This window comes from Psammomys obesus, unplaced genomic scaffold (assembly GCF_907164565.1).
Source record: "Psammomys obesus unplaced genomic scaffold, mPsaObe1.curated_primary_1811, whole genome shotgun sequence".
NCBI lineage: Eukaryota > Metazoa > Chordata > Mammalia > Rodentia > Muridae > Psammomys > Psammomys obesus.
This window is the reverse complement of record NW_026596034.1, coordinates 36,896,897-37,031,775: the sequence shown is the minus strand read 5'-3', so window position 1 is coordinate 37,031,775 and position 134,879 is coordinate 36,896,897. Positions and strand designations below refer to the sequence as shown.

The following is a 134,879-nucleotide window of genomic DNA, read 5'->3' as shown; positions in this document are numbered from 1 at the left end:
CACACACACACACACACACACACACACACACTTGCTCCAGATCAGTGAGGGCTTTGAGGGCAAAGAGGGCAGTAAGAGACCCTACTGTGGGGTCTCCAAGTTGGTCCTGAGGGAGGTGCAGCCCTAGGCAGAGTGACACTTCAGCTTGGCCAATGCAGAGCTCAAGCCACAGAAGAGTGCATCCGGCCTGCAGGTCCTGAGCAGACTGACTTGCTCCTCCTACCCCTGGGGAAGGGGCCGAGCTTCTGTGCTAGCGTGAGACCAGCACTAGAAGCTGATAGCTATCTGTTCTGAACAGAGGAATTATGGACTTGGAGGCACAAGCAGATAAAACAGTAACCATGCATGGGGGGCTGAATTGTGTTGGAGAGCAGTTCCTGGCTCAGTCAGTCTTGGAATTCTTATAATTAGGGTGTCACTTTCCAAGAAGGAAGTGAAAACTTACGTGTGCACAGAAAAGCCCCATAGACACAAAGCTGAGGGGAAACAAACTAGGGCCGGGGCCTCCAGCTCCCACACCCATCTGAGGGAGTGCTTGTCCCTGTCCTTATGGAGGAGCACCAGGTGTGGGAGGAGTACCCTGGCAGGCGGACAGTGGGGATGACACAGGGATGCTCAATGTCTTCTAGTCCAGAACCTGACATGCTGCTCATGGAGGCCGAGGGCACTCAGCGCGGTATTCTCGATGCAACCAGGCTGGGGTGGGAACTGCTTGTTTGGGCCTGTGTTGTTGTTTTGTTTGTTTGTTTGTTTGTTTGTTTTGTTTTTTAAAAACCACCCATGCCCTCTTGTTGATACTGGGGATACCAGAGGACATGCGGAATCATGGGCACACAGGGACCACTCACACACGCATTCACCCCAGGTTTCTGTACAAAGTGTAACCACGCATTAAGGGAATACCGAGAGCGGCCTTCACTGAGCTTTCCTCCCTCTACGAATTCTCAGTAACAAGCCAGGGTCCTGCCCCTCAGTGCCACTATCACCCCGCTGAGAAATATTGAGGCAGCCCCATGCGGGGGCCCTGGTTCCAGCTGTGCCCGTGGAGGAGCCTTCCGAGAGAGTTCCAGGAAGTTTATGCTTAGAAACTGCGATTGTCACTTTCGTTCACGGCCCAGCTTCTTAATGGAAAGCAGACCCATCAAATAACTACCAGAAGGAGACTGCTTTGAGTCCCGTCCAAGGAAAAGGGTCGTGAAGAGACCAGTACTTAGACATATCGTAAAAATGGTGGTTAACAGAAGCATATACCTAAAGTTGATCATCTGTGGCTGTAAGCCGTGTGGTCCGGTTGGCAGGTTAGTGAGCTGGGGATACCCAGCCCTCCTACCCCACCCCCACTTTTTCAAAAAACCAAACAACAGGTACATGGATCTAATGCCTGGCTAACCCAGCCTGTTTGTGGCATCAGTGCCCAGCCCTGACAGATAATCCTGACACCTGGGAAGCATCACGGACGAGAAAACCCAAATAGTCATGAGGGAGGCCCTCACAGCGCCAGACCCAAGGTGTGCCTAGAATGCTTCCTACCCGGCAAATCTGCCTTCCCAGTCCCCAGACTTTGATCCAGCGACTGGAATCTTCAGCAGGAAAACAAAACACTTTGTTTTGCCTTGAAGATGTTTCCAGATTTTGAGCTCACATGACTGGCTAGCAAGTCTGAATGTATTAATAATAAGAAACACAGATCGCCCTGCCCGCACCAGATCCGAACCCCTAACGAACAGCAGCCGGTACCCCTGCCGCCCCTCAGGCTGGCGCCTGTTGTTCCACTCACCAGAGTCGGAGCCGTGGCATGGCTGCTGTGGGGCTGCGGTGGCAGCTCTGCTCAAGGCCTGCATTCACGACCTCGGTGCCCGCTGCAGCACGTCTGGGTCCGCATCTCGCTCCCTTGAGCTGGCTCTCAGCTGGGAAGTCTCAAGTTCCAGGCGGCCTGGGATTCCCTCTCCACTCACAGACACTTAACCCTGCTGTGCCTGGGGGAAGGGGTTTGGACTGAGCTGTCTTCTCCGCTAGGACTCAAAAGTCTGCTGCCCTCATAGGCTAAGCATCCGTCTGGCTTTCCTTGCTCGCTCCTCAGGAACTCGAACACGTGGCTAAGATGCTGGGAGGCGCGGCTCGAGAGTGGGTGGCTTCACAAAGGCTGGCTCTCATTTCCAGGGAAGCAGAGGGGTACGCACCTGCTGGCAGGAAGATGAAAGGCCCTCACTAGGAGGTAGGGGAGGTGTGCTTGTGTCTGGGGGCTATCCCCAGCTACCCCTAGAGTACCTGTAGAGGATACTCCTGGGAGACCGAATGTTTAGATCCATCTCAGGATCATTAAAGCAGTGGAGGACCCCTGCCTATATTTCTCACTTCTTCATGGGGACCTCAGCCTGTCCTTAGCCCTTACACTTCCAGAGACAGGCTGCAATATAGAAGCCACACCCATCTGTGCAAACTGCAGTGAAACTCTACTGGCCACTGACTACCCATGGTTGTGGGGCAGAGGCCATACTGACTTCCCTCTGAGCTGAGTGGCCCAAGCTGTCCACTTAGAGCCTCTCTGGTGCCCATGAACTATTAGGGAAACTGAGTCAGCATCCATAACTTATCTGGGCCATACATATCTACCAAGCCTTTGCCACAGGTTAGAGGCAGGGTAAGAAGGGAGCACACAGCCCTCAGGCCACTGACCCTCAGCCACAAGGGCAGGACAACAGTCTTTACCTTCTACTGCGTTTGAAGTCCTCTTCAGTGAGCAGATGGGCGTTAGAATCTGGGAAGGGAAATGCCAGCCCTGGCTTTCCCCCTTGCTTCTTCTGGCTTCTTCTAGTGGTTATCCCTCTGAAATTCCTTTCGTTGTTTCCACTTTTCTGTCTCAAGCCTTATCTTCCTCCTGGGGCTTTATTCCAAGCGCCCTCCATCTGCCTGCAGCTCCCCACAGTGGACCTGGGTATGCAGCACCCGTGGTTTCTGGGAGGGGCGCACTCTGCACAGGTACAGCCACAGGCCTGGGAGGGCTTGCCATGGGTCGGAGCTGAAGGACCACATCTCGTCAATGCAAAAGTGTTCTGCATTCCAGAAGCTGGTAAGAAAGTGACTGTGCTTACGGACAAAAATCCGCCAGCCAGCCAAAAGGAAGGACATGGGACGGAGGGGAGTGTCCAGGAGCAGCAGGGGATATCTGGCATGCGCGCTGTGGAGTGTGGCCCTCTCACCTGAATCTCACGCTATGGGCACCAACTGTTTGACGTCAGCCCCCAACAAGGGTAGGAACAGCCACAGCCAAAGCAAATGCACATGCTCAAAACACGCACGTGACATGCATTCGCTTCCCGTGTTTTAGGTGAAATTAGCATCAACTTGGCTTTTTAAAAGCATAATCACTGGCATGTAGCCTGCTACCTTTTAACAGTCCCAAAGTATTTTTGTCTCCTCAAATATTCCATATCCTCTAAGCTCCTCCATCTAACCCTGGCAGCCAATAATCTGTTCTCCATCTATGTGGCATGGCTCATGCGGTTAACTGGGCACACACGCAGTAGCTAGCTTCTGTCCCTCTGCACCAGGTTTTCAGGGGCTGCCTGTATGTCATGGGTCAGCATTCCATCGCCTTTTCATGGTGGAGTCATGTTCCTCTGTGTAGCCATACTTTTGGTGTAGCTGACAACGCCAGAATGCTTCCAATTTTCAGTGCTTTGCAGAGCTTTGGCCTCCCAAGTCCCCCTCAGCCATGTGCTGCAACCCCCGAAAGTTCCAGCTCAAGCTGGCCTGCTCCTTGGTACATTTTTATTGTTCTATTCATCCATCACTTCCACACTGATGGTTCCTATGAGAATTCTCTGGCCCACATTGTTCCCGGTCCTAGGGCTTGAGTGACAGATGAACCTATATCCTTTGTACATATTGCTTAATTGGGGTCGGGGGGACTGGGTAAGAAGAATCCAACCATTGCCTTCCAGGGCCTGAGTTGTCCTGGCACCCAAAACATAGGCCAGCACACTGAGAAATGGCACATTATGGGTTCAGAGCCCCTCCCCCAAAGGTTTACGTCCTTGAGTCAAGACGTCCTCAGGCTGCCATCTACAATCATGAGGCCAGGGCATTGGAGGATGTTGTAGAAACCTCCCTCTCATCATGTGAACACCCAAAGTTTGTGCAGAAAAGCCTACAGGATGCGGAAGCAGCCAGAAAAGGGATGAAGGGAGACTGGAGTGCTCATCCACCAGGGCCAATGAACTCACGTGGCACAACCTACATTTCCACTCACGATCCCAAAAGAGTGCCTTAATTGCTCTTCTGTTGCTGTGACGAGACACCATAGTCAAGGCAACTTATAAAGGAGAGGGGAATGGGGTCTTGCTTACAATTTCAGTTGATGAGCCCACGCCATCATGAAGGAGAACATGGCAAGAGGCAGGCAGGCACAGTGCTGGAGGAGTAGCTGAGCTCCCGTCTGATCCACAAGCAGGAGGCAGAAAGGGAGAAAGAGGCTGGCCCAAGCCTGGGCTTTTAAAGCCTCAAAGCCCCAGTGACATGCCTCCCCCAAAACAGCCACCTCTTAATCCTTCTTCAGCAGTCCACCAACTAGAGACCACACATTCAAATATATGAGCTATGGGGCCATTCTCATAAGATCACCGAAGCAGCAGAACAAACATTGGTGGGCTCAATGCTGCCCTCCTCGGGTGCACCTGCTCTGCACAGACACTCTTGTGGATTCCTATCTGGAGGGGATGGTGGGCCCAGCTGGCACAGGCTGCATCTTGGAGGTAGGACCTGCTCTACTTCTCAGTACACCGATGGCTATGTTTCCTGCAGGGCCCACAGTGATATCAACCTTCAGTGGCCACAATACCATCTCCCCCAATTTCACATGGCTCCCCTTAGCAACCACCTAGCTACTCTTCAGCATCATATGGCTGTCTCCCAGTGATGGCAGGACCTGCACCCTCTCCCCTCCATCCCTGGGGCAGGAATGGGGACACAGAGGCAGGAGTCCGGCCCTCCTGAGTCACCACAGATTTTTGAAGAGAGCAAAATTGGCAGCTGAAAGAAACAACAGTCTAGGCATATGAGCCCTACACTGTGGCAACAGCCCTAAGAGAGCTAAGAGAGGAGCTGAGAGTTTCTCTCCCGGAACCCTGGCACACAGAGGGAGGACCACATGCCTGCTCTCTGCTGTGGCCATTCCTTGAGATCCTAGGGCCGAAGCAAGAGAAGCAGGCACCTTCTCCTCCAGTTCTGTGGGCTGGAATTCCCAAGTCCAGGTGTCAGAGCTGCTCTCTCCACAGCTTATACAAAACTGCCTTCCAGTTTCTTGGGGACCAGTGTCCCTTGGCTTACAACTGGATCATTGCAGCCTCTGTATCTGTCTTGTGTGGCTTCTCTCCACTGTTGTCTCCAGCTCTCCCTCCTCCCCTTAGGCCCACCCCAATCCTAGAATTCAGAGCTGCCCAATCCAGAGGACCTCCTCCTGTTTTAGTCACAGACTATTTCCAGATGAAGCCGCACTCACAGGTGAATCCACGGGGTCAGGACTGACCCTCAACTTTTTATCTCCGCGACAAATGCCTCGCTAAACATTTCAGGGTCTGTATGAGTTTACTTTTCTCATTGCTGTGATCAAACATTTATTGTGGCTCACAGTTCAAGGTATAAGATATTAAAGCTGGAAAATCACAGCGGCAGGTGCTTGAGGCCGCTGGTCTCGTCATGTCCACAGTTAAGAAGCAGAAGACAATGAATGCTGGTGCTCAGCCCTTTTCTCTTTTCCATTCAGTCAGCGAACAGCACTGTTCACAACGGATGAGTCCTCCAGCCTCAGCTGATCCAATCTAGATAATCCCAGGTGTGACCTCAGCTTCTGTCATATTAACTCTCACAGGAAGGGGGGACTTTTGCATCACGGCTGCAGTCCACTATGGTGAGGCAGTGCTGCTCACATCATGGTGTCGGGGAGGCGGAGGGCACAAGGCTGTGGCTCTTAGACTGCCCTCCCCCAATTTCCTTTTGTTAGGCTTCTGCAGCTCAGGCTAACTTCTGATCTACTGCCATTTTCCAAATGCTAGGATTACAGGCATGGCCACCATATCCTCTCACCCCCATGTCCCCTCTTATTCCAGTCTGGTCTTCAGGGAAGGTCCTTTCCATTTAGCTTATCCTCTCTGGCCCTGTCCTCACAAACACAGCCCCGAGGTGTACCTATATCCTAGGCAGACTTTGTGGGACAGAGGCCTGAGTGGGTTGAGCTTTGCTGTGACTGGCCATGTAGGTGAGGACAGCAGGGTGCCCCTGTGGCTGCAGGGGGAGGGCCAGGCTGCCAAATGGCTCGTTTAACCATTTAGATTTGAGCCTGTCTCTCTCTCTGGAGGAACCCATCTTACCCCTCCCTCAACTCACAGCAGACCTCAGCAATAGGGAGCATTGTTGACCTCTTAGAAAGGCAGAAGAGGGCAGAGATGGGGACGGCTGTGACCCTGGAAACCAGGGTAGGCTGTCTACACTTAGACAGAGGCCCAGGCTCTTGGAGGCTTTACAAAACAGCCTCCGCCCACCCCTCCACTTCAGCCCGAGATTTCCAGCCACTGCGTCCCACCACTGTCTGAATGCTGGTAAGGAGAACCCCTGTCACTGTGGGCCACCGTGATAACTGAATTAGATCTCTAATCTTGTGGCCTTCTGATTTTTTGTTCTAAACAGCCTGACAAAGACCAGAAGGCAACCCAGCAGGAGAAATGGAAGGAGCTCATCTGGGTCTGGTCCTGCCTGGGGCTTCAGCAGGCCATGCCCTTCCCCATACAACATAGGCTAAAAGTGGCTGTCTCCAGAGCTGGGACTCTGGCACCTGGTGAGGGTCCTGTAAATCCAAGAGCTGAAATGCAACAGCTGGGGAGGGAGAAGCCAGAGCACGTGGATGCTCCTTGGTGGGTAACCATGGACATAGCCCCACGTGAGTACTCACGCATGTGTGAGTCACACCCACTTCCCGTTCCCTCTGCTGCATCCCCGCTCTGACCTGCAGCCTGGATGGTCACCAGTCCTGTGGGGTACGAAGATGGGCAGGCTTGGTGGAGTCTGGAAGGAGGTCTGCAAAAATGCTATGATGGTGTGGCTTTCACACACACAGGCACAGCAGAAGCTTGGAAGGGTGTAGGGAATGTCCGCAGCCTTCATGGGTTCCACCAGATGCTGAGCATTAAAGAGAAAAGAGAGACTGCGGTGGGTGAGGGGCTGGCAGGCACTGGAGCAATTCAGCCTGGTGATGGGCTAAAGTTTCATCTGCCCTCAGATGCGGGGAGAGAGCTTTACTCCCCAGTTCCTTCAGAGAGAGGATGCCAGCCTCAGTATCACTTGCCCAGATAGACAAGAGGTGAGGGACAGGAAGGATGAGTGCAGTGAATGACAATGGGCCCTCAGCTCTCTAGGGCTCTCTCTGGGCTCAGCTGAACTGTGTTAGTTCAGCATTAACTGCTGAGGCAGCTGAGGCAGTTAATGCTCATTATCAACTTGTCTGGGTTCAGAGTCAGCCTGAAAACCACACCTCTGGGTGTGTCTAGGAGAAGGTTACTTAGAAGATTTAACTGCAGAGGGAACACATACCCCTAATATGAGTGGCCCTGTCCCTAGGAGGCAGGCCTCTGACCGACCATGCTGGTGAGAGGCTGTGTTAACAGGTATGGGAACACTCTTCATTGTGACTGAGAGCATTCCCTGAGCAGGGGACCCTGGACTGTGCTGTGTGAGGTGGACAAAACAGCTCAACACTAGCATGTGTTTGCCTATTCTCCACTTAGCGACGTGACCAGATACCTTCAGCTTCCTGCGGCCTCTCCCACCATGATAGGCTGTGGCCCTGAACTGGGAGTGAAAACAAACCTTTCCTTCCTCCCTTTAGTTGCTTTAGAAAGCGATTTTATCACAGCAATGAGAAAAGTAACACTGGACAGACCGTGCCAAGTCTGAGCGGGACACTTACGGCATCCATGGCTCTGTGGATGAGAGGGCACCTCATCCACAGAGGCTTACCTATGAGAGCACAGGCTACCTATGCTCAGCTCAGCCTAGCTGGAAGCTGCTGGCCACTGGTCCTGCCTCTGCTGAGCTGCCACTTCAGAAAAGTCAGCATTGCCTCTAGGTGTGTCTTGGCCTAGCCTAGGCAACTCTGGAAATCTGGAGAGGCTGCTCTGCCTAAGGTTGTCCTGATCTATTATCAAGCTGTACCTAGCAACCAGTACCAAACCCAGCTACTGAGGAAGGGCCTCTGAGGGCCATGGTTTCCAAAGGATGGGAAGCCTCTGCACTCTGGGCCTTCACGTTAGGTCCCTGAACTGATCTGCTCCTGTGGACTCAGTGCAGGACAAAAGCTTCTTGGGCCAAGGTATTCAGAAGGACCCAGCTGAGCAGCCCCTTGGATCCTCCAGCCCTGTCACCTCAAATCTCCACTAAGGAGGAAATGGATGTCATGTGAATCGAAAGACCCAGCCTCGTTGAGAGAACTGGGAGTCAAGTTCTTTCTTTTCCTCCTTTCTCCTTGCTTCTCTCTTTCTCCAAAACTCCTACACTCAAGACTCCCAGGTCCCTCCCACACTAGATGCTAGCAGCAGCAACACCTCTCCAGCTATGATAAATGGAACCATCTTTAGACACAGGTCAGAACCATCAGATCATGTTGTGATCCTCACAAGGGTAAGGGCTGGTCCTTGGCCTTGGTCTCTCTCATTGGTTACATTAGCTTTGGTACCCATGGCTGGTTAACAAGATGATACCCAAAACTCTATGGCTTGGCCTGGGGATAGGAGGGAAGAGTGGCCTCTGTCTGGGAGAAGCATGAGAAAAAGGGCCCTTGCAGGGCTTGCCATAAACTCCAGTGAAGAGCAGGGCTCTGTCCTGCACCCACACCCACTGGGCTGAGATCATTCTTTAAAATCCCCCTCTAAACAGGGAGAAAGCAGAGGCGGGAGTCAGGTGCCCCCGGGGACTTCTGGAACTTCTGGCCTCCCAAGCTGCTGCTCCCCCAAGGTGCCGCTCCCCAAAGCTGCACCCCACCCCCACACAGAACTTAGCAGGCATGAGCAGCCTCACTGGGACAACAGAGACGCCATGCCCACTCAGTCTGAGTGGGAGCTAGTGGGCCTGTTTGTTCACACCCGAAGGTCTTCACAGGGTGGCCAGAGGACCAGGCCCCAAGACCTCCTCAGCCCACAGCCTGACTGCCTCAGGTGGAGAATACAGGAGAGAGAGCGTAACCTCATGGGGTCTGAGCAGAGCGGCTCTGTGGAGTAGGCATGTTTCCTGTGGAAGCTCTGAGGCCCATCTTCTGAGACAGATTGGTCCAGGATAAACTGGATCTTGGGTACGGCTGTGGCTCAGGTCATAAGGCCCACTCAGCTCTGAGGCAAGTTCCATGCTGCTAATCTGTGGCTCAGTAGCCAGAAGGGCCCCACAGTCATCAAATAGGGCATGTGCTGTCATCATCACGTTCAGGATCCATGATCCAACATCTGCCTGTCCCAACCCCTTTGTGAAAGCCCAGCAGGGCTGAACTCCCAGAAACTCCTGACCTGAGAATTCTGGAGCTGGACCAGACCTAAACCCTGCATTCTATGGACTTCAGGGATTTGGAACTTTTCTCTAGCATGGAAGTCCAAACCTTGAAGAGCACCCTCAGCCAGGGTGAGAATGAAGCTACATTCTGCCACTGTCGGTGTTCTGCTAGACAGCAGTCCAGTGTTCTGTCAGTCACAGACAGCTGGAACCTGCTGAAAGCTGTTCCCATACTTGAGCAAGCAGCCTTCCTGCTAGAAGACATTGAAACCCTGAGACACAGCCACCAACCCAACCACACATGTCCCCAGCTCGCTGCCCTGGCAAATTCCAGACATACCGAAGCCACAGTTATGTCAGGAATGGGAAGGCAAGGGTGAAGGGGACAGAGGAGGAAGTTTGCCTGAACAGGTGGCCCACAGGGAGACCTCCAGGGAGTGTCAAGTGATTCCTGATGGTGTGGCAGGGAATGCTGGCTGGAGGAAGCAGACACAAGGATTTGCCACAGAAAGGGGCTCTGAGAGACGAGGCTCCCCAACCCCTGTGGTTGGAACCTTTCCGGACCTGCTTCCCTTCCTGCTGCTTTGGAAAACATCAGCCAGTTACCTGACTTTGCAAGGTAACAGCTCCTTCCTGCTTTCTAACTACTGGTCCAGTATGTGCCAGCCCTCCTCAGAGGTTGTAAATCCCTTTGAACTCTCTCCAAGGTTTGTACATGCACCCACGGTTTTGGGGTGGAGGGGGCATGAAAAAGAGCCATAACCAAACTATTGTGCAGACGCTAGACACTCCCATGCCAGGCTTGTGGCCTCTGTGGCAGGCAGCCCACTCCTCATCAGGGACAAGGAGTACATCTTGCCACCTCCACATGTCCAGAAGGAAGGCCCTGTTTAGTTCCCCAAGTGGTATTTTTCTGAGCTGCAGGCTCTAGGAGGAATGACTCCTTCCCAAAGATGAGGCTCAAAGAGGCCGGGAGGCAGGAGGCTCACACAGACGAGGCGGCTCGCCTCTGAGCACCCGCCGGGACCTAGAGGCAGCCTCAGAATTTCCTGGCATCTGTTCACTGGTGTTGCAATGGTGGAGGTTGAGAGTCAGAAAGAAATAGAAGATTATTGAGTGGTTTTTCTCCTGAGCCACAGGGCCAATTGGGCACACTGAGACCATCTGCAAAACCGCTTCAGCTGACTAGCAGGAACAGTGTCCGCCTGAGAATTAACCCCTGTGAGGCCTGGTAGTACCTCCGGGGGAGCTTCCTGTGGATGGCAGCTGTGGGAATCTCTTCAGGAAGGGTCGAAGGGCATAGCGTTGGAGGTGGCGGTACCGGGATTTGCACACATCCCCTGGCCTCTCTGGGCCTCCCTTCCTCCGCCCAGATGTTAAGATAGGGTTTCAGTGAACACAGGATTAGAGAGGCATGTCTCTGAAGACAGCACAGTTTCTAGCTCTGAGCCAGGTGTGACAGGGTAGTGACAGCAACTGGCCTCCTGGAGCCAGGCAGGACTTAGACTTTGCCTTATAGCAAGGCAGTCAGACTTAGGGTCACCTGACCCATGAGAAGGGTTCTAGGGAGCCAGGTGTTCCAGCGAGTGGCAACTGCCCTTCATCAAAGCCGCTTCCTCTGCAAAGGATGTAGTAAAGTGTATGAACACAGGCACATACACTCCCCCAGCCACCTGACAGAGGCTTCCTAGGTATGAGTGCTGGAGCCATGGTGAGAGGCCGAATGTTGTGCTGCATCTGAGGTGACTTTGTTTCCTTCACAGCTGAAATGACTGATACACATGTGAGACTGTCCCACTGTGAGAGAATGAGAAAGTGGCTCTCTTCTTATGTCATGTCAAGCGTCAAAGTCAACTAATGTTGGCATCTTTGAAAATGCCTAGCTGTAAGGGCAGGAAAAGCCACGCGGTGCAGGCAAGGCAGGGCCAGGGGAGGACGGCATCGGCAGGGATGAGCCTGTGTAACGGCTTACCTCTGTGAAGTCCAGAGGTCCAGCCGGGTCTAGAGCCCCCCTGCCCAAGAGCGGTCCAGCAGTGTCAAGCTTTACCCATGATGGCCTAAAGGGAGAGCTGAGAGATGCTTCATCCTTCTACCTCTCCATCTCTCTAGCTCTGCCTCTGTCTTTATGTCTGATTATAACCCCCACCCCCGTTTTTTGTTGTTTGTTTCGTTTTAGGAGACAGTTTCTCTCTGAAGCCTTGGCTGTCCTACTGTTCTAGAGCGCTCTCTCTGTAGTCCAGGCTGGCCTTGAACTCAGAGGTCCACTTACCTCTGTCTACTGAGTGCTGGGACTAAAGCTGTTCACTGCCACCACTCCTCCCCGCCTGCTACTTGAGACAGGGTGCCTGAGCACCTCTGCATGTCTTTCCTTCTTTATGTATCCATCTTTGCATCTCTGTCTGTCTGTCCGTCTCACCTCTGTGTCTTTATTCTAACTCTTCTCTGACCCTCCATTTCCTAGGGACTTTCAGGGGTGGGTGCTACTGGCCTGTCACTGTGCCGTCCTTCAAGGGAGTTCCAGATTCCTTGTCCAGTGTCCTAGGGTCTCCAGGCCAAGTAGCTTCTTTCTAGGCAGGCAAAGCTAGAAGGTAGAAGGGGTGTCCTGCGTGATTAGAGGTGGCACATATCCCAGGCCCAAAGGGCTCTGGGATCTAAGGTACAGATCTGACCGAAAGGTCAGAGGAAGGCTCAGAGAAACCACGTACCCTGGGGCTGCAGAACAGTCTGCCTCTGCCTGTGTCAGCTCCGACCTGTAAGCTCACCAGTCTTGGTTCTGTCTACCTGCCTACAGCTGCTGTTTTGTGTGCTCAACACTGGGCATCTTCCTAAGTCACCCTATACCTTACTCTTTTGAGACAGGGCTTCTTACTAAACTTGGAACTCACCGATTCAGCTGGCTGGCGGCCAGCAGGCTTCAGGGATCCTTCTGCCTCTACTTCCCCAGCTCAAGGGGACATGTGTTGTCATGCCTGGATTTTCACATGGTTGCTGAGAACTAAGCCTGGGTCCTTGTATGGAATACATTTTCTTGACTGAGTCATTCCTCCAGACCCTACAGGTATACTTTGTGAGATTATTCTTACCCTGTTTTATCATTTGCAACCCAAGATTTACTTATTTTAAATGCTGACTAAGGAAATAGAGCAACCATAAATCCAGAGAGCAGTCTTCATGATTAACCATGATACCACCATGCACAAAAAAAAGTGCCATTGAACCTACACATCTCTGCAGACATGTGGATGGGCAGCAACCTGAAGGACCTAGAGTCAGCAAAGAACAACAGTCCTGGGCCAGCACGTGCTGCAGAGAGGCTCACGGGGATCCCAGTCCCTGAAGCCCATAGCGAGGACAGGACAAGCTGTGACTCCCCTGGTAGGATGCACTAGTCACCTTGGGACACCTGGGCCCAGGATCTGAGCTCCAGATCTTTCGGAGCTACTTATGGACAACGAGGCCCCACTGCACATAGGGTTTGTGACCTCTTCAAAGTCTGGAGTTGGGCAGTTTTCCTCCTGCTCTGCAGCAGTGCTCCTCCTGGGTAATTGTGACCTTGGCTCACTTGCTTCCTCGGCTGCTATTGTGACCCATCCATCATCTCCTGTCTGCTGGGCATGATGATCTCAGATAAAATTCGATGGGGATACACTGCCAGCCAGCCATCATCCATCCTATCCTCCTGGGTGCCAGACAGATGGTGACAGTCTTGCCTGACTCTAGAGGACAAGAGATCAAGATGGGTGCTGCTGTACCCTTCAAGCTTCTGCTTGGCAGCACCCTTCCTTCTCCCCTGCCCAGTGTTGGGCCCTCAGGTTTATGCCCTCCCTGTTTCCCTTGTCCAATTGACCTATGTGCAGGCTCTGGGCCATGCCTGCTGTCTGCTAAGCAAAGGTTTGCTTTCTCTGACTTTAAGGTATGAGGAAGTAGGGTGTATAACCCGGGGCTGACCATCATGGTTACCTGTGGCTGGAGGCCACTGGGGCCTGTGGCCTATGCTGCAGGGACAGGCCAACCTGTGCTTAGGTCTAAGGATGTGCCATCAGTTTCCTATAGCACCTGATGTGCCTTCAGCTGCCTTCATTTCTTGACAGTATGATTTAAAGCTACTTCATGCTTTTTAGACAGGGTCTTTCAATACAGCTCAGATAAGCCTCAAATGTACAATCCCTTTGCCTCAGCCTCCTGAGTGCTAGGATAGCAGGCAGGCACCACCATACCCAGCTAGGGCTACTTTAATGGCAGCTTTTTGTTTTATTTTTAAATGCCCGCTGACAGAAGGTGGAAGCACAGTAGCATTTTTAATGTTGATTTCTGAGCCAATAACTTATCTCTGGGAGTTACTGATACTCTAGATTTCATCTTTGCCAACAACCTGGAATTTTCTAAAATTGGCAACAAATGAGTTTTGCTTTTTCCTGGGGTGTTTGTTTACCTCTCCTGTGCACATCTGCACACAGGTGTCACCTGGCCCGTGTGCTCTGGGTTCCAGGTTTTCCTAAAAACACTCTGAAGTGAAGGAAGTTCTTTGTGCTTCTAGAATGTCTGGGTTTCTCTAATGTTTTAAGTAAATGCTAAGTTTTATTAAAAGTTTTTGCTGAGGTGTTTTCATGACCCGTTCATGTTTTAACACTGAACATCATCCCAAATTAGACCAAGGCATGCTTGTACACTGGACACCACGTGGCTGTGCTGGGCACCTAAAGGGCTTGAGTTACCGTGTTCATCCGTCTGTGACTTATTAGTTCGGAAGCTCCATCAGGACACCAGAAACACGATGTACAGATTCCCCATGAGCAGTCTCCACTTGGTGGGATTTCACTTGCTCACCTTTGGCTGTGTCTCTCAACTGTGTCTGAGAGAGACTACTCTAAGTTTCTTTCTCTGCTGACCTTGGGTCTGCAAGTCAGCTATGCCTGCCTCCTAAGTGTGTCCTACCTTCTGAAAACACAGAGAAAGGAGGGCATCCCCACCCCATCCCCAGAGTTTGGGAGAACACATCTTATCCTCAGTCTTTTCCACTCTTTCCCATTCACAATTGCCCTCATCTGACACTCACCTGCTATCACAGCAGTTACCTGTGCTTCTGTTCAGCTGTTGTCTAGATGCAGAGTCACCATTTGGTTCATTGCTCAAATTCTCCACAGGCCCTTGAGCTCTGTGATGGCAGCAGGGCTACTTTTAAGGCTGCCTGGAGTGGCTGCAGCATCTGCCTCTCTGGGCCGCTTCTGTTGTCTACTGCTGCCCGGGGTTTTCACTGAGCTGCCTTACTTCCGTCTGCTAGAGTGCCTGTGGATATAACCCGATATCCTCCTCCCCCCCAGAGGACTGGCACTTGTTCCCACTAGGCTGCCGGGACACCAGCAGTCTCTGAAACAATACAAGTTAGCTAAGGGGCTGCCCTGAAAGCCAGGGTGTACCCTGCCAGAACACACCCAAAGTTAAGGGGTCCACTGGGGCCTGTATGCTTTGCTGTCTGGTCTCAATGCCTGCCCAACTGGCTGTCAGTGGTGAGGTCCAGCACATTCACTTAGCTGCCATCTGATAGGCCACCCAGTCCAAGAGAAAAGTGACCCCAAACATCCCTAACTCCCAGGTACCCCTTCCTCACCTAAGCTCCCTTCTCTTCAGCACTCCCAATGTCCCTCCAAAGGCTCCACTATGGCTGGAACACTGCCTGTGCCCTGTCCCTTCTTTGGACTGGCTATTTTGCTGGTTGTAATTTTCTCCACCCTATTAGTTTGAAAGTAACTCTCATGTCACTGTGACAGCTCCAAGGACTAAGGAATGTCCCATCATGTTTCCTATTCAAACCTCTTCATATTGTCTAAATTATGTGCTGTTTGACAGCTCCAAGGACTAAGGAATGTCCCATCATGTTTCCTGTTCAAACCTCTTCATATTGCCTGAATTATGTCTTATGCCTGAATTATTGTCTTATGTGCTGTTTGCACAAGAGTATCTTCTCTGCCACCACCTTGTTAGCCTGCCCACAAGGATGCCACTATGCCCTTCCTTCTGTCTTAATTCAAGTCACAGGAACTCCTGCAGTGCAGAGCTGCCAGCAAACAGTTTCTGGCTTGTGTGCCCACAGAACACACCAGAAGAGGCTGAGGCGCTGCCAGGCATACAGTCTTGTCTGTGGAGTTCCTCCCACCGGCAATGACTTGCAGGTAATAAGGCAGATGAGGCATACTGCCTCAGTCCACACTCCACATATCAATCCAACATGTCAGCGCGACCTGCTCCTTCTCTGCCCTAGGAATGGGGTGGTGCTGTCTGACGGCTGGGGAGGGGTCACTGATGTGCCAGCAGAGCTCTGGGATCTGGCCCTAAGCCTGTGTTCCCTTAAAAAAAAAAAAAAAAAAAAAAAAAAAAACAAAACAAAACCTAAAAATGTGAAAAAAGAAACACCCTTACATATTTCCAAAGTAGTCATAATCTGTCACACAAAAATCATACTTTAAGGGTTCCTATTTTCCTATATCTTTATTACAAGTTTATTTTTAAATTATAGTTTTATTATCTTTTCATAATAACAAAAATTTTGATAATGAATTTTTATTATCAGCATAAGAAGTGAGACCTGCACATTTTTGTTTGTTTATTGTTATAAAAATGTGATTAAGCAAGGAGATAACCTAAGACTCCTGCACAGATGTAGCCCATGGCAGTTCAGTATCCAGGTGGGTTCCATTGTAATAGGAACAGGGACTGTCTCTGACATGAACTGATTGGCCTGCTCTTTGATTACCTCCTCCTGAGGGGGAAGCAGCATTACCAGGCCACAGAAGACAAAGCAGCCACTCCTGATGAGACCTAATTGACTAGGATCAGAAGGAAGGAAAAGAAGACCTCCCCTATCAGTGGACTTGGGGAGGAGCATGCATGCAGAGGGTGGAAGAAGGGAGGGATTGGGACGGGAGGAGGGAGGGAACCGCAGGGGGGATACAAAGTGAATAAAATGTAATTAATAAAGAAAAAAATGTGATTAAAATTCTATGGATCTTTAAAAAAAAACAAAACAAAACAAAAAAACCACTAGAACATCCTCCACGGAGACTAAATAAGCCTCCGCCTCAGGCCGTGGGGTGCAGCTGTTCACGCTCTTCTCTCCACAGGCTTGCCTAGTAAGCCATCATGGTTTAAAGGTGTCTCAGTGCCGTGGGCTGACCCTCTTCGTGTTTATTAGGCATATGGAGATCTGGTGGACATGTGTCAGTCTTCTGCCTTTTTGTTACTTTGACAGAACAGAATCCCACTGTTTCTCGGTGACTGGAAGGCCGCAGTGAGGACAGGCCTCCTCTGCCCCTCAGGTCCTCTTGAACTGTAGAATCATCTTTACCACTAACACACTCTCGGCAGACCTGCCAGGTCTTGTGTATACTAAGGAAAGGAGGCAATCTCTCCTAGGTGTTGGGATTTCCTTTAACATTTTTGTCATTATTTTTTTAAAAGACAGGGTCTCACGTAGGTGAGGATGATGTTAATTCCTGGTCCTGCTGCCTTCTTGTCCAGGGTGTTGGTACTGCAAGCTGTGCCATGGCATGCACCTAAGCAGTGGCTTCTAGTGTGAGCTTTGCCAACTTTTCCTTTACTTTTATATCCAGCTCAAGTAACCTTTCCCCATGCCATGGCCAGAGTTCACCACCTAGCTTACTGCACCCCTCACACTTGGCTCCTTGTGAAATTAGATGCCACAAGACTCAACGTGGAACTTGTGTCCCTTGTCCCAGCACCACCATATCCTCCTGGTGGGTCTCTATCAGAAGTCTCATGGTGTTCCGCACCATCTGCCACTGGGCCACATGCAGGTCCATCAAGACAGATGACTGTCATTCTTAAATATATTTTCTATTCATGTGTGTATGTGCCTGCTGTGGGAGTGGGTAGAGTGTGGGGCATCAGGTTACCGACAGCGAGCTCTCCCCATCAGGACGCAGTAAGCACCCTGAACCACTCAGCCATCTCTCCCACCCTGTCTTTGTCACTCATCACTCATCATGGAAGGCTCTGCTGAGCTTTGGCTTGAAACTGTCTACCCAATTTAGAGGACCCACACCTTTATGAATGAGGCTTGGCAAGCAGTGACCCATGTTTCCTTAGCTTTTCTCAGTTTAGTAGCATCTGCCTCGGCATCACGTTAGATTTATTTGTGTGGGCTGAAGCTTCTAGAAGTCTGTACTAAGTAGTATTTAAGAGCATCTGTGTTGATTCTGACTGAGATGGGAGTTCATTTCTAAGTGGCCTGTAGCTAGCACCCAGGAAAAGCACACTCACGGGTTTCTTGGTCAGCTCCTATAATGTCCATCGAGTGTCCACACCCAAGTTACCTATAGACAGAGGCCATCTCACTTCTGGCTTTCCAATCTCAACTGGCTACTCAGTGCTAACTAGTCCTTGTCACGATGTAGAGTAGCCAAGGTGTCAGCCACCCTCATTTGTCACATGTCAGAGAGGCTTTCCAAAATTGAAGTTCAGGAAATACTTGTCACAGGTTTCTTATAGATGCCTCTGATCAGATCTATTGTGACTTTGCTGAAAGTCCCCTTAACCATGAGCAGGTAAATTTTATGTAACATTTTTCTTCTTAAGATAATTATGTGGTTACATGAACACAGTGAGTCACAAGTTCAAAACACTATACAAGCACACATGTCTAAATGCAATTCAATCTGAGGTGTGGCAACACATCATTTGATGCCACTAAGCACAGCCTGCTCATGCTTTGGGGCCGCTCAGACGCTCACAAGCAACAACACTCTTCCCTTTCTTCTGCCTTCACTCCTTCCCTGCTACCCCACCCGAATTTGGTGTAGAGGCAGCCTATCATCCCACCTGCCTTTTCCCAATCTACCGATACAGTTCTGGAACAGCCTCATCTACTGCCTGAGGAGCCTGTGGAGACCCCCACAATGACAACTTATATCCATCATCCTTAACTTGTACTGGGAGATTATCAACAGTTTCAACATTTGTGTAAATAAAACCCTCTGTAATCATTCCACAGCACCAGGGCTCGCTTTGTCATTTGAATCCAGACTTAATTCTCTATCCCAAGCTTGTCTTCAGCTTTTTCTCAGCATGCCTGATGTATTCCACATTTTGACATCTCAATCTGTCACCCAATGAAGAATATCTTCACGAGTCCATTTTTATTTATTTGACCTATGGGATGTTTTATCCTCATTAAAATTTACCTTAGTTTCATTTGGTCAGAACACACACCCTGGCTCAGAGCCTGCGACAGGCTGAGTTCCTCCGCAATGCTCCAGAGGACACCTAAGAAGACACCTTTGTGAAGCTGTTGGGTGACGTCCTACACGGACAAAGCCAGGGCTATTAGCCACTTGAGCAAGCATTCTAGTTTTCACAGATGCTTAAAGCATGCCAACACTAGCCCTTCTTCAATACAATTAAGAGTACTTTAAAATAATTCACTTCTCTCCATGCCTGTCCTGAGTTAGTCATGTTTTCTACTATTTGATTTCTTTAATCTCAGAGGGTCAATTTTATATAGATCACTTAAGATCATTTTTATTCTAAGTGGTCCAAGGGTCTCTTGCTCAGAGAACCTCCATCTAGGTCCATGTTCCTAGTCTTGAAAATCCCCTAAATCTCCTTTGGGCATCTTTGACACATGGCCTCAATGTTTATGTTTTTGCCAAATGTGATCCACTTATCAAAAATAACCTTGAGATATAATGAACATCAAACAGTTCACCTTTTTTGAGTGACTAATCCAGGGACCTGGTGTACAGGACAAAAATGTTTGTTATCCAATCCAGACCAGTTTCGCCACCCCACAGAGATGCACTATTCCCTGTGTGATACTACCACAGTCTGCCTCTTCAGATCCTGACAACTTGTGTCTGTAAATCTGTCCAGTCACATCATCTTCCTCTGGTTTCTTTTACTCACTAATGTTTCAAGTTCCTCAAGCCATGGTGTGGGCCAGAGTGCCAATCCTTTGGCAGTCAAATGACTCTCTGTATTGAGAGGTGTGCCTTTGCTCCCTTGCTCATACATTGGGCCTTTGGGCTATTTCCACTTCGGCTTGTGATAAATGGGGCTTATGGATGTGCACACTCAGGAGGGTGTCCCTGGGATTTCAACTGCAAGCTCACAGGGTGCATTGTTACTAGCTCTCTGAAGGCATTTTCTGAGTCCTGACTGCTGAGAGGAGTTACCTCCCAGTGCTCCGGCTTCCAAGTATGGGTCTAGTGCCATCTTCCATCCTGTATGTCTGGATGTGCTCTCCTTTCAGGATCCTTCTGGAGCTGTTCTCCGTTCTTGCCTGGGATCCTGCCCAGATGTGTTAAATAGGCTTGGAACCCCCACCACCTCCATGCCTTTCCCCATTTTCCCCAAACAGGGCTATCTTCAACAGTCACCTATGAAGGATGGTCACAACCATGTCAACTCGTCTATTCCAGAATGCTGCTCTCCTCTGCTACCTAAATGTGCCCCAGTGAATAACCAGCCCAGGAATTCAGAATGTCGTGGTGAGACACAACTTTTAAATCTTCCCAGGAAAAGCCTCAAGCATGGCACTGTCATCCAGTAGGGACAATTTTACTAGCATCGATCGCACAAGCACTGAGGTGACTGCTTGAGACGGCTTTCTCTGCAGTTACAGCCTCTTCCAAGGAGCTCTGGGGTTGCACTTCATGGAGCGTTCACAAGAGAATGGGTGGGAAAGACCTTGCCTTTGAAAGATCTACCATAATAAAGTGGAGCCAGCTGCCCTGAAGGGTTCCTGCTCCCTAGCAGAGAGGGCCAGAGCAGGAATTCCCTGGTAGAATAAACCTGAAAATGAGTATTCTTCCCAGTACCCATTCTGGGAATAGGCACCCTGGGGAAGTCCTCTCGTGGTGCAATAACACGGAAGCTCTGTGGCCATAAATACACTTTATTTCATTAGAAATGCATAATTACACTGTGGAGCACTCCCCTAGCAGCGTCTGCAGTGCTCCAGCACTGTCAGTTGTGTCCAACACCGAGGTCAGAACCTGAAGGGAGCACACGGCCAAGGCGTCTGCCACTCCACAATTGTGTTTTTGTTGTGTTTTGCGTTTTTTTTTCCATTTTCTTTTTTGTTATAAACACCATAGCAAATTAAAAAAAGCTGTTTAAACAAAATATCGTAGTTCTTGTTTTTCTGAATGCACTCAACACACTCCGCAGTATGCTTCTCCTCTGAAGACCAGCAGTGAGACTCAAATCCTGAGGTGCCTTCCAGCAGGGGGTGGCCAGGACCTTCCCCAGGGGGAGGAGCTCTCAGATGCCCTGCAGAACCCACAGTTGCTTGCTGAAGCAAGAGAACAGGGCACAGGGCAGGTCAGCGAGCAGCTGTGGCATGGCTCCTACAATGCCTGGTCTCACTGGATCTGGATGGCTCCATGTTCAAGCTGCATTTCGGGCTGCAGAGTGGGCTGCAATGCCTCAGCCGTCTGCAAGGTGGGGAAGAAAGGAGAGCTGTTCTAGAAAAACACAGCAGCACATGTGTGTCAGCAAGCCACCTGTGTGTTATACAGAGCCACAACTTTTACACACAAATAGAAACGGTATGGCAACCTCAGAAGCCTGCATACCAGGCTCCCTCTGACCCGATGAAAAACAAGCAAACCTCACTTATCCAGGAGAACTTGGGCAACTGCGCCATACTGCTGCTAACTCCCCATCCTTACCTCAAGGGGCCCTGAGAAACAACTGGAATTAGACATGCTGTGTTCTTAACTTGACATCTTTCCCTAGACTCTCAGGGTCAAACTGACTTCCTACAGAAACTGCCCCAGTGTTCTAAAGTGGCATCTTGGGACGGCTTAAAGACATGGCACCTTACAGTGAGGTGTATTAGAAAGACTATACAGGTACTACTTCAAGGTGAGTACTTGCAACCTTAGGATGAGTCATGGAGCTTCTGTCTCAGCTCTTCTGCAGGAACACAGAAGGATAAAGTGCCTGAGCTTTGGTGCTGAGTCAGGCGTAAGGCCTGAGCCATCTGAGGTAAAAGGCTAATGGGGCTGGCACCTGACAACTCTCACTGCACATCTAAGTCTCTGATTTAAAAAAAAAAAAAAAAAAAAAAAGTGTCTTCTTTCCCTCTCCATGCTGGAGACAGCATGGCTGATGCTGTGTTTGATGCATTTCTTAAAAAAAAAAAAGAATAAGGGAGAAGCAGGTGAGGACGTCAGTTCAGGTGCGGGGATGTGGACTACAGGTGCTTTCTATGAAACTCTGTGCTTAGCCAGGCAGGAAAGAGAAAGCCTGCAGCTTCATCAGGTTTGCAAAAGGGGGATCAAGTGAGCAGCTGTGTGGCAGGCTAAAGGGTGCAGCCTCTTGAGGCTTGATGGAAGTCGCAGCTGATACCTGCAGATGGGGAGGCCTCACCTCAGCCCAGGTATAAAACCATGACCAGCCTAGGGCCAAGGCCTGGTTCTTAGGCTCAGGTGACCAGAAACTTCTGTGAGAGCCTGCACTGCTCACTATACAGGACATAAGGCACTGAGGAAGGAATCCAGAAGAGCTGCCAGCGCCAGCCAGGTTTGCAGAGGAAAGTAGCAGACTTGACAACACGGTACAGACGCCGACTGTCTTGAGCCTTCTGCCTCCTTCCCACTGTCACTTGCCCTGGCTGGGTTGAGATCACTGGAGCCCACAGCTTCTGGCCTGCAGGACGGTCTGCCAGGCAGAGGGCTGTGATCTCCAACAGAAGGGATAATGAGTTCTCAGGAAACAGAGGCCCTGACTCTGAGCTCCCCCAAGAGTGGCTCAGAGGAAAAGAGGGAAGGGCAGAGCTTTGGTCTGGTGTTAGATCTAGAGAAACATCTCCAGACAGGATCTCAAGTAGAGCTTGATTGCAAACTATGCCAGAACTGCCCATCACGATTTCAGGAGTTAAGAGTCAAGAAGCCCCATGCCCGAGCCGGACCTGTACACCTCTCTACAAGGACTCCTGCCTCTAGAGGAGTGTCATGCACAGCCCCAAATCCAGTGTCTACTAGAGAGGCTGGTGGGACTGGAAGGGACAGGACTCACCTGCGCCGCAGCCGTGTGGTCACTCACGGGCGCCAGCTGGACATACTGAACCTGAATGTCACTGCCCTGGAGAGACGACCCATCGACCCCTGTAGCAGCAGGGTCTGAAGAGGCCACGGCTATGAGCTGAGCACCCTGCAACACCTGGGGTTGGGGACAAAGCAAGGCTGGTCAGTGTTGCTTGGGTCAGTAGACCCCATCCTCTTCTGGTCCAGAAGCAGCAGGAAGCCCCAGGCCCACAGCATGGGTGTAAGTGCAATAGAGCCCACTGCCCACTGCAGAGAGACACTTGATTAGGTGAGTGTTGAGTTTTTGAACGTCATGGAATCTGCCACATCCACACAGAGCCTTCCCGAAACACTCCAGCTACACACAGACATTAGTCTTCTAAAGCCCACACAAAGATAAATGAGCTAGAATTTGAAAAGAAGTGACCAAAGAAAACTGCACAGGCACACTGAAGACACTGTAGGAGGACCTAACTAAACCTTGGGCAGAGCCCACGTGGCGTCAATAGCTTTAGACAGAAAAACAAAAACAGAAACGAGGGCTGCAGAGATGGCTCAGTGGAGACACTGCTTGTGTACAAGCATGAAGACTTGAGTTTAAATTGTCAGCATCCACACACAAATCAGGAAGAAGACTGCTAGAGCTAACTCCCAGCCAGCCTCGCCAAAACAGGGAGCTCCAGGCTCAGTGGGAAACTTGCCTCAGAAAAACTAAGGCAAAGACAGATGAGGACACCTCTGCACATGCAAACACAGGCACTCACGCACACATGTGCATGCACGCACACACCTATGCATACACCCACAAAAGCACACACATGCACACACAAAGAGAAAAAGAGAAGAGCTACTATGGCAGGGAGACTGGAGAAGTGAACAAGTTCCAAGGGGAGGATGTGACCAGACACCAGGGGCAAGTAACTATACAACAGACCCTTCAATCCTTTTCAGCTGCATCCTCCATCGTTCTGACCCTGCCTGACCCAGAATCCTGCCTCAGAATGGACCTGGAGGAGGGGACTAGCCTTGAGTGCCCCACCCCTGGTTGTCCTTCCCACTGACTCACTTCCACAAACTGCACCCCGTGCTCACACAACTGGGCCAGTGGCTCAAGGCAGGCAACTCAGAGACTCTGGTCACTCCTAGTTGCTAGGAACCATGGGGCCCTTCATCAGGGCTGTGTACACCCTAGGAGTCCCACGAGTGGAACTCCACAAACGGACAGAATTGCCCATATCAGAGCACCTTTGGCAAGATGGCACGCCCACCCTGTGGTACAGAGAAGACTGCATGTGACATGGTTCTCCACACCCAGAGACAGCAGTACAAACTCACCCAGTGAGCTTCTAAGAAGAGCTGTACTCGTAAACAGTGTTGGCTTGACTGTCAGATGGCATGTGCCTTTTTAAAGGCCACACTCCGGGGGCTGGAGAGATGGCTCAGCAGTTAAGAGCACTGGCTGCTCTTCTAGAAGTCCTGAGTTCAATTCCCAGCAACCACATGGTAGCTCACAACCATCTACACTGGGATCTGGTGCCCTCTTCTGTCAAGCAGGCATACATGTAAACAGAGTACTCATACAAATAAATAAATAAATAAATAAATACATAAATAAATAAATAAATAAATAAATTTAAAAAAAATTTTGAAATAAAGGACACACTCCAAGTAAGAACAGTGTTTTTATGCTAATGAGGGTCTGCCAAACGAAAACAGACTCAGATTTATGGGCAGTGGAAAAATATTTTTTTTTAATGACTGAAAAGCCCTTTAAAATTTTTTGAATAACGGAGAAAAAGCAAGAAAACTATTTGGGGATATAACTGCCAACAGATTGGATAAAGCTGTCCCCTCAGAAACCCATGCTGGACTCAGTGGCAGCATTAGGAAGTGGGTCTTTCTTAAGGAACTGTCACCAAGTATTTCTTTGGGAAGTGGCCTACCTCCTTCCTGGAGAAGTTCCAGTTTGATTATGATCACCTATGGAGGCCCTGACAGACTGCTCAGGGAGGAGCCAAGAAGAGACAATACCAACAGTGACAGCCTGTCTCTGCACATATCTGGCCCTCACAACATACCTCTCTGGAACAGTTTATTGCTACTCTTCTGTATGTCAACATGTGGAGATACGAGGACAGTTTCCTTGGCCTCACAGGAGCCACACATCCTGGTCAGCCACTGCATGGGGCATGGTGACAGGCAGTGGGCTGGGCAAAAATGGAAAATCTGGCCCTCACCCCTCTCTAGGTGCTTCAGTTCAGGTTAATTAAAAGGAAAGGGGGTGTGCAAACACACATCTGGGTAACTGGTTTCCAGGCAAGTTCAAAACTCAACATAAACACTTGCCTGGTACTCCTACCCAAAATACTTTAGCACTGCCCAACCCCACACCCTGCTCTGGCACAGCTACTCGCAATGCCACTGGGCCACTCCCTCTCTCCTCTGAGCAAAGCAGGGCAACAGATGCTAAGTTACCCAACAGATGGCCGACAGCAAACACAGTTTTAGATAAAGCTTGGCCTCTTTTGGTGGGGAAACCCTAAATAGAGTGAAATGCTCTGGTTTTTCAAGAGTCATTGACAGAAACCTCTGGATTCCTTCTTCTACTGTGACGTGCAGGCAGGTTCATTATTTTTGCTCAGAACTACATCTCTGCAGGCGTGGAGCTTTGTTTCATCTGACCAAGCAGTTCAACTCACGACAAAACCTACAATTTTATATTTCAGGGGAAAAGCAAACAGAGTTCTTGTTCTAGGGACAGCCTTTGGTGGCAGACTGGGTGGGAGTCTTGACTCTTCCACACTGTGAGCTGGCTTTGACCTTTCCTGGGCAGCCTGGGTAGCTTGGGTCCTCTCTTCCCCTGTGTTCACTCAGCCAGAGTCCCTCCTGGCCTCCTACTCAGCAGCTCTTGTGGACCTCAGGGGGTCCCACATGCTCCTGTGCTAACCCTGACCCTACCAAAGCCATGCTCAGCAGAGAGACAAACTACTCCCACCCAGCATCTGAGGCACAGGAGCTTCCTGGTTTCACTGCAAGAACATGGGGTCAAACAGACAGGACAGTTTTCATGGCCTACTTGTGCCTGCTATCTCCCCTTCCCTGCCCTGGGATCATCCACCAGGGTAGTCCAGCTAGAGGCAAAGCGTGGCTCCCCATGTGCTCCTTGAACAGCAGAAGCAGTGGGCTTCAGAAGGAAGGAAAGGATACAAACACCAGAACTGCTGCAACAGCCGAGTGATCCTGCCTCCATGCATGAAAGGCTCTGTAGGGTGAGGGCTCTGAGCTCAGATGGGCCTGACTTACTAGCCACTCATCAAATGGTATGTCTTCATATGCCATCAATAGTTTCAAGTCTTCAGACACATGTGGTCATACATGTGCACAAGCATGCATCTACATGTAAAGCACATACCTGTTCACAGATACTTCATCAGCTCTGCTAAATCCCTAACATTCACCTCTCCTATGATGTCTCTAGCTGCCAAAGCAAGCTCTTAGCCTCATGCCTCTGTAGGTATCCCAGTATGGACAACAGCAGTTATATGGTAGCCCCTGTAAGCCTGGGCTCACAGCGTGTGGCACCAACTTCCGTAGTGCTTTGTAAGGGCCAGCTACCTGTGACAAGCAGGCCCTGCCTGCTGTCCAGAGCTCTAACCTGACCCTTCTTTCATGGTCCCTGGAAACCACTGGTCAGGCCACCCACATCTCCCGACAAGAAACACTTACAAACCTGGATCATCTCATTTCCAGCAGGCAGATCAAGTGTGTCTCCTCCCAGAGGCCAAAGCTGGGAGGGATTAGCCTGGGCCACTGAGTCACCGCTGACAGGAATGGGATTCTGGCACAGGCCCCACGACTGGAAGAGATCAGAATGGGGGCTATAGGCTTGGCAGTGACTTGTCAAGCCACAGATCCCACCTTGTGGGGAAGAAGTAGGAAAAGGGGAAGGTGCTGGCACACTGTGACTGGTTTGCTATCTCCTGGGAACTCAGAAGCCAAGCCACCTTTGGAAACCCCAAGTCAAGAGTTATAACATAACCACAGTTTCCCAATCATGGTACATTTCTATAGGTTCTTCCATAGCGAGTTTAAGGTAACTGCAGCTGCTTTTAAGGAAACTTCTGCAACCATAGACCTGGTTTCCCAGAAAGCTCTGCCTGTGTTGACTGCAGCAAAGTAGCACCCTCCCTGCTCAGCAATCTATCAGTGCTGTCCTGCCAGCACTGCCAATAAAATAACGTTCTATATGAAACACGAAGCTGGTTAAATCTGAGGTGCTGTACTGTAGGAAAACCTGAATTTGCAATATTAAGACAAGGTGTAACTCGACCAACCAATCAATGAATGGAAGCAAGATTCTCATGTGGGAAAAGCGTAGAAAGTCATGGTTTTCAACAGCGAGAGCTACCAGGTCTGGCTTGCAAAGTGTTTCCTAGTGAGAAGCCTGTGAAGCCTCGACCCTGGCTATGGGATCTGACCACAACCGGTTCAACCGTGGGGAGGATCTGATGAGCCAGCACCTTGGCTGCTGTGATGAGGAAATGTGGAGACCAAAGTTACAGGCATGTCTGGGGTGCCATCACCATGCTCCCTCCCATTGCCTGGGAAGGCCTGGCCATACCTAAATTGTCCAGTTCTGGCCATGCTTCTTGGACTTGCCCCTGTGTGTCTCTGATCCACATTCAGGAGTTGTCATCCTAGTGACCAGTCCACCTCCAGCAATAGGGGCAGACAAACCTGTTCTGCTGTGTGAGCCATTCTTGAACCTGCCTCCAGCACCGGAAGAGCGAAAGCTCCAAGAAGCTTCCAAGTCAGACCAAAACAAGCACTGTTTAGCCAGGCATGACTCTAAACATCCTAGCACTTGGTAGGCAGAAGCAGGAGATCAGGAGTTGAAAGCCAGCCTTGGCTACTGAAGGCCAGCCAGAGCTACATGAGACCACAACAACCCAAGTATGGTTTCACTGGAAATGCTACTCTCAGGACTGATGTGGGAAGAGCAGGCTGGGTGGGCATGGCCTGTCCATCTCAAGAGCGTCTCTGAATCACTGCCACCTGGGGTAGCAGCAGGGAAGATGACATCTGGCATCTATCCACACATCCCACAAATGAGGCTGCAGAAGACCCCAGCAACACTAGAGCACTTGTTCTGTGACTGACACAGTAACAACAGACTCCAGCACCCCACATGTATGTATTACAAATGTTGACTGTGTGGTGCATGTGCCCTGCCTTGTTCAGAGCATCGCTGCAGCACTGTGCAGGAGTGGTGTGGGCGTGTCACAACAAGCACACAAAGGCCCGCTGCACTCCCAGGCTCTGGCATGTCCCAGCTTCCAGAGAATAGTGCAGGTTGAGGTTTGACCTTAATGTTAACTTGGTGGTGAACAAAAACTAAAAGTCAAATCCCAACTACAGAACAGCAAAGATGAGCTTGGGTTGGGTGACCAGGGTATATTTTGGCTGCCCAAGACCAAGTACTCAGTCTGCCTGGGGGGTCCCTGCTGCTGTAGGCAGAAGTCTATGGAACCTGAGCCTCCAGTTACAGAAGAATGCAGCAATGCAGGCCACCATGGCCTGGCATAGACAGGTTTCCGGTTATCTCCCAATAATCAACTTTCAATTCCTTTACTCTTCCTGATCACATTGCATCTGGAACAGAGTCCTGATCTGCAGGTTCTCCAAACAGGCTCTGGAATGTGGAAATGTCTGACTGCAGTGAAATGAGTGTTGGAGCCCAGGCCAACAGCCAGACCCATCACCTTCAGGCAGCCAACTCTAGCTAGCCTGCAGCTGACCTCCAGTTGGGCTTCCCAAGGGACAGCACAGCACTGACACCACAGACAGGGACAAGCAGCAGGCATGTGCTATATTCTCAGCTTCACTGGTAGCAGCTCCCCTAGCACATTTTTGAAGCAGTGCCAATTATTGTCAGACGTAAGAAAAAGTGGGGGTGGGCAGGAGTTGGAAACAGTGTACTGAGGGAACCTGGGAGGGCTGTGCTTTGGAACACACGCCATCTGGTTTTCCTCCATTCACTGCCAATTCTGAAGCTCTACTTAAAACCCAACTGAGATAATGCAAAACTGGTGCAAACCCTAAAATAAATGCAGAAAGCCCTAAGACCTTTCAGCGGTATCTGCATATGAAACTCTAAGCCCCACCAAGAATCTACTAGGAGGCAAAACCAAAATAAAAGAAACACTTGTGCCAGGAGTAGACACTCTTCCCAGTGTTGACTAGTGTGTGGCTGGAATAAAGCCTGGCCCACAGCAGCAGGAAAAACCCAAGAAACTTCAACTCGCTTCTCAATAACTTGAGCCATCCAAACAAAGATCTTTCCCCAATCCAGGTGCTAGCTCAAAGGGTAGTTTTCTCTAGAAAGAAGAGAGAGGTGCTAGAAAGACAACTATCCAGTAATACATCCAATCACTGACTCGCCCAGAGAGCGACCAACCACAAACTTTCCATACATACACACATACTATGACAAAAGTCTAATTTATTGTATTGTTGTGTTGTTGGATCCCCCCAGGTGTATATGTGTGTATGTATGTGCACACGTGTCCCAGCCAAAGATCAATGTAAACTGCTCTCCACCTTACTATGTTTGGATGAGTGAGGTCTCTCATTGAATCTGGAAATTGCTAATTTGGCAAGCCCTGCTGGCCAGTAAAACCTTCAGAAAATCTTTCATATCTACCTTTCCAGGGTTGGGCTTACAGATATAAGTCTAACCACGCCAGGCCGTTTTATGTGGTTATAGGTATTGGAACCCAGGTCCCCATGCTTGGGTGGCAGATTTTACACAGTGAGCCATATCCCCAGCTACTAATTCTGCGGGTCTCGCTCTAGTTAGGGTTACTACTGCGATGATGAAACACCACAACCAAAAACAAGTTGGGGAAGAATGGATTTACTTGGCTTACACTTCCTCATTGTAGTACATCACTGACTGAAGTCTGGACAGGAACTCAAACAGGAAAGGATCCTGGAAGCAGGAGCTGATGCAGAGGCCATGGAAGGGTGCTGCTTACTGGCTTGTTTCCTCTGGCTTGCTCAACCTGCTTTCTTATAGAACCCGGAACCACTAACCCAGAGATGGCTCCACCCAAAGTGGGCTGGGTCCTCCCCCATCAATCACTAAGTTTTAAAATGCCCTACAGGGGCTGGAGAGATAGCTCAGCAGAAAAGAGCATTGGCTGCTCTTCCAGAGGTGCTGAGTTAAATTCCTAGCAACCACATGGTGACTTTACAACCATCTATACTGAAATCTTATGGCCTCTTCTGGAATGCAAGTATACATGCAGACAGAATGCTCATACATAAAATAAATAAATAAAATATTTAAAATTTTATTGAGAAAAAAATGCCCTATATTAGAACTTGTCTACAGCTCTAAGAAAATACCCTACAGGCTTGTCTACAGCTGACCTTACGGAGACATTTCTTAATTGAGGGTCCTTCCTCTCTGATGACTCTAGCTGTGTCTAGCTGACGTAAAACTAACAGCACGGTCTTGTTATGTAACCCTGCCTGGCCTTCAGAAGTGGACAGATGTCCACCTCGGCCTCTCAAGTGCTGGGAATAAAGGCATTTTCACACGATTGGCTGAGCTACAGATTCTTTAAGCCCTCTAAGGGAGTGCTGCTGTACATATGTCCACACCTCCAATAGAGAGCTCTCTATTGGAAAGTGGACTTGCAACAGAGTTAACTACAGAGCCCAGGTGGGCTTTGCCACCAAACTGTTAAGGGCTTGAGGGGAGAGGAAACCAGAAAGAAAACATGGTGCCAGTGATGAGATGGGGTCGGGGTCCTGTGGGCTGAACTCTATCTCTTCAAGTTTGATGAACCTCCATGGTCTTAGTATATCTTCACCTAGAAACCAGGACCCTAGAGGATAAGAGTAGGCCCTAACCTAAGGACAAGTATCTTTCCAAAACAGGGACATCTAAACACAGGCACAATTCTAAAAGCCGTGCAACAACAGAAGTTATCTGGGATAATGTGACCATAAGCCAAGGACTACCAAGGACCTTGTGCAATTGGTGGTGCCCCTCGAGAAGTAATGGAGGCAGCCTGGGGTGCCCTGAGTGCTTCTGTACAGAGGGCTGGAGGCCCTCAACTGCCTCTACAATTGCCCTGGTCTCCTCTGTAGCCTCTACAGGCAGCCTGGCCTTCTCTGGACACCTCTGGCCTCCAGAATACTGGTTAAGGAATTTCGTTTGTTCTAAGATACAAGTAGGGACCAGGGGTTGGGAAATTCAAATACCAAAACACAAAAGAGCCTTTCATTTGAGGCCCAAACTGGACCATAGGCTGATAAGAATATCCCAGAGAACCCTGTCCTCTCCCACAGCAGCTTTGGGCCAGCCCACTGCCCTTCAAAGGAGTCACCAATGGTCTCACCTAACTGCTCCACTGGGCCCTTGCCATACTCTCTATGACCCCTTCCTAATAGAGCAGGAAAGATAAACACTGGATCCTGTTGGATGTTGGTGAGAATCTGCAGCATCTTAATGTACAGGAGTCACCAGAATCCAAAAAGTAAAAACGAACAAACAAACAAACAATCAATGGTGACTTCAAAAGCCAAATTCCAGTTCTGAACTGAGCAGAACAGGCCCATCAGATAGCCTGAAGAGGCATGGAGAAAGTGCTTCACCTATCAATAGATTTTTCAGAAGGCCCTCCCATATACACTGGAGCATGACCCATTTGGCTGGCAAGGGGACAGGGCACTCTAGCTGCCCAGTCTCTAGCTCATTCGTAGTTCAAGTGCTGCCAGGCCTACCATTTCCCACCTAAGCCACATACCTAGGAGGTGGCCCAAGCCTCCTAACATCCAAGCATTTCTCACGGCTCTGTGCCCCAGGCCTCTGCTCACCAGGAGTGCAGGACTCTCACCCCAGAGCTCAGAGAGTAAAGTGAGAAGCAGGACAGGGTGGGAACAGACCAGTCTTGAGAAACTTCCTAAGAAGCATCCTAGCCTCTCACTTGAGAGCCACTCAACTCCACCTCAGCGGCTCTGGCCTCAAAGTGGGAAACAGCAACTGTGTTCCCACTAAAGCACAGTGGCTATTCTCAAATATAGCCTCTTGGAAAAACTAAGAGGCCACTTTGATTTAACTAAGACCAACAGTTCAAAACACCAGCACGTGGATTATTTTGGGAGTAGAAAAACTGCAAGCAAAAATGCACTTCCAAGAGTGGACTAGGGGCAAAGGTGAACATGTGCACAGGTATCCTTGTTCCCATGGTAACACTTGGCACTAGAAAAAGGCCCCAGTTCAGGAAAGGCCCCTGTCTAACAGTGTCTCCCCCTTCCACAAAGAGAGAGAATTCAAGCTACAGAGCACCCACTGAGGAAGCCATGTATACTCCTGTCCAAGGCTGGTAGGCAAAGGTAATAAAAGAGTGGGCAAGAGGGCTGGGCACCAAGAGAAGGAGAGGTCTTGGAGCTGAGGGAGCTGCATGAAAACATACAGGAGAAGCATCCTGCTGTTGGGAGCAAGCCAAAGCCTAACCACAGTGGCTGTTTGCTTGTATGTATGTATGTATGTATGTACACACATATATGTATATATTATAAACATACATATATATGTATATGAGGAACATCTTAAATGTCAGAGGATCTCACAGCTCTATCATTCAGCCTAACCAGAACAGAAAGAATCATGATGCCTGGGACAGGAGAGGACAGCAGAATGGGCTTGCATGACAAGTTGTCAGAGACCTTGGGCCCCAACCCAATAGCACCCGGGCTACCCGAGATTGGTGCCAGCCAAGGGCTCTGAGGATGTGGGACAGATGTCACCTTGTTTGTTAATCCAGGCTGCACTCTGCCTATGAGGAAACACAGCCCAGGACACTGACTCATTTGCCCAAGTTCACCAGGGACAATAAAACCAAATGAATAAAGGAGGCCTTAAAGGCAGTGTCCCAGCCTGCTGCCCTCTGTGGTTGGAGTCACCTCTTGCCTGTGACAAGTTTGTTAAAAAAAAAAGAGCAAGGACATTGGTGCCACTAAGAAGCTGTAAAAATGTTACTGGACCCCAAATAACAGGGAAACTATTCATACTGAATTTCTTATCCTTCAGAGTTTTTTTTATGAAAGAACACCACCAATGGCTAGTCTTTCTGCACAGCATGCTCCTCAGCTCTCTGGAGGGGGCCAGTTTGAAGCTCAGATTAGAAGCCTCTGAAGCACCCCCAAAGGACATGGTATTGCTAGAAGCAGTGGAACCTGACCTGCTCCAACTCACCATGTGGCACTCAGGTCCCAGGCCAGCCCAGCAACCAACGGCTCTGCCTATGGCCTTCTGAGAATTCAGCACTCACTGTTTGCTGCTGCCCTTCCCTCTCGATGACTCGATGCTTATAAACATATCACTATGACCATACAGTTTCAACTTGAAATCCATGGACAATCAGACCTTCTGGTGCAGGCCTATAACCCCAACTACTGAGAAAGCTAGGTCAAGAGGGTCCCAGGCTCAAGGCCTTTCTGGACTATATGTTAAATCGAGGCCTGGACTAGAGAATAAATTCAAGGCCAGGCTGTGCAACTTAGTGAGACCCTGTCTCAGAATGAAAAACATAAAATGAAGCTGGGTATGGTGGCACACGCCTTTAATACTTGAAAGGCAGAGGCAGATAGATCTCCGTGAATTTTCTGGCGAGACTGTGTCTCAAAAACAAGAACAAAAACAAAAATAAAAAAGAGCCAGTTATACACCTCAAAGTATGTAACTCAGTAGTGGAGCACTTTCCTAACAAGGGCAAGAGTTCAGTACCTAGTATCCTAAAAAATAAATATAGGGGCTGGAGAGATGGCGCAGAGGTCAAGAGCACTGGCTGCCCTTCCAAAGGTCATGAGTTCCCAGCAACCATATGGTGGCACATAACCATCTATAATGAGGCCTGGTGCCCTCTAACATTGCATACACAGTAAATAAATAAATCTTAAAAATAAATATAAATATAAAATACATATATACAGACAGGCCATGATTTGTGGATTCTCAGCTTTAGGGAGAAAAGTATGCCCACATACCAATGTTTTCTCATTTGAGAACTATCACTCAATAGGTGGGAAGGTACCACACCTTAGCATCAAACACAATTATTTTTTTGAGATAACCGAAGTGTTTTAAGTCAGAATTGGAGAAAGTGTGAGCAGGTGCATGTGTATTTACACATCTCCTAAGCACTGCTGCAGGCTCCCACTCAGCAGCACAAATGACTCCAACTCCGCATGAAGAAGGGCAGAAAAGGAGCTGAGCCTGTTCCCAATGCTATTAATATCATCATAGCTAACATTTTGAAAGTGCATTGGAAGGCATAAGGCGGGAAAGGGGGACACAGCTTTAATCCCAGCACTTAGAAGTTCAAGGCCAGCTTGGTCTACAGAGCAAGTTTCAGAACAGGGCTACACAGAGAAGCCCTGTCTCAAAAAATAAAAAAAACAAACAAACAATAAAAGTGTACTGGAAAATGATAAAATCAATCAAAAATAATCCTGTGGTTACAAGGTCTGCCCCCTGCCTTGGCTGACTGAAGTCCCTAAAGAGAATGGAATGTGGGGTATAAGAGGAACAGTAAGTGGTACAATCTGACTTCAGCTATCTTTGGGGCTGTTATTAATCCACCTCACCTTATACAACTAACATAGCCCCTTTGGAGTGCCCTAGCCCAGCGACCAGAGGCTGAAACCACAAACATGAGTGAGCATTCCTCCAACTTATCTTTTTAAAAATCACAACACACTTCCCAGCCATTGACTGTGTCCAGCTTATCATGGAACTCTGCCTGACTTCAAAGACTCTTCTGTGTCATGAGCTGTGGGACACAGTACCAAAAAAGTCATCAAGGACAAAAACAAGAACCCAAAGTAACATAAACCTGAAACTTCCTTCTCACTGCCCGAAAACAGTGCCCAGGTACAACTCAACTCAGGTCCCTGACTTTGGCACACTTGATCAAAAGTCCATCCAATTCACACAGCAAGCCTCTGGAAGCATCTAGCCACCCCACATCCTCCTGGGGCTCAGCCGCTCCAGAGGACACAGAGCTGTGGAGATGGCTGTCCAAGATACCTGAAGCATGCTCAGCTAGAGGCAGGTGCTTCAGAGATGTCCACAAGTTTGAGGACTTGAAACTACTTGCATGAAACTACTTGCAGTACTTTTGACTACCTGCGATAGACAGACTCCTGTGCCTCTGGCCTAGCACACACAAGTTGTTATAAAGTTGTTTAAGAAGTTATGTGTAGGCCTAGGCATCTGTATGTCGGTATGTGCAAATGATCACACGTGCCCAGAAGTCAGAAGTGGGCATCAAATCCCCTGGTGATATAGTTACAGACAACTGTGAACCACCTGACATAGAATCTGGAAACTGGACTCAGATCCTCTGCAAGTAACAAGTGCTCTTAGCCACCAAGCCACCTCTCCACCCAAAACAATTTTTAAATGAGTTTCCAATTTATCAAATGAAGGAAAATAAATCTTAATATTTATAGCACAAATAACATTTGTCTGAAAAATTAGAATATCTTAGACTAGCAGGCTAAGCTGACAACAGTAGCCATCTATCACACTGTGGCTCACAATAAATGTGATGTGTTGTAACTAGTATTCAAGAGCTAATGGGAGGAGAGGGGCAGGAGAGAATGTGAACATTACTAAAGCTATGGTGACGCCCACCCACGCTGCCTTGAGGATCTCTTCTGACTTCTGACACTTATGAGAAAGACCCTGGAGTCTTGTGAGTGAAATCACTCTCACTGAGGCTAGAAGCCCAAACACAAGTAGCTTTGGAGGCACATCAGCCCTACCCAGCCATGCTGCCATTCACTACAAAACCAAGCTACCCTTCCTGGGGAGCTGGCCCAGGCACCAGCTATCCAAGTCAACAGAGAGGAAGCTCAACAGGCAGCAGTGACTCACAGCAGAGCTCAGGTCTGTGGGCAAAGTGACTGTCCAAGACCAAAGTCAAGGCTAGCCCCTAGGGGCCTTCTCAAGACAGCCACTAGCTTACTGACTTCAAGAAGTCACCATGACCTCAAAGATCGCTGCTTTTCAATGCATCAAAGACAACACCATCCACTACCCCGCAACCTTCAATCCCAAGCCATTTAATGGCTTTTATTTTCCAGATCTTCTGACAACCCACACAAAATAAAGATTCCACTATACTACACTGAGAACTGAAATCCCTCTCACAAAAAGTTAGTCCTGTATCAACACATTTGTAACACCCACAGCCCCAATTCTGGAGCCCTGCCCTTTTAGATCCCCTTGCATGAGAGTCCCAGATTTCCCTGACCCTGCTTTGACTTCCCACCCAAGCTCCACCCAACCAATTCCATCAGACCACTCCAAAATGGGAGTAGCCCTGACCATGCTCACAGCTATAAAGACAGGAGCACAGACAATAGTGTGTCACCCACCTTCCAATGGTACCTATGGCTTCACCTGAGAGGAAAGAAACCACCAGTTTCAGTCAGCTTAAATAAAGTACCAATCTCCCAGAGCTGATCAACAAGAACCATCAGAAACAGTGCAGTGAGCAGCTGGAGGCCAGGCTCAGCCCCATCCCTCACTCCCTCACAAGCACAGCTACAACTAGTAACTGCCTATTTAAATCCAACTCCATGTACTTGGCAGCCAGCTTCCTCCTGAAACCTAGTCACATAAACAATACAAAACCATCACCACATAAGACACACTGGCCAGAAGCTGGAGGGAGCCAATGGTCTGTGTATGGGTGCTACAGCCTGAGGCTAAACTCAGAGCACTCACCATACCCAGAGGAACCGGAGCTCAGTTCTGATGTGGAGCCTACATTTAGGAGCCAAGATAAAGCACAGCTTTGAGAACCCAGGTAAAGACCCTCTAAGCCATGTCTTAAAAGATTCTGCTGCAGTCTACATTTCAGTATCTCAGGGAAGCTCCTGCTTCCTCCCCCTACAGACCAGAGATGCTGAGTACTGGCCACCGTGGCATAGACCTGGAAACCTAAAGTGGGAAAACAAATGGCAAACAGCAGTGACCACTAAGGTATACTGGCCAAGAGCAAGCAGAGCTCCTCTAGGGCTGGTCAGTGCAGACAGAGGTGGAGACATGGACAGCACAGAGCCCACCCATTCCCATAGCACTCACTGAAGCCTCAATGCTCCCATTCTCCACTGGCCCTTCCTGACCGTGCTTGCCCACAGTGACTGTATACATGGGAGCAGCTGTGCGCCTGTCAGACCAAGTTCTGACGGCTCTAACCTCATTAATGCTGAATCTCTGGTGCCCAAGGCCTCCTGTGACAGTCTCCCTCTGGGGACACAGCCATCTATCGTCCTGCTTCAGCCTTGATGCAGCATGCTCCACCACCTTCCCACATCTGATCGACAAAATAATGATGAATTTATGAACTTTAAAAAAAGTCATTCACATAGATATCTTCCAGAGCTTTTTACACCTGAGGATGGTGTCCTAGTCAACACCTTTCCTACACACCTACAGCCAGGGCACACAGTCAGCCTTCCGTAAAACATTCCAGCACTCACACCAGGATGAAGGAAGACCTGACACCAACTCAGCTAAAGAATCCAGGATCAATAGGCGCAATCCTCCTGTGTGCCGAGGAAGAGGAAAGTGACAGGGCCAACTATCCATAGCATGGGTCTGGGCTCTTTAGTTCCACTGAAGACATCAAGGTAACTGGAGCATTTGTGCCTCTGCACCATAAATGAAGCCATTCTGAACAGACTTGAGAATTAGCCAGAGGATAAAATGAGGACAGAATCTCTACAAATGGAAAGCAAAGAGAACTGGCTAATGGTCCAGCCAGAAAGCAGGTGCTTCATAAGCACATGCTGCACATTGCCAGCAGAAGGCAAGCTGTCTCTGGGAGAGAAGGGGCTGCCAGCAGTGCCCTTTGAGATTCAGTCCCAGATTTTTTTTTTTTTAAGTTCATTTTAAAGACACTGGGGAAGCAGGAGACAAAAAGGAAGTATGGAGTTCACGTGTGGAAAGTGTCAGAGATGTACAAGTTGCCTCACACTGTGACCAGTGACCGGCATGGCAGGTTCTTGTAAGGAAGCTTAGAGAAGAGCGGGTAGTCAATCACAGCTGGCAGCAGTGACAGGCTTCAAGACACGGGGGACAGGAACAGAACCAGAGGTCTCATAGCCTGGAAGCTCAGACAATGTCTCTTTCACAGCCTTATTGACCTTGACTAGAACCCTGTGGCATGGCCTACGGTTAGACATTGGGATCTCTGCCCTCATGTTACATGGATCAGGCAAGCACTTCTGCCTACAACTGAGCACAAGTATCACACTAACAGTGAGAAAAGCCCTACTGTATTTTTATTTTCAATTCCATGTAGAACTTTACTCATGAGAGGAACAGTGGGAAACTGGAAGGGTTTGCTTTCCTCATCCATGAAAAGGTGCCTCCTTCCCCCGGGGAAACACCAATGAAACAGACAAAAAAACACATCATCAAAGGAGAAAGAGCTACTGATTTCAAGGCTGGGCCTCTGCAGCAAGAAACTCCCCAAGAAAAAGGCTATGAGAACTGACTTCTGCTACTTGTTCCCAACTGTTCAAGCTTGGCAGAAATGACTAGGGTCCTCTTTAGCTCTGACTCTTTCCCAAAGCAGGTGGACAGGAAAGACACATGGGTCTTCCAGCACAGAAAGGGCTAGTTTTGGAAAATGAGCAGAGCATTCTGTATGATCAATGAGCTCTTAAGCTACATTACACAAACAAGAGCCTGTCCTGATTATCCATAACCCAAAGCTGTAATGAATCTTCACAAAATCTCCTTAAAAGTCACAGAAGTACAAATCGCCACTGCAATCACCAGCTTCCCTCTGCCCAGTAGCACATCCCTCCTGGGGACCCAGAGCCTGGGCACTTCACTAAGCACAGAAGCCCTCCCAGATATAGACACTAAAGAACTGCTCTCCTTATCTCAGGAGAATAGGAAGGTGTTTATGTTTGACATTAATGAGCAAGAACCAAGCCTACCTTGTCTACCTGTGTAAACATCATCAGTTTCATGGAAAGTTGCAGAAAGCAATAAACATGGCGGGAGTTTCTTCTCAGGTGCAAAAACTAATGTGAGAGCCCACAAAACACAAATGCAGGACAGAGTCCACCTGTACATACCTAGATACCTCAGCCCAGCTCCCTCCTATTGGAGGCAACCCCACCCCCACCCCCACCCCAGTGTCTCATGATGAGGAACACAGACGTGTGCAAGCCAGCTGAGAGGGTGTGAACAGGAATGGGTGAGTGCTTACCTGTCCATCCTGGCCAACGTGATGAATCTGCAGATTGCCCTGCACAGAGAAAAAAGGAGACAGAGTGAGAATCTCCCTGCATTATTCAGAAATAACCAGGAAACCATTAATTCTACAAAAATTCAACCCTTTTAAGCAATAAAACCCACAAAAATAAAACAAGTATTATTAGCCAAATCTCTAGATTTTTTTCTCTTGTAATAAGAGCATAAAACTTTAAACCTTTTCCCTCAACTCCCACAAATGAGAATGTATATTTCCTTTTTATTTTAAACAATTATAGGTCCACAAGGCATATACACACTAGCACGGTGTGGCCCACAGTGGAACTGCATCCCCATGACGGGACTACACTAACAATCAGGGCACTGCCTGCTTGTGTCACAACAGGCAGGAAGCTATTCCCACTACTGGTACAAAAGAATTGCTCTGAGTCTGCAGGGTCTCTTCACAGATGTCATTTTACACCATCATAAATTGCAAAGGACGGCAGAAAAGTGTCCCAGTTACCCCACTGTGCCAGGCAGACTCTCTCCTAGAGCGCTTCCCAGGCTCTGCTGGAACGGCATTGGCTCTAAACGCTGAGTACATGATTGCATGGCCTTGTGGCCTTGTTCCGACGCCTGACTCACCTCACTGTCCTGTGTAATCTGCACCTGCTCTCCTTGAGGCACCTGAGCAATGTGGAGGTGGCCCTGTGGGATCCACAGCAAGAGAAGACACCGAGAAGCATCAGAGGAAAACAAACCAAAGGGAACAACGAGCACCCTCTGCCAGCTTCATGCCTATCTGCTGTCAGCCCAGCAGAGGGCAGGGTTTGGCCAGCTGCTGCACTGTGTGCACAGCCTGAGCTCATCCCAGCCTCTGGAAGTAAATGTTCATCACATGATTTACGCAACTTGCTGAACCTTTAAATGTTACTTAACAACTAAGAATGTGCAGTCCCTGGGAGAATGCTGCTGAGGGTGGCAGGCGGGAGGAGTTACTCGTGTGCCCTGTACTAAAGGGCAGTTTTATTAAACACACATTTAAACAACTCATGTAAATACTAACAAATGAGGCTCCACAGAAGATCAGAGGTGTGACTCCCATCAAAATCCTATCTGGGGCAGGGGAGAAAAATGAGGTTAAGAGCACTTGTTGTTCTTGCAAAAGACCCGAGTTCAGCTCCCAGCACCCATGTTGGGCAGCTCGCAACAGCCCATAACTCCAGCCCCAGAGGCTCTGAAGCCCTCTTCTGGACTCTGTGGACACCTGCTTTCACATGTACAAACCCCACGCATAGGCGCACACTCATACACATAATTAAAATTTTTTAAATTTTAAAAAGAAATTTTTTTTAAACCTTATCTTAGCCTAAACAGATCTTATAGCAAACAACATGCTGCAGGTGTTGGGCCACATCTGTTTCACCCACATAAACCTGTGCCAAAGGGATCTATCTCAGTGCTCTCAAGGACCTCCCCACTAGCCACTGAAAACGCCTGCTGGTGCCTAGTCAGTTACACACATCAACAAGCCCATGAACCCCATCACTTACAGCCATTCTGTTTCCTTTACAACAGCCCCACAGCCCAGTGGACCAAAAGCAGCAGCACCCCAGCGCTGCCCTCAAAGCTCCTTGCTCTCTAGCAGGTTCTGAGGTGCATACTTCCTATTCTGCCACTTCCTACTGTGTGCTCCGAGTATGCAGAAGATTCTGGCTGGCCTCTGTGCGGTCCACAGACAGAGCACAGCACTCCAATTAAGGCCTGCCACCGTGAGCTGCCTGTGGGAGCCCGGCACACGTTAAACAACCGCTGTGAGAAACCAAGGCCATCGTCTTAGACCTTTCCATCGTGAAAGGCCGCCTGGGTTCATGAGCTGAGAAATATGCTTCCAGGGAGACAAGTAGAAGCAGATTCCTTCAAACAGGCTGCACACAGATGTGTGGAGTCAACATCTGCACAGGACAAAGGGACGAACCACAGGGACCAGTAAACGTCCTGCAGCGGTTCCTAACACTAGGTGGTTCAACAGGAGCCAAGATCAAGGTTGTCATAGTACTTTTCCAAATAAAGCACCTTCACATCACCTCACCTCGAGCATTGCCCTATAGCCACTTCCCCAAACATGTCAGAAGGTACGTACTACTTGCACCTGTCCATCCTCTCCAATCTGGTGGATCTGCACCTGCTGTGCGTTGGCCAGTGCGTAGTGTAAGGCCTGTGGCTGCGACGGCTGTATCTCACTGGTGGGTGGAGGGGTACCCATCATGGTCTCTGTGGAACATGGGAGCAAGTGTTAGAGCCCTCAGGTCCCACATGCACAGCGACACCAGGTCACATTAGCTCCTTTATGCGCCCCCACCTCTCCCACCCCTGGTTTCTAGACTCAGGTCAATGTATCTCTGCTCTGCAAGTCAAGGGAACTGAGATTTGTGGCAGAGGCAAGCATTGTTAAGATTCAATGACACCACTGTAACAACCTCTTTCTCCTGCAAAAACAGGTAGGCAAACTACTGAACTAACGCAGGGCTTGGGGGTCTGTCCACAGAAATGGTGCACAGGGAATGCTGGGATCAAGCCTGCACCAGCTCTGCCATAGGTGGCATTTCTCCAAGGCAAATTGAGCTCAAAAATATTTCTGCAATACATCGTATTTCCTGCTTAATCAAAGTAAGGTACATTTGGTTTGACATGTGAGCCATTCATTTCAATTGTAATACAAACTGTAAGGAGCTTTTTCTCCAGTACTGGAGACTGAACCTTCAGCATGCTAGTCATGGGTTCTGACACAGAGCACACTTCAGCCTCTGAGTGACATAACAAGCACTGAAACAAGAAATTAGGGCTTAGATTTTTCTTTTTAACTTTTATCAGATATTGTGCAATTCTGTGGCAGAAAGTTATAATAATTGATTAGAACAAATCTGCTGGGCAAACAGTCTAATACCTTGAAACTTGAGAAAGTAGACTATCAAAAAATACAAGCTCACTATAAAGAAGCTCACTGCAAAGAAAAGCTCCTGCTCTTTCCACCAGCATCAGTTCCCACGTGGTTTTAAAAGCACTATGACAACTAAACCTGTGCATTCACACACATGCACAGGCAAAAGACAGACAAGCTGGCCCCTCTGACACTCTAAACTCCTGGCCACTGCACAGATGCTACCTCCTGTGTCCTGTGCAATAAAGACACAGCATGTTTGAATGTTCACACAGTGCTGACAAATGAAAAAGTCCTTCCCCCAGGCTCTAAGAAGCCAATTTCCAGAAGCTTACATGCAATTTATGACTCTGTGGTTTGTATCCAAACTGACAGTGATTAATCCATCATTAAATATAATAGCTTTGCTGGGCACAGCAGCACACCTGTAACCCCAGCATTCAAAAGGCTGAGGAGGAGGGTAACAAGCTGGAGGTCAGCCTGGCCCATAGTGTAAGACCTGGTCTCAGAAAAATAAGGAATGAAGACATCGCCCAGAAGTAGAGCACTAGCCTGGCATGCATAAAGTCAGAGGTTCCACTCCCAGCACCACCAAACAAACAAACTAGCTAGCTGTCTTCATTACTTTTCTATTGCTGAAAAACACCATGATCAAAACAACCTATAAGAAAAAGCATTTAAGCCGGGCATGGTGGCACACACCTGTGATTCTAGGCAGGCAGAGGCAGGCAGATCTCTCTGTAAGTTTGAGGCCAGCCTGGTCTACAGAGTGAGTCCAGGTCAGCAAAGGCTACACAGAGAAACCCTGTCTCAAAAAAAAAGAAGGAGGAGGAGGAGGAGGAGGAGGAGGAGGAGGAGGAGGAGGAGGAGGAGGAGGAGCAGCATGTAATTGGGGCTAGAAGGTGAGTCATGGAAGGGAGCATGGCTGCAGGCAGGCAAGCATGGTGCTAGAGCAGTAGATAAGAGCTTACATCTGATCCACAAGCACAAGGCAGACAGGAAGAGACTGGGCCTGGCATGAGCTTCTGAAATCTCAAAACCCACCCGCAGTGACACATCTCCTCCAACAAGGCCACACCTTCTATCTTTCCCAAAACAGTGGACCAACTAGAAACCAAGTATGGCTCCTTATGGGGTCCATTCTCACTCAAACAACCACACTAGCCTTGGCACAAAACTCACACATAGGGCCTGTGAGATGGCTCAATAGGTAAAGGCACTTACCACCAAGCTTGCCAACCTAAGTCTGATCCCCAGAATGCACATGTAAAAAGGAAAGAACCTACTCTTGCAAGATGTTCTTGATTTCTACTCATTGCATGCCACATGCATTCTCCCTATCATGGGTCCCCCCCCCCCACACACACACACAGGGGCATGCATATGAAAACACACACACAAAATAAGATAAAATAAAAGATGGAATTCTTATCTATATAAATATTTTTAAGGGAAAAAAGAAACTCATTTGCAGTATTGTGTGGTGGTTCCTTGTCTCTCTGCTAACAAGTCTACAGTAACAAGGCAACCCAGGTGGAATCAATACCAATTCCAAATTAACAGAATTTTGGCTTAATTACATTTTACCCATCACTAAAATAGTCTTGAATACCAGAATAGCTTTGCTAAGACACCAGCTGATGCAGACAGAACAATGACAAAAATTCCCAAAGTCCCTTGGCCTACCCACCTACTCCGCTTAATCAGATCTTTGCCAGGAATGAGGCATGTTAAGGACAGACAATGTCTCCTCATCTGTTTACAAAGCAGTACACTTTCACAAGGCCCTATGGATGCTGTGTAACATGACAGCCCCAAGCCCAGGCCCTCTTCATAAAGCAAGTGCCTATCTGCCTCCTCAGCCATGGCCTGAAACTAGAACTACTAGCTCAGAAGCAGTTCTGAGGCAGCTCAGAGCTAGTCCCAAATAACACACACCCCAAGCCATAGGAAGAGGATTACAATAATCATGGCTGGTGGTGTTCTGGAGCCTCTGCACCCTGTTGAACAGCACTTCCTAGCCACAGCTTCCTTTCTACTCCAAACGAGAGCACAGAATGGATCAGCAGAGTTCTCACTCTAAAAGTGTCCCCTGGCAGGAGAATAGAACCACAGGAACAGCAGCTTGGCAGTGCCTTCTGGGAATGATGCCTAGGTCAGACCAGTGCACACACTATAAGGTCTGTCCATTCCCCAACAGTCACCCTGGGCAGCTGCCAGCTGCCAGGGCCTCTCAAACATGCCACTCCTGGGGACCTGACAGAATTTGGGCACTTAATACACTGCACAGTGGCTGGCCACCCACACAAGAAGCCGGCACCCACAGCATCTCAGCGAAATTGCCAATACATTTACAAGCAAAGTAGCAAAAGTGCAACCAGCTACTAATAACATTTTTTTGAAAACTAAAAAACAAAATATAAATATCATCACAGTAAACTACAGCCAAATAGCAGAAAGAAACACAAATAACTAGAAGAGCCCAAACACTGATAAGTAAATAAACCTGACGTTGACTAGAGCAGGAGCAACAGAAACAGACACAGGCACTTGAGTCTCCACCTGCAAAGCAGCTGTTGGCTTAAAGACCAGGAGGCCCTACTGACTTAAGAGCCTCAAAAGCAAAAGTGTGGGCTTGGGCCAGCAAGGTGCTTGTCAGTTGGGCACTGGCTAGAAATGTGGAGCTTCAGGCCACTCCACTCTACCTGAATTAAATATGAACTGACCCTGGTTCCAAAGCAGCACACCTCCACCTGACAAACTGAGCACCTTCAGACCCAGACTCGTGCGCCCGTGAGCAACCCACCTGTAGAAGGGATGTGCTAACGGTTGTTTGGGATATGAATGGTGCACTGACCTGCTTCTTCTATGCCAATCCCTTGGCATCTGCATCTCTGAAGGCAGTCCAACTCACCAACATTGCTACTCCTCAGGTCCTTCATGAACACAACAAACCCTGTACAGTTGAGTGTCTCATTGAAGTTCCCCTGTCAACATAGAAGCTATCTCTGGACTGCCTTCTTAGTGGCTCCCAACCATTACCCTGTGACCATGGGGTCAGACCATCACTGTGATGGTTCAAGCAATGTACGCAGGGCACTGTCCAACTGCACAGGTGCCAGGACTCAGCGTGGGTATGAATGCAGCAGTGGAGCCCGCAGGTACATACTTCTGGGGTGTATGTGCACCTGGGCAGGTGCGTTGGGCAGCCAGCTACAGAACCCTGGCTCTTTTCCATCCACCCTATGCTTGTCATTAAGCTAAGTAATGCAGACCACAACACCTCACTGTGTCGGATTTGGGGTGAGACTTGCCTCAAGGCCATGTCTAATAAACTCTACTTGACTAGTTCTTTGTGATGAAACAACAGCCAACTTCAGCCTGCATCAAATGCAGGCGCCGGCAACTGTTCCCTTATGTATCATCTCTAACTCTACTTGACAATTATTTGAAATTCTATTTTCTTCCTTGCTTCTACTTCCTATTCCCCTTTTAAGCACTTGAATATAACTTTAATACCATTTTAGTGGCATGTGCTGCTAATTCCAGCTGGATCTCCTTATCACTACTAGGCTTTTTTGATTGTTTGGTTAGTTGGTTAGTTGGCTGGGTTTGGGTTTTGTTTGTTGTGTGTTGTGGTCATTTCCCTGTGACTTGATATTGGATCCTAGACCTTATAAATGTTCCCAGGTTAGGTGCCTAGATTTTTTTTTTTTTTCCTTTTGAAATGCTGAAATATGTGGCCCAGTAAAATCTTTTCAGCTTGTCTTTAAGTTCTGGCTTTATGGGTTTGGAGAGATGTCTCAGCTCTTACAAGCACTGGCTGCTCTTTCAGAGGACCTGGCTTCAGTTCCCAGCACCCACATGGTGCTTCACAACCACCCATAACCTCAGTTCCAGGCGATGTGATGCACAGACCTAGGTATCCACTTGTGTGTGCAGCGGCTTTCTCAGCAAGAAGGCTCCCTCCAGTGTCTATTGTTGCAACCTGATAAAAGCAGAATCTCCCCACCCTTTGCACTATCGCATGGATGCAGAGCTCATGAGAGCCTCAGTAAGTCAGAACTAATGAGCCACTGTGAGAACTGCCCCTCTGAAGACACTGTTTCTCAAGTAAGGAAGGAGCAAACCATAGCCAGCATGGGTGGAGAGCACTCAAGAGCACGTCTAAGATTAGCCACTAGTCACGTTCAGCCCATTCAACAGCCACACCTCCCCTCAGCCAGATACAACTTCACCACGCATGTTTTACTCATGTCTAGAAGCTCCGCCAGGTTCCCAGGATAGAACTCAGACTCCTCGTTCTGCATGCCACCTGTAGAAATACTGCCCTACAGGGAACAATGTGTGTGGCCCATGCAGCTGCCACCTAAGGAACTTTGGCAACAGCTAGAGCAAAGTGTCTAATAACCACCAAAACACAGGAGGAAGAACTCTTTCTGGAAGATGGTCAAGAAGGGCTCCAGGTGACCAGCTTTGTAGTTTCCAAAACAGAGTCCCTAGACAAAGCCTGTACTGAGAGGGAGCCCTGCCGGAGCCCTGCCCACTGCTGCCCTTGGTCCTGAGCTGACCCTCAAGCAGGATTCAGCTTTCAGGAGCTACGGCTACTGCCAAGAAAGCTACGAAAGAGTTTAACAGATAAGTTTGGGATTGAGAGCATAGCTCAGTGGCAAAGTCATAGACCCAAGATTGCCCAAGACCCTGGGCTCAAGCCCTAGCACTACAATGAAGGGAGGGGACAGGCCAACAGGTCACTAGAGTTCAGAGAATTTGTCTCTGTGATCTTAAGGACAAGCCTGGGTCTACAGCCTCAAGCTAATATGAAGAGCACAACAAGGTCCCTCCATACTTCACCACGGCCATTCTGAAAGTAACAGTAACTACTGTTAAGGCAGCAAGACACTCAGAAAATGAGTAACCAGGCAACACAAGAAGATTCCGCACAAATTTTTTTCCATTTGAACTTACAGTGTAAAATAATTAGGCTTCTGCCTAGGGAGTTCCCAAAAGACCAGGCTCACACTGAGTGGGGCCAGGACTGATGAGCTGCTGGGCTACACTCTGTGTGCACGCAAAGGCTTCAGGCAGCCTTCTCCTGAGCCTACCTGAGGCACTGTATGAGGATGAGGATGGGGTCCTTCGGGAGAAGCTCTTGACTGCCAGGCTCTGGCCTCGCTGCTTCCGCCGCCAGGCTGTTCGGCACTTGGAGTCAATGCTCTGCTTAATCCGATACCAGTCGGATTCTGTGATTCCAAATTTGTAGAAGAGGTGACCTGAAAGAACATGTTCCAGATAAAAGCTGTCACACGTAGGCTTTATCCTGGGCCCCACTGCTGAAAGCACCAAAACACAGAAGCTGAGCGCTGCTAGGAGACCCAGCTGACCTGCTAGCCTACTCCTAGAAGGCTGACTCATCTTCTAGAAAATCTCACTTCATCAGGAAAAAGTATCACTCAGGTCACTAGGTCAGCAGGATCAGATGCAGATACTTATCACTCTTCCTGTCTATTTAACCTTTAAATAATTTGACTTCACTCCAACACCAAGGGGAATCCATTTCTCACAGGCTCCAGACTTTAACTCTCTTGCCCTAAACTCACAAGACAACAACACACGCCATCTTGATTGCCTAGGGAATCAGAGACTTCACACTGCACTCATGCAGGTCTTGCCAGACCTATAGTCTGTTTCCCTCTGCTCCTCTGTTAGGCCCCCCACATCTGTCCAACCAGCCAACAGTACTCTGCCGTCCCTCCTCACGCCAAGTCCCCTCAGCACAGCACACGTGCTTTTCTAGAACACCTACCATGTACCAAAATGTATAGGATTCTCACTCAGTGTTTTTACCCTTTTTTCCTTTTAAATGCAGGGAACCTGGTTTTACTCACTGTGCCTGTCAGGAACCAGCCTTGGCACTCAGTAAACCCTGGCTAGCTGCTCAGTGAGCAACAGTCATCTGAAGATACCTGGCCAGTGCTCCTTGTCAGGTGCTTGCTCCTGCATTTTTACCAGGCTGTCTCCCAGAACACAAGTTCCTTGTGCACAGGGATTACTCTCTAGAGTCACTTGATGCCTTGGGGAAGGATACTACCCACACCTCACCATTGGAAGAAGGAACAGGAAGTCGTGCACATGGCAGAGCACCTCCTGGAACCCAAACTGCTAATCCTTATGCCAGGCACATCACTGAACAACTAAAAAACAAAACAAAACAAAACAAAAAAAAAAAAAATCAAAGCTACAGAAGCATGCCAGAAACAGGTGACTGAGGGGAGCTGACAGCCTAGGCCCACATCTCACTAGCCTATGAGGTGTTCCTCCCTTTTTTCTTTTTAGAACTTACTTTTTATATTGCTACTTGTTAACAGTGCCAATTAAAATCTTTACTAAATTGTGTGTGTGTGTGTGTGCGCGCGCACGCGCGCGCGTGCGTGCGCACCCATGTATGTGCGCACAAGTGCAGGTGCCACAGGGAGATCAGTCATCGGATCTCCTAGAGCTGGAGCTACAAAGAACTGCGGCCACTGATGTGGGGGCTGAGAATCAAGCTCAGGTCTTCCGGAAGAGCAGTAAGTGCTCTTAACCACTGGACCATGTTTCCAGCCTGAGGCCCTTTGCTTGCCATGGTCCCCGTGGCCCCAGGAAGGATAGTATTGAGGGACATCACAAGACATTCTGTTCAACACAACCATCTCTGTAGCTGGCTCATGCAACTTCACTGATAAACAAGAAAATAAATGGAAGAAATTCAAACTATAATAACCAAAAGCCTAAGATGGAAAACTTCCTGTTTTGGCTACTAAGGCCACTAGGTTTGGATCATCTACTGAGAGCTAAGTGACCACAAACTCTAAAGCTTCTTTTATCGATACCAAACACGAGAAATAGTGAAAACAAAGCCTTTAAATGTTGTATTAAGTTATCAGGTGTCGGGAGAAGTGTTGACTTTCCTGTTTGCTTGTGTTCAGGAAGCAATGACAGCAGACCTCTGTGATGTGGAAGGAGGCTGCTGCTAAGAACACATGGAGCCCGGCAGCACTTTTCACCCTCCCTCATGAAAGCCAATCTGGGAGTGAGCTGGCAACTCTAGTTCTAACTTTCAGGTCACCTAAAACAGACACAGAGCCATAAACCACTGTATGGACAAAGGCCTCACTAGGCCTCATGTTAGTTACCTGGCCACCACTCACAGTCACCACAGAAACCACCACAACTACCTACTCTGAGGCACATTTGAAAACCTTGTAGAATAAGAACATCATCCTTGTGCCCGTTTTGAGACAAAAACAAGGAACAGGAGAAGCAAACTGTAAGAGCTGCCTCACAGTGCAGCTTCTGGCTATCCTCCTATGCACCCTCCTTAATCACAGCGGAGGGCCCCAGGTAAGAGTGTCAGGGAGACAAACAAAAAAGGCCTCATGTCACACATTGCTCTGCTGCCCAGGAGGTCATGCAATAGAATTGAAGCTCAAAACTGAAAGCTCTCAAAAGAACAGAAGCCTCCAGCTGCTGGCCTGTGGAGTGGAGTGCTTAGCTCATAGGAAGGCTATGGTCAAGGGCACACTTGCTCTTCAAGCTGTGGAAGGCAGCCAGCTTGCTCCCTTGTGGCAGAGCCAGGAAGCATCTGCCACCATGGCTAACGGCCTCTCCACCCTCCATAACTCTACTGCAGACCTCTGACATCATACAAGCAGGCCCCAGATCTCATTGAATGAGCCTAAACAGGAGCCTGCTAGGAGCTGTGGGAAAGGCAGCAGACTAGAGCGAACAGAGTTGCTCCTCAGTGGGTGGCACAAAGGAAGAAGGACATTATTACTGCTAAAGTAACCTCAAGTCCAAGGAGAAAGCCATGCAGGAACCACATGCCAACATTTTTCCTATTATAGACCTGACATGACAGCAGCTCCCCAGAAAGACATCCGTGCCCACCAGGGGAAGGAGCACTGGACTAGAGGGTGTTCTGAACAGGCCTATGCCTGTCAAGTCTCCCAAGGAAACCCTGCTGGGCTTTCCCCAGCTCATTCTGATCCATACATACTTCCCCACAACTTCTCCTAGTTTGTAGTCACTGAAGGTCAATCTCTTCTGAGAAGAGGTTTCTAGCTGGTCTCCAGGACTCATAAGCTCCTCAGCTACCAGCTTAAACTGACCAAACTCTTCCCTGGCCCTCTAGCCAAACCGATGTTCTCTGTGTATCCCAAGACCCCTGCCAGACCATGGCAGGCCAATGCCACACCTACATAGGCTGTATCCAAAGCTTATGAGCAGCTTTCCCAACCTACCCTGCAGGACCTAGGGAGAGACAGCATTAGATCACTCAGACTCAGAGAGGCCCACATCCCTGTGCAATGATGGACCAATGTCCCCCAAAATCTATCTTTCCCAAGACTTCCAAATGAGGCCTCGCTGGAAACCGAGCCTTTGTAGATATGGCTGAGGATGATGTTACACTAGTGGGATCTCACTCCAGTACAACTATGAGATGGGAGAAACACAGACATCCAAGGAAGAGATGGGTCAATAGAGGCAGCATCAGGAAGCACCACAACTGCCAGCTACCACCAGAGCTAGAGGCAAAGCCCCTCTGGAGGAGGAGGTGCTTCCCTGCCATCTGGGCCTTTGCTTGAATGCTCAGGCCATGGGCTCTGTTAGAGTAGCCCTTATAACCCACGATGCAATAAACCAGGAGAGCTCTCTGGCTCCCAGATAATGTCCTCCCTTCAACTTATGACCAGGAAACTGACTGCTCTGAGTAAGGGTAGTTTAGGAAGAGTCCCTGCATGGGTGTGGTGGTGCACACCTTTAATCGCAGAATTTGGGAGGGAGAGACAGGTGGATCTGTCTGAGTTTGAGGCCAGCCTGGTCTACACAGTAAGACTGTTTCAAAAAAAGGAAAAAAGAAAAAGAGTCACTGCAGTCATTTTCCTGCTGTTATCCATGGGCACATGATTTTGTACCATTTAGTCACCTTCAAATGGGTCCCTCACGCTAGCACTCCTTAAAGACATTTTCAGAGATCAGACTTTGCTCTAGTGTGACTAGGATCATGTGCGCACGCGTGCATGCGTGTGTGCATGTCTGTGTGTGTGTTTAAAGTCATTTCTGGCATTTGGCAGATTTGAGCATGCTTGTCTGCAAAGTTCAAGCAGAGGCTTGATGATCCACTCTCAACAGCTCAGCCTACATGCTCACTTAAAACAGTACCACTTCCATGCCAAGAGATCAGATCACTACAGGGTTGGTCCAATTCCCAATTCCCCAGAAAAATACTCAAAGCCATTCAAAGTCAGATTACTGCTCTTTCTGCACACACTTCACTGGTGACTCAAACCCTGGGGAGCTAACCAATCCTTAACAAAGGCGACAGGCCACCTTATCTCTCTTCCTATCTTTCACTGTGAAGACACTAATAAAACTTGCTGAAGAAGGCTGGTAGCAGGCATTACTGGGAGACTCTGAAGGAGTAGTAGAGCCCAAGTTTAGGGTAATACTAGACAAGCTGAGGACTCAGAGGTCAAAGATGACTATCATTCTTTTAACACTCAATGATAGCACATGGGCACTAACACAGCATTGACAGATGGCCTGGGGGAGGAGGCTAGGTAGGTTTGGCCCCATCAACCACCTCTGAGGATGGCACTGCACCCAAAGGAGAAGCCTGTATGGCACATCCAACCTCTGATGAGGGCCCACACAGGTGGAGGTATACCAGCAATTCACCAAGTTTCTGTTCTTACAAAGCTAAGGAGCCATTCGCAGAGAGGCTGGTTCAGAACCTAAGGCCATGAACCCGTGGTCATTATGAGCGGCCTGCATTCCTCTCGCACGTGGCTGCCAAGTGAAGTGCAGCTCACGACTGGGGAAGGCAAGGCAGACTCCTGTGCAGATGCCCATAGTCTCCGAGCCCTTTTCTCTCCCACGCACCACAACCCCCTGGAGCTAGGCCAGAGTGTCTAAATGTGGTGCACACTGGCCCAACACTCTGAAACCCCAAAGCCAATCTCTCTCTCTAAAAAAGAGGTGTCAAATACCTACCTTCTGTGGGATATTTGATAGAGCTGTGGTTCCTCTGGCCCCAGTACTTGCCCATGGCTGTCTCCTCGGTAAAGACAATGCAGCTGCCCCCTCCAGGATGATGAAAAAGCCAAAGGTGTGGCCCCAGTGAAACTAAACACACTGCCATCCCAGGAATCATCCTGCATGTGAGCAAAGGCCACCACTTGCCAGTTCATTCCAGGTATCTCTGGAATAACAGTCTAGGAGGTTGGGCATCAGGCTGAGTCACTGACAAGAGGGGCCTGAACTTCTTTCATGCTTTCCAAGTATCAGCGGGATGACATAGGACAACTAGCTTGAGCAATTAGTGTTCCTCAAATAGGAGGAAACCAACAAGACCATGTTAGGTACTAAAATCGGTCCTTGAGGGCTACTGGCCTCCAACACAGCCAGATCAGCTCATGAGTATGTCACACAGAGTGCCAGGACCAAGACCTCCCTGAACAGAAAGCAGAAAGTGGTATTCTACCAATGCCACTAGGAAGCTCAGGAGTACCATGGTGAGTGGGCAGCAAGGAGTTCCACCTTTGCTCTGTCTTCTCCAAGAGCAGCCTAAAAATGAATGACACTGGGATCTGCAAGCCCCTGGAGAAGCGTATTCCAAAGTGTCCCTTTCAGCACAAGGTGCTACATAACATCTTGCCAAAACAAATCCTGAGTGCAGAGCCCCATCTCTGGAACAACCATAAGACTGGCATCACCCCTGGCACTGGGAACATGGTCTGGGTTTGACTCCCTGACCATCTCAGCAGCCCCACAAGCCAGGCTGTTATCAGCTGTGTGAACTTACACCGGATGCCGTAGATAGTGAGGGGGTCCAGCTGCTTCTTCCCATGCTTGCCCTGGCCTGACAAGTTGGACACGGCCTGCACCTCACGGTGGAACAGGTAGTCCAGCAGCGTCAGTGCCATCTTCTCGGCTGTGCGACAGTTAGTGCTGATGTGCAGCATGTCGGAGGGGATGATTGCACAGCGTACCCGCATTTCAGGGTTATTCTCATCACCCAGCCAGGTGCCATTGGGATAGTCCTCTGAAAGAGGAGAAAGGCCTCAGTTAGCAAATCTCAGAAGCATGTTCAAACAGTATAGCACCCAGCTCAAATACGAGCTCCCTGGGGCTCTTAAGACAAGCTCCCAATCTCCACCTGGTTGTCGGGAACACCAGAGCTGAGGTGTAGCCACTGGTGTTAGCCAGCAGCAGGCCCAAGCCATCCTGATTATAAAGAAATACATCAAACAAGATATGAGGCCAAATAACAGGAGCCCCTTGGGCAAACAAAATGAAAAGTAAAGTCTTAAAGGGGAGAAAGTATGCTGGTGAGGGATAAGCCAAGCATTGCCAGTCTCCAGGACCCATGGGTCCAACTCATTTGACCACACTTCAGTCGGTGTTATGTACACCTTTAGCCAGGTCCCTCTCATAACACTGTCTTAAAACATCAAGGGGAGCTGGGCACGGTGGTGCACGCCTATAAACCCAGCACTCAGGGAGGCAGAGGCAGGTGGATCTCTGTGAGTTTGAGACCAGCCTGGTCTACAAAGCAGCAAGTCCAGGACAGCCAAGGCTTCACAGAGAAACCTGTCTCAGAAATCCAACAAATAAACCACCAAGGGGTGACATGCTAGCAGGGTGGAGGATGAGCATTAGCTCTCAGCTGAAGGTTAAGGTTGAAAATAGCTGAATGTTGGAATTTAGAAGATGAATAAAAAGCAGTCTCTTTCTCGGTGACACCAATGGTTTGTAAATGGAAAGCTGGTTCTCAAGGGTAGGTTCTGTTCTAGAAGTCACTGCTCTATCCAGTGGAGCTGGGTATAGTGGCACATGCCTATAATCCCAGAACTTTTAGAGGTTTGAGGCAGGAGAATTGTGAATTCCAGACCAGCATAGGTTACATAAGGACACTCTAGCTCAACAAACAACAACAACAAAATAAATGTAAGAGGACAGATGGGGGAAAGGAAAATCATATCTTATCAAGTGAGGCCTAAGCCTGCTGCCATTATTCAGTGACACAGGGAACAAGCAGGAGGGAGAACTGCTACTATGGAGCCTTGCTGCCTCACTCAGTATATTAGCTCCCACAAGTACACAAACCTGGTGCCCTCTGACCTTGGGCAGATAACAGTAAAATCCAGGTTCTCACTGGAAACACTGAATCATGTCTCTACATAGAACAAAACACAACACCTACCCACAACCCTATCTGAAACACACCTTCTGTAAACTCAGGAGGAGTATACTTTACTAAAATAATCCAATTTTAGCATCTGAACAACACATCATTGTAGTTTGACTTTACAGTTCAAACAAACAAACATGCTTTCTATTCCAGTCATATCAACCTTCAACGACATCATCACTTTTGAAAACTGTTAAAGATGATTTTCTGTTCTTCTTTAAAGTAGGGAATACAAGCAACTGCTCTAACAGTCTGTCTTAAGTTCCAGAAAAACACAGAGAACACCCCTAGGTGGGCATGGCCACTTCCTGTGACATCCGCCAAGCACCAGTGCAGAGCCTTGGGTCTGTGTTTCTGCCTCCCTCAGAAAGGAAAGCAGACATTAAGCCCAAGCAGCAGGTGTCCTAATCCTCTATTGTCTCCAGGGCCTTGGGGGGGGGGGGGTGTTAAGTCTGTGCCTAGGATGAGTTTGCGGTGGAGCATAAAAGACACTAGCTGTACAACAACTGCCACTCAGCAACTCCTCAAACAGTGTGGGCAGCAGAGATGCCTCAATATGAATCATCCCCTCCCCGTGGCCCCCAAAAGCAACAGCCACAACAAACCTCACCTCTGTCATTTCTATCACACCCAAGGACCAAAGCATCAACTACATGGAACTAGAAAACGTCCCTGATAGAGGCTCAGATGAAAGAGCAAGGGAATAGTTCTCACTGCATGCCTGGCTGGACATGCTGGGCTCTGTGACAGTCCTGCCTCCCAAATGCATCTAGTCGCTAGTCAAGAGCACTAGTCACACGTGTGGGTTTCCTAAGCCATTCCTGGACTCCGCTGAAGTCCTGGAGGCCAATGACATGTGGCATTCTCCAGTAGAAGGTAATAAATGACCAGAGAAGGTATGATCCACAGAGGCTGCAGGGCTACTCAACTACTACAAGTCAAATTAGCTATCTGGGGTCAGCGTCAGCTTCTTTCCGGCAACTTTTTAGACAACAGGCTTGTAGTCATGAACTAGTATTAAGTATATTTTCCATCCATATAAAAACTGAATTCCCATCTGGCATTTGTAAAGCAAACCCAGTTTATCAACATTAAGACACATGCTTCGTGAGATACTAGCAGTTCCAAAAAGGAAAATGACCATAATGAAGCCCCTGGAACTTACCCGACAGGAAACAAGAGTCAGCATCCACCGCCTTCCAGGCGACACTGCCTCACAAAGCCCAGAATGTTTTCAGACCCAGCCAAGGGCTGGCCACATTTGTTTAACCCAGTTCTTCCAGAATGTGGAAAAGAAGAGCCTCTGCGTAGTCAGCAAACACCTTATTCTTGTGCATTTATGAATATCTCTCCTGAAAAGTATCTTGAGTCATCCAGGGGTCAAGGAGCGCCCACGGAATATGGAGGCTTATCTGTGCCTGCACATCCGTTCTTGATACCTGCAGCTAAACTTCGAGATGCTGTGACATAAGCCCCATCCTCATGTGGACAGCTAGGTATCTAACCAATATTCCATATGGGAAAGGGGAGCAGAAAGGCTGGAGGGTTGTATGCGTCCTGAACCAAGGGAATGCCACATGCCAGGGAACAACTATGAGAGCTACTTCTATGGCATGGGTGTGGAGAATTTTAGAAATTCATTCCATGAACTACAAAACTTTAAATTTCAATTTAGAAGTGGCATACTCTACCATTTTCTTTAAGAAGGTTTTGGTATGTATGTAGGATCTTTCTTTCTTTCTTTCTTTCTTTCTTTCTTTCTTTCTTTCTTTCTTTCGTAAGCTATTTTAAATCAACAATTCTATTATGTAGCTGTGGTTTCGACCCAGTAATGCACAAATATTTCTTAGCATAAGAAAACCAACTACAACCAAGAAGGACTGTTACCTTCTACCATGTGGCCACCCCACAAACAAGATCCATGCATCTGCCATCAGTTCATCTCTCTCTATGGCTGGGCATCTCAGGGGTTGGTCACAATAAAGCAAAACAAAGCAAAAATTAAGTTGAAAGCCACTTGGAGCCTTCCCCGGTTGCTACCAGCTTCACAGTACAGGGACTCAAAAGGCCTCTGTCACAGGAGGTTGTCAGTAAGTCCTGACTGGTCAGCAGAATGTGCCATCAACTATGTTTGCAGAAACTATGGGGTACAGAGGGAGCACCCTGAACCAGTGATGACTGAAACACAGTACTTCCTCATTGTAATTAAGTACTTAGCATTTTACATAGAGGATTTGCCTGTCCAGTAGGAATTACCAAATGCCCACTGTGAGAATGGAAACCCAACTAAATCCTTTAATTAACAGATCCTGCTTTGACGCACTTAGCTAGTTTGTATCTGAAACTCTGCCAGCTTGGCCTGTGGCCTGTCCCTCATATTCTCAGTGTTCAAGAATGGGGTGCAGGAGGACCTGACCACCCACAGAAGATATGGGCAAAAACTAGGTTTAACAAATACTTCCCAACAACTGGGAAACACATTCTATCTCACCCAAACTAAGCTTTCATCACTAACAAACTAAATAAAATTAACTAGAATAAAATGAAATGGCACAGGCCTGTCATCCCAGCTACTTCAGAGGTTAAGGCAATAAGAATGAAATTACAAGGCCTTCCTGAGCTAAAGAACATGTTCAGGGTCAGCTTAGTGAGATATTGTCTCACAATAAAGAGGGCTGGGACGTAGCTCAGTGGTAGAGTGCTTGCCAAGCATACACAGGCGCTAGGCCCAATCCCCAGCACCCAAAACAGAAACCAGGAAATGGTACCCTGGTTACTATAACCAACTGACTTCAAATTTTACATGTGAAATTCTTAAGCAATAACCACTTCAAAGTGTGGTACTCCAGAGCTCAGACATACACTCTAATAAGACAAGAACCATCCGGTCTACTTGCAACTCTTGGTTCTTAGCAAGGGCCAAAAGGACTAAATCCCACAGACTTTCTCTCCATAGCACCCTCATATCAATAATGCTTCTGTAACATGAGCCAGATGACCTGACACTCACTGCTAAGTAGCTATCCTGCAACTAAGTGGCAAGACTGTGGCTGTGACTGTGGCCCACAGGCGAGTGGCCAGTGCTGCCAGGGCCCGTGCGCGATGAATGCATCTGAAGGGAGGGCTGTCTGGCCTGGCAGACCTCTTAACACTTCCATATGCGGCAGCCACTTAGGATGACACCATCTGCTTCCACACACTCTTTACAAAACCATGGCGCAGCAAGATAGTTCACACTGCTGATAAGACACCGTGACCGACCTTTCCCAAAGAAGGAGAAAGCCAGATGGCTCCAAACTCTGACCTCTTCTTTAAAAGTAAAACCATGAGATGGGAAGTGTCCAGTCCTGGTGCTGCCCACCAGCATGATGATGGTGGACACATGCAGCGTTTAGTGTGGCTGTGACAATGCCCACAACCTCTACTAACAAGTGTCTTACTCAGGGACAGAGCTTATGTTTAGAGCCTGAACTCAGACATAAGTCCCTGTTCTTCCTCAGGACACTAACAACAAAGCAAGTGCCAAGCATGACTCCTTTTCCTGAGTTCATTTCAACATGAAATGTTCACTTCCCCAAACGAAATGTATGTCATATTCATCACATCACAGAGTCGGATTCAAAAGAAAAAAAAATTTTTTCTTTTTTTTTTTGTTTTGTTTTGGGTTTTGTTTTTGTTTTTGTTTTTCAATATGGGGTTTCTCTGTGTAGCCTTGGCTGTCCTGGACTCGCTTTGTAGACCAAACTGGCCTCAAAATCACAGCAATCTGCCTAGCTCTGCTTCCCTCAGTGCTAGGATCGAAGATTTGTGCCACCATGACCAGCTGAGAAATTCTATTCTCGTAAGAATCCCTGACTTCCTAAATTATCAAGACTCTGTTCCTTAGCAGTCTATACCGAGCCTAAGCAGCTGGCCAGGTAACACCAGTGCTTGCACAGCTCCCACAAGAAACAAAAGATAAGTCAGGCTCCTTGGCTGTTACAAGTGTGAGTCTTATGCAACTTCCTTGAAGGAGGAATGATTGGCACCTGTCTTCTCAGTATAAAAACAGCCAGCTGTCCTGGCCTTGAGTTCACATGGATTCCAAAACTCACACACAAATGTTCACACATCACAAAGTACAACAGCCAAAAGCAGAAATAATTCGAATGCCTGTCAGCCTGCTATGTAACACGAAGGCAAGCCTGGAGCCTGTAATTCCTGTTATACAAACGGAGGGCCAGAGCATGCAGAACACAGTCTTTGTCATATGTGGGAAGAGCCAGGGGATTGCAAATAGAGTCCCTGCCACACAAGGGAGAAGCACAAACAATACAGTCCCTATGTGTAAAAAAAGAGGACGAGAGCAAAGGGAAAATGGCCCCTGTCCCTGCGATGAAATGACAGGAGCCATGATGGCCTACAACCTGGATTTAAGCACATGCAGGGCTCATAGGAACTCCCATTCAAACAAGAAGATCAGCAGCTGAGAGCTGGGTAGAGGGTGAGGAGTGACTGCTAACTGGACTGGGGTTTCTTTGAGGGGTTAGTAAATTAAAAAAAGTTCCTAGATTCAGCTAAAGATGACACTGTATAAACACGTGGCTACACTAAACCAGCTTCTGTCACTGTGACAGAAACAGTTTCTAAGGAGGAAAACTTTCAGAGGAATCAGTCCACGGTCACTGGGCCTGTGGTAGTCAGTCATCATGGTAGAAGCTGGAGGCAGGAGAGGCTGCTCATCCCATTAAAGCTGGAACACAAAAGGAAAGGCTACATGGGGCCAGGACATGCCCTCAATGGGCCATTCCTCCCCAAGCCGCCCACCCCCCAAAAGTTCTACCTGTGAACAATCTGAGCCATGAGTGGGGTCAAGCTCTCAGCACACAAGCTTTTGGGAACAGTCACAATCTAACTAAATCTAAACTTTAGCAACTGCTAGAATATGTGCTATAAAATGAGCAACTGTGATCGCAGAAAATGGTGCCCTAGTAAGGGAGTACTGCAATTTTGAAAGATATTGTTTCTAATATTTCAGATACAATAACACATATACGAGCAAAATCTTCCGTAAGTAGGAAAAAAATGTGCTTATAGGAAAAACCAGTAATTTAGATATGGAAGCAAGAGCCTCACAAGGTCTCAGAGGTAAACACAGCTAAGTCTGCTGGAGTTCTTTCCTTTCTTGCCACATTAGTCACATAGTTAGAAGCAAGCGGACACTTCAAACTGTTCAAGGAAGAAGAGCCTGCCTTACCATGAGGACCCCAAGAAATTATGGGGAGGAGTCTGAGGAAGGCAGACTCCAGCACTGGCTCTCCTAGCTCCTTGCAGATCCCCAGCGCAAGAGGAAGCCCAGACCAAGGAGACTGTACTGTCTACACCTGGCAATAGTCTCTGGAAACCTGCAGAGAAACGCTGACAGTGAACAGCTACTGATGTGCGATCATGTCATGAAAGCTATTCTCCTCAGGAAGAAGGTCACCCAAGAAGGCAGCACCATACATGACATTGAAACCACTCTGAAAACCGCAGCTGCCAGGGAAGGATTTCTGTGCCAGCCGGGAAAAATGAGCATAAAGTCAGCAATACGAAAAAGCCACAGGTGCTGGGAGAAAAGCATAAATGCTGGGAGAAAGGGACAGGTGTTGTCAGCCACAGTGGGATTCTCAGTTCCTTAAACTTTCTTCATTGTTCTGTATCACTCTCCTTATCAACAATAAGCTACATGCTCTTCAAAAAAAAAAAAAGTACAAAGGCACAACTATTGGCAGCCCTGGGAACGCACCTTCAGAGTTCAGGGTGATGAGTGTGACGTTGCTTCCAATGTTCTGGCTTCCTGGCTGGCCGCAGTTAGACACAGAGTCACTGGCCTCTGACCCACTCTCCCCATCTTCATTGTGGCTGTCATCTTGACCTGGCACCTTCACCACGATGGTGTTCTGTCGACGCCCAGGAACAGCACTGGTGGGAAACAAACACAGCAGCCCAGGCTGTGAGAGGGACATGAGTGGCACACTGAGACTAGCCCTGACTCACACTGCTGTGTGGACTTATCCCAATGCCTAGCTGAGCATGGACCAATGCACAAGGTGGGTCCCCCAACATGCGGTGTGTCCCCACACGCACCCTCCATGGAGATGAGCAACAACATAACACAGAAACAGTCTGAGGCCGAGAAGACACATAATATAAGGCAACTGCATAAAAATATGAACAGCAAAAGAATAAATAAAGCATAACTCACTGAGACTCAGCCTAGAATCCTGCTTTCAGATCTTAGAGGTCATCCTAACAAGGCTGACTGCACAATGGTCATCGTGTGTCAGAAAGCCCCCATCCATCCATCATCCATGTTGTCAGACACCCAAGATGACTCAGCCTCCAAAACACCTCCACACTCTCTGATTCCCAGACAAATTCTAGGAGCAACTCCCAAGGCCATCAAGAATGCCAGGAGTCCCATGGGAGCCATTCTTGGTGCAAGGCCCTGAAGTGCAGCAGCAGCCAAACAGCCAGCAGCAGAAAGTGCTCAGAAAAGATCCATGAGTGATCTGTCTTCTGAATGACCCTGTCAACATTTTGGACTGTGACCTACCTACCACACATCACAGACGAAGCGAAGCTCTCGTTCCCCTCAGCAAAGTCAAAGGGGCCTTAAAGCTCTGGTCATCCCCAGAGGCAGAGCTACACCAGGGCCTTCCTGAACCCGACCCCACAGAACTACCCACAGTGAACTGGCTCCTCAACCCTCCACACCCAGGACCTTGGTGCAGGCCCTGGAAACTCATCCTCTCCCCAGCAGCATGGCTGGCCTCCAGCACCCCACACAGCATGCCCCTGACCTCCTATGTCCTAGAGAATTGGACCGGGATAAGAAGCCAGAACCAAACTGGAAGGAGCCACACCCCTCAGAAGAAAAAAAGCAAGACAGGACTGTGTAACACTGCTCATCAAAAGGTGAAAAGGCTTTCCTGAGGCCCAGGGCTGGAGCCAATGGCAGAGCCCCCACAGGACACAGCCCCTGCGCACTTTCAGCTCTGACTGAAGTTCTATTGAGCACATCTCAAAACAAGGGTTAAGAGAAAAAGTCACAAACACAACACATCTACATCACTCACCAAACTCAGAGGAAGGCCAACTACAGGGACAGACAGGTGGGAGTGGCCAGCTGACCACACGCAATACACGCTAGCATCTTCACACACCAGCTCCAGCCCAGAGGTCCTCACGGTGCCCACCCCTTGTGCCGTCTCACCCCACCCTTGATAAGCAACGGGCTGTCCCTTCCTGACCTAAAAGTACAGTCGTCACTAACAGAAGCAACCCTGCGACTACAGACATGGACATGAGCTTGGACTGAACCCTGGCTCACTTATCCTCATGATAGTGGCAGGGGGAGGTAGGATGGTGGTAGCTACTGACTTGCTAATGATATTTTCCAGGGAATCCGGTGCCCTGTTGCTCAATGGGTCTTCCATCTTGGCTACAATGGCGTTCTGCCGATCATTGTTGAGTATTACTGTAGTCTGGGGGACGACGCTATGAAACAAAAGAATCACAAGAAAAAGAAGACCTTAAAACAACAACATTCATTGTCAGAGCACATCAATCATTCAACACGGTGAGCTCCTGAAGCCGGCACACCAGAGGTGGGTTGTCCAGTCAGGGACAGCTAAACTCGAGATGGGACTCTTCAGATTCTTGCTGGTTGGTATTCTTGGTTGACACAAACACACAATGTGGGCAGGCTGGGCTGTGGACATTTAACAGAGTGGGCAGGACAAGGCTGAGACACCCTCCTGTTCTATACATTGGCAAGCCATCTCAGCAACACGTTTACATGAGAACCAGCTTCCTTTTCTTGTTTCTCCTTGTGTATATGTGGGGTGTGTGTGTGTGTGTGTGTGTGTGTGTGGGCATAACATGCATGTGAGTTGTAGGCAGAGGCCAGAGCAGCAGACATGAGCAATCTTCCTCCACTGCTCTCTGACTTACTCTTTTCAGACAGCGGCTCTCACTGACAGTAAGCTAGTTCACTCAGCTAGGCTGGTAGTCAGCAAGCTCTGGCCACAAGCAGGACCCTGCCATTTGGTGCTGGGTTACAAGATAAGTGCAGCAGTGCCTGGCTCTTCACATGGGTGTTAGTACTTAAACTCAGATCTTCACGGCTGCAGAGATGCTCTTGCCCACTGAACCAGCTGCCCAGCCTCTCTTTCAACCACATCCCTCCCAAACTATGAGATGGTCTCACAGCTGCCCTCTTCAGTATCATTCCACATCTGCCTCGAGAGGGGGGCAGTCAACCCATGGGCAGCAAAGGGAAACAGGTACACAAGCCACCCGCAGCCCTCTGCAGAGTGCAGGACCAAAATAATAGGCCTTGAGGCTTGGCTTTGAGGAAAAGTTATAGAAACAATGGGCCATGCCTAAGAACCACAAGCTCAGCAACAGTCTGGAGGCAGCACTAGGGTATAAACGAGCAGGACCAGCAGCTGCCGCCTTCACACTATTGTGACCATGTCAACTTCACTGCACAGAGTTGCTAAAGTGTGTCCTGCTCTGAAGAACCAGGACTGAAAAGAACTGCCACTTGATGCAGCCAGTTACGTCACTCAAAAGCCCAGTGTCCTTGTCCAGAAGAAAGGTGCTTCATACACTCGGAAAGCAGCACCTTCCATGGTCACTGGCATCTCCACAGCGTTTGACTCATGCCAACAGGCACAGCAGTCACAGCACATCATGTCCAACACACGTGCGCGGAACCACAGCTCACTGCCCAGAATATAAGTACCTGCATGCCATTCAATTTTGTTTCTCAGTAATTCTACTTTTTCTCTGATGACACCTAAAGTTGCCCACCAAACCAAGATGAAGTGTCCACAGTGATCCAACCTAACCCAAGAGACCCCTGCCTGCTGCTGATTCGTGCCCGGCACTCACACTCGGCACACACAGATCAGGAGACAGAAATGGCTCATACAGCCTGGGATCTATACAATCAGATCAGCCACAACCATACCAAATATTTGATTTTTCAAAAATGAAGGAACTTCCATATCACATTAAGAGGAAGCACCTGGACCGACAAACTGGCTCCCCAGGAGAGCACTTGCCCAGCATGCTCAGGGCTATGGGTTCTCCTCTTAGCCTAGCACTGAAAAACAAAAAGAATGCTTTACCTAAGGGTTAACACAGAAAACACCCAATACTATGAAGTGGCAAAAATGCTGGAGAGTAACACATATACACACAAATGCTTCCAGAAACATTTGTCACCGACCAGGATGGGGACTCAGGAAGGCATTTCCATGCTCCTGAGTAACTAGACTTTATGAACACAGGCATATGACTACAGACCACGTGCTTCCTTCTCTCCTACAACCTTCTGGTGTACCTAGATGAAGCTACCATCCCAGTGTCTCAGCCAAACACAAAACTGGACGCTGCTAGAGGTGGGGGTCTCACAGATAGGATTAAAAGTTCTCATCAGTTCACTGTGATCTGTCAGGGAGGTGATAGGGTGGGGGTGGGGGTAGAGGCTGACCTCTCCAGGACCCTTTCAGAGGGAGGTTTAGGGAGCCTGAGACAGCCCCATTCTATACCTTCACATGCCATCCCCAGGTTTCACACTGGCTCAGCAGCTCCACACCTGAACCAGCTCCTAAGCTAAACCATATAGAATCTGACACACACACATCTACACCAAACAGCCATGACCACACAGAAGCCACACACACACACACACACACACACACACACACACACACACACACACACACACACACACTCACTCACTCACTCACACTGCGAAGAGATGGCTCTGGCTCCTCTTGCAGAGAACCCAGGTTCAGTTTCCAGCACCTACAAGGGTAATAATCACCTGTGACAATTCTTGAGAGTTTGGTGCCCTCTTCTGGGCTCCATGGGTACTACACGCTCACGCACACTTAAAACATGCAGGCCAACACTCATAGACAAAACTAAATCTTTTCATGAAACGGAAAGAAATTTCTGAAAAAAAGGAAATGATATGATCCATAGACTGTTGGACATCCCCTTCAGAGAGCAGATGTAGTCTTTGAGACAGCACCTTGCTGTGTATCCAAGGCTGGCCTCAAACTTACAACTCTCCAGCCTCCACCTCCCAAGTGCTGGAATTACAGGCAAGTACAGTCACACCTAGCCTGATTGTTCAATTCTCAAGTGATGTTAATTTGTGGCCAAGGTTATACAAGCTGAATATTCTCACCATCATATAACATTATTCTATTCGGAAGTAAAACATGCTCTATACAGTGGCAAAGCAGCAGCCATGGACAGGTGTGAACAGGCCCTTTCATCTACTCTGGTCAGAGGAGTGTCAAGAATCAATGTCTATCAATCAGTGTCTAGCAGGATAGAAGGATGACAAGTACTGGCTGCAAAGGCTTCAAGAGGAGAGAGAGAGACAGAGAGAGAGAGAGAGAGAGAACTGAGTATGAATGAGATGGGAGCACTGCAGTATCTTCTAAAGAGGCTGCAGCCTATCATACAGATAGAGCACCTCAGTGCCTCTACCAAAGATAGCAACTCAGAAAGAACTCATCTGCCTGAGACCACAGAGCGAGCCAAGCACAAGTTAAATATGAACCCAACATTCTAAACAGCAACTTTCTAGGAAAAAAAAAAAGGCTGCGCTTATACTACTTCTCACCTACCAGAACCTTCTAGGGAAGCCAGAGGCCCCTTAAGGGCCTTATTTTTACAATTGCCCTGCGTAATTCACATGAGATGGCTAGCTTTAAAGAAAAGAAAACTATACAACAACCCCAAGTTACACACCTCCAGAGGTGCAGCTCTGTTGGACAGCCTCCTTTCACACCTGTTCCTTCCCCTGTTACAGTGTCTTCTTAGCACCTCCAATTTTTGGTGGTGTCCCCTGAACAGGGGCTTTCTGTCTACTTTGTTCAATAATGCACTGCCAGCACCCCAAGACAACCACAATTGAGGTCTGCTCATTTCAAGCCCACATGAATTCAAGACTGGATTCATCTTAAGCTAAAGTGTCTTGGGGTTCTGGGTTCTCCATGCTGCTGGCTAACACTCCGTGAAAGACAGGCAGATGAGCATCAGAGCCAGCATGCAACACTAAGCATACAACAACAAGCAGAGGATGTCTAGACTTGCCGCACTCACCAGTCAGAAGTCAACTTTAAGCAAAGATGAAAGATTTGAAATTTAGTGGATTTTCTGGGGTGTGGCCAGCATGCCATTGTGCACTTGGTAAACAACTAGTTAATTTATGACTTTTTACAGCTCAGGGCCACTGAGGCTCTTAGACACTGAGCCCTGGCCATGAATCACTCTAGTCACAGCCTTCCTCTTTATCCCCATCTTCTGACGGAGACACTGATATCAGAAAGTCTCCCACTAAGGCAATTACAATGGCTCATGTCTGTGACCCCAGACTGGGAAGGCAGAAAGACTGCTGTGATTTCAAGGCCTCCTGAATGACAAATATTGATCCAGATGGCTGCACTGGCAAATTTTTATTTTTAATACTAATACACTAATGCACGGTACTGTATGCCATGAGAATAAAGAGTCTGTTGGAAAGATCTTCCTGAAGATGAATCAGAACTCACCCTGTGAAGGCCCTTCAGAAAATAGGATCATAATGAAGTAAACACAAGGATAAAACACAGGGAAAAGAGCTCACAGCAGAGGGAGTAAAGGCAAAAAAAATCCAAGCAGAGGAGGAAAATCCAGTCAACAGGGTCCTGCTAACACAGGACAGGTTGGCCTCCAATTCACAGCAGCTTCTAGCCTCAGCCTCCTCAATGCTGAGATTGAAAGTGTGCCAGGCTCATTTCTTTTCAAATCCTAAAGAAAAGCTACTAAAATAAATGGACTTACGGGCTGGAGATACGCCACAAAGGTAGAATGCCTACCTGGTATATGCCAGATTCCATGCCGGTGTCGGGAGGGAATTTAGAAATGAGCTGACAACTAGAAACGGAAACGATTCATAGGAAGGGGCGGGTCGTGGCTTTTCCAACACAAGATTAGTTCCCAGCACCGAGAGCAAAGGGCTCCCAACTGCCTGTACCTCCAGCTCCAGAGCAGTCAGCACCCTCACACTCACGCATGCACAGACCACACATGTACCTGTAAGTAATTCTGTTTAGTATCCGTGGGAGCTGGGGATGCAGCTCAGTCATCACAGAGCCTGGCAAGCACGTACACAGTCCTGGGTATGAGCCCAGCACCTCATGAACAAGGCATGATACATGTAATCACAGTACTCACGAGGCGGAGACAGGAGGTAGTCAGGAGGCCAGTCTAGCATACATATGACCATGTCTCAAAAAGGGGTGGAATCCATATATAATTATAAAGTACTTAGAAATAACAAGTTGTGTACAAGAGCTGTGCTGGGAGAAAGTAAAGACCTGACACATATATGAAGAGATTCAACCTTGGGTAGACGTGATGACAGCTTTTCCCAGAGCAACCTGGAGTCAGCACACTTCCCTCCAAAACGCATGAGTTCTTGGGGTGCTAAAGAGCTGTCAGAGCACTCACAGTCTAGGAGGCCAGTTCACATTGCTGCGCTGGCTTCATGTCCAAGCCAGCAGGGTTTACTAAGGAATCCCAAGCTTCGTGCACGAACTGTGTGCCACCTCCTTTGGTTGATACTCAGTCCTGACGTGTACACAGGGATGAGTATGGCTGTGCAAGGCAGCACAGGCCAGGCAGGAAGATCAAGCATGACATTAAACAGAAGCATCCAGAATTCAAAATTCAGATAAGAAGTAAACAAGGCCAGTACTGCCGAGAGACCTGGCACTCTACAGTCAAACAGCCTTATTCTGAGCCTACAGAGTAGAAGCTTCTAACTGGGAATGCCAACGGCCCCCAAGAGGACGCATGAAACACAGCTTCCCGCAGCGCTCACTGGAGAAGGGATATTCATTAGGAGACGAGGTAAGCTAGGAACCAGATCAGTTTCCTTTAACACAGAAACAAAAGATCACTAGGAACTAGGAGTTGGTGGCCATATTGCTGGATGAAGTTTAAATCATTCTTCGTCAATCCTTCAAGTCTCTAAAGTCGGTTCAGAGAAAGGGAAAGAAAAGAATTTCCTAATTTTGCACCACTGCCCTGAAGGAAGCTTTAAATCATATCTTTTTAAATTTTGAAAACCAGTATTATACAAAAGCCTCCCCCCGTGTATGTGTGTGTGTGTGTATATGTTTTAGTTTTGCTTTTAAGACACAATCTCATGTAGTGCAGGCTGGAACAAAGCTTTTGACCACAGGATCATCCTGTAGTCAAGGACGATCTTGAACTTCTGATCCTCCAGTTTCTACCTCCTGAATGTAAGGATGATAAGCATGAGGGTTTACGCAATGCTGGCAGCAGCCAAATCCAAGGTTTTACCCTCTGAATCATCTTTCCAGTCCTAATTTTTTTTTTAAACCTTTAAAAGAAAAAAAATCAGCTGAGCAGTGGTGGCACATGCCTTTAATACCAGCACTTGAGAGGCAGAGGCAGGCAGATATCTAAGTTCGAAGCCAGCCTGGTCTACAGAGCGAATTCCAGGACTACACAGAGGTACCCTGTCGTGGAGAGAGAGAGAGAAAGAGAGGGAGTCTACCGCTTTTAAAAAGAAGAAACAACCTTCGTCCTAGATAACAGTCTTCGTTAAAAATAAACAGAAATACATGCCAGGTTCTAAAAGTTGTTGAGTTATCAAGCAATATGGTTCATAAGACAACCATGGAGGCAACGCCACCCTGCAGCTCCGTCTGGGCGCTGCCTGCTTCCCTCCTGGACTGCATCTGCACTTCACTGTTAACACTCCTTGCTTTGTCTTCAGCCTGGGTCTAGCTGCAGAGAAGAGCAGGAAGGCAACTTGTTTGCCATTTGTCCAACAATACCTCTGCTGGCACTTGAGGCATTCTGATTAGGTAGCACAGTATTAGCATTTGGAACGTTTGAAGCCCAGCTTTAAAGGGTGGCTCACGAAATCACAGGCTTCCACAACAATGCAGATGCTTCAACACCTACCGCTTCTCCTACAACTATGTGAAGTCAAACTCACAGCACACCTGCAGGACAGGCACAAGCCAGAAGCAACAGACTTAAAGCCCATTCCCATCTCTGGAAGCTGAATGCCACTGCTGGTTGAAACCCCATCCCTGTAACCTCACAAACATTTTTATCATGATTAAGCTTTGGCATCAAAGAAAACAGGCTTTCTTTTCTTTTTTTCTTGAATTTACTCATTCAGGTGCAGAATCTGAAAATCTGGACCCCATGCCAGCTGAGGTTGGCAGGGTTCCACGGCCTTCTGTCTGCCAAGGAGCACAATTAGAAGAGCACCCCTTGGAGCCCACAGCAGCCTCAGCCTTGTCCAGCCAGGTGTCAAATGACCAGGGGGCATAGATTTCCAGAGCAGAGAGAGGGCCTTGTACCACCTCCTCCTAGATCTGGACCTCTGCAGCCTCTCCAAATGGCAGGCAGTATCCTTGTGGACCTGGCTCCATGTGCTCTCTGGAGGCCTCCTTAGGCTGAAAGACTCCAATGACAGCACATAGATTGTTTCTCAGGGTGTATGATCTGGACAGAGACCATTCAGCTCACAATCTCCTCTTAAGCATCAGAGGTGCCAGGTCAGTAAAGCAGAGCACCTCACTATCCAGCATGGTGATGCTTTTGAGACAGTTCTAGAAGCCGGTCTACACTCCACTGCCCAGGTTCATTTCTTCTCTGCATCTGTACATCAGTGACTTCACCCATTCTTCACTGAAACTCAGGGATTCACTACATCCTCCAGGCTGCTCTCGTTTCCTGTTAACAGCCTTCTAGAGAATGTGGTCCCTGCCACCACCACACCCACGTAGTAAAGTGTCCCAGCTCTCTACCTTTCTAATGAGGAAAGAGGGACTTGGAAATGTCTGGGACCTGGGTATGTTGCTCCCAGACAGACAGACAAAATTCCAAAGCATGTGCCCTTAAGATGAGGCCATGAAAAACCCACCCTCTTCCACTCCTTTTTCTCCCCTAGCCTGGTAGAAGTAGAACAGAGAATAAGATGTTGTCAACATTTTCCCAGCTCCTAAAGACAGCCTGTTCAGAAGTGACAAAGGACTGAGGTGTTACCCCAGACTAGGCAGTATCTTATGAGGAACAAAGATCGCTGCTCTTTTCCGTGCAGGCCCAGAAGCTCTGGAGTCAGTGTGACAGACAGGGCTACCATGGAAGATGCCACTAGGGTCTCAGTGTGACCAAGGAGGCTAAGGTGTCCTTCAGTGCCTGAAATAACTTCAGTAACACAAAATCCCCCCCCACATACACAAATGCCCCAGATTCTGAGCATTCACATGAGGACCCTGTGCCTGACTCTGAACCCAGTCCCGGGTGGAATTCACACCCAAGACATCCTTGCACAGTTTCTATGTAACCTGGACTTTCTAGGAACTCAACTACTGTGTCAGTCTAGAAAGAACAACACTTTGCTTCATTGGAAATGACACAAGGAACTCACCACTCTGAAATACCCCACTGCCAGCCGGTGGTGTCTACAACCGCGGCCTTGAGGCACACCTCTGTCCTCCACTGCACGCCCCAGCTCTACCACGCGCTGCTGTCCTTTCGCACCTCCCGAGGAGCAGGACTCTCCATTAACTATTAAAGCTGTATCTCCAACATTATGTTTGGAGAGAAAGGAGCATTTCAAAAACAACTGTCTTTTAAGAACCGAATAGAGAGGCTGCAGACATTGTGTGGGCAAGCGTCTGTGCAGAGACATGAGATGAGCTGTGCAGCCCATTTCAGTCATAAGAACAACCTGAATCTTCTGAGAAGCTAGACACCCAAGTTTCTCATCAGAGGGAGGTCTGAGTGAAGCTGGGGTGCTCTTGAGAGCTACAGGAGGCACTGAATGACTCCACCTAACGGCCTCATCAGGAACTGTAATAGAAAGAGTACAAGTAGTCACTAGTACTCTTGAGCACCCCAAAACTGTCCAAAGTAACCCCTACTCTCCCTTCCCAAACATCCCTTAAACTCCACACGGCACATACTGCTGCTTTAGTTACCAGCACTCATGGGCAGGGTGGCACCCAGGAACCATCCACACTGCAGCAAAGCCACTAATATCCCTATAGGCTTGCTGTGGCTGGCATTTCACTTCTACTGTTCTGCTCTTCCCAAACCCAATAGGCAAGAGGCTACAGGCCCTGGGCACAAAGATAACACTGTGCTCGCTACTGTAAGCAGACTTCCTCCTTGACACTGAAGGAAAGAATAAAAACTGCAGGAGCACTGGGTGGGTGCTGCCTCATGCCACACTGCCTGTGGACCCAGGCATGGAAAGACACCTTCTGAGGCACCTTTCCATCCCACTGAGCCAGGCATGCAAACTTCCATGCCAGAGGAGTACACACCATGCAGAGCTCTCTAGGAGGCTGCAAACCTTCTATTTAGAAATTAGGCACAATGCAAGTCTAAGATTAAGTGGAAAGTCTGCTAGGATCAAGTAAAAATTATAAATACCACCCCTGAAGAAAACATAGGCAACGCCCAGCCAGAGATAGAAAAAGAAAAGAAGCAACATACATGGGCCAAGTTCATAGCCAGGTACAAGGAAAGATGAGTTGGACTGCTTAAGCCAAGAAAGTTGGAGCGACTCAGGCTGTTCCAGCACAGAGCCTGTGTTTGGTTTCGGTCTAAGTGAAACCAGCACCATGGAACCACCAAAGCAGATATCCAGGGCTAGGGCAGATCAGTAACAGTGGCGCCTGGGCTGGCACAGGAGCACTTTCCCAGCGTGGCCTGCAGAGCCTTGGCTCTTCTGTACTTACCATCGCACTTTGTTACAGGTCTGAGTGGCGCCAAGTGGGGAACCAGCCACCATGGGGACCTGGATAGGACTGTGCTGTTTGTTGGTGACCAGGTCTAGCTTCTCTTCCAGAGATTTGCAAGTAGCCTCGAGAGCTTGCAGCTTGGCCTCAATGCTATCCAACCGCAAACATATCGTCTGGTTAATAGAGTACAGGAAAGACTGGAAGTGAAAACAGAAAAGCTTCAGAGAGGGTGTCCTCCATGTGAGGAGCAAGTCTACAAGCCCTAAACTCCACCCACGGCTCCTAACTCCACCCAGTCTATTTCAGCTGAATGAGCCCTGGGCCATGCCAAGGTATTCAATAAGGAGCCCTGGGCAGTGCCTAGGTATTCAGTGAAGAGCCCAGCCCTCTGCAATCTCACCTACACTAAGGCCATGGAGTAATAAGCTTGTCATTGTGTTCATCAATAGATTCACACATTAAAACTACAAAACCTTTCTAATGCTGACAGGTTATACCTATCATCCAAATAGTCTGAAAACAAAACAAAACAAAACAAAAAAAAAAAAAAAAAATGATGGCCGGACACAAGTATACCCCACCGAAATCTGTCAAAGACCTCTTCCTTCCAGGGACCTTCTAAATGGCAAGTATGCCACCTAGTGGCCTACAAAAGGAGCAGCTTCCAACTGTCTAGTTGGAAGTCAGCAGCCAGCCATGTGCTCAATAAACTCAAGAACACACAGACCAGAGGGAATGGCTTTGCTCCCTCAACTGCCAGTCCTATCAGGAGCCACCAGACGCCTGACACACAGGGACTCTACTGTGAAAAGAGACCTCTAAGCCAGCCAGGCCTCAAGGTGCTGCTTAACAACAGGAAACGTAGGCCAGAAACATCTAAAGAAAACAGTCAAGAAGGATTCGAGTGGAAGAGAAACACAGCCTCAGGAACACTCAGAAGAAAGGTGCAAGCCTACGCGAGTAGAGATGGCAGCTCAGGCCAACCCTGAACCTCAGAGCACAGCCAGCCGGAACGGCCTGGCCCTTTGTTCCTGGTAAAAGTTAGTGGGGGCCGGTCTGCTCTCATTTAAAAGAGAATCACAGAATAGTATCAGAATCACAATAGCCACAGAGGCATGTAGCATAGCACCAACACATGAGTGCACAGGGTCAGAGCATTCTGACCAGTCAAAGCTGGCTCTAAAGAACTCTGAGCTTGCTTTATTTCCCTGCTATGAATAGCAGTTAGGAGCAGCCGAAGGACAGTCCCTCACATCTACCTCCACTCAGCACATCGTCTGCAAGACCCAGCACTGGTAAGAGAAAATTGTTTTCTTCAGATGTTACTGGCCACATTCCTCCCTTTCCTGTCCTTGACAGCACTCTGAGCCTGGTTTAGAGGTCTCCTGTCACAGGAAGACACTAGCAAGAAGGTCAAAAAAAAGAACTGACCATCCCCTGCCAAACACTCTGCACAGAAGCAAGCAGCAAGGCTGTGTGTATAAGGAAACGAGCAGCAACGCTGGACTTGTCTCCAAGTGTCCTGGCCATTTGGTCATAAATGGAGGCACTGTCAACAGTGCAGGCAGAGAGACACATCATGAGCACTAAATGGTGGCCACCTCCTGAGTTAAGACCATGGACCACTATCGTAACTGGAGGACATCAAGGACATTTGCCTTCCACATTCTCTAAACAGTTAAACCATTATTTTAACTCCATTATTTAGAAATGTTCTGCCTAGAGTTTGGGCGAAAAACCGCTATTACAGACTAATTAATACCTCAAGCAAATCCACAAAGAAAGGGGGAACAGTATTTTTCCCAACACTGCCCCACAGGTGAGGGTGAGCACACACCACTCTGACCTGTCTGCTGAGAAGCACTGTTGGCGATGCAGCATGTGGCTGTCTTCCAATCCCACAACAGCACACGCTGCAAGTAACAGCGCGCATGTGCACAGAGCACATGGCCGCATATGACAGCACGCACGCACAGTGTGCCGTCCCCTACTACACCAGAACCCAGGCAGCCACTGCCCTTTCTACTCGTCTGTTTCTCCACTGTTTACAAATGTGTTCTATGACACAACTACGATCACATTTTACTTTGAAATCTGATGCTATCATTCTGACCACTGGTCTGAAGCTGGGTTTCACTTCACAGATTTTTGTTGTTTTTCAAGACAGGGTTTTTCAAGACAGGGTTTCTCTGTTGCCCTGACTGTCCTAGACTCACTCTATAGATCAGGCTGGCCTGGAACTCAAAAATCTACCTGACTCTGCCTCCTGACTGCTGAGATTAAAATTTCTGTTTTTGAGTTTGGGTTCTGTTTGTTTTGTTTTGTTATTTTTCCTTGAGTCAGCATCTTTCTATGTAGCCCTGGCTGTCCTGAAACTCACTGTGTAGACCAGGCTGGGAGATCACAGAGACCTGCCTTGCCTGCCTCTGCCTCTCAAGCAGCAGCCAGCACTTCTGGCTCATGTAGATTCCCCACTGCAGTTGGTGCTGCTTCTCGTTACCAAAGGAACTGAGCATCTCAAGCAGACGCCTGACACAGAGCAACATGGGAAAAGGGCTGCTGTCACCCGAGCTGCTCCAGAAACTACTTCTGTCCTATGATTCTCCTCTGCTTCTGCAAACACTGGGTCCCAAATAAGCACACCTGGTAGCAATTCACTGACCCCAGGCAGCAAACCTCCGGACTTGGGGGTGGGCTGCAATATGCTTCATCTTTTCTCCCACCTGAGGCATGCTTGTGTGTGCACAGTAAGACTCTTCATGTGTCCTCCTCCCAATCTAATGCTTCCTCCTCTCATTTGGCCGGAGAACTGGCCTGTGCTTTTATGCAGCATTTCAGTGGCATCACCATGCTACAAACCCAAGTTCCTACTATGGTCTCATCTGGAAATTTGTAGATGTATTTAAATAAATGAGATCATCTGGGCCTGGGTGAGGGTAGGCCTCAGGCATGCACTGTAGTGACAAGGCTGGGACCACCTAGAGGTCACAGCACAGAAGGAGGAGGAAGAGCCTGCCCCTGAATTCCAGAAGGCATGGCTCTGCACTGCAGGGCTGCAAGATCGGTTCTGCTGTTCTGGATTGTTCTGCTGTTCAAGTTGATGGTAGAAATTTGACACAGTGCACACATGGTACCTTTATAGAGGGATCTTGGCAATTTATCTCTAGTCGCTGGCGTTTCAAAGCAGGCTCATCATCATCTGTCACAACATGATTCTCCAAAACAACTGAAAAGCAACCACAGAGACAAAAACTGGAGTAAGCAGGGCAAGTTCCTCAGGGCTCTTTACCACTGCGGCCAAGCACAGTGCTGGCACCTTAAGACCGATGAGAAACAGCACAACCCACTTCTTTGTTAAAATTCTCAGCCAGACAGAAACAGGGCCCTTTCTCATCCTCTCCTCCTCACCTTCCTAAAAAAAAAAAAAATCAGACCACCCAATCAACACTCTCTAGGCCCAGCAGGTGAACCCACACCAAGCCTTCATTTGTGACTTCTTCCCTGCTTTATTTAGTATGTGTGCTGGCTACCTCACTGCAAAATCAAAAGTGCCTGACCTGGCCTGAGGTCCTGGGCTAGTCCAACATGGGGCTGAGAGGCACATATGTACTGACAGCCATAGCCCTCTCTGCATGTCACCCATGCCCCAAACTAGCACAGCCAACATGCTACATTATGTGGAAGCTGCAGCTGCTCCAGGGCCACTCAAGAGCTGCCACAATCCGCTCCTGCTGACCCTTCGGCCTGCTTTCAGATAAGCAAGGTAACCCCAATTCCAGCCCCTGCAGTATCATCCAACTCCCCACCTCATTTAAAACTAGGTACAAATAGTACTAAAGTGATGGTCACAGAGTCAAAGAGCAGCAACACCACTGTGACCTTACCTCTGCAGACTGCACTTCTATTCACCTGCGCCATCTAGCCCTTTTCTCTACACAGGAGTAGTCATTTTGGTGAGATTTGTTTTTATTTATGCGTATGTATCTATGTGGATGTATGTCATATGTGTGGGGGTGCCCTCAAAGCCAGAAGAGGACATCAGATCCCCCTAGAGCTGGAGTTACAGGTGGTTGTGAGCTGTCCAAAATGAGCACAAGCTCAGGTCCTCTGGAAGAGAGGAAGTACCCTCGACTGCTAGCCACTGCTCTGACCTGGCCCAGGTTAGCTTCACAGAGCTACTAATCTATAATCACAGAATTCTGTGTCAGTATTTTACTGACCTTTATGCCATGAATGTTTTCATTTAACTTGCTCAGTTTTACTCGAATCTCCTTGCCTAAAATAGGTGACTACTGACTGCCTGTGCATTTCTGCAGCCTCTGTGTGCTCAGTCACAATAGAAAGGACAGACTCTACCATCTACAGGTCTGAGCTTTGTCTCCTCCCTTAACAACACACAGCATCCCCCAAGGACAATGGCCTTAACTCCTTTTCACATAAATGAGAGAGAGAGAGAGAGAGTGTGTGTGTACTGTATGTGCACACATGAGAACACATTACATGTGTGCACAAGCAACAAGTCTGCTGTCCTGAGGGCAAAGGCTTTCATAGATGAGGTTCCCCAACAGTCCTGAATCTACACTCTCAACACTGCAGAGTCTCCATAAATAGATGCTTAGCTAAGGCTTCAAAGTGGCTGTGCTTTCAACATCATAAGAAAACAGCTGGCCTCAGCAGAAGATGCAGGGAGGGCGGGCATCGATTTTCAAGCAGTCAGTACAGGAGTGAGCTAACGACTTTTCTGGAAAGTATGTCCGTGGCTTACCAGAATGTTGCATGCACACAGCAACTCTACTTCTGGGAACTGACCCTGCAAAAACATTCACCCAGATGCATGTACAGGGATCTTTCCTACCAGATTCCACACAGAGGAGAAACAATGGGAAGCCTATCACATGGCATCTGGGAGGTCAAGGAACTAGGGCAAGCCTGTGAAGAGAATGCATGGTCTCTGAAGAACAGTGTTACTGTAAGTCTTCATGGCCCAAGCTGCACACAGGAGAAGGTGTGTTGACACGAGAGCCACAGGACCCACGCATGGCAGGAGCATCAGAAGGTATCGTGGAACAGGTGACAAGTCCACAAGGGCAAAGGGTGCTGGGCATGAGCAGCTGCACTGCTGGGAATGGACCTGGGGGGCAGGCTGGAGGAGTGAAAAGGTGTGTGTGTGTGTGTGTGTGTGTGTGTGTGTGTAAGCCCTGCTCACATCCTATGATGTGAGTTTCACACAGAGCTAGCATTACTGTTGTGTATCTTTACTGAGTGAACAAAGCCTAGCAGAGTGGCTTCTGATCCTGCAAAGACAGGGAGAGCAGTGGTTCACCTACTGTCTCACAGCTGTACCTGGATGGTCAGGACTCAAGTCTTCCACTGCAATCTGAACCACATCCGCCAGGTCCTGCTCTGACATCATCCAGGGCACGAGAAAGGGGCTCACTGACAAGTAAAAGAGTCCAGGGGTCACAAGGTACGGGGTTTCTGTCACCTGCAAAACAAATGCCAAGAACCAGAGGGAAAATTAATGGTCATGGTGTGGAACAGATCACTAGCCCTGTGCAGCAAAGGCCTCTTAGAGGTCTGCAAGGGTTTCACTTCTGGGGTTCTACTTGGTTTCTGAACACTCAAAAATGTTCAGAAATATAACTAGCTGCTGTTTTTTGTTTTGTTTTCCATAAATGGTGGAATGGCCCCAGTTGAAAACATCACTTCCCCACTCCTCACGGCACTTCTAAACACATCTTCCTGAGCAGGTTTGGAAGTCACAGGCCAAGCCTAGCACCTCCAGTGGGCCCCAGCGGCCTACAGAAGCAGCCTGTCAATCACTGCCTGCTCCCATGGCACCTCGGCCTCCTTGGTGACTATCACATCCCAGAGAACCTGTCATAGCTGTATAGCCCTCCAGACACTCCACCCCCAAAAACTTCCCCTAACAGACCCATTTGTGACTTTCTTCCAGCTACTATGACCACCAGAGACCTTATGCTCCAACATGAAAGTGAGGACAGATCCATCAACACAGATCTAAATAAATGGTTAAAAGTTAAGTTACAGAAAGACCAAATTAGAAGAAACTCAAGAGCAAACAAATACAACAGGTCAAGTCTTAACAAAAACAACAGGAAAATAAGAAAGGAAAAATGACTGAAGAGAATGTTCCCTCCCTAGCACCCAAATGACAATTCACAACCATCTTCAACTTCAGTTCCAGAGGAATCTGACACCCACTTTCGGCCTCTCATGGCACAGCATGCACATGATGGACAGGCATACGTGCAAACAAAGTACTAATCCACATAATAGAATAACACTATGAGAGAGAAATATGAGCCAATAATCTTATAGCTAAACAAAAATCACTGTCGAATCTGACGGCAGCAGACTTTGATCACATACACTGTCGAGGAATGGCACCCCATGCACAGACGTGTTGTAAAATATCTACAAAACTAAAACAACTTCAGAATCAGTAGAAGAGAGCAAATCAGCTGAGGGTGCTGAGCACTGAGAGGAAGGCTGGGAGAGGGAGGAGACACACACACACGCCTTTCCCTGCCCTGACAACAGATGGAATATAACTGTTTCAAGGGGGGAGAACACACTACAAAACAAATTCTACCCATCTTTCTGCTGCAAGGGGGTAGCAGAATCCCTGCTGAGTAGCTGAGTATGTCTTGTTCAACACTGGCTACTCACAGCATCCAAGCCTGCTGAACACTCCTGAGAAGGGGGAAAGCTGACATGAAGATCTCAGAGTGATCAAGTACATATCTGGGTACCACAAGGAAGGCAAGCTCGGGTGTGGACATGTGTTGACTTCAGGGCAGGGCAGCACAGGGCTCGGCAGCAGTACATGCCCCTGGACCTGGCTATGGTGCTAAAGGGGCAGACCTCACCAGAAGGAAGCCAGACTCCTTAAAGAAAGGGGTAATTACATATGCCAAGCAAGAAACACATACGCAAAGCCCAGACTTGTTAGAACACCTATAAGGTCACTGTGAAAATCACTGGGCTCCCATCTGAAGGAGGCAGCCATCACATTTCAGTTAAGGACATCACAAACAGTGCTAGGCTCACATCTGCAGAACCAACCTGAAGGAGCTACTCTGGGCAACCATGAAAAAGCTGACAGTCACCAAGTGGAACAGCTGCAGTGGGGTGAAAAAACACTTGACATTCATGAACTTTTTTCCTCACCAGGTCTTTGGGGAAAGGGGTGTCATGGTCTCTCTTTGCAAGATATGAAATAAGGCAACAACAACAACAAAAAAGGTTGTACTGCAACACATTGATTAACACAGTAACAGGAAGGACCATGGATCTTTGCACACTGTGTATGTGCTGGAAGGTTCCTGTGTCCAGTGAAGTCTTCCAGTGTCACTGCAAGGCCCCCGCGAGCTGCTGGGGCTCAGGGCCTTGTCAGGTATGTATGTTGCAGTGATCCAGCAGGTGCAGGACCTGTGTTTCGGCCTTTTCTTGTGACTGATTTCTGATGCTCATTTCATAGGGACCATGGAAGGTCTGTAGAAATTAAAGTAAACTTTAAAATTTGATAAAACCAAGGAAAGAGCAAAAATAAATAGCAATTCACAATGCAAGTCTGGGTTTGCAATGGAAAGTTGCATTATGTGACACCTGAAGAACAAGTGACACAACCACAGGTACAAGTCACTACACCCCAACACGCATTTTCGTTTGCATTTTATTTAATCAAAATGTTCTTTAAGAAAAAATTCAAAGCTGGGCATGGTGGTGCATGCCTGTAATTCAGCACTCAGGGAGGCGGATCTCTGTGAGTTCAAGGCCAGCCTGGTCTACAAAGCAAGTCCAGGACAGCCAAGGCTACACACAGAAACTCAGTCTCGAAAAACGAAAAAAGAAAATTCAAACTGCAGAAGAAAAAAAAAATACTTGCTACACATAGGCCAATTCTTTTTTTTTCTTTTTTTTGTCCTCACAGCAATAGGAAAGACCAGTAAACCTATGAAAATGAGCATCAGAAATCAGTCACAAGAAAAGGCCGAAACACAGGTCCTGCACCTGCTGGATCACTGCAACATACATACCTGACAAGGCCCTGAGCCCCAGCAGCTCGCGGGGGCCTTGCAGTGACACTGGAAGACTTCACTGGACACAGGAACCTTCCAGCACATACACAGTGTGCAAAGATCCATGCCAGACAGAATGGAAAGGGAGCCCAAGGCAGTGATTTTAGCAGCAGCAGAGTAGCTGTGCGGTGGAATGTTATGCACTGTGCAAGGAGTGGCTCTGAGTGTTGCTCTCTGGGAGTAGAAACAGCAGGAAAGGGAGAAGGAAGAAGAAAGGACTAGATATGCACAGGATATGCAAGGTCTAGTCAGGTGATGGCCTAGGACACACACGAGGAAAGAACATTCTTGTTTTCCTCTTCCTTCCACATTCCACTTCTAAACAGTGATCAGACACACATGTTGACAGTGTCATCCCAGGATGACATGGCCATCCCAACTCTGGTCAGCACTGCTGTCTTCAACCTCAGCCTCAAGACTGTCCCGAGTCTGGGATCAGATGCAGCGCCCTTATGTCCCCCTAGGCCTCTATGCCCACACCTTCCCAAGGCCTCTGAGGAGGAACTTGAAGGACAGAGCAGCCATGGCTGAACCCTATGCCATAAACCCAGTCTTCTCGCTTCCAAACAAAGACTACTGGGAGCTAGCTTCAGTTCTGGGTGGAGGCAGCGGTCTTCACCTTCCTAACGCTACCCAGCCAAATACAGCACCAGACTGACAGCAGTCCAGGGTCTAGCAAATCCAAAGAACTGGAAATGTGCTACAGACCCTTTTCAGGAAAATGCATAGACAGGCAAGTCTTTTAGTTTTCAAGGCTGCAAGGATACTAGAATCACCAGCAAGCCAGCCTCGTACTTCAGGGCAGATGGCTGCCAGACAGACTCACCTCTGCAGCTTCAGCAAGTGCAGAGACAAAGCCTGCCTGGTCCATGGCCCCCAAGCCACGTCCACCCCAGGAGAGCAGTAAATGCTGCACTATACAACATCATTAACTTACTTAAAACAGCAAGGTTTGGAGGAGGTCTGCTTGATTGCATGGCTTTTATGCATGAACTTCACAAATGACAATGTCTGTCAAAAGGTCAAAAGGTTGGATACTCCTACAAGCCTAAAAGATGCAGAAGCCTCTGGGGACGGTCCTCCAGAGAATCAGCCTGCAGCCTGGGCCTTCTCCAGGCCCAGACATGGAAACACATGAAGAGCAATGATCTAGAAGGGACGGGCCAGCTCCTCACATATGTGGAACTAACCCCTGCCCCTCCGCCATCTGCTACGGGCAGCCTTGTCAAACAGTACAATAACCACCTGGTCTTAAGCTGCTTCCTCTGGCCCTGTAGCCTATTCACCCCTGCCCCTAACCCACAGATTCCATGAGCAATGCCTGCCTCTCCTAAGGGGCCCACGGAAATAGCTTTTGAATACGCAACCCCAGCATCTTCCTACTTTCTAAAAAGCTCTGCAAGTGGCTTAAGAAAACACTCTGGACTGGACATAAAACCCTGAATCCTCCAAATGGGACACTGCTGCCCTCCTAGTTGTTTATCCAAACGCTTCTGTTGCCAGGATAAAAACGTTTAAAATTCTGCTAACAGTGAAGCTTTCAATAGAAAAAAAATAGGGCAAGCAGCCCAAGAAAACTGGAACAGAGAGCCATGCATGCAGTTGCCATTTTGGCAAGTTAACTTTACCATTTCTCAGAAGGCCTGGGGAGAATCCAGTCCTAATATAATAAAACAGCTGGATTAAGACTAATGTTCAATAAAGACTCCAACTGCAATTACCATTTAGAGTCCTGGAGCTCCCAGGGTGCACGTGGACAAAGGGCAGTCCACCAAAGTCACAACCCAAGCATTCAGCAGGGACACAGCAAGATGAGGGGTGGCCCCGCCACACGTGAACATGGAAAAATGACTTCATCATGCCACCCCAATATACCACAGAAAGGAGCACCAGCAGAAAGCTCCAGGTCAGTGCACAGGAGTACAGGAGTGCCCTCCACAGTGTGTGCGTGACTCCTACACCTGTGAGATGTACACAGCAGTACACAGTTTGGGGTAGAACATGTCAAACCTAACATGACTCCCTAGGGGAAGGCAGATACGGGGTCTCCTTTCCCTTGGGCTCTGCACTGTTTGCTTTCCACATGACTTATTTATTCCTTACTGCTTGCCTATGACAGCGTTTCTAGGTCAGTGGAGTTCCGTGCACAGAGTTAGCACAGGCGTCAAATCACAAACAGCACCTGAGACTTTTTCCCCAGCACAGAGACTCCAGCCAATAATCTAGTGCGGCCTTCTTTAACCCATCTCACACAGGCCCCACCCCACCTCCTCAAAACTCCTCGACTACCAAGTCACACTTCCTCCACTCACTTTTGCAGAGCTCCCAGACCATCTCGCTTTCCTGCCCTGCTCCCAGGGCTTCCTCCAGAGTGCCAAGTTTTCTGGGGCACTTGGTGAAGTCACTCTACTTCCTTCTTCTTTGCACTGTTTCTGAGCTCCTCTCCTCTGAGTTTCAGCCCTTCCAGGCTGCTCCGGCTCCAGGGCTTCTGGCTTCTTTCCCACAGCGCTCGCCATTGACCACACCCACCATCCCTGGCTTCCTGCCGGAGGATTCCCCTAGGCCACTCCTATCAACTCCCTGCCAGGATGCCAGAGCAAGGCCCTGGGCTCAATGGCACTGGAGGCCTGCAGCTTCAAGTCTCTCAAGCATCCAGCACACACGGCGGCACTCTCCCAGCACAGGCCTCTAGACAGCTCACAGCCCTTCCCACCATCTCAACTGTTGGCAGTGCCCATATTACCCAGCTGCTAGCGCCAAAGCCTCACGCGTGGGTGGTTCTTTTATTCCCTCCTACAGACTCTGGCATCACCTAACACCTGGATTCATGTGCAGCTCCCCAGGTTTCACCACCTTCTTCCTGCTCCAGAGCTCTCAACAGCAGCTCGAAGGCCACATTAGAGACATAGGATTTCCTCAGCTCGTGCTGCAATGGAATGAGGGCAGCTTCTGTGTCCTCAGCAGGTGGCCATACACCAACAGCATCTGTCTTGGGCTCTCTACCTGGCTCACTCACTAGACCTGTCCAATCACCCCACCTCATAAGGAACAGCCTAGTCTAGGCCCTTTCTTAGAGAGCCGGTGGCCCCTTGCTCCTCTCCCGCATGTTCTTTAGTCCCAGACAGGCTCTTCAGTGATATTAAGTCATAACTAATGGACACCAGCACCCACCTCCCTAGTTCCCTGTCCTGCTTACACATAAGCAGTTTCCTCTGGCTCTCTCTCTCTCTCTCTCTCTGATTTATTTATTGTTTATAGTGTTTCTGCATGCATGTATGCCTATACACCAGAAGAGGGCACCAGATCTTAGTAGACATGGTTGTGAGCCACCATGTGGTTGCTGGGAATTGAACTCAGGACCTTTGGAAGAACAGCCAATGTTCTTAATCTCTGAGCTATCTCTCTAGCCCTTACTATATTTCTTAAATATCTGCTTTGCTAAGCATCTGCCTCCCATATACTGCTGAACACCGAGTCCCCGGGGAGCATCTGAGCAGCCTGCAGAGCCTGACCCATGCTGGCAAGCAGTATATTTGCCTAAGATGGGTCTGATGAAAGGCACTGTGCTCATGCAAGACACAGATGCCGGTGTGATATCAGCACTGCCACTGAGAACCCACTGGTTAAGGTGGGTTTTAAGCCCATTTACACTGAGCTGGCCAGTGCATGGTACACTGTGTGGAAATGTCACACTGTGCCTTGTTAATACACACAATTATGGCAGCAACACAAAATTTAACATTATATTTCAATAAAAATCAAAGCCAGGCATGGTGGCACACACCTGTAATCCCAGCACTTGGGAGGCAGAGTAGGCAAATCTCTGTAAGTTAGAGGCAAACCTGGTCTACATAGCAAGTTCCAGGTAAGCTAGGGCTACATTATGAGATTTTGTCTCAAACACACACATTACATTAAAAACTATGGACTAAGGTCTTCAAAGCCCTTGTGTCTATGCTCTGGTCTCCACAGGACTGAACTGTAGTTAATTGCATAAACTCAACTGCTTAATAATATGTGAGTGACAAACTAGCTATCAATACTAACCAGTCAGCTCCCTGTCGTGAGCCAGCAATGTAGCACAAATATATTTTTAAATTTTCAATATTTACAGCATGAGAGAAAACTAAAAGTATTAATATAGGAATTTTTTTTGAAATATAGGAATTTTTTAAAGCTATTTTGGGGAAGCTGAGATGGAAGGACAAAGTCAAGCCTACTGTCCTAGAAGTAAGTTCAGTTAAGCCTAGTCAGGGTAATTTAATACAACCCTGTCTCTCTAGGTGGTGTTGACACATGCCTTTAATCTCAGCACTCAGGAGGCAGAGACAGGCAGATCTCTGAGTTCCAGGGCAGCCTGGTCTACAGAGTGAGTACCAAAACAGCTAGGGCTACAGTGAGAAACCCTGTCTCAAAAAACAAAACGGAACAAAAAAGCCTGTCTCAAATTAAAGAGAGGTATGGGAGTGTGGTTCAGTGGTAGCTCATGGGTCTGGTCTTCGCACAGGATGGGACAGAGGGGACAAACAACACTGTTTAAAGCTTCATTTTAGGGGTGAAGTTTAAAAAAGGAAACACTACAGACTATCAGCTCTCATGACATGAACAAAACAAAAGCAGCATGAGAGAGAAAATGACTGAACAAAGGCTCACTGTGTTCCAGCACAATCTCCAACGGGACTTTCTCAGTCACGGCACGAACCACATCATACAGGATGTTCAGACAAACGGCTTCTTTCCCGCCAGCCTTGAGGACAGGCATCTCAGAGCTGTTTCTTACATCAAGCCTCTCCAGGAGCCTTCACGCTACATCTGGCTTGGTGGGGTTATTTCCACAGGAAGCAAGACAAGGCAGCCAGACACACTGCCCTGGGCTGGAATGACACATCAGTCTCCAGATGCCTGTCCAGCATGGGTCTAACAAGCCCACTGCACATGTCACCAGTGAAAGCCTAGCGCACTCCTGACATGTCTGGAAGGGGCTGTGGAAAGCAGCCTCAGCTTGTCCGGCCTCACGTTATAGAAGATAAAAATATGCTTCACTGTTAGCAAAAGCCAAAAAGCCAGAGCAGCCCTTAGTGAGTACAAGCGAGGAATGTAGGCAGGACATGCTGTGTGCAGAAGGTGCTCTCAGAACCACCACAGGAGTGGAAAGAATGGCTTCTGGGCCCAAAATTCCCAGTGTCCCCAGTATATTGCTTTGCTCTAGAGATTTCAGGATTCATGAGTTGGAATGTTAAGTCCACAGTACCAGAAAAATTATCATACAGTGGTACACACTTTTGATTCCAGTACTTGGGATGCTGCGACAGGTGGCTCTCTGAGGTCAAGGTCAGACTGGCCAACCTACATAGCAAATTCCAGGTTACCTAGGCTACATATATAGTAACTGTCTCAAAAATAAATTAAATTAAATATAAATATAATCAGTTAGTTCCTGTTACTTAAAGCAGTAACAAATTGGTACTCAGGCAGCCAAGTCTCCAGGAACATGGAAACTGCTGGAGTATCAAAAATCACCCCAGTCTTTTCAGGACACAAGAGCATTAACAAATAAAATCTAAAAGCCAGGAGGTCAGCAACAGGATCCATTTTTTTATTAACTAAGGCACATGGGAAGGTTCAGCTTACTTCTTCCCCTAAATCACATCTGGGGTGAAGTACAAAAAAGAATGAGATGGGGGCTGAGGAGTGGGGAGTGCTTGCTGTACACATTCGAGGAACTGAGTTTGGATCCTTAGCACCCACAGAAAGGCCCTGAGGGCTGGTGAGGCAGAGGCAGATCCAGAGCTTACTTTGCCTGTCTAACAAAACTCCAGGTTCAGAGACAAACACTAGCTCAAAAAACAAGGTAGAGTGACACATACCCAGTATTTATCTCTGCCATTTCATACATGTGCACATGTGTGGACATTCCTGGACACTTACACAGACACACACCTCTCCCTACCCCTCTCTTACACACACACACACCCCACAGACAGAATGAATGAAACAAGTTAGAAAATGGCAATCAGTCTATAAGTGATGGTCAGATATGAGGAAAACAGAGAAGGCAAGAAATACTTGTTCCAGGAGTCCTGTCCTACCCTTGGAAAAATCCTTTTTCTTTATGATAAAACCTCTAAAAATGTATCAAGTTAAAACTAGGAAAGAGCAAACCTGAGGTCAGGCTCCTCAGGCACCCCCTAGGTTGATGCTTGATTAAATGTGACACGTTTTCATACCTCCCCATTCACAAATAGCTCCTTGCACAAGTCCACACGTGCAGGAAGGATAAATGGCCACAGGAAGGCCCACCCACAGACCCACCCTCAGCCAGAACACAATGGGGCAACAGGCAGTGGACCACAGGCCAGATGTGTGATGCCAGACAGCCTTCTGGACATACAGGAACAGCTAAAGACTATTCCAAGAAAGCCAAATACCTTCTGGGCAGTGGTAGCACATGCCTTTAATCCCAGTTCTTGGGAGGCAGAGGCGGAGGCAGAGGCAGGCAGAACTCTGTGAATTCCAGGCCAGCCTGGTCTATAGAGTGACTTCTAGGACAGCCAGGGGCTACACAGAAAAAAACTGTCTAAAAAAGAAAAGGAAAAGAAAAAGAAAAATACCAGGGCAGATATGGTGGTTCAGCTTTAATCACAGCAATCAGGTGGCAGAGACAGTCAGACCTCTGTGAATCTGAAGTCAGTGTGGTCTACATAGCAAGTTTCAGCCCAACCAAAGCCACATAATGAGACCTTATCTCAAAATATACGGGTAAAAGAGAGACAAAATGAAATCTAAACAGACAGAAGGTTCAGCTTAAGTGTGCCGGCAGTCAGGTCCTGAGTACAACACTCACAGGCATAACCCCTGTGAGGGGTGAAAAGGCTGGCTTGCTGGGAGGCAGCAGTTCTGACTTTTGGGGTTAGGATCTCTTCCAACACCTTAAAATCAGTGAGGCCAAAGAGCTATATGAGGCCAAAGAGCTATGTTGGGTTTTTTGGTTTGGTTTTTGTTTTTTTTTGAGACCTGGTTTCTCTGTGCAGCCCTGGCTGTCCTGGACTCGCTTTGTACACCAGGCTGGCCTCCAATTCACTGAGATCAGCCTCCCCTAGTGCTGGGATTACAGACGTGTGCCACCACTCCCACTGTGTTGGTTTGTTTTTAAGTAATAGTTACTGAAAACTCCCCCCACCCCAAGACAGTTTTTCTGTATAGCCCTGGCTATCCTCAAACTCACTCTGTAGAACAGGCTGGCCTTTAACTCAGAGATCCGCCTGCCTCTGCAATACTCTGCCTCCTGAGTATTGGGATTAAAGGTAAGCACTACCAACACACAACTGAAATTTTATTTTTCATTTATATTAACATACAAAATAATTTTTTAGTGAAAAAGAGCTACAATTTCTAAAATAACAAAAACTTAATGAGAAGTAGCACTGGCTTGTCCTTTTACAGACTTGCTACCTGCCAGGCTATAGTTAAATTCTGCAGACTCTACTCATTGGCTGGCAGGACGGCTAGCTCTGGATGAAGCCCCTGACTTCAGCCAGCTCCATGGGGAGACACAGCTCGAAATAGGAGAGCAGTTCAAAAGCCTCTGCACAGTTATGGATACACTCATTTGCGGTGACCCTAAAACTCAGCACTTGCTTTAGTTCTTGAAGTTTGGCTGCAGCCAGAGCCTGAAACCACACTGGGAACTTTGCACCTGATTCCTTAAAACCCACTGCTCTGTTCTGCTTGCCCAGTGGGTTTCTAAGCCAAGCATAAGCTTTCATCCATCATTCAGAAAATCCTGCTCATTATGATATACTCAGCCTACAGATGCCATTCATGACATATGACGATACTAAACACTATGCCAGGCAGAGCCAGGCAGACTTATAATCCCAGCACTGAGCAGGAAGATTCCCAAGGTTAGCTTGGGCTATGTAGTGAACCGTATCTCCAAATAAATAAGCAAAGCCTCATGTGTGCTCATGTTAGCCCTGACCCCTCTTGAAGGAGCTGTTGGGCTCACTGAAGCAGTAAACGCAGCTTCCTAAAAATTCCAATCCCACTTGACAACTCAATTCATATCACTAACAACAGACTCCTCTAGCACGACAGGCTTTGTACATTTATACAAGAAAAACCATGTTGGTCAGGCTTTATTTCGTCATGTGGACATCCATGAGAAAGCAGCTAGTCCAGCTCGCAGCTTCCTATCCTGGGAGCAATCCCAGTATGCAAATGCTTTCATCCATCCATATCATCAGTGTTAAGATGAGGTGAGTTCTAAAATGGAAACTTAGAAAAGCAATGGCTTTACTGAGACATTTAGAACAATCTTTTTAAAAACGTATTTATTTTTATTCTTTAATTGTGTTTGTGTGTTTGTGCATGTGGGAATATGTACATGGGTGCAGATGCCCTCAGAGACCAGAAGCATCACATCTCCTGGAACTGGAGTTACAGCTGTCAGCAGCCAGACCCAGATGATGAGAACTGGCCTGGCATCTCTGGAAGGGCAGCAAGTGCTCTTCATCACTGAGCCATCTCTCCAGCCCACCAAGGACATTCTTGGGTAAAAACATGTTATTTGATGTTCCACTGCCTTGCAGAAAGCACAAGAACACAGCATGGTGCCAGAGACCTGACTTGTGTTCAAGCACCAGCAACCTCACCACCAATTCTGTGCTATGAGTCCAAATGTTGACACAGAAAAAGATCATCTCTCATCATTCCTTTGGCTTCACAGACCCCCTGAAAAGGTGTTCCAGATATCCCAGAGGATGTGGGCCATCCTCTGATAACCACAGCACGGGAGGCTTGCAGAATGGGCATTAAGTCAACCTCCATCTCTGCCTCTCTTTTCTCTTGGGCTTTCTTTATCTAGCACTTTACCTTGTCCAGGCTGCAGTATGAAATGTCTATCCCAAAACTTCAAGCCCAGCTTTCCTGACTCACCATTTGCTCTCCCCAACTGCTGGGGGGTGGGGGCATTCCCCAGCTCCTCAGGAATGAAGCCTGCAGGACCTGGCCAGTCATTCTGGGCCTGCTCCCTTCAACATCCCTAGGGTGTCCTCCTCCTGCTGGTTCCTCTCAGCATCCCTTCTCTGCTCACACTTGTCACCGACGTGCATCAACTGCCAAGAACCCTGGTTCCAACATGTCATGTCTCCATGGCACACATTGATGGTGGACTTGGTGTGCCTCCCAAACCATCCGTAACTGAGCAGGAATTGCACCTGTCGGCTGCTTCTGTACTGTTTGTCCCACCCGGTCTATTCCAGCTCCTTCAAAGGCTCCGTCCATCCACACCATTAACCTTCCCCAGCTCTCCTCCAGCCCTTCTAGTTGGCCTACCTAGGACCTCAGTCTGTTTCTCACGCATAGACTCTATAGAGGCAACATAGTGACAAACTGGGGGTCCTAGGCCAGCTCTACCTCCATCTGTTTCTGTGCAACCCATGAGCCAAAAGTTGACCTTACATTTTAAAATAGAAGAAATTTTTAAAGAACTACTGTACTTCAGGATATAAATATTAGATGAAATTTCAGCCCCCATACATGGTTTCATTGGATCACACAGTATCCACTTTGTCTACACTAGCTGCTGCTTCTGCCACACAGCACACCAAGAGCTGCTGCGCTGCACCAGACGGCCTGCACCTACTCTCCAGCACCTAACCTGCAGCACAAAGGGTATTTGCACAATGACTCACCAACAGGAGGGCCTATTGCAAGGCTATCAGTCACATTTCCAGAGATTATGAACGACCTGGATTGATGAACAGACCACAGCACACACTTTAATGTCAAGCATTGCTTTTAGGATTTTAAACACCATGACCTGGACCAAGGGAAATGCTGCTTGATGGCTAATACCTGCATCTCCTTAACCGAGAGCAGAGCCACCTCCATTCACTTCAAATGTGGCCTACAAGGCCCAACCTGCACATTCATCTCTACTACATAAGCCAATATTCCAGGCACTAATGCCAACCTGGACCACATCAGCCATGTTCTTCTACTGTGTACTCTGTTAATGCTGGCCCACTAAGCTGAGGCCAGACCAAAGCAAACTCAAATACCTGACGAGAATGGTGGGCCAAGACTTTAGTCCCAGCACTCTGGAGGCAGAGGCAGACAGAGATTAGCCTGGTCTACATAGTCAATTCCAGGCAAGCCTGGGCTACCTAGTGAGAACACTGTCTTTATTTAAAAAAAAAAAAGTTTGAAATCGTTTTAGTTTTCAATTTATTTTCCCATTAAAATGTCTAAACCCTTGAGCTCAAAAGTAACAGGACCAGATCTGAGAAGCTCAAATGAGGAAGATGTACACAGTACATACATAAGGGCAAGACACTCTAGCTTGCAGAGCCCATCTCAATAGTAGTGTCTTCATTAAGCCAAACACACCCCATGCCAGGACCTGTGTATAAAATACCACTGACACTCCAACGCAGGGCAATGGTGCCAAGTAGTGGACCAGGACACATCCCCTCCCTGCTTTACAGAAGAGTAGGGTATCCTGGAGCAAGTACACCCCAGGGCACCTCACCTACAAAGCCTTCACAGTTCTCAACTCCATCTCAGAAGTACCAGGCATCTGGATGTGGTACTCCAGTGACTAGGTGAAGGAAGATAACTAGAACACTTGTCATCAATTTCAGCTGTGGTAGCAACATAAGAGCAAGAAACTGCTTCTCTTTAAAGCACTTGCCAAGAATAACTTCTTTTTGAAGAAAACCTGTTGGATGTATTAAAAAGAATTGCTTAGGGTTATCAAGATGGCTCAGCACATAAAGGCACTTGCCACAAAACCTGAACTGCCAGAGTTCCATATCAAAACCCACATGATGGGGGGGGGGGGGGGGGGGGGGGTGGGGGCTCTTGGAAGTTACTCTCTGACCTCCATCCACACACATGTACACACACATATTCTGAGTTAAAATGTGAAAAATAACTTAAGAGCTATGTATGTGGTGCATGCCTTTAATCCCAGCTAAGACAGGAGGGCCAACTTGAACTCTTACAGCGAGTTCTAGGCTGGCCAGGGATACACACAGCAAGACTTTCTTCTAATAAAATAAGACACCTAAGAAACCAGATCCATTTGACTTTCTGCCCTGGGGAACATTTTGGGTTGTTTTATTTTTTTTCTTCACCTTAATCTTCAGGATGAACAATGCATAAACTACTTAGACTACGCATGAACAGTCCAGCGCTGAGCTTTAGAGGCTCCCCAGAAGCCACTCTACTCTGCCCAACAGGAAAGTGGGTACTAGAGTCCGGGCTCCTACACCTTTTAATCAATCTAACAGAGGACACGGAGAGACCACACTCTCAGTCCATGTCAGTCACCCTACACTTGTACTTAACAGCCAGCTTGGGCACACCCTGTGGCCTCTGCTAACCAGCCTCCCCTCAGTCTTCCCAGAACTCAAAAGGAAATGGCTATGCCAAGTGGTACGGCCAACAGTGAATGTACACTTTGCATTTTTCTGAGCTTCTAGTCTGTAGAATACAGACCTCACCTAATGTCGTATTATACAAGGTATAGCAAAACCTAGGAAAACCACATACATACACACACACACAGGAATTCCACACACAGAAGCTTTTTGCAACTAAGAACACTACTGGGATAATCGGTGAGATATAAGAATCTAGTGTTTTAGCAGGAGAAATTAAAATCTCCTGGTGTGATAACTACACTGAAGTTGGTTGTAGAGGAGAATGTCCATGTTTTCAGGAATTGTTACTTAAGTATAGAAGGTTTAAGGGACAGGATAACATAAGTAAACCTGTCTTCTCTGAGAGAACTGACACCTGAAAAACACAAAAACTACACAACCCTTTTCTGGGATTATTTAAAACAAATATTCAAGCCCTGTTCCTGTTGAAAAGAGCTTGAGCTTTTTAAACTACAAAAAACTGTAATGGAAAATGGTGGTCTCCAGGTCTTAAGTAATGAGAAAGTGTGGTCCTGGATCTGAAGTGATAGGAAAGGTTGGTCCCCAGGTCTGTAGGTGATTATGAGCCACATTCTGAAAGGCTGTTACTGATGCATTCATCTTCCCAAAATAAACTATAATCCCTGACGTACGTGAGGTTGCTGTCTCCTGATATTTGCCGCCCAATTCAGCAGGATAAAGCCTGGACCCAGAAGCACCTGGACCAGCCATTATAACTGGCAGCAGACGGCCAGCGGCCTGAGCATGATGCTCAACAGCACAATGGAAGGCACCTGTGCCAAATGCTCTCACCTGCCACACCACTCTCACCCTAGCCTGTGTCCAGCTTTTATCACTACTTAGTGGAAGGGCACAGGCCCCACACACCTCACCCCCAGACCAAAGGCAGACCCTGTCCACCTCTGGAGGTGTGTAGACACAGCTTGGATGTGGGAAATACACACATCCAACTTCTGCTCTGCAAAGTGAAGGTAACCAGTGCGGACAGACCACAAAGCCAGACACAATTTCTTATCTGCCCATAACTCAAAGATCCCAGGCTTTGAGTCAGGGATTTAATGACACTTCAAACTACTAGGAGCCTGCGAAATAGAAGGATACTAGCACACCTCTAAAGGGGTGACCCTCTAAAGAGCAGGGCTCCTCCAGCTCCTCTTCCACTTCCTATTACAAGGATCCCTGATGCAGATGAGAGGAAAAAAAAAATGTGTCTCCATGAGGTGATCCTTCACTCCTGTGATCTTAGAAGCCAAGAGCAAGTGGGACTAAATGGGTGACTGACAACTGCCTGTGGGCCCAGTAGCAGTGGCTTCCATCCTTGAACTCCTTCCTCTTCCTGCTTCCTCCTTTATATGGCATTTTAGACAAATGTGAGTTATGGAATTCTGAAACACATTGTAAATATTAAACCCTTACTTTGAAAAAAAAAAATGGGAATAATCTAAATCCCGCAAATCTTTAAAACCCATGAAATTTCAAACCCGGAAGGGTAATCACAGTCACACATCTCTTCACAAGGACAGACTCTGGGAGCTATCACCCTTGACTTTACTGGTTTTATAGACTTCAGTGAGCATGTTTACAAAACTCTGAGATCAGGAGTGGCATTGCCTTGTCATTGGCTGAAACGTGGAACATGACCAAGAGTGCAAGCTGACCAACAGTTACAATGTTCAGCTGGTAAACAGGTCACACAGCCTAAAATCCACCCTGAGTCCACAAAGGCTAGTTATAGATATCTTCAGAGATGCATCCAAAGCACAGAAGATGGTCTGCACCAATCATCTCCACTCTAAGCCATCCCTGGCTCTGGCCAGTGCATAAGCTGACCTCAGGAGGTGGCTGTTCCCATCTTGGAAACCCACAGCCCACAGGAACTTCAAGGCAGCCAAATTCCTTCCCTGGGTCTGTTAGCAAGATGAAGATGCCTTGGTTTTGGCAGTGTTCAAAGGAGCCCAGTTTGTGGCAGCAGGGTGTACACACACCAAGGTCTCACTTCTGGTTCTATCCAAACCCATTTCCATCTAAGGCAAAGGCAAACAGGCTGCAGCTCCTCTCACAGAGTGGCGCTACTGACAGGTCTATCAGCACAGGACCTGTCCAGACTTCATCGCTCTGCTCAGTTCCCAGCCCTCCCCAACCTCGCTTTCTAGCATTGTTTATCCTCAACTTTTGAGACAGGGTCTTCCTACATAGCCCTGGATGACCTGGAACTCACTATGTAGACCAGAGGCCTCCAAATTAAGAGACAGACCTGCCTCTTCCTCATGAGTTCCAGGATCACCACACAGGTGGTCACTATCGCATACATGCTCCATCACAGCCTTCAACTTTTTCAGGGACATGCTGAAACCCGTTTCCACCTTTTCACCTCTCCAGCCTCCCTTTCCTGACTTCATTCTTCCAAAGCTCACTACTGTATGCCATCAATCATGTAGGTGCTCCCTCTAGAGCACTCCATCATTGCCCATCACCAATATGAGGCTCCTTTTGGGGAAGTAGATCTGTCTGCTCCATCATAAGCTATGCATATGTAATCCTACTGGGCAGTTCCTGACTGTGAAGACACGAAAGCTGCAAAGTTCATTCAAGATAGTAATCCAATCCAGTGTTTGGGGAACGTTTCATCCTCCTCCTTAATGGTGGCTCCATGCCCTGAAGGTACCAACTCCTCCATCAGGTTCCAGTGTCCGTTCCAAGCCCCACACCGATGGACTACTACCTCCATCAGTGCGGGACAGTGCCAGTGTGACTGTCCAGATCTGCCCTTGAGAACTAAGGACAAGGGAGCAGCACCTCCCATCATTTTAAGGCAGAGAGCTACCAGGTCTCACTTGCAAGCTTCTGCCTGGAATGAAATGAGCTCCTAAGGAGGCAACTGCCAGGGTTCAAATCCCACACCTCCTCTCCAGATTTCTAAGACTCTCCTCCTTGCCAACCAACAGGGCAAGTTCCCTGGAAGGGGTTTTATGAAGAGAAACAGTAACAACATTCACGACAGACAGAACTTCAGGCTGTCACTCTCTTCTTGGGGCCCTGAATGCATCCAACTCTCTAGTCTTTTTCTTCCCCCAGAGGAAATGTTCTTTTTCTAGATTTAAATAAGTTATATGGGATTTTACAGTCAGCCTTGCATTGTGGAATTCATTCAACTGTACACCTTAGGCTTCTATGGCACAGCTGATTCTAAGGAAACAAGCTAAACTACAGGGGGTAAAACTGCTGTTGCATCTACACTCTGTGCCTGGGCCCTCCATTCCCTAGATGCCTATTAACCCCTCACGGAGCAAAGCTTGGGGTTCTTTACCCCATCAGTGAACTCACATATGACCACTTGCAGATTCTGAGCCCCTCGCCTGGAGAAGCACTGGTCAGAGTTCCAGTGAACACTCCTCCCCCATCTGCACCTAGCATTTTCTCGTGACATCGTATTTCTAGCGGAGAACTGATGTGTTCTTAGTTTAACTCTTGGGGTATTTGACATCAGTGTCCCTACTGGCCACATTAGCATCAATCATTTGCTTTGTACAGTATCTGCTGGGCTTTTTCCAGAGACAGCACTTTATTCCTGCCAAGACTTATAAACACTGGAGGACACTTTGGGATAATGGAAAAATCAGACTGGAGGAGATATAACAACTAAACAGAGTGTGGGGTCCTGAATTACATCCTGAAACAAATAACAAAAAATCAGTGGGGCACTGAAACTTGTCAAAGTCTGTAATCTAGGTATCCTTGCTGACAGAATAACCTTGCGTTTGTTTTTCTGTGGATAGTTCCTCGTGTAAGTTATCAATACGAGGAGAGGAACTGGGGGGGGCATACTAATAGTTTCTCAGAAATTCTTAATAACAAGACTGATTCTGTAGGTGGGCCTACCGATGCTCATCAGTGTGTGGGTTGCTCTGGACTCTGCTACAAGGCTCTGGCAGATGAAGCCTATTTCATTAAGCACAACTTGCAAGTGTGCCAGGCCAATGCACTGCCTTGCTATCCTTGAGCTGTAGGTACAGCAAACACTGCACTGCACACCTCCGGATCAGCGAACCATGACCTGATAAGCTGCTCGCACTGACCCCGCGAGAAAGTGAAGAGGCTAAACTCAGTGTTCACTATAGAACAAGTCAAATGAAGTGCCTAAGTCAGGGTCTGACCAACCAGTCTCCTGCATCCTGGTGCCTTGACAAGAAAGCAGAGCCAAAGGACCATCCATTCAACTGAGTCAACCACAAAGACCATGCTCTGGCACAAATCCATCACAAAGACAAAAAAAAAAAGGAGAGAAATGGTCTGAAGACAACAGGCTTTGGAATTCCTGTTCAAGTTGAGTGGCCTTGTAAAAATCTCTACTGACCCTATTAAAATACTTAATAGAGTACAACAAACCCAAAAGAAAGTAAAACACAACAAAAGATTTCATCAATTTCTAACAGAAGACCTAATGGAGATAAGGGAAACAGCACCTTAGAGCACTCAGGAGTGGGGATCCAGGCCTCACCAGGGCCTCAGCAGTCTCCACAGCCACCTCAGAGACAAGCAAATGGAGACCCTTGAAGATGGACAAACAGCCCAGATAAAAGTGTCAGCAATGTGGTCCTCCAATCTTAAAGGTAACAAGCTCTCCCAAGTCACTACTACAGAGGAAAACCATTTTTAAAAACCTCTCAGACCTAGGGTCCCCTGCCAAGTTTCCTCTTACGGCCTAAAGTTTAGGCAACTGGAGGGCCTACCATACAAAGAAAAAAGGTAACCACCCAACCCCAAAAAGTGATAGTAAACAAGCAATCAAAGAGAACTGAAATGAACCGCTAATAGTTTCCTCGGCCTTTGGGAGAAAATGTATTCATGAAACAAATTACTAGGCGAAAGGAAAAGGACAAATATACACTCAGAAATTATAATCTTGATTGTGGATTTTTATCCCTGAGATAGGATCTCACTATGTAAACCAGGCTGGCCTCAAGTTTGCAAAGATCCACCTGCCTCTAAGTGCTGGAATTGAGGTCCTGCACCACTGCACATAGCAAAATAAAAAGTAATTAGGGCTACAAGAGAAGTTGACGTTCTCTCCGGGAATGAGAATAAAAGCGATTAGAAAGAAAGATGAAGAGATTCGAGGAGTCTACCCAAACGTGTGTCACACAATCGGGGGAATAAATTCCCTAATGACTCAAAAGAATTTCTCAGAGCTCAAGGACACGCCTACTGAGCATACCTGTGAACTGTACAAATGTTCTAATGCCGGGAGAGGTTTAAGATCGTCCAGGGAGAAACCAGCTAGCAGAAAGGACTTGGCAGAGACTCCCGGTGGACTGAAGAAAGGGAAGACTGAAACACTGTGTCCTGAACTAACCAGGCGTGCAGGAGAGACATCAGGACCTACCTGAACGGACCTTAGAGTCACTGACCCAGATCAGAAAAAGACAAAAGCAGAGGTGGAGGAAGGCCGAAGATTTAACGCTATCTTCGAGGAGTTACAATGTCACCAAGAGCAGAAAAACAAAGGCCACTACAAACAACGGGGAAAAAGCAAGGCTGTGCGGGACAGGGACACGGACGTGACGCTAGGTGGGGAAGCGAGCACCAGTATCGGTCCCGATGTAAACAGAGAGCAGGGCAGAGGCGGATGCGCCAGCGAGGGCGAAGCCACCCTACCGGGGCAGAGAGCCAAGAGCTGCCGGGAGATGGAGCCACCAGAGGCGGCAGGGCGGTGCGCAGAGCCCGGGAGCAGAGCGCGCGGCTCTATACTGACAGACTGGGGCGGCCGAGCGCGGGAGACGGCGGCCGCGCGCCGAGGCCCGGACAGGGCTGCCGGGCGCGGGTCTGGGCGGCGCCGAACCTCCGGAGCCGAACGTGAGCACGGCCGCCGGGCCTCGACCGCTCCCGCTCGCCGCGCCCCGCACGCCCGACCCGGGGGCCGCAGCCCCGGCGGGTGGAGGCGCGGAGGCGGCCAGCGGACATTCCGCGGCCCGCTGGCACCCCGCCCAGCCCGGCGTGCGGACCGCGGCCGTTGGCGACGGTTAGCGGCGGGGCGGGGCGGGGGCGGACGGAGATCTCGCTCTCGCTCTCGCTCTCGCCCCGCGGGAAGGGGGAGTGGAGGCGCGACCGGCTGCGGGAGCTGCAATTACCGTGTGGGCTGCGGAATTCTCGTGGTGTTTGTCGGGGAGATGCGATAATGGCGTCCGTCCTCGCGAGAGAAGCAGCCGCTCTGCGCAGGCGCTGAGAGCACCTCCCCACGGCCTGGGCCCCGCCCTCAGCGCAGGCTCCCTGGGCTCGGGGGAGGGGCCAGGCGGACAGGGGGCGGGGCCTGCGCGGGGGTCCTCTTGCGCGCGCTTTCGCCGACGGACTCCGGCGAACATGCGCAGATGTCCTCCCATGCGCCGAGAGTTAACTCAAAGGTGCCTTTACTTCTCCGTCTCACGTCCGTGATTCTTAATAAAGTGGTAAATCGTCCAGTGGGCAATCTGAGGAGCGTACGTCCTCTCTGAGGGGGAATGAATAGACGCTATGCTGCCCTGATAACTACAAATCCCAGGGTACGCTGGTATGGCTCGATGCATTCTGGGACTGGTAGTCTCCGCGGCCGTGATTTGCCTGCTGGGATTTGTGGTCCATCCGGATTCTGGCCGCTGCATCCTTTCTCTGCCCTAAGGGCTGCTGGGACTTGTAGTGACAGTAGCGCAAATGTCCTGTGCGCTCCCAAACCGGTCCTACCTCCTCGCGCCTTGGATCGGTCTCGGACGTTCCGTGTCCTTTAATGGCGTCGTCTCGAAAGTTGTCCGACTCCTGAGTGGGCAAGCAGTTCGCTCGGACACTGTTACTGTGAGATCATATGTGACATGCTTATGTATCCTGGAGTACGAACTCGTGCGGCATCGATGTGCTTTTGTTCCCTGCACCTGGTCTGTCGTTCATGTTCTCCCGGCTCGCTCCTTCTGTATGATCACAGTGAGCAATCCTCCAAACCAGGATCCGGGATCTATTTTCACTTGGAAAGAAAATGCTTTACCTTAAGTTTCCTGACCCCTCTCCTGTGCCGATAATAATGCCATGAATCATGCAGCTACCAGCAGGGCGACTTTGGGCAACCCTGCTCTGTGCTCTGTCTGGGGGCTGGCACTGGGCTACTTTGCCTCAGAAGTGTCTTAAAAGACTTCAACCCAGAACTGAGCTGTTAAAATGAGACCTGTCATTTACAGGGATGAGGATGAAGTCCAAAGAGACTTGAGAAATTGCTGGGCGAGGAGGCAGCTGGAGCCAGGAAAGCAGGCTTTGGACGTCTGTGTGAAGTCTTACATTTTTAATGTTGAAACCAAGTTGGCAGCCAAGTCTACATAGCAAGTTCCAGGACAGCCTGGGCGGGGGTGAGGGGTGCGCAGAAGGAGAGAGAAAAAAATTTTGTTGAAAAGTCACTTTTTCTTGTGCCTACATCACCAGGGACAGGGCCTCCTCCGTGTAGTGAGTTTCTCACTAGTATAACTTCCTTGTTGTGATCTCCCGCCCCTGGGACTGCATGCAGGATGCGACCTGCTTGATGGGGGCCACGGCATAACACACAGGCCAGATATGTCACATGGACCATCTCAGAGTCCTGTGTGACCTCCTTGAACAACCTGTTTGCTCAAACTACCTCAGGAAATTTGTTTGCGCGTGAGCTTAGCCCAATATGGGTCAAAGAGCCACAGAAAATCTGTATGAATCATACCCTGGAATTCAATAAAGTCCTTAGCCTGCAGGGTCCTTTCCTGTTCTCCCAGATAGCTGTCTGACCTCCAGACACACGGTGTGCCCAGGACCTATGCAAAAGTCTGTTTTCACCTCGTGTCCTAGGTATTTTACCATCATAAAGATCTGAAATCCCAGCTGACCCACGCATCTTAGTCTAATCTACTCACAGCACACCTAATTTTAAAAACTCTTTAATTGTGAGAATTCTGAACAGGAATGCCTGACTGCATAGAGAACAGATCAAGGCTGGGCACGAGTCCCCAGCACTCGGGGAGGCAGAGGCAGGCGGATCTCTGTGAGTTCGAAGCCAGCCTGGTTTACAAAGTGAGGCCAGGACAGCCAGAGCTACACAGAGAAACGATGTCTCAAAAAAACAAACAAACAAAAAACAGATAAGTATTGGTGACATCATTCACAGTATGCTCATCCTAGCTTCCTTGTTGCCTCCCTTTCACCCGTGGTTCTGCCTTCTCCGCCATCTCAAGACTTCAAATGTCCTTCACTGAACCATCCAGCAAAAGACTAATGAAAGGGTGGAGCGGTAACAACTAGCCAGCAGTGCAGGGCTGAAGGAAAGTCCGAGTGCCAACACAATTGGGTAACAACCAGAGATGAAGCCAATGAGAGCCAAAAATCAAAACCGTAGTGCTGGTATGTGTGTGTGTGACAGAGAGAGAGACATGCATGTGCCTCAGCAGTCAACCATCTTGTATTTTAAGACACATGCTCTCAATGGGACCTGGAGCTTGCAGGGCAGGTAAGCCCGACCATCTGTTGAGCTCCAGTGATCCGCTTGTCTCCGTTTCCCCAGCTCTGGGATTACAAGCCGCCCCGCCATGCCTGGCTTTTTACCTGGGTTCTGGGGCGCACAATGATCTGCCGGGCCTACACTTTACCAACTGTGCCTTTTGTTTTTGTTTTGCTGTTGTCGTTGGTGGTGGTGGTTGGTTGGTTGGTTGGTTGTTGTTTGGTTTGGTTTTTGGTTTTTTGAGACAGGATGTCTCTGTGTAACAGAGCTGGCCTCCAACTCACAGAGATCCATCTGCCTCTGCCTCCCGAGTGCTAGGATTAAAGGCGTGTGCCAATACGCCCAGCCCCTTCTTTTTGATGCCCTGCATTTTTTAAATTCTGTTTACTTATTCTATGTGTATATTGTGGGGGTTGTTCGAGTACCATGGCACCCCATGAAAATGAGAGGACACCTTGTGAGCCAGTTCTCTCCTTCCACCATTATAATCCCAGGAATCAAACTTAAGTTGTCTGCAGGTGTCCCTTTTTCGAGACAAAGTTTTGTGCTGGAGCCCAGGCTGCCCTTGAACTTGTGACTTTCCTGTCTCTGCTTCCCCAGTAATTGGAATAACCAGCTTAAACAACCAGGCATGTTTCTCAGTTTTCCTTAAGTGAGTTGCTGCTGCTCTGTAGTCTCAGCTTTCTCCTCCAGGAGCTGTTGTAGCTTTTCAGATCTCATGGACACACAGGAAGTCTTAAAGGACTTAAGTGAACGGGAAGTGAGCAGATCACCCCACGTACTGAATGGCTACCAACCAGCCACGTTTTTCTAGGATTCCTTTTCTCTGTGGGGAAAGTCCATATATACTCAGCAGTGCCCTAAATCACACACCCATGGAACACGTAAGAAGAAGTTGGATGTCTTGACCCAGAAACAGTGGAAAACATTCTCAGGGTTTGGAATGTGAACAGATTTGTGTTTTAAAAAGCCACTGTGCCCTGGCAGTGATGGCGCACGCCTTTGATCCCAGCACTTGGGAGGCAGAGGCAGGCGGATCTCTGAAAATTCGTGGCCAGCCTGGTCTACAAAGTGAGTCCAGGACAGCCAAGACTACACAGAGAAACCCTGTCTAGAAAAAAAGAAAAGAAAATCCATTCTACCTGGGGTGTTGGGGAGCCACTGGGGGTCCTGCTTACTCTGGGGAAGGGCTGTGGACACTCTGACAGGGCCAGCGAGGATGATGGAGGCCTGGAAGCAGTGCAGAAAAGTGGACAGATGGGAGAGGTCCTGCCACCACAGGCTCAGGAGGGAGAGGAATGACCAAGACCATCAGGGCCTGGACTTGTCCTCAGGTGGACAGAGACACAGTTCCCTTTATTGAATGGCTGCTGGCCTCCACCCAGGTTGTGGGGACAGTCCCTCAACAACCTCTCTTCGAAGCTTGTACACCAAGGCCCCTCATCGACCTCACGCAGAGTGCTGTCCCCAGAGACCCCCTATTGCTGGACTGTCTCTGGGACCTGCCAGCAATTAGAATAAAGACACGGAGACTGGTTTTTATCATAGTTTAGGCCTTAGCTTGGGCTACCTCCCAGCTAGCTCATCTGACTTAGTTACCCGACTATTCTAATCCACGACCCACCCTTAGCCCAATCTCTCTCTCTCTCTCTCTTCCACTCATGTGACAGCTCTGGTGCCTGCCCTGTGTCCCAAACACAGGGTCAATACCACAGGGGACAGGGACTTCGCCCTCACCCATCTTGCACATCCTTTCCTGCCGCTCTCGGGGGATCCATGGCAAGCTTTGCTCTGGCAGGCTCACCCAGCTGTTTACCAGCCCCAAACCGTGACCAGAGTGGCCTGCTTCCAGCCAAGGCCATCGGTCCTCAGTCACCCACTCCTAAGCTGGGACAGGCAAGAGTTGAAATTTAACCACTAGGTTCAGAGATTTCGATGAGTTCCTCAAAAAGACAAAGGCTCACCCCAGTCCACAGTGGCCCTGACCAAACCACGGGCAGAGAGTGGGGGACCAGCCCCCTGTTCTCAGAGCCACGATGCTGCGGAGAGGCTTCTACAAGCCCTTAGCCATCCTCAGGCACAGGGGACCTCTCCATGCCACAAAGCCACCACACTGGCGCTCCCAGCATTCCTGTGCAGAGAAACACAGCAACTGTGCCCGTAAGTAGATTCTCCGGCTGTCCCAGATGTGACTTAAGGTTGGCGAAGTCTTAGGGTGGCTTTAAGTGGTCCAAGTTGGCTGGCTTCCGTCTGATCTGTACAGTGTCTCTGGCATCTGGTGACCCTGAATGAGTCCCTTAACTCAGGCTCAGGGGTAATAGGGAGAGAGGGGTACTGCGAATGGCTAGAGCATGCTCCAAGCCTCCAGCTGGGTCTAAGAAGCTTCCCTGTAAAACTATGTATCCTGACTCAGCACTTGGGCTTCAGCATTTGGAAGGGCCAGGCCCTGAGCTCTGTGTGTAGACAAGGTAACTTCTGAAGAGATGAGATCTTTACTAAATGCCCTGCCTCCTTAAGCCTTGGTTTCCTCAGCCACAGTCAGGCAAGATGGAAGTGGCATCTGGTGAGGAGCCAGTGGTGGGAAGCCTGGTGCCCATGGGCTCTGCTGTTCATTCCAGGGTGCCCAGCACCACACAGCTTTGTCTGCAGACCCCAGGGCTGCCCAAGAAGCAGCCAGGCCTCCCAGCCTGCTCCCTGAAGGCCTTCCCTGATGAGGATCTCAGGCCTGGAAGGATGACAAACAGCCTGGAGGGTGAACATTACCTCCCCAGCAGTCCCAGCCCAGTATCCTGAGACCCTGGAAGCAGGAACTTCTCGGGGATGTAGGGAGTAGAAATGCAAGCTGCCCTTCATAAATCAGCCACTGGGGCCCGCATGGTACTCCCCAGCCCAGGAGGATCTGGGGTGAGAACCTTGTCACCTCCCTCTCTCATGGTTCTCCAGATGAGCAGTGCCTTCAGAGAGCCTGTCGGAGATACAGAAGCCATCCCTCAGCAGCCTCACTGTCCAGTCAGCCATACCAGAGGAGAACACCTGCTTAGACTGCCACACAAGCTACACCCGGCCCATGGCTAGGAAGGATTCTGAGCATAGTCTTCTAGCACTTTCCCAACCCCATAAAGATGCATCCGTGAGAGCACAGTCCTGAAACTCCTAGGCTGCACCTTCTTTCCCGAAGGGTGGACATCATAACTGCCTCCTCCACCATCCTTAGGTTGACGCTTTGGACCATCAAGAGAGTCCCAACCCCACCATTCTGTAGCTGCATGTTTCTCAGCAACTGTCTTAACCTCTCTGAGCCTCAGGTTTTCCCAGGAAGATGTGAACTAACCTCTCTCACCCCAGATAGGGCACTGACAACAGACCAAAGACACAGTTCCACTGAAGTCCAGCTTGATGAAGCAGCGATTTATTGAGCTTACAGGATTGTGGGTGCAGGACTGTGAATAGGAGTGTGGGTGACTCAAACAGCTGCATCACTGAAAAGTCCCACCAGGGTGGGTGACAGCCTTCCCAAAGCTGCAAAGATGGAGCCACCCCCCCTTCAGTGACCCTCTACCCTCTGTGTCTTCTTTATAGTCTAGCATCTTCCAAGACCAATGCAGTAGGGAAAAGGGTGGGGTGGCTGGGATCTCATGTGAGGGCCTGTCTCCTCCCACTCCTTCTATGAGGAAATGTCAACGGGCTCCTGTTACGGGTCTCCTGTGGCCACAGCTGCTCTAATTTTAAGATGACTGCAGTCATGCCCTACCCAGAGGACATTCCATAGCTGTCAAGGGAGGTTAATAAGAGCATTTACCACTCCGAGTTGTTAAAAGAACATAACAAGGCCATTGTTTCCAGTCAACAAGCCCAGGTTCTGTTCTACCCAGACACATCCTATGAGTGGGCAAGCAGCTCTTGCAGTGCTGGCAGCCTGAGCTCTGAGTGCCCAAAGCCCAAAGACTAGACCGGCAGAGCCAGAACTCACACACCAAGGCCTGAGAGCCGGGGCCTGCCACCCTGGCTTTTATAAGCCAGTCTTCTGCCTCCAGGCTCTCAGGTTCAAGGCTCACGGCTCTGAGCTTTAACCCCAGCTCTTGGCAACTGCTGCAGTACTTGGCTCTCAACCAGCTGTGAGCAGCAGTAGACAGCCCTTGCTGTGTTACTGTTCCGGAATGCGCCGGGCTAGGGGATCATGCCTACAGCTGTCTGAAGTTTGGCCCTTAAGGGCTGGCAGCTCCCTGGAACTCCTCTGGTGACCAAACTTGGCAGCTTGTCTTCTGTCTTCATAAGGTCCAATGTCATCACTGTTCTGCTCCCGACCATGTCACTTTCTGGAATTCTTCAGCCGTCATCGAAATGCTGCTATACGCATGCCTATCAATACTGGCACTCCACACACCTCCCCCCCAAGTTACCTGCTCAGCCCAAAGACAAGGTCACTCCCAACCCTTACCCCCTACCCCTACCCCAAGACAGGGTATCTCTGTGTAGCCCTGGCTGTCCTGTAACTTGCTCTGTAGACCAGGATGGCCTCTAAAACAGAGAGCCACATGCCACTCGCTGCCCTACCGGCAAATGCTGGGATTAAAGGAGTATACCATCATGCCCTACATGAGAAACCTTTTTTTTTTTGACCTGATGTTGCAAAATGAGAGAACAAAACAGGGGGGCGTCTTCCAGCTGACTCCAAAAGGAAACTCAGTAAATCAGTTATGTAGCCAGAGGTGGGTGTGACATGGGTCTGCGCCAGTCATAGCATAGCCCTTCAGGCAAATGAAGGGGTGGGCATGTATCACTACTGGCCTGCTGTGCCACTAAGGTACTCGCTCTCTGGCCTCAGTGGACATAGCTACAGGGACAACTGGAATTCACTGAGACTGGTCTTGTAATCTCCAGTGCTGGGAAGGCAGATCCTTGGGGCTCAGTGGCCAGCAAACCTCACATAATGACTGAGTCCCAGGTCAACAAGAGACGCTGTCCAAAACAAACAAATAAACAAACAAACAAACAAAACCAGATGGATGGTACCTAAGAAATGACGCCCAAGATTGCCCTCTGCCCTCCACAAACATCCAGATCCTGGGTGCACGTTCCTGGAAGTTTTTTGGTTTGGCTTTATTGAGACAGGTTCTTACCAAGTATGGTGAAATTCTCAGGCTGGCCTTACACTCTGGGATCCGCTTGGTTGCCTCCAGAGTGTTGGGCTTAATGGCACTTGGGCATGAACCTTTCAATAGGTTTTTCATGCTCACAGGTTGGTGGGTCTTCCTGAGTTTGGCTCATTCAGGGGCCGGGCCAAATCCCAGCTGGGGTGGGCCACCTCTGTTCTATGCACTCCTCACACGCCCCAACTCCCTCCTCCCACCCTGCTCTCATCCCCACTAGGATGTAGTTCTCTCATGGAGAACCCAACCATGCAGACATATTTAAAAGCTCCTGCTCAGCCAGAAGAGGCAGAAGCACGCAGATCTCTGTGAGTTCCAGGACACAGCCTGGGCCATGTAGAAAGACCCTGTCTCAAAAAAAAAAAAAATATATATATATATATATATATGTGTGTGTGTGTGTGTGTGTGAATACATAAAATTTAAAAATAAAGCCCCTGTTTGTATCATGTCCACTGATATCCCAAATGGAAGCTACACCTGGTCGAGGGGAAGGAGCAGGTGTCTGCTGATTGGTCAGCAATCCCAGAGAATGGAAGGTGTCTTTTTCTTTGTTTGTTTTGTTTCGTTTTAGACTAGGCTGGCCTTGAACTCACAGAGATCCACCTGCTGTGCTGAGATTCCAGGCATAGGCCACCACACCGGGATGTTTTGGGTCTTCACTTTTGTCACTAGATTAGTTCCAGGGACAGAAGGTTTGGCTCTATCGACAGCTCTTGCCATCTGCACCAGGGCCACAGCTTTGTTAAATGGTTTAAGAGGAGCTCTGTTTTACTTGCATTACTTCCCATCTGAAACCAAACCAACTTACGACAATGACGATGGTGATTTGTTTGTTTGTTTGTTTGAGAGAGGGTCTCACTATGTAGCCCAGGCTGGCCTCGAACTCATAGAGGTCTAACCTGCCTCTGCCAAGTGTTGGAATTAAAAGTGAACTCCAGCATGCAGGACCACAAAGCCAACTTTACCTAGCTCTGGCTTTATCTTGCTATGCGAGGTGGTCACAGGAGGCCAGTGTAACCATTTGAGACTTATTTTGTATCCAGGTGGTATCAACACTTGACATATACCAGTGAGAAGCTCCCCTCTCTCTTTGGTGGAGGATATTTCCCTCTTGACGACCTCATTTACACAGCTCAGTGAACAGGTCCCAAAATCTCCACTCTTCTCTCACCTTGAGTCTCTGAGTCAGGGAGGCCTGAGAGGCCGGGCTGGAAGAGAGCTTCTGATAGGGACTTTTGATGCTGCTGCATTTAGTTTCACTGCAGCCTTTGGCAGTTGTGTTAAACACCCATTGCCCAGTGGGAAGATCAAATGCGTGGTTTGTAGCAGGTAAACACTTGAGTCTCTGTTACCCTGGATGTAGCCAAGGTCCGTGCTGGCCCCGAGGCCCTCTGAATAGAGCACAGGTAATCCAGGCTTGGTAGCCCACGACTTTCGTGTCAGCACTCAGGAAACAGAAAGAGGCAGATCTCTGTGAGCTCAAGGCCAGCCTGGTCTACATAGGGAGCTCCAGGACAGCCAGAGCTATAGATCCTGTCTCAAAAAAAAAAAGCAAAAGCAAAATAAAAATAAAAATAAAACTACACTGCAGGCCAACAAAGAGCAGGCTTTATGGTGTCACTTTGCATAAGAGGGACACACTGATGAGGCCCTGGGTAGCTGCAAGATTCCAGGCTGGCTGTGGTAGCTCTCCAGTCTTGTTAGACACCATAAGAAGGGGCACACATGGGCAGAGGCAGAAGCGGTCTGTAGAACTCTTCGGGACCAGCTTGGGAGGCAGATTTAATCATCCTCTTGGGGGGGGGGGGGCCTGTGCAACACCTTTGCTAGGCCGTGTGAGGCAGGAGCCAGAGCTGTTCCATGTCTATGATCCATGGTGCTGTCACCAATCAACCTGTTGGGATACTTCCACTCCACCCAAGAGTTCAGCAGGCACAAGAAAGCTGCAAGCCCCAGGCCCTCGAGTGTCAAGGGCTAGGGCCTAGACTGATGGTCTCAGAGGCTTACAGCTCTGCCAGCCACGAGATCCAAGAGATGGCTGCTGTAGGCACTCAGGTTGGAGGCTTTACCCCTCATTATCTCCAGGGGCCTGGTGTCTGGCAGCAGGTCTAATCCTTCAGCAGAGAGCAGCAGCAGGCAACATCTGATCCTGTTACAGCTCCTGGGCAGATCCTGAAAACTTGGGACCTTTGTTTCTTATAGTTGCCAGAATTACAGTTCTGGGGCCTAGGGGGTCCGACCGTTGGTCACCGGCAGCTTCCCAGAACTCTGAGCAACGAAGCTGATACTTTCTCATCTCTGCTCGACCAACCCTGCTTCCCACTGCTTCTTTCCCTAGCTCCTGTCCAGAACGTTTCAGGGACACACTCCCCACCCTTGTCCCAACTGCTGCTGTTCCTATCACTAACAGGAGCTAAAGATCTCCCTCCTTCGCCTGTAGCCACACTCTATAGATTGCCGGTGCCCACCTGTCACCGTTATGAGGTAGCAACGAAAGGAATTTTATGGTTGGGTGGGTGGGTCACCACAACAAGAGAAACGGTAGTAAAGGGTCTTCACGTTAGAGAGGTTGAGGACCACTGCTCTAGACAAGGAGGACCACACGGAAGCCCAGATCACACAGGCACAGGCTAGGTGAACAAGCCTGCATATGGTACCTAGGAGTTAAGAGGCTGGACAGGGAGAAGGTCCCAGAGCTCCCTGCTGGGTCTGTTTCTCAGAGCTGGGCCCTCGGGTCCCTGTGGCCTCAGTCTCAACTCCTCCCTGTCTCCAGGACACCCCCTCTGGACTGGCCCAGTCTCCTCCCTGGGAGGCAGCCGGCAGTCTCCTGTGAACATCCAGCGGAGGGACGGTGTCTATGACCCACAGCTGGCGCCGCTCAGGGTCTCCTACGATGCTGCCTCCTGCAGGTGCCTCTGGAACACCGGTTACTTCTTCCAGGTGGAGTTTGACGATTCCTGTGAGGAGTCAGGTGAGCTGGGCTGGGATTTACCCGGCTGGGATTTACCCAGCTGGGATCAAGGTAGTCTGCCTTTGAACTGTTCCCATAGGCTGGAGTGCTTGAACATCCTGCCCACCCCATCTCCCACCCCACCCCTCCCCACCCCTCCCCATCCCACCCTACCCCCTGGCTGATGGCTCTTTTTATGGAGAAGCCCAGCTCAGTGGCACACAACTGTAATCCCAGCACTCAGGGAGGCAGAGGCAGGCGGATCTCTGTGAGTTCAAGGCCAGCCTGGTCTACAACAAAAGTTCAGGACAGCCAGGGCTACATAGAGAAACCCTGTCTCAGAGGGAAAAAAAAACCTGTTAGGAGATGGAGCCTTTCTGGAAGTGGGTGCCTGGGGCAAGTCTCGGGAACATATATTATCTCCAGATTCTTCCTCCTCCTCTCCTTACTTCCCAACCCCACCTGCTCCTTCCCCTCGACCAGGTGTAGCCCCTGGTAATTTTCTTCTGTTTGGGATATTAGTGGACATGATATAAACAGGGGCTTTATTTTTAAATTTTATATATATATAATTTTTTTTGAGACAGGGTGTGTGTGTGTGTGTGTGTGTGTGTACATGTACAGGCGTGCTTGTGCATATAGAGGCCAGACAGGTCAACCTCAGGCATTATCCTGGGGAGCCTTCCTCCTTGGTTTGTGAGACACAGGATCTCTCGCTGACCTGAGACTCAACCAGTAGGTTAGGCTGGCAGGCCAGCAAGCCCCAGCTCCGCCTGTCTCCAGCTGTCTCCGCCTCTCTAGCGCTGGGATTACATGCACAAACACCATGCCTTACTGTCTTGTTTTGTTTTGTTTCAAGACAGAGTTTCTCTATGTAGCTGTCCTGGACTCCCTTTATAGACCAGGCTGGCCTCGAACTTGCAGAGATCCGCCTGCCTCTGCCTCCCTGAGTGCTGGAATTACAGGCGTGCGCCACCATGCCTGGCTCCACACCTTACTTTTTATGTGGGTCCTGGGGATTAGGTCCTCATGCTTGTGTGACTGAGCCATCTCCCCAGCCCCTGGCTCCTTTCTCCAGCTTCTGCTCCTGCTATCACGGAGTCGGTCTGCCATCCTTCCCTGACACAATGGACTGTGCCCCCTGAAAACCGAGAGCCAAAGTCGACCTAGAGAAATTTTAAGTTATGAGGTACAAGAGTGAGAGACGGGGTCTCAGGAATCTACACATTAACTGACTGACACAGCTGCCATTCTTCTCTTCCTGAGCAGGGTGGGGAAGTGGTGCCTACTCGAGGGGGTGGAAGGGTGTGACCAGCAGTCACCTGAGTCGTGATGCCCTACGAGGACAGAGCCAGGAATAGAGTAGGACGCCTTCCCATCCCAGGACTGAGGAAAAAACAAACCATAGAAGGCTGTTGAGGGTAAGCAGCTGGTCTTCCAGGGCTGGGTAAAGGTGTAAGAGCCACAGCCAGGCTTACCGTGTTCCGTGGTGGGGTTGTTTCACACTCTACCTTCACAAAGTGCCAGGCGCCTGAGTCTCTGGTGGTGGAGCTGGGAGATAATTCTCAGTCACTCTGAGGGGCAGAACTTGTTGTTCCCTTCCCTCTCATACCTCTGTCTTCTCAGACATTACTCTGTTCTTCCCTCCTTTCCATCCAGTTTTTTTCTTTTTGAATGGAAGAGTCATTTCCTCATTCTGACTGGAAACTGTTTTGCGGTGCCATCCCCTCCCCCCCTCCCTGGCATTTTCCACCCTCTGTTCCTGATTTCCGACGGAGGTGAATGAAGAAGACAGAGAATGTGGAAAGTGGGAACTAGAGCCAAGCGAGGGAAGCCACAGGACAGATACAGTGAAAGCAGACTGGACCCGGCTGATGCCAGCCGGGGGCAGGCTGCTGGCTTATGTGACAGAAGAGGGAGCTACTCACATGATTGTGTCTGTCTGCGCACACTGTGGGGAGCTTCCCTTTGATCCAGATGGGGATGGTGGTGGTGCCAGGGGTGGGGTCAGGCCGAGGTCAAACTGGAAGGCTGCTGTCTACCCACAGTGCTCAAGTTACGGTGAACCAGGGCCAGCTGGGGTTAAGAGAGTGAGGCTTCCCAGCAGCTGGCCCTCCATCCCTGTTCACACTCCCAGAGCTGTGCCCTGAGATCCTGTGGGAGGCCACGGTCCCTGCTCTTGTGCACATTTTGCTTCAGGTCAGTGACACCCTTAGGTTGGCTACGCACTGGTGAGAGTCACTGAGTTTGGCTCACCCCTGAGCAGTGGCCAGGACTGTTGACAGAACCTGCTACCTCTAGGAAACCCACCCAGGGAGTCCTTTGTGACCCTGGAACCGGCTGTGCCTATTCCTCCCCTCCCCAACCCCAAGAGAGGGTTGCTCTGTGTAGACTTGGCTGTCCTAGACTCAGGACTCAGCTTTGTCGACCAGGCTAGCCTCAAACTCACAGAGATCTGCCTGCTTCTGCCTCCCAAGTCCTGGGATTACAAGTGTGCACCACTACACCCAACTGCCCAGACTTTTTAAAACTGAAGCCAAATAAATTCCCTCTTCTTTGCTTAAGACAGTTTGAGTTTCTGCAGCACACAACCAAAAGAATTCTCAGCATCACAAATAGTTCATAGGGAAAGAGCCTAGAATGGCTTGTAATTCTACCACATGGGACATGAAGGCAGGAGGGGTTCAAGAGGTCAAGGTCAAAAGGTGAGGCTAGCCTTGACTATTGAAGATCTTTGTCTGTTATTATTATTACTAACTCGATAGGGTTTCTCAGTGTAGCCTTGGCTGTCCTACACTCAGGCTGGCCTCAGACTCACAGAGATCCTCCCGCCTCTGCCTCCCGAGTGCTGGAACTACAGGCATGTGCCACTGCACCTGGCTGGTACCTATTTCTTTAAGTGGGATATTGGGGATGAGAGGCTGAACCTATCTTGCCGGGGCTTCCAGGGCCCAGGCTTTGCCTGTAAAAGTTCTGGTAACATTTCCACAGTCCACCATGGCCTCTGATCCTCTATGTGACAACTAATGGTCATCACCAAAGCCAAGAGACCCCAGAGCAGCTTTATTCTCGAAAGTCCAAGTCCAAGGGTGCTGCTGTTGGCCACCACAGACCTGACCCCGGTATACATGCCTCCTTCCTTGTATCGCTGGTCTCTGCAATGTCTCCCAACAGTCCCAAACCACAGGATAGCTCTCTAAGGTCCTAGCTAGGTGAGGTACCTGGCAGGGCTATCTCCATTAGAGAGAAGGCTCCAGGGATCAGTGAGCCTGTGTGGATTGGTGACTTCAAGATGCTATATGAAGTTGAAGAGAGAGAGGTGATAGGTAGGGTCCCTTCTAGTGGATGCTGGCTTCTTCCTTCCTACCTGTCTTCCAGACTTTTTTGTTTACTTCCTTGGTCTCTGGGACTCACTATGAAACCCAGGCTAGCTACAAACTCAAGATAACCTTCTTCCCCAGCCTCCTGAGAACTGGAATTGCAAGCGTGTATCACAATGCCTGGCTCCTAATGTATGTTTTTCAGTAGATGTGTCTGCCTGTGTCTTTACAGAAAGGCCCTGTTTTGGGAGAAACGGTGTCTGTTGCTTGAAAAACAAAGGCTTCATCATAAACGAGAATGAACCTAGTTTGTCCTTACCGTAAGATAGCTTGTAAGCCTAAGATGGAAGCAGGCTGGTTCTTCCTTCTACAAACATCACCTATGAGATACAGAGAAAACACCTTGCACAAAGCCACACCCTGTGGAGGCCAGGACTGATCTCAAGGTGGCCTCGTGTTCAAGCCCATGTTCTGTGAGGTTTGCAGTATCCTTTGGGCAATGCCAATAGCTATTGGCCAGCTGTGGCTTGTTCTCACCTAGTGAGGACTGGGGACAGAGAAGCCCTTTAGTCTTGAACTTCACAGGTTGACAGCTGCTGAAATTCTGGGGTGTTTGTAGTTCCAACTAACAAGAGTTTCCCAAGCTTCTCTTATGCTAATTTTAAGCCCTTAAGCAGCTGCTGTTCTTGCCAAAGGCCTGTTCTATCCTGGGGAAAGCTCGGAATTACAAAAAGGTGGCTTTTAACAGGGACTGTTATAACAGAGGAGCCAGCCAGCCAGCCATCCCAGTGCACTCTCCGCCTTGAATGTCACTTGTAGTTTTACTTGGAGAGTGGCTCTGGCTGATGTACTCACCTTAGTTTATCTTCGTTATCTCAGAAGATAAAATAAGACAACACAGAGCGATGGGGGATCGTCAGGCCTCTGTGGACAAACCTTGCTGATGGCAGTCTGGGAGGCCCAAGGCTGGCAAGCAAAAGGCTCTCTTCCCCAAGCCTCCCGTTTGCCTCTTTTTAAAAGTTAGTCATTGTGTTATCATTGTGAAAAGTCAGTTATTCGTTGCTTATCTGATTCTTTTTCTCAAGTTCCTTTCCTCCAAGGAAAGCAACAGTGCTTGGCTTTAAACTCTTCGACCAAAGTCAGTGGCTTATATGTCCAACAGGAGCCAGGGTCAACAGGTCACCTGGAAAAGGTGCCTTAACTCTTCAGTTTCTGTGTGCTGGTTAGTTTTATGTCAACTTGACATAATCTAGAGTCCTTTTAGAAGAGAGAACCTCAGTTGAGAAAATGCCCTCACTATATTGGTCTGCTACCAGATTGTTCTTGTTTGATGATCATGGGTGTAGACACACCCCCTGGGCTGGTGGTCCTGGCTCTATAAGAAAGCAGGCTGAGCAAACCATGGGGAGCATGGCCTCTCCATGGCCTCTGCTGCCTCCAGGTTCCTGCCCCGCTTGACTTCCTGTCCTGACTTCCTCCAGTATGGACTGGGATGTGGAAGTGGAAGAAACCCTTTCATTCCTAAGTTGTTTATGATCATGGTGTTCATCTCAGCAATAGAGACCCTAAGTAAGACACTCAGTGTCTTCATCTCAAAGCCGAGCTTCTACCTCCACGTGTAAGGCCATCCTGGTTCCCTACACGAACGGTGTCCAGCATATAGCTTGTCATCAGTCACCTCATGGTGGGCACTGCTGACAGCTGTTTGAGCTGGAGACCAGAAACAAAATGTGGGAACACGCACACTCAGCCAGTGACACTTGCTCTCAGCTATTTTATTTCAAACACAGATGTGAACAGCTATTAATTATTCTGTTCCTCGGAAGGCTTCCTACATGCTGGACAGTACGTCTCTGGGGGAACTTGAATAGGGAACCAAAGCCAGAAGGGATGAAGCGTTAGGCAAGCCATAGCTGTAGAATCACTCCAGCTAGGGCCCATGTGCCTGCGGACACCCACCCCAATCCCTGGAGCCTGCAAACCCAGACCAGGCCGCAGAAAGAGCTATGAAGGATGCCTGTCCAGGCCTTAAGTAAGCAACACTTGCCACTTTGCTGTGGCTGCCTCTGCCTTCGGGACTAATTTTGGAAACATTGTCACAGTGAGAATTTTCTGTTCCAACTTGAAAAAGCCCAGGACTGCTCCTCTGTTTGAGAGCATTCTTGGCTGCACTATGATCACAGATGATCACCATGCCCTGGCCTCAAAAGGGCCCCAAGCTCCGAGTACGTGAGATGCCTGGATTCCTGGCCTCTCCCCGGACTTTGCTTGCCCAGAGCCTCTCCTGCACAAGTCACATGGTTACCTTTCTTTGCTTCGAGACGTTAAGACTCCACCTGCCTCCTGGGCAGGCCAGCAAGCACCTCTTCTCTTGTTTTGTTCTTTCTTTTGTTTTGTTTTCAGACAGGGCCTCACTATGTAGCCTTGGCTGTCCTGGAACTCACTATGTAGACCAGGCTGTCTTTGAGCTCACAGAGATCTCTATGCCTCTGCCTCCAGAGTGCTGGGATCAAATCTGTGTACGGCCACACCTGGCCTTCCCTTATTTTTATCTGGTATCCTTCACTCTGCCTTTGGGGTTGTTTTTCTGTGTGCTTGCTAGATCCCCAGCACAAGTGGTCCCCACAGAGCCAGAAAGTGCCTTGTTCAGACATGGATGCCCCCTGGAGAGTATGAGAGAAGAGTCGTCTTTTCCTGTCTCAGGTGGCTCCCCAAGCACCCCACGGGGCTGCCCTTCATGAGGAAGCCCACCTTCCACTGAGGCAGACAGGATCTCCAGCTCACAGGGTTGTTCTGCAAAGGGGGATGTTATCAGGGGGAATGGCCCCAGTTTAGCTAGCGTGGACTTCACCTGTCAAGGGATCATGATTGCAGCTGCTCCCTTTGCCTTTGTGGCCCAAGAGAACCAGACAGGGTCCTAGGATGCAAACTCTGCCATAAATTCAGCTCAGCCTGGACCCTCTCATTTGCAGACCAGAACCTCAACACCCAGTATATGGCACCCCCTGATTAGACTGTCAGTCACTGGGGAGAAGGCTGTTTCTGTGGGCTAAAAATTCCAGCTATAGCTCTGCTCCACACTGAGTGTATACATTGTGAGTCCCATGGATCCTCGTGTGGCCCACACCACTGAGCCTGGGTTCTGGAGATCAAACTCAGATCTTGTTTGATTTTTGTTTTCAAGGCAGGGTCCCACTATGTAGCCCTGGCTGACCCGGAACTCACTCTGTAGACCAGGCTGGCCTCAGACTCACAGAAATCCCCCTGCCTCTGCCCCCCAAGTGCTGGGATTAAAGACATACACCACTCTACCTGGTTCAAACTCAGATATTAATGCCCGTAAGGCGAGCGCTTTGCTGACTGAGACATCTTTTTATTTCTTGGCCCTCATCTGTGGAGTTTCTTAAGTTTTATTTTATGTATGTGGGTGGTTTTTGCCTGCGTGTGTCTCTATGCACTTCTTGTGTGCTGGCGGCTATGGAGGCAGAAGAGGGCATCAGATTCCTGGAAAGTAGAGTTACAGATGGTTGTGAGCTGCCATGTGGATCCTGGACATTGAACTCCTGGTCTCCTAGAAGAGCAGCCAGTGCTCTGAACTGCTGAGCCATCTCTCCAGCCTCTTCTCTGGAGTTAGATGCTAGCATGAGGCTCTAAAACTGTATGAGATGGTGACGCTCCAGAGCAATCATCTTGTTTTGGGATAAGGAGATGGTAGTATTGTTCCCACCCGGGGGCCTACCCAGACCCCAGCACAAGCAAGCACTACCTCTGTCCCCAGTGTGCTGTGTGGTGCTACCAGCTTCGAAAAGCAAGCACAGCCCATCAGCCGGTGGCAGTCAGGGCTCAGCGGCATCTCTCACTCCTTGTGGCATGATCCCCATTTGCCACTTAGTGTCCTGGTCAGCTCTAACTGTCAGTTTGACATGGTCTAGGGTCACCTAAGAAGGAAGTCTCAATTGAAGGATTTCTCAGATCAGATTTCCTGTGGGTCTGTCTGAGGGGCATTGTCTTTGATGGTTAGCTGATATGGAGGGTCCAGCCCACCGTGGATGGCACCATTCCCTGGGCAGATGGCCCGAGGCTGTATAAGAAAGCTAGCTAGGCATGAGCCTGAGAGAAAGCTAGGGAACAGCGTCCCTGCATGATTTCTGCTTCAAGCTCCTTGAATTCCTACCTCGAGTCCCTTGAGTGTCTGACTGTGACCTGGAAGTTAAACCACATAAACTCTTTCCTTCCCTAAGTTGCTTTTTAGTCAAAGTGTTTCATCACACAAATGGAATGAAAGCGAGGAGGACACTTGAGGCTGGTGCAGGAGGCTGAGGGGGCCCAGCATGTCTGCTATATGCAGGGAGGCATCTCTAACCACAGGACGGGCTTCCCAGCTCTGCCCTGAGCTCAGGCTTGCCTGGCCATCATGGGAGTGCCTGGGTGCTGCTTTCTGTAAGGGCTAAAGTGTCCAGCAGGCTTTGATGGAAATGTGTCAGCAACAGGCAAAAGTGTGAATAGCCACCTGGAGCTTGTTAAACCAGTGCACAGCCCTACCTGGGACTGTGGACCTTATCTCTGTTCATCCCTGGAAGTCCAGGTGTAATGCCAGAACTCAGGAGGTAGGAGCAAGGGCATCAGAAGTTCAAAGCCATCCTCAACTACATATGAAGTTCAGTGCCAGCCTGAGCTACATGAGACCCTGTCTCGAAAGGAAAGAACCTCTTGGAAATCCTTGTATGATTAGCACACTCAGAAACCTGCCTGTGGGGCTGGAGAGATGGCTCAGTGATTAAGAGCATTGTCTGCTCTTCCAAAGAACACAGGTTCAATTCCCAGCACCCACATGGCAGTTCACAACTGTCTGTAACCCCAATCCCAAGGGATCTGACACCTTCACACTAATGCACATAGAATTAGAAAGGAAGAAAGAAAGGAAGGAAGGAAGGAAGGAAGGAAGGAAGGAAGGAAGGAAGGAAGGAAGGAAGGAAGGAAGAAAGAAAGAAAGAAAGAAAGAAAGAAAGAAAGAAAGAAAGAAAGAAAGAAAGAAAGAAAGAAACCCGCTGTGTCTTTGTGTAGTGTCAAATGTAGGTACTCATAGTCCTTATCGCCACCTAGTGGCTGTGCTCGGAAGTGGCCCTCATCTCTCCTAGAGTTTACTGTGAGCAGGTGCTGCTCTAGACAGAGGCCGGGCCCACTTTTCACAGACCTCCCTGTTTTGGGCACAGCAATCCCTTAGGGATAGAATTGTTGACACACACGCACACACACACAAGCACACCACGTACACAGTGCTGGGCCCACATGGTCCAGGCACAAGTGTCTCTTCTCTTGTTTCTAGGGATCAGTGGTGGACCACTGGAAACCCACTACAGGCTGAAGCAGTTTCACTTCCACTGGGGAGCAGTGAATGAGTGGGGCTCGGAGCACATGGTGGACGGCCAGGCTTACCCGGCTGAGGTTCGTAGATGGCATGAAACAGCACACACCCGGGTGCTTCCTATGCCAGGCCTACCACACAGGGTGGCCAGCCCTCACTCCCTCCCCTGCAACACAAGTGCCCAGAGCTGATTTCCAGGGACCTAAAGCTTTCCACATGCCAATTGGAACAATAAGAACAGCTTGACCCACTTAATGGCGCTGCCTTGTCCTGGAGTGGGGGTGGGGTTGTGGGGGATGCTATCTTGCTCTGTTGACAAAAGAGATCTCTATCTCTTCTGAGGAGTCATGTGACTCACTGATGTGACTCACTCATAGCACTCAGCTCTGGGCGCTCTGCATTTAAGGGCTAGAGGCCTCATGTTTATCCTCTATAAAAACTTCCACAATAGGCTCCCACTCTCCCTTTCCTCTACTCCTCCCCTCTTCCTTCTCCTCCTCCCCCTTTTCTCCCTTCTCTTTCTCGCCCTCCTCCCCCTCTCTTTCTCCCCTTCTCTCCTCCCCTTATCCATCTACCTCCTTGAAATAATCTTCTCCAACATCCCAAAGCAAGGTCACCACAGAAAAAGAGCTGAGGCGTTGGCCCTGCAGTTGTGACTGGCAATAGGCAGCACCTGTGGACGTCCCAACATTATATCATGAACATTTTCCAAGATAAAGGAAAATGGAGAGAACTACGTGAATTGCCAATCTGCTGTATTTACTTTGTCACTCCTCCATCTACCATCTCCTCTGTAGGGTTGTGCTCCCTTCCCATCCCTGTCCCCTCCTCCTCTCATCCCTCTGCCTTCCACCCCCAGCTCGGGCATAAAATCAACATTTTGGCTGCTCATCTCACCGTCTTCTGGCTGTAGAAGTGCATCAGAGTCTAGCCAAAGGCACAGATGAAGCCCACCGCTTTTTGTTCCTTCTGAACTGGCAAGTGTGGCCACTAGAGAGCGCACAGCATTGCTCCTCATCCAATGTCAATCAATCCTTCGTCACAGTTCTCTAGCTGGGACCTTGTTCTTGTGCAGACATGTCTACTTGAGGAAGAAGGCCCCTATGGTTGAACCATAGCTGATTAAGATGAGAGTTCATGGGCCCTCAACTGACTCATGCCAGACACTCCCGTGTGACCAGGTGAAGGGGAGAGAGGAAAGAAGGCAGGCCAGGAATAAATGAAGGCCAGGGATCTACAAAAACTGTCAGCCAAGAAGAAATGATGGAAACTCGGGCTCCATCGCTGAGACCGGGAGCTGCATTCCAGGAAGTCTCAGGCAGACAGGATACTCTTCTGGTCCCAGATGCCATCGCTAGGAACATCCATGCTTCCTGTGAGCAAGGACCCAGAGCTTCCTGCGGGGCCCTGACGGCAAGGAGCAGAGCCTACTGGCTATGAGGGCTTGCTGGTCCCTCGAGTCTGAGGACCCGGGGCTGGGCACAGTTGGGAATGCCTCTACTGCAGTCCTTGTACAGAGGGGAAACGTGCCCACGCTGTATCACGCTGTGTCCAGGGGGTTCTGGGACCCCTCTGATAGAGCTGTCGTACTTGCATGGCACCCAGGTATACCCTTCCAGTACCTCCATCCCACCCTCTAAGTCACTGGCACACTCTGAGGACCACATGAACAGCGGTTGCTATTTGTTTCATTTCAAGAGAAGCACAGACGTAGCTTTTTTTTTTTTTTTTCTCCAAATAGTTTCTATCTGTTTTTGGTTCAACTGACTTGAAGTCCGTGGGAGGGAAGGGACAACTCGGCAACTTCCCCCAGGGGAAGCTACCCACAGTCTTATCACTACAGTTCCCAGCCGGGCCCACGGCCACCCCAATGGCACAGTAATCTCCTTGCCCCCTCACTCGTCATTTTGCAAACACATGACCCCGTGGGGTTCATACTCCGACGTGCAGGAAATGGAAAGATTAGGAAAAAAAGACAGGGCAGAGCCCAAGGTCAGGTGCAGATGCAATGCTGGAACTGACCTCACTGAGAAACTGTTTAGTCTCACCGTCCTGTGTTTTATCTAGTGACTCTTGTTCCAAGTGACTCATAGGTACCAACGATCAAACAAGTCACTCCTGTCTTGTCAGCTCAAACACTTGTGACGGCTCCTGGTCACTGTTAGGTTGACAGATGGTATCATTTTGATTATGCTCATTGATGTGGGAAGACCTCTGTCTTCTTTACTTTTCTGTTGCTGTGATGAAACATGGTGATTAAAGGCGTGCGTCACCACAGTGGTGACGCCAGCCTTTAATCTCAGTGCTTAGAAACAGAGGCAGGTGGATCTGTGAGTTCAAGGTCAGCCTGGTCTACAGAGTAAGTTCAAGAACAGCCAGGGCTACACAGAGAAACCCTGTCCAAAACCAAAAACAAACAAACCCAAAACCAAAACCCATCATGACCAAGGCAATGTATAGAAGGAAGATTTCTTTGGGCAATGGTTACGGAGGATATGTCCACCGTGGCAACAAGCAGCAGGCATGGCCACACGGAAGAAGCTGAGAGCACAAATCTTTAAACACAAGCATGAAGCAGCCAGAGCAAAATTGGAAATGGTCTTTAAACTCCCACCTCCAATGACACACTTCCTCCGACAAGGTCACCCTCTCAGACCTCCCCAAACAGCACCACACACACACAGGAAACCAAGTGTTCAAATGCGTGAGCCCATGGCTGACATTCTCATTCAAACCAGCACAACCCTCACAGACTGTGGGTGGGAACACGCCTGGGGGGGTCCTGGCCTGTGGAGGTGGAGAAGGGGTGACATAAGGGGGCGTGCCTTCATTGCTCTCCTTCTGACTGTGGACAGGATGTGACTTGGGATCCTTGGGATCCTGCCACCCTGACTCTCCCACCACCACAGGCGGACAGGAGCCTTGAGTCGTGAGCTAAAAGCCCTTTCTCCTTTCCCTTGCCTTTGGTACGGTGTTGTATCATAGCAAGAAGAAGCGAACCTAAAGCAAGAGTCTTCTCCCTCATGGGGCATTCTTCGGTGACACACGCTCTCACCACCTGTGTTTAAGGAGCTCAAAGGACTCCGGCCACCAGCACTTGTGTGCTGACGTGACATTGGCGTGACCCATTGGCTAGGCGGCGTGACTGCTGTTTCTGCTTCATTACGAGACATTAACATTCTCTCTCTCTCTACTCAGCTCCATTTGGTTCACTGGAATTCCACGAAATATGAAAATTACAAGGAAGCCACTGTGGGGGAGAATGGGCTGGCGGTGGTAGGAGTGTTTCTAAAGGTAACGTCTCCCACAGAGAACGTCTGGGTGTGGTCACCAAGCATGACCTTTTGCACGCTACCCCCTAGAAGCAAGGCATATTTTCACTCTCTGCTGCCTCCCAGGCTAACCGCCGTGTGTCTGTGCCATGCAGCTCGGTGTCCAGCACGAGGCCCTGCAGAGGCTGGTGGACGTCTTGCCAAAAGTAAAACACAAGGTGAGAAGCATGAAACTAGCAGAGCTGGGCACCAAGTTGCCAGAGCAAAGACTCGCTTGGGAAAATTCAAAGAGTTTGGCAGACGGTGTGAGGCTCTGGTTTCTGGAAACAGAAGTTAAGGGCTGGTCCTAAGCTGAATTTGGAAACTTTCCCTCCAAACACTGAGAGTGGTGGCATATGCCACTTGGCCTTCTAGCACCTGAAAAGACTGAGGCAGGAGGAATGCCAAAAGTTCAAAGCCAGACTGGACTACATAATGGGCTAGGTTGGGTTACAGAATGAGACTTCAAAGGTGAACAAGAAAGAGGACTCGGGTGTAGCTGGTGGAGAGCTTGCTCAGCATGCACAAAGCCCTGGGTTCAACTCCCAGCACTGGCGCAGACTTGACACAGTGGGAGACAGCTGCAGCCCTGGAAGGTGGGAATAGGAAGATCGTAAATTCATTCATCTTCAGATACTTGCAATCTTCGCTCAGAAGGAAGGGTGATATGCTTTCCACATCTTAATGCCCATTTGCCCATCAGTGACACAGGGTGCTGGACTCCTGGGATCCCCAAGTCCGGCTGCCCAGGCAATCCCAGTAGCCTGTGGGAGAATTTGAACTCATCTTGGTTCTTGCTTGGCTCAGGTGTGATGTCCACCAGTACCCCGAGAGAGATCCTAACTGAGACCGAGGTCAGAGCAGACCTGGGGGAGAGGGAGACAGGCTTGATAGTACACAGGCAGTTGGTAGGACCCCTGTTTACCCCAAAGGTGGCTGGGCATTCTTTGTATACCTTGGTGTGTTAGCCTGTCTCGAGAAAATGACAAAGTAATGGTGTCGCTTTTCTTTAAGACCAACCCAGAAGGAACTTTGACAGAGAAATGGAAATTCCAAAGAGATGGGTTTATTTATTCAGTACCACAACAAAGAAGTCTGAGGCAAAAGGAAGCAAGGTGGCCATTAGACATGGGGACATGGGGACAGAGGAGGCCTCCATCTGTCTTAACAATGGTGAGAGCTGCCCTGCAGGAAAGCGTGGCCACCCCTTCCTCAAAGCTCACAGGAGTGTTTGATCTGCTCCTCGCCTCCTCTTGATGTTGAGGCCCAGATGCCCCTTGGGATGGAGACAGATTCCTACCCCCACTGCTCTGTCCCCTGGCTCAGGAACACCTCAAGGCCAAGGTACTGGGCGCCCAGCTACTCGCCCTTTTCCTTGCTGGTCCAGGGCCGGAACCCAACTGGAATGTGGGATGTTTTCCCAGCTGGCCTCGGCCCCCCTCAGGGGCAGGAGAGAAAAGGGCTGGCTGGGGAGTGTTTACTCAGGGGTCTGCTTTGCTTCCTTGGAAGGTTCTGGAGCTACCCACCCCCCCAGCTTCCCCCTCAGGCTGATTACGGGGGAGACACGGGGTCTGGGACTCAGTTCTGGCCCCAGTCATACTAGTCCCCTGAAAATGACGCGCTGACCCTAGGCGAGAAAAGGACTTTAAGACAAGAAGGCCCAACTATGGAGGGCTCCAGAGGCTGAGGACTAGGAGACCCTCAGGAACCCTGGTCCAGTGGCTCTCAGTCTGCAAGCTTAGGACTTGTAGGGGTTTTAGGTGTGTGGTGGAGATCCTCAGTCAAGAGGTCTTGGGTCCAAGGCCCTTGATCTGATAGGAAACTGTGGTTTTGAGCAAGTGACTCCACTTCTCAGAGCCCTGACCTCCCCGTTTGAGATATATGGGTGTTAAGAGTGGGCACTTGAGGGCCTTGTTATCTGGAAGAAAGTGGGATGTGCACAGTGCTGGTCTTCTAAACTGGTTGGGTCCCAGCTGTGGTGTGAATGAAGATTAGGGCTCACATAGGCTCATCTACTGTTGTGATGGGAGGCTGGGGAGGGGGAGGGGTTGTGGGACATGATGGGGTGTCTCAAGCAGCAGTCCTGAACTCAGAGCTGTCTGCAGTAGACTCAGTGAGTGCTTCTGCCTTGAGGGGCCTGTTAGACTATAGAAGGGTTGAAGCATGGTGACTCTAGGGAGGATGGAGGTAGAGGGAGGAGGAGAGGGTCAGGTGGACTTGGGCTCAAATCCCTGCTCAGCTGCTCAGTAAGCCCATCTCTGAGGATGGTTTGCTGCAGCTCTGGATTCCTCCCCTGTGCTTCCACAGCCCAGAATACAATGCCATGGCTCAGGTTGGATGGCCTAGCTGAAGTTCGGGGTCTCCCTGGACCCTAGAGCTAGGGATTTAATCAGCAGGACCCCTGGTTCCCTGCATAGTAGTCAATGTTACTGCCTGAGGGCCTTGACTGGGTTCATTTTCTCTGTCTCCCCTGTCTCTTGCCCTCACCAATGTGGCTGTCCCAGACCTGCTTGCTTGAGGACCCCAGGGAGCACTAGGCCACTAGAAGGTTCACAGGAAAGATGGACTCAGCTTCTGCACCCTTGAGTGGCGATATCCTGATGTGAGGAGCAGGGGGCAGGTGGCACTCCTGCGGCTGAGGTGGGGTTTTTTAGGGATCCCCAGTCCCCGGCTGAGGCAAGGTGTCACCCTCTGCAGGCTTCCCTCCTCTGTCACCTCTGTCACCGACTTTGTGTGAATGCAGGTGTACGTGGAGGCCTCAGTGTTGGTCCTTAGGTACTGCCCACCTTGGTTCTTGAGGCAGAGTCTCTCGGGGTCCTAGAGCTCACAGAGCAGGTGAGGGCTGGCTGGCCAGCGAGCCCCGAGGATCTGTCTGGCTCCACTTCACCAGTTCTGGGATTGCGTGAGCACACACCATCCTGACCAGCCTTCTGACTGAGCTCGGGGCCTCATGCTCACAATGCAGGTATTATACCGACTGAGCCATCTCTCCAGCCTCATTGCTTTTGTGCCTCACTCCTGCTTCTGGCCACACCATGTCCTTGATGTTCCTCAGGCCAAACAGGCTGCTCCTGGCTCAAGACCTTTGCCACAGATCTCAAGACCCATGCCACATGGCACAGAGTCTTCCTTCTGGTCTTGTGTGTCTGTCCTCAGAGGTCATCCCATTAGTCCTCTGGAACCACGCCTTTCAAAAACACCCGCTGTCCCCCTTCTCATTCATTCTGCTCCCCAGTTACTTTTCTCCATCGCAGAGTCCCCAGTGTAAAGTGCTGGTGTTTTACTTATTGGTTCTGGGGGACTCCACGGGAGGGAGTTGTTCTGTCCACTTTTCTTTGTATCCTTAGCACCTGAGGCAAAGCGGGCTCAAGGTCGGCTCAGACAGACATGTATGAATAAATGAATGAAATTCGTGAATGAGCAAATAGGCAGTGACATCCCATGGGAGCTCAGAGAGGCTTTATGAAACCCAGGAAGCACGCAAACATGAACTGTGAACACAGGGCCTGAGGCGGAGGCCAGGCTGACTCCATCTGTCTTGGGAGGAGAGCAGAGAGCTTGAGCAATATGTCAGGAGCAGCTGTGGGGCCCTTGGTCCCCACCTGTTCCCTGTGTGAGAGAAGAACGTGAAGGTTGAGGAAAGGTCCCCCGCAGCAAGGACAGTTTTTATGTCAGGCTGCTTGAGAGAGACGGGCAGATGCTTTGTTTGTTTATTGGTTTTTTAAATCAGGGTTTCTCTGTGGACTAGGCTGTCCTCAAACTCAGACATCCACCTGCCTCTGCCTCCCAAGTGCTGGGATTAAAGCCATGTGCCACTACCACCTGGTGATAGGCAGCTGCTTTAAAACTAAGATTTGTTGGTGCAGCCACTGTTAAAAACACATGGAGGGGCCTTAAATTTTTTTTAATGTTCATATGATCCAGAAGTCCTGTGTATATGTATACACCCTGAGAACCTAAAGTGGCCCAGAAGGAAACAGCACCCCCTTCTCTCATTCTGGACGTTCTATTTAAAATAACTAGAAGGAAGAAGCAGGCCAAGAGTCCAACATGGGCGAATGCAAATGAAACACAGACTAGCCACATGGTGATTGCTTCTCAGCTGGCCGTAACGTAGGACACAGGGGGCATCCTAGTTCACATCAGAATTCAGGAAGTGGAGGCAGGAGGATCAGGGGTTCAAATTTACCCTTGTCTATCACAGAATTTTGAGGGCACTCTGTACTACATGAGACCACATCTCAGAAAGGCGTTGTGTCGCATGCATTTACTCCTAGCACTTGGGAGGCAGAGGCAGATGGATCTCTGAGTTTGAGGCCAGCCTGGTCCACAGAGAGTTTCAGGACAGCTGGGGCTACACAGAGAAATCCTATCCTGAAAAAAAAAAAACAAAACAAATGAACAAACAGAATGGGGAGTGGGGGCGGGGGGGGGAAGGATAGCTGTTTTAACACTCATGTGCCATGCCAGACCCCCACGCATATGCTCCATAAAAATAAGCCAGGTGCAAAGACAGCTGCAAAGCCAGTTGTGGAAGCACAGGCCTTTAATCCCAGATCTCTATGAGTTCAAGGCCAGCTAGGGCTACACGAAGGAGACATGGTGACTTCCAAGGGTCTGCAGGTTCACAGCCAGGAAGAGGACTGTGGTTTCTAGTGGTCAGGGAAGAATGGGAGTCAGTGTTTAATGAGGCAGAGAAAGTTCTGGAGATGGATGTGGGTGATGACTACATGATATGAATGTCCTTAAAACCCTCAAATTGCACATTTGAAAATGGCAAAATGGCACCCCCTCTTCGTGTGTGTGTGTGTGTGTGTGTGTGTGTGTGTGTGTTCCCATCTAAGGTATTACATGAGGCATAACTTTAAGGAGAAATATGCTAAGAGTCCCTCTTTTGTAAAGAAGAGTCATATTTTCTTTTTACTTCCACATATGACCATGGTGGCCACATGGCTGTTATTCAGAATGCTTGTTTGGCCATCAGAGCTGTGGCAAGATGGAGAGGCAGTTGGTTCCTTCCTGGCCTCCTTTTGCTGGACCTCTGATGGGGCTGTGGTTCTTGTTGCCAGGATGCACAGGTGGCCATGGGACCCTTTGACCCTTCTTGTCTGCTGCCTGCCTGCAGGGATTACTGGACCTACCCTGGCTCCCTCACAACCCCGCCACTGGCTGAGTCAGTCACTTGGATCATCCAGAAGATGCCCATTGAGGTGGCCCCGAGCCAGGTGAGCACTGCCGCTGGGCCACAGCCCCCAAAGAGGTCATCTTTACCCGCATCTTCATCAAGGTGTCACGGCAGAGTGTTGCCGGACTCTGTCGCCTGACACATCTGCGTGTGTGTATTGTGGAGGTCTAAGGTCAACCTCTGGCGGCATTCTTCAGGTACCATTCACCTTGTGTTCTGAGACAGGGTGTCTCATTGGCCTGAAACTCACCCATTAGGCTAGGCTACCTGACCAGTGAGCCCCAGGATCCCCGGGCCCTGCCTCCCCAGGGCTGGCGTTACAGGAGCACAGCATGATGCATCCTAGGCCCAGAGCCAAGCCTGGCACTGACTGAGCCACATCTTCCCAGCCCCATTGGCATATTTCAGATGCTCCTAAATTGCTAGAAAGATTTTCCACTTGCGTGAGAACCATCAAGTACAAGGCCCCATGATCACATCTGGGGTGTTACGGGGCTAGCATACACCACTTTCCTTGAGGTTCTGGCGTGAGCATTGTTCTGATGACACACAGCCAGGCTGTGCCTGGGAAAAACTAAAGTGATTCTTAAATCTTGATGGGACCTTCTGTTTGCCTTGGGAAAAAAAGATTTTTTCTTTCTTCAAAAAAAAAAAAAAAAAAAAAAAAAGAAGTGATTCAAAGTTGGCCCTGAGTTCGTGCACAAGTCATCGCAGGAGTTCAGTGGGGGATGGGGTAGAGAAGGTGTAAATGTACCCGTTCCCAGAGGACTCCTTCCCTACCTAAGTGACTCACGCAATGGCTAACAATGGTGCTGGCTTTCGGCTGGGCCTTAGTACTCCAGTGGCCTTTCTTTGGCAGCTACCGGGGTTCCCTCATGTCTAAGGGTTCTCCAGCACCAACAGTGTGGCAGCTACCGTGCTTCTGATGAACCCTCAGGAGGCCCTGGTCCGGTAGACCATGTTCTGTTGGTCACACAGGGACACCCCTCATTCAGTGTGTGTTGGGGGGACACCTGGCGCCTGGATCGCTCCTTGCCTGCGGCTCACTCTGCCTGCTCTATTCCAGCTGTCGGCATTCCGCACACTCCTGTTCTCTGGGTGTGGTGAGGCAGAGGAGGCAATGGTGAACAACTACCGCCCACTCCAGCCTCTCATGGATCGGAAAGTCCGTTCATCGTTCCAGGCTGCTGGGGTGAGAACAAGGTCCTAGTCTCAGGATGATGCCTGAGGATAGGTGGAACAGATGAAGAAGGGGTGCACAGTTCATAGGCGTGCCATGTGACACCACGCCCGGATTAAAAAGATGAGATCATTGCTCCAGTCGACCTGTTTTTGTTGCTGTTGTTGCAAGTAAGAGAAATTTAAAGAATTTTAAAGAAATTTAAAGAAATTTAAAGAAAATTTAAAGAAATTTAAAGAAGCTGGAGCAGAGCTGGAGTGACAGCTCAGCCCACAAAGTGCTTCGAAAGGGCCTGAGTTCAGATCCCCAGAATCCACACAAATAGCCAAGAGTAGTGGTGTGTGCTCAGTGATAGCAATATGGAGTAGAGAGGAGTGAATCCCTGGAGCTTGCAGGCCGGCCAGCCAGGACTATGTTGTATAATTCCAGACCAGTGAGAGATTCTGTCTCAAGCAAAGTGACGATGGTGTCTAAGGACTGACATGTGACATTGTCTCTGGCATCCACATGCAAAAAGTGCACATTTACATCTCTACAAACATGTGCACAAAAGTACCCAAATCTCTCTCTCTCACACATACACATACACACAAACAGAGAGAAAGAAACTTAAGCTCAGAGGGTAGAACCCTGGGAAAGAGATCCAAGATAGGTACAAGGTGGCCTCCAAGGTAGAGCAAGTTATGGGATGTGGTGGCTCATGCCTTTAATCCGGGTACTGGGGGCGCAGAAGGGGTGGATCTCTGAGTTTGAGGCCGGCGTGGTTTACATAGTGAGTTCCAGGACAGCCAGGCCTACATAGTGAGATCCTGTCTCAAAAAAACAAAAACCCCAAAGCAAAAACTAAACAGATTAAAACAGACTGAACAAATTACCTGCACCCAGATTGTTTTGTCTGGCCTCTCAACTCTGCTCTTTCCTCTCTACACACAGATATCATCTGTGGATCATTGCTAGCGCCACCCAGAGTCCTCAGTGACACAGAGGGTGGATCCAATATCCTTTCCTCAATGTCAAACCTGGAGCCCCTATAACACTTCGTGAAGGGCTTGGTGGCTTAGATAACCTGATGAGACCATTCTTAGAGTTCAGGAAGACTGAAGCTGTAGTCAAGGTATGGGCAAGGCTGCTTTCTTCTGGAAGCCCTGGAGAGAACCACTATATAGCCCCAGGCTGGCCTGGAACTGGTCTTGCCCTTCTCACTGCTGGCTTCACAGCCACAAACCAACCTTTCTTTTCCCTCACCCTGACTACGAATCCGTGGCATCCACCATCCATGGTCCCCTCTCTGCCTATGGTCTAGCCCCACTGCCTCCTAGAAAACCCCTCATGGTGACCTGGTGTTTACTCACAACCCAGTAGCAGCTCTCCAGAACAATATCCTTAATCCCATCCCGAGTCCCTGAGGCCAGGTCACACCTCCACTGGGTCAAAGGTTAAGATGTGGGTGACTCTATAACTAGGTGTTCCTTGACATTCCACAAGTGATGTGGAATAAAGTAAGAGGGCCTTGAAAGGGGAGACCTGCATTCCCTACCACACTGCTGCCAGACACCCCTCTGTTTTAGGCCCTTCACTGTTTGTTGCACTGGAAAAACAAGGCATGCTCAACTCTCAGGACCTTGACTGCCTTTCTGGATGCCCCACCTGATTGTGGGGCTAAGGAGAGAGAAGTGCCCATAGCCTCACTCCCCTACTGCCCAGGTGACCTGAAGCCTCAGCAGTGACCTCTCTAAAAACATCCTCACCTCCAGCTGCCTCGCCCTGTTCCATCAGGCTGGGTCTCCAGCTTCTTGCCTCTTCCTGGGATTCTCCACCATCAAATGCCCCTGCAGCTCGGCCCCTTCCTTGGTCTCTGACAATGGCCTGTGACAGAATGCTCTCTGGTCCACTCTGGTCCTTACTGTTTCTTCCTTGGACCTCTCAGCCCAGTGTACCCAATGAGTTCTATGATTCTTCTGTCTCCGTTATCCTTCATTATCAGCCTCCTGGGATTCAATCGCCAATGGAGCGAAGACAGTCAATCCCAAGGACGGCAGAGGCTCTGCCTCCAGAGTCTAGAAGAGAGCTTGGCACACAACAAAGCCCTCAGTCTTTATGGGTTAATGGGAGCTACCTCCTGTGCCTGAGCTGCTCTTTCCATCCCTGAGGCAATCTGGTTCACAGCACACAGCATCAAGGAGCGAAGAGCAATGCGGAGGAAGAGCAATGCGAGGCGCCCAGAGGCATCATTTGCACTCTGGATGGGAAACTACCTGGGACTCCATCACTTCTGTTCCTGATGCCAACAGGTGTCCTGTCACCTCAGCCACTTGAGATTTTTTTTTTTTAACTGCTTGCTTGCTTGCTTAGAAGAAAGATATGGTAGCTATTACTTTTATAACATTACAAAATTCCCCTCAGGTAGAAACACAGTTCAACAAACAACCTCATTGTGTTATCTTCAAACATCGCTTTCCTGCTAGGTATGTACGCAAATGAGAAACAGCATGGAAAAATAAGCAGCCACTAATCTGTCTCCCAAGGCACACCATGTTTCGCTGGGGGGAAATAAAGAATAAATATGTATTCTGGTCCACAAATAGCATGTCGAATCAAAGGGAGCCTGCGTAGCCCCTGGGTTTACTTTGGCAGCTGCTCGTTCCTCTCCCATCCCAGAGCTTCCTACGATGTCAACAGCCTGCAGCCGTGGTGCACAGTGTCCTGGAGCAACTACAGAGGGCCAGCCTGGGCTTCCTGACAGGCTTCCTCCTGGATCTGTGATCGAGGCAGTCGCTGGCCCAGGTGCAGCCAACACCTGAAGGCTGCTCTTGACTTCCAGGCATGTTGGGTGTCTTGGTGTCATGGCTGACAGCAGAGTACTGAAGGGTCGGGTGGCTCCGTCACCATAGACATGATACAAGGGGGAAAGTGATAATCTTGCCCTCATTTGGAACCCGAAGTCCGTCCTTGAGACTTGGGGAAACAGTCACCCTCAGGTCTCCAGTGAAGAAAGGGCCTTCAATCTGCAAGGACGGTGGCTGCAACAAGAGAGGACCACACAGGGAGGCTTCGGACAGACAGGTGTGTCCTCTGGCCGTGCACGATAGTGCGCACTCGCATTAACTGTAGCACGCAGGATGCCCGGGCAGCAGGATCTCATGTTCGAGATCACCTGTCTGCTTTTTGCCTTCTGGGTGCTAGGGTTACAGATGAATACCGCCGTGGCTCTTTGTAAGGAATGGAGACCCTGGTCCTCAAGCATGTGTGTGTCCCAGCCCTCTGTGCTCATGCAGCTAGGGGAAAGACAGCATCAATGAGGCAGAATGTCCTGAAGTCTAAAATGCAGGCATAAAACTGCTTCCACCAGACCTTTCAGAAAACTATCAAAAAGGAGCTTGGGTCCTTTGAGCAACAGGACTCTGTGTTGTGCTAGAAAATGGGGTTGGGTCCCAGGTCTGAAGATTTGAGCCTGGGATAAGGCATATGTTAATTATTAATGGGCATCCATTTTCATGGAATCTAAGAGGCAGGGAAGGCAAGAAGGGGGCACCTACAGGGAGGGAGGGGCTTAGCTCCACCGTGCCTCCACAAGAAGTGAGGCAGGATCCATGGCACTCTTTCCTCTGAGGGCAAGGACGCCTTTGTCTCCTGAAAAAAAAAAAAAATCCCTTTTGTTAGCTATTTTTAAAAAGTCATGTTAGCCTGGAGACACTGGTACACTCCCGGGGAAAAGGTTGAGCCTGCACACATTGCTACAAAACTACAAACAAAACTTGAGAGGAAAAGGCTTTGATATCAGCCCTCAAAGCGGCAGGGCAAGAAACAAAGGAGCCTCCCTCGCAGTCCTGAGCGCTCTGTGAAGAGCCCACACATCTTCAGAATACTTGGCCTGACTTGGAAAGTTCAAGGTTCTTGCTTTATTGTTCTCCATCTGTGAGAATGCAAATGCGTGAGAACTCTTGCTGGGTCCCCATGAAGAGGCTGCATTTTAGACACAATCTCATGGGTGATGGCTGTCCCTGCACTGTCCCCAGTCCTCTCTCTGTCCTGCCCATGTTGTGTAACCCGGGTCACCAGCCTCTCTCAGCCCCAGAGCATGCACAGTTGTTCTAAGAGGCCCGAGTCACTCCTTTCCTTGATGGTTACCCATCCTTTCTTTCCCTGAAGTAGTGTCCTTGGGAAAGTCCCCAAGGCCTAGGCTGTGTCTACACCCAGCTATGTTCTTTGGCAATGGGTATTGCACAGCTCAAGACTTGTTCCTCTGTTTGACAGGGGGCCTGTTAGGCCTGCCACCATAGCCCAACTTGACACTCAGAGGTCCCTTCAAGCCAATGGCTCCCAGTGCCACAGACAGACTTAGGGACACCTATTCCCTTCAGCCCTTTGTGCCTACCTCTGAGGAACCAATGGTTCCTGTCAGTGGAACACAGAGACCATCAAACCTTGCAGATCCGTATTTGTTTCATGTACTGTCATGCCCTGACCAGCTGCCCTCATCTTTCAGCTTAGCCTCTCCTCTTCCTCTCCCTGCTCTCCCCAAACTTACATCTCTGATTGGGGAAGTGACTGTGTGTGTGGTTGTGAATCAAACACGATCCTCTAGCTTCTCTGTTCCAGAAGCTTCCTGTGGTAGTGAGGTTTAAGCACCTGTTTCTCCTGGAGGCAGCCAGGCCCTTCGCTCTCTTACAGATGAGCTGTGCATGCAGTCCCTTGACTGTTTGCAAGAGCCACTTGTTCCCACCCTTAACCTCCTCAGCCCTCTTCCCTGTCCGTAGGCCTCCTGGGTGCTCCCCAAGCTGTGAGCACTGACAGCGGGGAGAAGCTTGCTTCCACTGCAGGCCCCTCATAACCTGAGGAGCTGCAAAGGGAACAGGGACAGTGTGTTCTACTCACATTTGATACAGGACCTCACACAGCCCACACTGGCCTGGAACATGAGATCCTCCTGCCTCAGCTTGCCAAGTGTTGGGTTTAGAGGCACGTACCACCAAGTCCAGTTTGATCACAGCCTTCTTGGGTTGTGGGGTAGAGTTGCTCCTGTCCACAGCAGGAAGGACAGAGGGTAGATGCATTTCTAGGATTGAGATTAATCTCCTCATCAGAATTTCCTGTCGGTTTAGGGATGGTTTTCAGTAGCACTTAAATGCTTCTGAACGTGAAAGTTATCTTTAAGCAAGTTAAATTCTGCTTATCCTTTTAACTGAATTCTGGAAATTCTGAAGGCTGTCTAGTACACGCTTTCAAACATAGAAACCTAGATCTGGCCACATGCATCATAATGGCATGTACAGTCCTTCTGCGTTACTTCATAATCACACTTGCAGTGGACTCCATTTTACTGTTCAGTCCAACAACTATTTATTGGCAGTGTGCCTGTTAGAGCCCAGGGCATTTGGGGTGCATCCAGAAGCATGGTGGGGTCATACAGGCCTGCAACTCCACCCAGTGCTCGAGAGAGAGGCAGGCAGACCTTTGTGAGCTTGAGGCCACCCTGATCTGCAGAGTAAGTACCATGCCAGCTCAGGGTCACACAGTCAGAGAGAACCTGTCTTTAAAACAACAGGCCACGGCCCCAGGTGAAAGGTGTATGCTGCTGGGGGTGCTCCGAACCCAGAGATGGGGTAGGCACAGGCGAGCCACACTAGAGGCACTCAGTGTGAGCTGGGTGGAGAGGAGGGGGGGGGGGAATTGCAGGGCTGGGGCTGTCTGAGGAATTAAGCAAAGAGAGCCAGGGTAGAGACCAGCGAGGCCTGAGGAGATGAGAGAGCTCAAACAGAAGCCAGAGGGGCCTGAGGAGCCGCCCAGGAGCAGGGACAGGCTGTCTCACTCATAGCATTTTGTTTTTGTTTATGTAGCTCAGGCTGGCCTGAAGCCTGCGACCCCTCATGCCTCCGCTTCCAGTGCATTTGCTTGGTTTATAGGTGTTTGGCCACCCAGTACTCATGGGTGAGGGGATCAGATTTCTTTTTTCCCAGAGCCCAAATGATCCCAATTTGTTCCTCCACTGGCTTCACAGCACAGCATCCTGCTCTCTGCCAGTACTGGCTCCAAGAGCCAGGACTTTGAGTGTGGAGGAAGTTGCAGTCCATTTGAAAAAGGGCTCGTGTCTAGGAACCTGCTCTTGCAGATCTAAGCACCTGTAAGAGAGGCTTTCAAAACTGACTAGTGAGGCAAAATGAAAACCGGTGCCCAGAGCCCTGAGAGGTCCGGCTATCTGCTCATACAGGCCACACTAGGTCCTGGCATCCCTCAGTACCATCTCCACTGCAGAGACACGGCCTGCTGGAGGTGTGCTGTCTTGGCTTATAAACTAGTGTCCGTGCCACTACACAGAGGCAAACATGAGGCTGAAAGGACGAGCAGAGACCGCTCCTCACAGCAGCAATGGCTGCTCAGGGCAAACGTTCACTTTAACAATATGGCTGACATCGCTGCAAAGGCCTCTTGCCAGCTTTTGCCACCAAGAATCTGACATCAATCCCCCATCAAGAAAGAGGCTGGAGAGGTGGCTCAGGGGTTAAGAGCACTGGCTGCTCTTCCAGAGGACCTGGGTTCAATTCCCAGCACCCACATGGCAGCTCACAGCGTCTGTAACTCCAGTTCCAGAGGGATCTGACACCCCCACACAGACATGCATGCAGGCACAACACCAATACACAGAAAAAAATAATCAAATCAAAATACTTTTAAGTTTCTGGGGTCATAGCTCAGTTGGCGTTGACTGAGTTGACCTGAGTTGACTCTCTCAGAATCCACGTTAAAAAAAGAACAAAAGAAGAGCCAGGTGTGGTAACACAGGTTTATAAGCCCAGGGCCGGGGAGGCAGAGCCAGGCAATCCTAGCCTACTCAGCAAGGTCCAGGCCTATGTAAACCCTCTTTCAAAACACAAGGGGTGTGCTCAAGAGCACACTTTGCTCTCGTAGAGGAGCTGGGTTCAGTTCCCAGCACCCACACGATGGCTCACAACCCTCTGTAATTCCCCTTACAGGAAAAGCAACACCCTCTTCTTTCCTTCTGTCACCAGGCACACAGGTGGTGCACAGGCACGCCTGCAGTCAAAACACCCAGCCACATAAAATAGATTAAAAAAATAAAACAATATCAAATTAAAAAATTTAAAAAAAATGGGGGGGTCATAAAATGGCTCAGCAGGTAAAGGTGCTTGCAGTCAAGCCTGAGTACAACCCTCACAACTAATGTGCTAGAGAGGACTGACTCCTGCAAGGTGGCCTCTGACCTACACAAACTCCCGTCTGCAGAGATGCCCAGGTTACTGTGTCTGTGGTGTGTGGCTTTCATGGGTAGATGCGAACAAACTTCTGCTTATGACAGATGGGGCGCCGACAGACCCAGTTTCGTGCAAGCCCAAGCTGGCTAATGATGAGCTCATGGGGCCCACTTACTTCCAGAAGCGTAGGTGACAAGATGGCAGTGTCAACACTCTCACGATCAACCCTTTACCTCCCCTGTACTCCAACACCTCCCGTCACCACGTGTACAGGGGCGGAAGTGTGCAGCTGGGCAGCATGGGCAGGAGGGAGGGTCCGGTGACTCTCCACCCCTCTCTTCTGCTTAAGACTGTTAAGAGGTGGTCACATGTGCTCTCATCCTAAGATGGATGTGGGAAGGCAGGGATCCCCGACACCCTGTCAGCCCTGTGAGAATACCCAACACCGTTTTAAATAAATTACTGACCGGCTGAAGAGCTGGCTAGCCACTAGGCTACCACCATGGCCACCACAACTAAGGAAATTTGTTTAAAAGCAAACTGCTCCTGAATCCACCAATAGATGGCGCTCCTGGAAAAGATTTCAGAGTCTTCTCTGTTAGCAAGGGAGTGAGTGGGCAGGGGTACAGCCAAAGCTGCTTTGCAGAAGGAAGTCTAAACCTTACGTGGCAGTGGAGTTGGCACGGCCTTGGGTCTTAGGGACATTCAATGAGCCTGGTCACCCTTCCTGGAAAGGACCACAACAGCATCCCAGAACTCCAATATCCAGGTACCAAACCTCCCAACTGTCCCAGAGAACTTGATTGAACACAGGCTCCCTCTCGCTGCTTTCCTTGTTAATTCTCTCTGAACTCCAGACCCAGAAAAGCCATTTGAACCTGTGGGTTCCTCCAGCACCACCCTTCTTGGCTTAATTGTGGTTGTGATTTTACACCTTCGTGGACTATTGCTAACTCTGGCTCAAATCAAAGTTTCCCAGTGACTGTTACACAGAACCTCACTACTGTGAATGGGAAGAGATTCCAAAAGACTGAAGGGTTCGCAGGGTTCACCACCCACAGGTGAGAGGTTGGCAGGTTGCTTGCTTTCAGGTTGGAGGCCAGGAGGGTGGGCGAGTTTCACAACTGCAAGTCGGTTTCCTCGTTTCCAAAGTGTCTCTCAGAGTTGCCACGCATCTTTTTCAGTCAGGAGCTGCACCTTGGAATCTTAGCAATGTCTCAGTGGGTTGGTCGTATGTCTTTAGCCCTCTGAAAGGACCGTGCAAGGAATGAGAGGCAAGTTTCTCAATCTTCCCAAAGCCACCAACTCAGGCATGTTAATGCTGGTGTGACCTTTCAGCTCCCTGGCATGTGAACGACTGGCATACTGGAAGGCGGCTCCAGTGACATGCCTTGGAGCCCTTGCTAAACACCTCCCCAACTCGGCCTCGCAAGGACAGCTTTGGCATTCTTGGCTGCAACTGTGGCGAGAAGTTTGAACCTTTTCCGTTTGGTCATGCCTCAGGAGTGGGGAAGGCAGAGGATCTGCTTGGCAGACTGGACTGTGTGCACAGCACAGCTGGCTCTGCAGCCTCACGGGTCGGAACGTTCTTCAACTACAGCCCCTCACCCTCGGCTTCTGTTTGTGTTTGTGTGTGTGTGTGTGTGTGCGCAGAAGACTCTTTAGGGCAGAAAAGGGAACAGTGGGTGAAAAGGAGGTGGTGGTGGGGCTTCCTTGTCTGACCTTGACCACTGACTAGAGCTTTCCCAGCACACCTGTCGGCTCAAATTACCATGCCCTGCAACCAGGCCTGTGGTGTTGAGTCTTTCAGACTTCTAACCACATTGCCTCAAAAGCCCTCCTACCTAAGATTTTCTAAGAATGACAAGCTAAAGCCCCTTCACTCTACAGCTTGCTCTAACTAAGGGGTCCCCGTCTTAAGATCCACTGAGTATGCAGGTTCTCTTCTTCCAAAGCTTGCTTTTCCAGGTTGGGTGTACCACGAGGCAAGCTTCTGACATGACTCTCCTTGAGATCAGATGTGTATCCACGTCCAGGACTGGGCTGGCTCCCATCCTGGCCTATTCCCTGCTTCCAGAGCTGATGGATCTTTTCACCCTCTGACTTGTTTCCTCACGACCAAGCTGAACCATAAGCGTGCCCCAGCCATCACTTCTTCCAGACGCGACTCCCCTTCCCCTCCCAGTTACACCGGATATGCAGACTGGAAGAAAGTGAGATAAGGTCCCTCTAGGAAAGGACAAGATTCCCAGCATGTGGTGGGCGTACACCTTGAACTACCCTCCCGG

The 134,879-nt window shown here is 49.2% G+C and overlaps 2 protein-coding genes across 9 annotated transcripts; one reads left to right on the top strand and one right to left on the bottom strand.

Annotated features, from left to right (window-relative positions):
* Window positions 1-20,417: 20,417 nt before the first annotated feature.
* Banp (BTG3 associated nuclear protein) lies at window positions 20,418-96,949 on the bottom strand. 8 transcript variants are annotated; one of them, XM_055621051.1, is made up of 14 exons: window positions 96,569-96,949; window positions 76,229-76,370; window positions 74,020-74,111; window positions 70,883-71,082; window positions 61,455-61,571; window positions 59,818-59,993; window positions 52,662-52,901; window positions 46,921-47,088; window positions 41,018-41,148; window positions 39,520-39,591; window positions 38,888-38,926; window positions 26,305-26,430; window positions 22,567-22,710; window positions 20,418-20,978 (listed from the first exon to the last, which is right to left on the bottom strand). In XM_055621051.1, exons 1-14 carry the CDS (start codon window positions 96,815-96,817, stop codon window positions 20,907-20,909), a joined length of 1,968 nt encoding a protein of 655 aa, XP_055477026.1. In that variant the 5' UTR covers window positions 96,818-96,949; the 3' UTR covers window positions 20,418-20,906. The 8 variants fall into 8 exon arrangements, with proteins under 8 accessions (XP_055477026.1, XP_055477027.1, XP_055477033.1 ...); XM_055621052.1 differs by having other exon boundaries at window positions 39,520-39,582; window positions 96,569-96,948; XM_055621058.1 differs by lacking the exon at window positions 96,569-96,949 and adding an exon at window positions 96,096-96,539.
* A 3,926-nt stretch (window positions 96,950-100,875) lies between these two features.
* On the top strand, window positions 100,876-125,520 carry Ca5a (carbonic anhydrase 5A). Its single transcript, XM_055621474.1, has 7 exons — window positions 100,876-101,076; window positions 106,843-107,040; window positions 115,666-115,784; window positions 118,903-118,998; window positions 119,132-119,194; window positions 124,085-124,240; window positions 125,267-125,520. Exons 1-7 carry the CDS (start codon window positions 100,953-100,955, stop codon window positions 125,408-125,410), a joined length of 900 nt encoding a protein of 299 aa, XP_055477449.1. The 5' UTR covers window positions 100,876-100,952; the 3' UTR covers window positions 125,411-125,520.
* The last annotated feature ends 9,359 nt before the right edge of the window (window positions 125,521-134,879 follow it).

Bases quoted from the DNA above. Each gene is read 5' to 3' on its own strand.
- Banp (XM_055621051.1), bottom strand. From the start codon at position 96,817: ATGGGAGGACATCTGCGCATGTTCGCCGGAGTCCGTCGGCGAAAGCGC. The intron at 61,572-70,882 runs GTAAGTACAGAA...TTTGTTTCATAG, and splicing joins ACCTGTAACAAAGTGCGATG to CGTCGTCCCCCAGACTACAG. The intron at 59,994-61,454 runs GTCAGTAGCTAC...GTTTCCCACCAG, and splicing joins CTGGAAAATATCATTAGCAA to TGCTGTTCCTGGGCGTCGAC.
- Ca5a (XM_055621474.1), top strand. From the start codon at position 100,953: ATGCTGCGGAGAGGCTTCTACAAGCCCTTAGCCATCCTCAGGCACAGG. The intron at 115,785-118,902 runs GTTCGTAGATGG...CTCTCTACTCAG, and splicing joins GCCAGGCTTACCCGGCTGAG to CTCCATTTGGTTCACTGGAA. The intron at 119,195-124,084 runs GTGAGAAGCATG...TCTTGTTGCCAG, and splicing joins TGCCAAAAGTAAAACACAAG to GATGCACAGGTGGCCATGGG.